Source organism: Electrona antarctica (genome assembly GCF_951216825.1).
Source record: "Electrona antarctica genome assembly, chromosome: 18".
NCBI lineage: Eukaryota > Metazoa > Chordata > Actinopteri > Myctophiformes > Myctophidae > Electrona > Electrona antarctica.
The window spans coordinates 41,184,580-41,306,475 of NC_136799.1; the positions used below are offsets into that span (position 1 = coordinate 41,184,580).

Below are 121,896 nucleotides of genomic sequence, written 5' to 3' on the forward strand. Positions count from 1 at the left end.
AACAGCCACCACCAAAGGGTAAGGAAGGCTGTGCGCATTAGTGGTCTCGGGGGAGTACAGATAATAGGATCAAAAAAGGACAGTCGAATCAGCAGAATCAACCTTAGCTTGCAGGGCCGGTTTTCTGGTCCCAGCGAGGTACAGTATACAGTAACGCAGTGGTTCCTCTCAAACATTTTCATGTCAAGTACCTCCTTGTTCTTATTATGCTTAAAAGAAAGATGTTTGAGTTAGGGTTACTAGTAGGGCTCAGGCTAATGGGTTAGGTTTTGGGTTATGGTGAGGGATTTATGAGGGAGTTATGCGCTGCACTTAACCACTCAAAGGAGAATTCCGGAGTAGCCCTTTTCTTACCGATATACATACATATATAGGGTGGGACGATATGGATATATGGATACTGACTGAGAGAAAAAGCAATTGTTCCTGATGCTGAATTAGTTACAATTTCGCTAGAAACATGCAGACATGAAATTTGACAATTTCGCCGAGACAGTTGGATTATTTTTGGACCACAATGCCTTGTTCCGCCCTGGTTCCGCCTTGTTTATGTGGAATTTGCTAAAACATCATTTTTGGAAAAAAACTAATAACAAACATGATATGCCCAGTCACCATGCTGCACCTGTGATGGTCCTTTTTACTGACACCAAGTTTAAAACAAGAATTGAATGCACAGAATATCAAAGCGAAGCAACTGAAAAACACCTTATTTCAATGGTATAGTGGATGGGGAGAAAGGACTTTTGTCCAACCACGAAACGGCAACCAATGGCTGCGAAGAGGGGCACAGCCATGGGCGGGACTTGACAAAGGGTGAATTGGCTCTGTGCTTGCGCTGCCCGTCCCCACCAAATCACTTCACGAAATGTATAGCTGATCTACAAGCTCGCTAATGTGGCTAATGTTCCCATGCTGCATAATGGATGCTGGGGCTCAAGTACACACACACACCCCCATCACCCATGCATGCATGCATGTATTTCTAATGGAGCCACGTGAGTTCGACTGTTTATGTATGTACTGTTTATGTATGTGCACGGGTGTTGTGTGCACACGTGTGTTGGCGAGAGAGCCATGCAGGGCCATGGCTTCGTTGCATCGGTGGCAAGGTCAACTCAAAGTCGTCCAGCTGGCACCAGGTGAAAGAGCCCTGCTGCCCATTTGATTCCCCCCCTCCCTCCCTCCCTCCCTCCCTCCCTCTCTCTCCCTCCCTCTCTCTCTCTCTCTCTGCCTCCATGGTGTGCTGCATGTCTCACTGCTCCCGCACGACCAGGAGCTGATAGTGAAGAGGAGAGGGGGAGGAGGTGGAGGAGGAGGAGGAGGTGGAGGAGGAGGGGAGGAGGAGGAGGAGGAAGGGGGAGGAGGAGGAGGGGGAGGAGGAGGAGGAAGGGGGAGGGGAGGAGGAGAAGGGGGAGGAGGAGGAGGAGGAGGAGGAGGAGGAGGAGGAGGAGGAGGAAGGGAGGAGGGGGAGGAGGAGAGGAGGAGGGGGAGGAGGAGAGGAGGAGGAGGAAGAGGAGGAGAGGAGGAGGAGAGGGGGAGGAGGGCTCTGCATTGGAGGAAAGCACCCCAGTGCTCCCTAGTGGACCAAAATCACATAACCGCACGCACACACACACACACAATGACTAACTATTGGTCCATAGAGTTAAAAGCATAACGTATACAAGAGGTTTGGTATGAGACTGGTTCCACATCTCTTGATGACCCCGTGTGGCTGTGTGTATATATATATATATATATATATATATATATATATATATATATATATACCTGTCAGGCTGCATCACGCTGTGGTCTGCATGGCAGAACCGCAGACCGCAAAGAAAGGCAACAATCGCTGTCTGGCACAGAGACAGCCACGACTTCTGAACACTCAATCCACTCACTGCAACCAGCTGGGAGGGAAAGCCAAGACATCATTCAGGACAATAGCCGCACCTGCTCTGCTCGTGTTCTGCTCCTGCTAAACTCGCATGCAAAAGAAGAATGTTTCCAGGACATCAAATCACACGCCGCCCGTCTCACCAGTGGTGGAAAACATATACTAACATGGTTTACTTAAGTAAAAGTGTCAATACTGTTTTCACTGTATTTCACTTTATTAGCAAAAATAAATATTTTTTCCTATCCAGACACATTCCAGTATTTTCTGGCTTTTCATTATTTTCAAGGAAAAACGTTTTAAAAAAATCAGACCCGTCTGAAGTGAGTGGTACTGTACTGTACTGTACTGTACTGTACTGTACTGTACTGTACTGTACTGTACTGTACTGTACTGTACTGTACTGTACTGTACTGTACTGTACTGTACTGTACAAGCCCTCCTCCTGTGTGTGTCTATGTTAGGCTGTGCAACAGGGACACTTGGTGGTGAACAAAGGCTAAAACACTATTTTCGTGCTCAGACACATTTTCGTGCTCAGACACACACTCACACACACATAGCTGTCTATAGGAGTGGTTGCACCACTCAAAAAGAGTAAGAAAACTGGTAGTGGGCAACGGTGGATTTAACATAGCTTTGATCTACCAACCAAAATGTGTTTGCAGTTTCAGTTATTGTATATACATAGACAAAATTAAATAATAATATTGAGGAAGTACAAGTAAAGTTGTCCTTTTTAGGAAAAGTGGAACTTTAAAGCAGCTATAACAGGACATTTAAAACAGTTTTTAATATTTAATATATTGTCTATGTCCCTCAAACTTATTTGTAATGGTTTGAGCCTCAATCACCACTCTGATATAACCAGTCCATGGCATTTCTTTGTTTTGCTTCTGAAGCTGTTTTAGCTGCAGTACCACAATGTCCTGAGGTGGTGAGGGCACTGATATGCAACTTATTAAATATTTGAGTCATTATAATACTGATTCTAGATAAACCCAGGCTTGTTTCCATTCCATGCCAGCTTGGAAAATCAACAGTGGCGGACATTGTAAACAAAGTGGAAATGCACATTTGGAACTGAAGACTGAAGAGAGGGAGGAATTATACAAAGTAGGGTGACATTGATGACATCACAAATACGACCAAATCAGTTGAGCTGTTCCTGAGAGCAATTTCCATAAAAGCCCCTATATTATGACAAATCCTGATTGTTCAAAATTGCACATTTGTGGGGATAGAAAATACATAGGGGAGCTCAAAAAACACCCAGAAATTTGATGTTAAATTTGATGTTATGGGTCCTTTAATAGTAGCCCTACACAGTACACACACACACACAAGACAGAGACAAAAGACCGGTCATATACAGCTGCCAGTAATAGTGCTGTTGATTGCCAGGTCAAGTTAGGGTCAGGCTCATTAACCTGCTAACTGGCACATTTGCGTTGAAAATGACACCGCATCCACCGAGAGATCAGTCTGATCTCCAATAGGAGCGACGAAGAGCGAGCAACACACTCAAATCGTGGATTTATTTTGGCTGGTCAATTTGAGATGAAAAGGTAACGGATGACGATCAATATTATCCCACAGAGGGGTCTATTCAAGAAAGACGTTTAAAGACGAGGGCTGTGTCTGCTGTGCGTGCGTGCGTGCGTGCGTGCGTGCGTGCGTGCGTGCGTGCGTGCGTGCGTACAAATACGTTGGACAGTACAAATACCTAGCTGTAAGAAATTAAGAAATTGCAAACCGAAAGTTCATTAGGGCATATTGATCCATGTATGCTGTACCGTACCGTACGGTTCGGTTTTAAACCGTAAACCGTGGCACCCCTAATACATACTGGGCCTTGATATGAAAAAGGTTGAAACCACTGGCCATATATAGGCACTGCGTGTCAGTATTGTATAGTGCGTCTATTGTGTACACACAGTACACACAGTCTATGTCCATCTGTTAAGTGTTTTATGTTGGTTCTTGGGATAGTGTGATGATGGCCGCCATAAATCTCAGAGTTACAGACCTGGAAGGGTCTCATTTAGACGCCCCTCCCCCATCAAGGAACCCTGAGGGTCCCTGCATGGACCCCTGCTCCCCCCAGTGGAACCACTGGAACCCCCCAGTGGAACAAATACAGATTGTTTCATACAACATCAGTGGGAAACTGTGATGTTGCTCACACACAGCCATGATCTAGAGAACTATGGTCGCAAAATTCGCAAGACCAGACCATCTACATGTAATTACTCATTTATTCGAGTCCCTCGCGGCGGTTAAGAGCGTGCGGCTTTAGTAAGCCGGCTTAAAACCACCCGTGCGTCACGACCACCGCCGCCGCCACCCCTCGTTTACCAGCACAAGCACAGATGGGGCAAAACAATATTAACAGAAAAGGAGGAAAAGGCAAAAAATAATTATCGGCACTTTTTGTATACTGTTCCAGCTGGGAGGATAATCCCGTCTGGAGGCGTCAGCGATTGAACGCACGCTCGCACCACGCACGCACGCACGCACGCACGCACGCACGCACGCACGCACAAAGAAAAAAGCAAAAAGAGAGAGAAAGGAGAGAAGGAAAAACATCACTGCGGCGTTGTTTTGTATTGGCTTCCAGCGACCTCAGCAGACGGGGTTATATACGCTTCCAATCCCCTGAGCCTGTCCATGCTGCAGAGCACGCATCGAGGCCCACGCAATCCCCCACCGCCGTACAGATAAGCCCCCAAAATACGCATTGTGAGCGTGTAGATCTATATTTTAGCTATATTTTATAGCTGATATATATATATATACCTGTATATATATATATGGTGCTGAAGTGCAAAGCAAAGTAACTACTAACTAGTAAGACGCCTGAGGACGAGAAGCGACCTCAAGGTTGCGTGCACGCATCCGCCTGGTTGGCGGCCTGGCGGCAGACTGCTGGGCGAGCGCTGGCGCTTTGGCATGGCGTTGTCAGATCAACATATATGGAATTAATTTTGTACTGGCCATACATGGATCGTGTCTTGAGTGTACAGGGTTTGATGAGGTCAGATCAACATGGAATGTAAGAACAGGTCAGCTCCATATTTGGAGATCTAAGGGTGGCAGCGGGGGCAGTGTCTTGAGTGTACAGGGTTTGATGAGGGTCCAGGTAGGGCCGGGCCTTAATTTTCGGGACTGTTGAGAACTCTAGTTTTCGCCGGCTGCCAGGCACGGCTGCACTGATAACTTTGGGGCAGGCCCGTCTAGAGTTTGAATGGACAGGTATCAGTCAAAAGGGAGACATCGAAGAGGAAGGATGGATGGGGAAGGATCAACATATGGAATGTCAGAACAGGTCAGCTCCATATATGGAGATCTAAGGGTTTGAGATTTGAGGTCAGATGTAGAGTTGCTGGCCAATATTGATGACATCAGGGATCTCCATATATGGGCTTACTATTGTGACGATTTCACGTGATGTCACGTGATGTCACCCCCAGGCCTGACCATATATGGTCACGCCTGGGGGTGACGAACGAACTAACTAACTGACTGAACTATGAAATGTACGTTTTCATAGTAAATGCGACCTGCGGTCGCAACTAAACTTTTCAAAAAAATGTAGTGGAGAAAGAGTACAATATTCGCCTCTGTGATGTAGCGGAGTAGAAGTAAAAGTAGCCTATTAATTGGAATTAATTGGAAATACTCAAGTAAAGTATACAAACACCTCAAATTTGTACTTAGTACTGTAGTTATAAGTAAATGTACTTCGTTGCTTTCCTCCCTGTATACACCCACCCGCCTACCACCACCACCACCACCACCACCCCTTAAGCCGCCCGCTTCTCCGCTACACGGTTGAGTCATCCAAACCCCCAATGACTCAACGGCGGAAGCGATATGCGCTATGTAGTACGACACTATCCTGCATGGTCTCATGTATACCTTGAACCTATAAAGCATCCGTATGTATGGAGACGTTGGCAGAACATAGCACATCTACAAAGCTGCAGCTTTTGTCGGATCGCCTATTTGAGCTTGTGGAGTATTAGGTCGCCCGTTTTCGGCGAAGATAATTCAGCGCCAAGCGAAAACAGAAAGGCACTCGTAGGCCTATAGAGAATACTGCAGTCGATTTGAAGCCAAGAGACTCTGTCTGTCTGTCTGTCTGTCTGTCTGTCTGTCTGTCTGTCTGTCTGTCTGTGTCCTTCCGTCCGTCCATCATTCCGACCGTTCGTCAATCTGATTGTCTCCACCCACACCTCTCTCTCTCTCTCTCTCTCTCTCTCTTTGCAGTTTGAGGAGGTGTGTGTGTGTGTGTGTGTGTGTGTGTGTGTGTGTGTGTGTGTGTGTGTGTGTGTGTGTGTGTGTGTGTGTGTGTGTGTGTGTGTGCGGGGGGTGGGGGGGGGTGGATGGATCATGGGATAAACAAGATCAGTGGGAGAAAAAAATGAAACGCTCTCCTCGCCGCAGTGCTTCTTCTCACCCTTTCATGGTGAATCGTATCCTATTAAGTTGGAGGGGGTGGGGTTGGGAGGGGGGGGGGTCCCTCAACAATCCCATTAGGGATCGTATAAAGGGGAGGCGAGGACGTGGCCCGAGAGCACCCGGTCCACATCCTCCATGAGGGGGAGGCGAGCGCCGCCTCCGTTGTTGTCTGCATGCGTCAGGGTCGAGGCCGTCCCATTAAAAGGCTTTTACGCCATTAAGACCTGCACAGGGACCCGGTCCTATATACAAATAGGCCTTTCTGAAAAACACATGTTTAAATGAGTCATGGACGGATCAGGAACCCCAACATGATGATGTAATTAGCCCCGCCATGCAACCCGCATCTCCAAACTGCATATCTTGTTCCATGCAGGGACCTCCAGAAGTAAAATATTTGAATTTAAGAAAATGGCAGTTTCTTTTTTCTTTTTTTTATAAAGCTCATAGCGCGGCACTCGGTGCCGTGGTAGATCTGCTATTTTTCAAGAGCTTAAGTTTAAAATGTTAATGGATTAAACTGCGGGTGACTGTGCTCGAGGGGCTTTCTCGTTTTGACTCGGCCGGTATACTGTGGTCGGCTCGTGCACGGCTCCATGGTTGACATTTTGAATTAAAGCCAAAATGGGATTTGGGTTGACAAGTTGGAAGGTGCTTTTATATGCCTTGCTTTGCGGACCGGCGTTTCTCAAATGTTTTCATTTCAAGGAACCCCCCCAGGTATGTGTTTAATGATGTGCATTATAGGCCACGGACCCCCCCCCCCCCCCCCTTCCCCTCTTTATTTCTTTTATCTGTGGGACCCCAATTTTCACTGTAAGAGTATACAGATTGTGTACAAATTGACCCACAATTGCTTACATTTGTACAGTGTCAGAGTTACAGACCCGTGGGGGTCCATTTTGGCTGCTACATTAACTATCACTGAATGTAGCTATAGCTGGGGACTCCCTGGAACCCGGCCCTCTGGGGGCCACTGCTTCAGACATGGGTGAGGGGGAGGCGGCGGGGGTGGGGGGGAGTGAGACCCCCAGCTCCTCAAGGCATCATTGAGAAAGAACCGGAATAACTCAGACAAGAATGCAAGAACACTTTTTTTTTTCTCCAACCTCTCTTTTCTTTTCTTTTTTTATCATCCCACGATTTTGCAACCCATTTTTTTCACCCATGCAGTGTCAATTACCTAATGTAATTCTGGTTGCTACACTTCCTCTGCCAACCTGGGGGGGCAACGGACTGACCTCATGCTTCCTTCTATGCATGAGGAGTCAAAGCTGCTTCTTTTCACTTGCCCCGGCCGGACGTATAATATAATGCGTGGAAGGAACACGCTATTCCGACCAGTTCCTTTCCCCTCCATCAGGCTGGCCAGGCGGCGGTAGTTTAGAGACCAGGATTACTGCATGTTTTTTGTGAGGGTATCTATACCCTATAGGGGACACGGGGAGAACATGCAAACTCCACACAGAAAGGCCTTTTGGCCAACCCCGCCTCGGGTACGGGCACTGATGACGTACGTGGAGGAGAGAACACGCCCCCAGCGCCCACAGCGTCCCCAGCGGGAATCGAACCCAGGACCTTCTTTTCCTCCACCCTCTTATATTAAACGATAAAAGAAGTAACTGTTTGACTGAATCAAACATGATAGTCTCGGGTGTGCTGTGAACAACTTTTAATGCTCCTCCTGCAGTCGACAAAAGCCTAGCACAGAAAGCACAGGCACACAGGGCACCGGCTTTAAAACGTCTCGGGATTTATCCGTCAGGAAAGTATAGCTATGCAGCGCGATAAGCACCGAGCATTCAAACCCCGCCATTGTGCATGTATTTGTCGAGTCGCACAAACAATATTCCTTCCAACATGAAATGTGTAAATTCCGCGCCTACGGCAAAACCCTCTTTGCGACAAATTTCACGTCTCACTACAGGAAAGGTAGGTCTTCGCTGGTGTCACGGAATTCAAAGTCGCTCTGGATTAAGAGCGTCTGCTAAATGCCTAAATTGTAAATTGTAAAATGGCAAACGAGCACACGCACATGCATGTACAGAGGCGAGCGGAACAGAGTTGTGCACGCGACACGACCACCGCAGCAAACGTGCAGGCGCAAAGCTTTCCCAATCTGTGAGGCCGATAGGTTGGGTTGGGTTGGCAGCTGTGGTGGAAAGGTTTTTACTCAAGTAAAAGTACCAATAGAACTATACTATATGTAGAACTACACTCCAGTAAAAGTCCAGAATTCAAAATGTACTCGAGTAGTACAAAAGTACAAAAAGTATTGGTATCAAAATGCACTTAAAGTACCAAAAGTAAAAGGATTCACGATCATTTAAAGTTTTCAAATGTATACAAATATTTTGAAAATAGTTCAAGAGCCATTTTCAAATGGCCGAAATGTATCCATATACAGTAGAGCTGAAGAGGTTAATGTATGTCTTGTAATAATAATCAAAATCTACAAAGTAACTAGTAACTAAAGTTTTCAAATAAATGTAGCGGAGTAAAAGTACAATATTTGGATCCAAGATGTAGTGGAAGTAAAAGTATGGGAAATTGGAATTACTCCAGTAAAGTACTTCAACATTGTACTTAAGTACCGTGCTTAAGTAAATACTTTCCACCACTGGTTGGCAGACACAGGTTTCTTGAATGTATAGATAGATTATTTCTCATGAAAGTAGAGCATCTCAACTGGAAGGAAAGCGTGGAGTCCCTACTGATGTGTATGCATTGTGCTCCATAACTAGCTCTAAGCTAAACTCCAGTGCCCATGCAGGCCGCATTATAAGCATCACCATTAATCAAAAAGGCAGCCTGGGGTTTTTGAAAGAACAAACAAGTGGCACAAATAACTAAAACATGAGGGAAAACTGAAAGAAAAGAGCAGTGGATTATTATTTTTTTAAAGGGGGAGGGGGGGGCGCACAGGAAAAGTCACCTTGAGCCTTAATGCTTGTGCCACCGTTTAAGAAATAAGCTTTAAAGGTATATTCAGTGATTTGACTTAATTCAAATATCACTTATTTTTTCTTTTTTTCTGGATAATCCTCCCTACTATAGAGTGTGCTGACCATATAAGGAGTTCCTCCCTGTCCCCAGTGAGCCCCTGGGGTCAAAAAACCCTAGTTTCAGTTTTGGTGGCGGGTGGCAAAACCTTCATCCAAGTGGGGCCTTCCTCCAATCATGATCGAGTGGGGGCGGGCCTTGGTGCACATGCTGTTGGCCTGTTGCACTTCCCCCCACTGTAGAGCGTGCATGTGCACATTTTGTTACCGGGGCGGACTGGGTGGTTTTCCAAATCACCCAAATCACTGAATGCTCCTTTAACAACAATCTGGGCAATTAACATCGTCAAAAAGCATTAGCTGCAGTTTGCATTGTCACAGTGTTGAGCCGTGGCTCCTGATTTTGGCAAGTTCGCAACTTTATATTTTCAAGGCAATTTGGCGGCGGAGCGGTAACAGTGTGTGTGTGTGTGTATCTCTTGGCAACAGCGGCTGTGCCACTACTCTCCTGGCCTGCCGGAGGACAAGCAAGCATAGATAAGATTTCACTTATATTGGTAAAAACACAGACTGCCAAGAAAAAGTGCATACCGTACCTTGAACAGGTTTTAGAACTACTGATTTGAGGTCTTAATGGGTTAACTGAAACCAATGACTTTTCTTCTAACCACCTGCACGCTCCGACTTCGCTGGTGCGCTATCCTCTTATTAGATCAATATTCATATATTCATTCATAAAGGCACTGGCTCGCACACAGTGGCAAGAGTGAGTTTTCTTTCACCTTTTATTATTATCTTTATCACCGTGTCACAACAGAGACAAACGTTTCGGCTACAGTTGGGTGCCACCGATATTGTCCCTTATCATTTGACCCATTTAGGCCTGACCTCAACATTTAAAAAAATCCTTCTAAATCCTCCAGTTTTCTGAAATAAATATTTTCACGATTTTTCAAAAATAGCAGACCTACAAGCTCGTAGCGCGCCACTCGGTGGCGCGCTATGAGCTTGTAGATCTGCTATTTTTCAATAGCTAAATTATAACAATGTTTAAAACACCAAAAGGGGTTCCCGCCCAACTGTCCTTTTGCGCAGATCACGCAAACCTCAGCAAAAAGAAAAGGACAATATCGATGGCCTCCAACTGTATATCCAGCCTTCGTCACTGAAACCAAGCCATTGCGTATGGAAGTAAATGCAGAACCTGTTCAATGTGTTTCGCGACTCGAAAAGAACCATAAGCAACATAGCTATAGATTGGACAGGAAGGCCTGTCATTAAGACTCTTTAGGTCAAGAAGGCTGTGTGAGTGATGACTCAGACCCAGACAGACCGTGTCTGTCTCTAATGAATTGCAGGGACAGGTTCAGAGGGGGCCATCTCATTAAAATGCATTAATTTTCATCAATCTGCATGTGTTAAGGTGACTCTGGAAAAATTGCCATTTTCTTAACTCAAGGCCATCGGAGAGAGCTTTCACACGGGCATGCGCGCGAAGGTTATATACCGCGCGCAAGAAGTCGCCGCGCATGGCTGGATTCTGATGGTCCAGTCGAGCGGCGATCATTTTTGCATTTATTTCTTTGGCCCACCAAATGGCAAACGCTCACTTTCGAAAAAAGAGAAATAAATTGAAAGGGCGAAAACCGATCGCGACGACAAGAATATGCATATGGGCATGCACTCAAGCATGGACGCGTGCACACACGCGCACACACACGAACGCACGCACGCACGCAAGCTATAATTTAAGCTTTGATTTGTCCTCGATGACTCAGAAGGCAGTGCAGCGATTATTCATGTAATTTCATTTTTTCCCCGTATACCGTCTACAACAGTATCACATCTACAGGATACTATGGGGCTCAGGGGTAGAGTGGCCACGGTAGAGAGGCCCTATGGGAATCGTGAGGTTCCCAGTTCGAACCCGGGCTCCCCATGCAGAGTTTAGTGTGGAAGTGTCCTCGAGCAAGACACTCAACCACATAATAAGCCTATCTCACAGAATTTCCCCGCCCCCCTAAATACGCCCCCTTTCGGGGTTAGTGGTGATAGCGTGACGTCACTCCATAGACGCTTCATGTTAACAGAGGTAATTTAAGAAGTCTACAACTTTTGTTTTCTCAAGGTAAGGTTTGTTCTATCTGTTCGACCTGATTTACCATCTTGTTTGCTTCATAATAATATTGGTCTGTCACATTTTTACATTAGAAAATGTACTTAGATTCTCCAGAGAAAAAAACGTGTAAATGCTCATGTTAAAGACACCACTATTTACCGGAAGTGGGCGTGGAAAGCGGGCTGTGAGATAGGCCTATTGCTCCTGATGTGCAGGTTGGTGCCTTGCATGGTATCCCCCAGCAAGGCTGGCCAGCGTTGAGACAGCTGTGAGACGTAGTGGTGAAAGCTGGAACTGCAGGCGGCCTGTGCATTTACGACGAGGAAACCCCCGTGTAGCTGCATTCAAAACAAACTAGTTCTGCCAACTCAGAATAAACACGTTGTGTAGTGCACACTCTGAATAAGAATGAACGAGTTACACTAACTCACTATTCTGAGTTTACGTTTACTTGATTGATTCGGATTGAGGCAATGAGCTTCCCTAATTTCAGTCAACAGTCAAGTAGAGCGTTCTTCTGGGTGCTTCAAAACGCCACCGAGCATCTTCCATTGAAATTAATAGGGGCTGTCGTTCCGGTCCTCCCCCCCATCGGTGTGTTAATGTGTGTGTGAGAGAATGGGTGCATGCACAATCAATCTGTGTAAAGCGCTATATATAAATGCAGCATTTACCTTATCACAGGCACAGTATAGTATCTGTAGTATACAGTTGGAGGCCATCGATATTGTCCTTTTCTTTTCGCTGAGGTTTGCGTGATCTGCGCAAAAGGACAGTTAACCCATTTTGGGCGGGAACCCCTTTTGGTGTTTTAAACATTATGTTATAATTTAGCTATTGAAAAATAGCAGATCTACAAGCTCATAGCGCGCCACCGAGTGGCGCGCTATGAGCTTGTAGGTCTGCTATTTTTGAAACCTATACATTAAAACGTGTTTGGAAATGAACGCCCTACTTCACCACACTGCAGCGTCACACAATCGAAAGTCGCGTCACGCTTTGACCTTGTAGATCCGCTACTTTTGCCGATTTGCCGCTCCAACATTTGACCGTGTGTGTGTTTGGGTGTCTGTCTATGTCTAGCACGCACGACCCATTGATCTGCAGCTGAATTGGGTCCGCACGCACGCGGACCCAATTCCATGCTAGAAGGCTTTCTTACCTTTATTTGTAGTTTCCACTACAAATTGGTAGTCTCCACCAAAGAGGTCCAGGTGTTATTTTGTGAAAAATCGCATTATTGGCTATTTCCCCAACCATAAGCCCTCAATGAATTGAATTGCATTGAATTGAATGGGGCGTTGTCCTACTGTAATTCGCTTATTTCCATCGCTCAAAAATCTTTTATTTTTTTATATATCCTCTCTTCATAATGTAAATAGTATCCCAAGCGGCACACTTTACTACTTATTTCGATGGAAATAAGCGAATTAGCACAAAAACCCAACCCCCATTGAGGGCTTATATTAGGGGAAATAGCCAATAATGCACTTTTGCACAAAATAACACCTGGACCTCTTTGGTGGGGACGTAACAACTACAAATAAAGGTAAGAAAGCCTTCTAGCATGGAATTCTCCTATAGGGTCAAACTGCCCAAACGTGGTGCTGCGTAAGCAGGAAGGGACAGAGTGACAACACTGTGTAGTTATATCTACAACAGATATGAAAAAAAAATAATGTAAAAAAAAGAAAACCACGATTCAAGAAGAGATTTAGCATTTGACCCGCCGTACGGGTAAAATCCTGAGGAGAACTCAAGTGCCACCTCGATAAGAAGAATTATAACAAAAGAGCCGGTGTGGACTTTTTACTTGCTTGCCAACTCATCTACTTTATAATGCGCCACGTCATGTGTGTACGGTTGAAATGCACGTAACTCGAGAACTGTTTGACCCACCGACTTCACATTCGACACACACGTTCCACACAGGGAGCGCAGTGCCTATCGAGTCGGTCGGACCCACGGTTCTCCAGAACCACCACAAAAGGCTCTGGTCAGGCTCTGCCAGTGGGCCTAATGAGGCCAACTCCTTTCAGCTGTGCAATTTCCAGCCTCTGCCTCAGCCAATTCAGGCTCAACCAATCAAGCTCTGCCAGTGGGCCGAATCTTCTTTTTATTTGAATCCTGAAATGTTTTGGACCGTTTTGAACATGATGAGGTTTCCACCTGACAGTACCATGTCACAGTGACAAGGCTACAGTACACACACACACACACACACACACACACACACACACACACACACACACACACACACACACACACACACACACACACACACACACACACACACACACACACACACACACACACACACACACACACACACACACACACACGCGTGTCCTTGTGATATGACCGCGCACGCTCCTGCCGATCAATGGGGGTGAAAGCCCCCCCGGGAGGCACTGGGCAGGGTGACACTGCCACGTGTAATCGGGCCAACACCTTGAATTAATCGATTATAGAAATACATAAATAATGAAGTGGCCTGTCATCCTGACTCCTCCATTGATTTCACCATTAGCGGCTGATTGATACAAGCTTTAAATGTCAGGCGCACGGCATCGATCGCCGGGAGTCTCCCCACACTTACTTAGAATGCCGCGTGGCGTTATATCCCGAGGGTCGCTTCAGCCTTCCCACCTGGGCTGCACGGAGACGGCGTGGGGTCATGCAGCCACTTTTTAGTCGGAGTCTTTCGGATCAAATAATTTTAGTCACATTTTTGTCACCTGAACTGTTACAGTTGGGTGCCACCGATATTGTCCCTTATCATTTGACCCATTTAGGCCTGACCTCAACATTTTTTTAAATCCTTCTAAATCCTCCAGTTTTCTGAAATAAATATTTTCACGATTTTTCAAAAATAGCAGACCTACAAGCTCGTAGAGCGCCACTCGGTGGCGCGCTATGAGCTTGTAGATCTGCTATTTTTCAATAGCTAAATTATAACATAATGTTTAAAACACCAAAAGGGGTTCCCGCCCAAAATGGGTTAACTGTCCTTTTGCGCAGATCACGCAAACCTCAGCAAAAAGAAAAGGACAATATCGATGGCCTCCAACTGTATAATGGGCAGATTCACAGTCACACCGAGTCCGCTTGATTCAAACTGTTCCCAGATACGATTGCCTGCATGGCCACGATTCACAGTTGGCCTTGATTCTACCGCATTGTTATAATATTATTGTATTAACATGTTTTGCATTTGATTCTTTTTAGCCGCTCATAGAAGCAGAAGGCTTCTATGAGCGGCTAAAGAAGCCTTGAGATTCCGAACGTGCACAAACCCAACAACTTCTCAGAATGGCAACAAGGTCTGACAAGCACTTCTTCCGGTGATTTGTTTTTCCATTTTCTTCACGTTTTTTTTGTTTGTTTTGTTTTTAAGAAACGATTTTGTTGAATCCTTTGAAGCGTGCCTCGGCTGACTTTGTGGAGACACCACGTTTGGATAATGATGTGTATAGCCATGAGCCTGCATGGGCAGAACAGTATGATGACAGGTAATGACAGGGTTAATGATGCGGGCTTCTGCACTTCCACTGACCTGAATGCTGCAATCCGTTTAATGGTAAGCGATTTATGGGGGCACTTGGTGAACATAACAGGGGTTGATAAAGTAGGGTCATCTCTTTCTCACGTCTGCCACCGTTTCACAGCGTTCATTTAACTCCTTTTGTACACTCTATAAAGTCTTCTTTGATGTGGCTTAGTTGCAAGCCATGAAAGTATTATGCTTATATAATAGCCTAGTTCTAAGTACTTTGGCATAGTGCATTCAATTCATGACTAGGTAATTAGTGAAATCTAACGACGAAACACCTATACGTTTCATCCGTATAAGAATGCTTATCTGATCATAACATCTTTTCCCAGGGGGATAATGGTGTATGTGATGCTATATCGAGCAACTTACACGATGCTGCAGAAACTATAAAGGTGTCTCCGCCCGGAGGCATGCCTCATGAACGATCAGACCAGGGAAAAAATAAACAAACTCCAGAAAGGTTAACCCCCATAAATGTTGATTATTATTACTATAGTCCACAGGCCTATACCGTTTGGAGATATGACATACACAATCCCTACCTCTCTCCCCCCCATCTCTCTCACTCTCTGATCCTTCTCTCTCTCTCTCCTCCTGTACCTCTCTCTCCCCCACCTCCCCCCTCTCTCTCACTCTCTGATCCTTCTCTCTCTCTCCTCCTGTACCTCTCTCTCCCCCCCCCCATCTCTCTCGCTCTCTGATCCTTCTCTCTCTCTCTCCTCCTGTACCTCTCTCCCCCCCCCCATCTCTCTCACTCTCTGATCCTTCTCTCTCTCTCCTCCTGTACCTCTCTCTCCCCCCCCCATCTCTCTCACTCTCTGATCCTTCTCTCTCTCTCTCCTCCTGTACCTCTCTCTCCCCCACCTCCCCCCTCTCTCTCCCCCACCTCGCAGAATGACACACCTTCCAGCCAATCACAGCGCCAATATTCGGCGCCATATTCCGTCCTCACAGCACTGATGAACACGGAGGAGAGAGCACGCCCCCAGCGGGAATGGAACCCAGTACCTTATAGCTGTGAGGCGACAGCACTATACTGACTATGCCACCGTGCCCCCTTGTAATATGGTATATTATCCAAGGCGCTTTACAGAGATTGTGCATTACATTCACCCATTCACACACACATTCATACACCGATTGCGGCGGAAACCATGCAAGGTATACAAACCAGCACATCGGGAGCAATTTGGGGTTCAGTGTCTTGCTCAAGGACACTTTGATATGTAGACAGGAGGAGCTGGGATTCGAACCGCCGACCCACGGATCATTGCTCTACCTCCTGAGCCCTTGTAAATATGTTCTTGAGATAATTGTTTATCCCCCCCCCCCAATCACAAAGGTTATAATTTGACCTTTGGGATACACAAATAAGAAATAAGTGTGTCCAAAAAACGTATAAGTTGCTGCACTTTGGCTTTGTAGGTCAGCATAGCACAGCCCATGATGCAGCTATACGCATCGCCTCTAATGTCTTCTAAATCTATAATGTCCATCTTTCTCTCTGTGAGCCGGTGCATGTTATTCCAATATTTCGGGGGTTGTGTACGCGAGAGTTAAACAGCACTGGGCAATGGGGACTTGGGGAGCAGGAATATACAGGAGGCTGATTACAAAGTCACAGTGCAAGACTATACACACACACTCAGGATGTACATGGAGACAAATCTTTTGTCGTCTCAGACAACTAAAAAGTAATAGCATGTAGGATGAGATGCACACCGCTATATCTGAAAGGTGGTAGACCGTGACAGTGTAGTCTCAGCACACAGAGAGCCGTGTGTGTGTGTGTGTGTGTTTGTGTGTGTGTGTGTGTGTGTGTGTGTGTGTGTGTGTGTGTGTGTGTGTGTGTGTGTGTGAGGTGAATGAGACGACGATCCCCCTGTGAGGGAGAGGGAGAAAAGAGACAGATTGGCAGTGGTGGAAAAAGTACTCAAATGTTTTACTTAGGCAAAAGTATAAATACTGCAATGTAGATGTACAATTACAAGTAGGCCTAAGGCTGAGCTCACACCTTTCATGCAATTCTCTGTGCTCGTTGGGTGTTGTGTCATGGCCGCCCAGCGGCCCAATGCATTTCCAATGGAGGTCACATGGTTTGACCCAACATTGTGTTGTGTGAGGGGGAGGGGCGCAGTCGTCCGCCCCTCCCCCTCACACAACACAATGTTGGGTCAAACCATGTGACCTCCATTGGAAATGCATTGGGCCGCTGGGCGGCCATGACACAACACCCAACGAGCACAGAGAATTGCATGAAAGGTGTGAGCTCAGCCTAGAAGTCCCGTATTCTGTACTCAAGTAAAGGTATCTGCATCAAAATGTACTTAAAGTACTAAAAGTACTCATATTGCAGAATGTCCCATTTCACAAGTTAAAAATGTGTAGAAAATCCTTTGAAAATAGCAGCTCTACAAGCTCACAATGCGTCGCAATCTGCTATTTTCAAATGGTCGAAATGTATATAGGGTCATGGTTCATGTATGTTTTCTATCAAAATTAAAATCTCCAAAGTATACTCGTAACTAAAGTTTTAAAATAATTGTATAGTGGATTAAAACTTAAAAGTAACATTTGTGGGTACTCCACTACACTCTGAGATGTAGTGGAGTACAAGTAAAAGTATCGGATATTGGAAATACTCAAGTAAAGTACAAATACCTCAAAACTATTAAGTACAGTACTTAAGTAAATGCACTTAGTTACTTTCCACCACTGCAGATTCAAACCATACACAGTATACAGACGCATTGACACATACCAAACTTGACATTAAAATAAGTAGGGGATGTCCCGATCAAATGACCCCAAAAACATGTTATTTTCATATCCAGCAGGTTCTATAGGCTATATTAGTTTTGGTGAAAGCATTGCCAAAATAATCTAAACTGAGCCAATGGGCTCGAGACTGACTTAAAGGGGAAAACCACCCATTTTCAACATTTTACTATGTCATTAATATACCTTAGAGCTGTTGTGTGGAAATAATAAAAAGGTCCCCCCATTCTGTGTTTCCTAGAACTGTAAGTATGAAAAAAATCACACCCGTGTGAACTGAGTGGTGCAGTGACGTCACACACTAACCATAGCAACCATGCTCACCTGTACATGGCACCACGTACAGGTACACGGGTACAGACACGGGTACACAGGTACAGACAAAGATGGTTATTGGAGTGGTTTGCACCACTCAAAAATCATTAACATGGTGAAACACATCTTGATGACATCATCAAGATGTGTTTCACCATGTTAATGATTTTTTTCAGACCTCTAATTCTAGGAAACACAGAATGGGGGGACTTTTTTATTATTTCCACACAACAGCTCTAAGGTATATTAATGACATAGTAAAATGTTGAAAATGAGTGGAATGACCCTTTAACCCATTTTGACCTGAGATCAGATTCTAAAAATGTCTTCTACATCCTGACAGTTTTCTGAAAAAGCTATGTTTCTATGTCAGTCGTTCTTCGATTTTTCAAAAATAGCAGACCTACAAGCTCGTATGAGCTTGTAGGTCTGCTATTTTTCAATAGCTAAAGCATAACATAATGCTAACACCGAAAGGGGTTCCCTCCCAAAATGGGACTGATTTGAACGTATATGCAAAACTCATAATTTCTTTTTCATAGAATAAATACATAAATATACGTCCCCAAAACGAATCTAGCAGCGCCCAATGTGCATGTCTGAGATTGGCTATAGTTCTGGCTATAGCTCTGCAGTGATGCTTATCCCATATAAATGTAAGAAAAGAAATGTCATAGTTGTCATCGACCGATTTGGAATACATTTGAGAATTGAGGTCCTTGGCCTGCTGTCAGCACAAGAACTATTATGCAGATTGGCCTGGGGATATGTGAGATTAACTGCAGACGCGCACGCACGCACACGCACGTGCACGCACACACACACACACACACACACACACACACACACACACACACACACACACACACACACACACACACACACACACACACACACACACACACACACACACACACACACACACACACACACACACAGAGAGAGAGAGAGAGAGAGAGAGAGAGAGAGAGAGCAGTTAATAACTGACCAGTGCTTGAGAGTCATTCAAAATATGCTCTTAAGACGTTGGTTTTTGTTGTTGTTTACCCACATATAGGCTACAGTAGCACAAGGAATATACACATCATTACTACATAAACATGGCAGCCAACTGCCACCAGTGCATGAGAGTCTTTCAATCAAAAGTATACAGTATATGCCCTGAAGACGTTGTAATTTGTTGTCATTTCCCCCACATACCGTATAGCACTGCATGCACACATCATTACCAATGACTGTGAACAAAGCTATGTTATGTGTCCACGACTCCACGAGTGCCGCAGCCGGCAATGCCCGGCATGCACTTGAGATTGCATATAATGAGATTACCGGTGTGTAACTATTATTATGTCTATGGGGAGGGCCCGGGGGCCATGCCTGCATGCCAAGGGCCTCCTGCCGAAGCAGCCTCTGCCTCTGCTTCATCTGACAGGTGCTGTTTTGCCTTCTCTTCTTTTTTCCCCTGCACATGGGTGGGTCAGCCTCCCTCATCAGAGTGATTAAGCAATTACGCTGATTGTGTCGGCCCCGGGAAGAACGGCAGAAGCACGCTGAACTATCGAGTGCTAAAGCTTTCCGGGAGATAGCGGCTTAATTTGTGCTTAATCAAAAAATAAAGACGGCGCTCTTAAATCTTCGACCTCCCCCCCCCCCCCCCCCCCCCCCCCCTCCTTTCGAGTCCTTTGGTGTGCACGGGGGGCGGCTTAGAGGGAACTGAGAAGGTGCTTGAGAAAACCCGGAGACTATATATAGGTGAGTCTTAAATGTAATAGGCTCTATACCAAAACGAAGTGGTCGTGCCATGCAGGCAATAACCGACCCACTCACTCTGCCCAGTCTGCCCACCACCATGGCTGCTATACAGCACGACACAAAACCACAGAAGCCTGTATAGCCATATAAACAACAGTGTGGGAGGAACGGCATGAAATTGCCATTCGAAACAGGCCTAATGAGAAATGGTATCAACCTGCAGTTATAATCTTGTTCTGCTGCATTCGTTATCAATGGCATGGCAAGTCTATTTCACTCTCTGTCATCCTGGCCCTTCTTTTTTTGTTCTTGGTCATCCCACAAAAAAAACACTAGCTGTCACAGCATTGCAGCACCGTTTTTGGATAGCCATTCCTTTGAAGCGGCAGAACTTTATTCACACATGATGTCACACATGCAAGCAACGTTTGGAAATGTGTTGTTTGTTTGTTTTTTAGTGGTGGTGGTGAAGTGAGAGAGGAGTGGACACAGAGCGAGGGGGTAGAGAGAGAGGGGTATAGGAGAGAGAGAGATTGTCTCTCTCCAGAGAGAGAGGGTGAGTGTGTGAGAGAGAGAGAGGGGGGGTGTGTGTGTGTGTGTGTGTGTGTGTGTGTGTGTGTGTGTGTGTGTGTGTGTGTGTGTGTGTGTGTGTGTGTGTGTGTGTGTGTGTGTGAGTGAGTGAGAGAGACACAGACAGACAGACAGACAGACAGACAGACAGACAGACAGACAGACAGACAGACAGACAGACAGACAGACAGACAGACAGACAGACAGACAGGGACGGAGGGAGGGAGGGAGGGAGGGAGGGAGGGAGGGAGACATGGAGGGAGGGAGGGAGACATGGAGGGAGAGAGAGGGGGGGGGCGCAAAGATAGTGAGAGGGGGTACACACTACACAAGAGAGAGGGAGGCACGCAGAGAGAGAGAGAGAGAGAGAGAGAGAGAGAGAGAGAGAGAGAGAGAGACGGGGGTGAGGGGGGCGGGGGGCACGGCGGCACGTAGAGAGAGCGAGGGAGGGGGGCACAGAGAGAGAGAGAGAGAGAGAGAGAGAGCGAGAGAGAGAGAGAGGGGGGGGCGCATGCACGCAGACAGGGGGATGATTGAACTCACCCCGTGAAGCGATCTCCAGATAAAGGCGGGGGTCCGCGGCTCGTATGGCCGCGGTGTACTTGTCCTCCATGCCGGGGACCTGCGCCCTCTTCTCGGGCATGAGGCGCACTCTCAGCCGGCCCCCCTCGGCGCCCAGCCACCACTCCAAGATAGTTGTGAGGTCCAGCTCCAGGGTATTAAACACCCCGGCCTCTTCGTCCACGGACAGCCCGCCACATCCCGCCTTGACCATATCCTCTCCTATTTCCACCACGACTTGGTTCGATTTCCTGCTGGCTTTCGTCAGGCCCAGGTTCAGGACCCTGGACAGCGGCCGCTCGTAGAGGTGGGGGAGCTGTCCGCCAGCACCACCACCCCCACCGCCGCCGGTCGCGTTCCTCCCGGCGCCTCCCGCCGCCGCGTCGAGCGACCCCGCAAACTTGGGGTCGAGGAAAGTCGAGATGGTTTTCTGCAGAGGCACGCAGCGCATCTTCAAGTTGGCGCGCACCGCGTAGCACGACGAGCCGCCGGCAAAAGTCGGGACGGCGGGGCCACAGTCGCCATTCAGGGGTCTTTTGACGAACTCCGCCAGATAGTAGCGCAGCAGGGAGGGCACGGCGAAATCCACGGCCAGGGTCTTCCTCTTCAGCCTCGAGTTTAGGGTCTGGTTGGAATCTTTCTTATTGGCACCGACTGCGTCTCCGCCGCCGCCGCCGCTGCCGCTGCTGTTGTTGCTGCCGAACCCCGCGGCGGTGCCGCCGGGGAGATCCAACCCCGCCGTGGTCCTTTGCGCGGCGCACTGCAGCTCCGCGAGAAACGCCGCAGACCAAATAACGAGCAAAAACAATATCCTGATCTTCATTCTTCTTTAAAAATATATATTCCCCTTCGGCAGTGCAGTCTCCCCCCGTTGCTTCACCCACTCACTCCCCGTGCTCGTATTCACGGACACATGCAACGCAAATCAAAGTGCGAATCGATGATCATGCGGCTTCTCTCTCTCTTCTCTCTCTCGCGCTGGTGCGCACCCACGGAAAGAGGAGACGGTCGGTGGTGTGTCGTGGCGGGGCTTTGCATTTGTTTAAGCCGTGACTGTCGTCGCCGCCGTTCTCCTTTCTCCGAGCGGAAAAAGTGCCATCTCTCTCTCCCTCCCTCCCTCCCCTCAAACTATTGTAAGATGTCCTTTACCACCACCACGCACGGCGAGACTGGACCGAATGACACGCTCTCTCCTCTCCTCTCCTCTCCTCTTCTCTCCTCTCCGGGACGCTGATTGAAATTGAAATGCCAGTCGGGTCTCCGCTCCAGCGGCTCTCAAAGACTCCTTGTCTATAGTCCGTGGATACAAGTAGAGTCTCTGTCTGTCTGTCTGTCTGTCTGTCTGTCTGTCTGTCTGTCTGTCTGTCTGTCAGTCGGCGCCGAGATGCAGCAGCAGCGTCCGCGTCTCACGGCAACAACTCGCGGAGTTTGAGCATAATAAATAATGTAGTATAAGGATTGGAGTTCAACTTCTTTCAGCCCGAAACGCGCATAATAGAAGTGACTGACTGCGAGGGTCAGCTAGGGGGGAGTCTTTTAACACCCGAGGAGATTGATGTTGTTCCTCTGCATCATTCACGTGGCTCAATTTTTCATTTCTACCGCATGGTAAGAAAAAAAAAGAAAAAAAGGGGGGGGAGAGCGAGAGAGAGAGAAAAAAAACTCATTCATACATTTCCCCTTTTGACGTCAGTGTGTAGAAAAAAAGACTCTTCTTCCACAATAAGGCTCTCGTGTGAGTCCCTCACTCTCAACCCTCGTCCTCTCTCTCTACAAAGTGCGTCCGCGACGCACTATACTGTCACACTGAGCGCAGCCGTGACTGTGCCTGCATGGTGCTGCCTGCACCGCATTGGAATTAGGATGCCAACGCACACAGCGTGCGTGACAGCCGGCACAGCAGCGCGCGACGCGTATAGCCTAAAGCTTTTACAATGCATTTGTCTCGCAGGAATTTTGATTGCATGCATGATTTCCATCGACTTGATATTTTGTCTGTCTTGAAATGCATAACCTAACCTATAATAATGAGTTGTTGTGCGCCGCGCGCGCACTCTCAAATTCCTCCTAAATAGTTTCGAGGGGAGGGAGCTTGTGTTTTACCTGATTCTTCGCGCACGCACGCACGCACGCAAGCGCACACACCTACACGCACACACACACACACACACACACACACACACACACACACACACACACACACACACACACACACACACACACACACACACACACACACACACACACAATGTGGAAGCACGGTAACGTGGCCGAATTGCACTTCTCATACAGGCAGAACACACGCACGCACGCACGCATCTCTGGACAGACATTATATGCCAATAAAGCCACCATTCTAAAATTCTAGAATTGTGGCTTATTGGCATAATGTCAAGCCACCATATAGCCTTGAAGTTGATTTAAGTGGCTTGAGCTAAACGGTTTGATTTATTAGCTATGTGCATCATCCACACACTCACACTCACACACACACACACACACACACACACACACACACACACACACACACACACACACACACACACACACACACACACACACACACACACACACACACACACACACACACACACACACACACACACACACACACACACACACACACACACACACACACACACACACACACACCAACGAAAAGCCTATAATGTAAATCAAACGTGTCCGCTAGATGGCGTCATTTAACACCTGCTATAATACATATATACCATGTATATATTATATATGGTCGCCTGGAGTTACAATTCATAATCTTGTGCTGTGACAAATCCATTTACAGTGTAGCTTCGGATTTATTTTTCTTAATTCTGCCCTTATTCATTGTGTCATTATGATGTTATCAGCGCCTGAATAAAAGCAGGCTAATGGCTGTCCAGTGGGTGTCCTTTGTTGTATACATGCAGTGGTGGAAAGTAAGTAACTATACAACTTAAGTACCATTTTGAGTCGTTTGTACTTTACTCGAGTATTTCCAGTTTCCAGTATTTTTACTTCTACTCCACTACATCTCAGAGGCAAATATTGTACTTTTACCATACACTACCATACACTACTTGCGTTACTATAGTTACTTTTGTAGATTTGGAATATTATTACAAAACATATATAGAAACCTCCTCAGCCCTATATACATTTCAGCCATTTGAAAATAGCCGATCAACAAGCTCACAATGCGTCGCATCGCGACGCATTGTGAGCTTGTTGATCAAAACATTTGTAGACATTTTAAAACCTGAAATGAGACATTCTGCTTCATGAGTACTTCTACTTTTGGTACTTTAAGTATACATTTAGATGCCAATACATTTGAATTCCAGACTTTTACTTGTAATGGAGTATTTCTATATTACAGTATTGTTAGTTGTAGGCCTACTTAAGTAAAACATTTGAGTAGGCCTACTGTTTCCACCACTGATTTCATGTTACCGTTATATAGACAAATGAGAAATACCATCAGAGTCTCCCGAGAGGAGGGGAGATAAGGGGAGGAAGAGAGACTCGATAGGACAGATTCAACCACAACAACAATGACAGTGACACAGACTTGGAGAAGGCTTCCTTGACTCAACTACACCAGAGTAAGGCCAAGCGTGGACAAGGATGGACGCATGCACACCGCACAGACGCTGGTGAGACGTAGGAGGAGGACACTATACAGGAGGCAAACCATAGTCCCATAGAGACCTCTCAGTGCCTGCAGTCCCCCAAGAACACACAAGGCAGAGAGAGCCTCCTGTTGGTTGGCGGATGAGGAATTTCCTGTTGGCCAGGCGTGGCCAATGCTATAGCTGGTGCTTGTTGCACTTCGGTGGTGGCTGCGCCTGGGGAGCCCCTCCGCTGGAAGCCTGGAGGAGAGGGGCAGTGACTTGGCCAATATAACTGCTGACCCGTCAACTGGAGAGTGTAGTGGTTGAGGGTTGAAACACTCTAAGAAGGTCAGAGACCACCTTATGGCCTCTCTTCCAGGCCAAGGCTTCACCAATTAGAACTGGATTATAATCGCATCTTTGATGTATTTACAAACTGACAGACATAATAACTGGGTATATGCATTTCCAACTTGCATCGTTCCAAGTAGGCCAGTGGCAGTGCCCAACGGGCACCGCTCTAGTGTACAAAATGCCACAATAATCAACATGATCATTGTGGATTGTATACAGGACTGTAACTATAGTCGACTAGTAAATCCACTAGTCAACCTTGTTGGTACTATAGTTGACTAGTTGATAAGATTCCCCCCCCGTTTTTGTAGGTCTCTTTGGACTGCATGACTGACCTCATGCTTCCTTCTATGCATGAGGAGTCCAAGCTGGAGTACCGGCCTGTTTCCAGAACAGGCCGTTCTGGACATTTTGGGGCAGAGGTTCATCGTTGGCATCCAGGGAGTGTACATGTGTGCAAAAATGGCATCTACCGGGTTAACGGTGCCGGAGATTAGCTGCGGACGGACAGACGGACGCGCGCATGCGCATGCGTGGAAGGAACACGTTATTCCGACCAGTTCTTCTAGCTGTGAGGCGACAGCACTACCGACTGTGCCACCGTGATCCCCTAACCCCTGCTTTTTATGTCCAAAACTATTGTGACTTTTTAGAAAATGGAAGAAAGAACCTTCTGCGTTCCAATTGTATAATAAACATTTAGTCACAAGCTCTTGTTTACATGTTTCATTGGTTAAACGTAATCTTCTTAATCATTTTGTTAAACAACATTCAGGGCAGATATGACAAACAGAAATGTAATTTATATTCATAATGTTCCAATTTGTCTCAATGACCTACACGATTAAATCGTTAATCTCAATTATTTGAGCGGCAATAAATCGTCAATTCATATTCGTGACAGTCCTAAAAAAAAAAGAAAAGAAAAAAAAGTGTTTTAGGGAGGAATCAATATGGGGAGACCAAATTGAGGAGAAAAAGGAATAAAAAGCACATAAATAAATCCAGCATGTACAAAATGTCACAATATGATCATTGTGGATTGTCTACAGTTTGTCAGTTGAATTTATTTTAATCCTAGTCTTACTTTCCATTTGTTCAGGTGTTCCACGTGGGTGTCGAACCAGATGTCATGATGGTTATAACATTCCCACCATTTTAATGTGTGTCTGAAAAGGATTCACATTAAATCCATTCTGTTTTGTCGTGAATGTAAAAGAGAACAAGCTGTGGAGACCCTGCAACAGCTCATGTGTTTGGCATCCTGGTGTCATTCCCAGCTATAAGGCTTTGGGTACTCGAATCCATCAGGTCACCAACATCACTCACGGTGACTCCGTCTAGATCAGACAGCTTGAGAAGGGCAGGCTGCAGTGCAAATGTATTCCCTCTCCATGGCGGTTATATCCAGTCAAGGCACGGCGCTTCTGAAGTTCTCTTCCAGCCTTTGGATAAAAGTCCTGTCCCCATGGGGCTTCGGGGACTTTTTGAGCGAATGGCATTGCCATTAAAGGGACACTTCACCCTTTTTGCGCAAAAAAATATATGTTAATGACATTTAGAAGATTTGGAACACTTTCCTGGGGGTGTGTGTAATGTGGTTTTAGACATTTTAGATTTGAGCAGTGAGCCCAGTGTCTCTGATGTCATCGACATTGGGCTCACTTACGTCCTGGACTACCCTCCCCCTATCCACAAGGAGGAGCAGTGCACCAAAGCATTATGGGAATTGTAGTCCATGACATCAGAGACACTGGGCTCACTGCTAAAAACCACAAATTACACATAAAGATCCCCAGGAAAGTGTTCTAAATCTTCTAAACGTCATAAACATGTATTTTCTTTGCAAAAAAGTGTCCCTTTAAGGAACACCTCTTAAAATGCTGGTGCTGTTTCACTGTTAGAAATACACCGTTTATAAAAATGAATTGCCATTCAATCATAGACCAATTTACTCATTAACAATTATATTAGTTATATTCAAGGCACTTCTATATTCCAATCAAGCGATGATGAATAATGATTCATTTACCAATCAGTAACTATGCAATGATGATTGGCCCTCGCATTTCATATAGCATATTATCAATATGGTTACCTCAAGTTATTAGGTAATTGCATCTTATTAGGTGCTTGCAGTGCATGTGTGCGTGCGTGCGTGCGTGCGTGCGTGCGTGCGTGCATGCATGTGGCATGACTAACTAATTGATAATAAATTATTGATTCATTGCTGATGTATCACTGACACTGCTTGCCTTTCAATTACAGCCTGCAGGGCAACATGCCAATGCATCGCCGGTGCACTTTCAGTTATACAACCAGCAACAGTAAAATCAACCGGTATCAACGGTATCTATAATTAGTCTTTTTTTGTATACATACACTGGCAGGGAAATTCTTTGTAACATCGCTGAGGCAATTAATGCTTAATTTATTCCCCGTCATACGACATTGTTGTGTGTCAAACATAGATCTACAATACCACAGGTCGTGAGCTTGTAGATTGGCTATGTCCGAGGGGCGCTAAGGCCCCTCCTATGCCCAGCTTTGTCTGTTTGTGTGAATTTTAGCGATGATTTGATTGGCTGATCACCACATAGCGATGATTTGATTGGCTGAGCAAAGTGAAAGTACATATTGAGGATAAACAGTGAGGGCAGAAAAATGAAGACGCCAATTGTGATTGGCCGGAATGATTTATGATGGTAAGAGCGCCCCTCGCGTCACACAAGTGTGATTTTTGATAATACGATATATCGTACAACTAAGTATAAATCAGATGGCTGTTTTTTTTCCATGCCTTTATTGATAGTTACAGTGTCAACATTTCAGAGCAATGGAGAGTGTGGAAAAGAGGCGAAGAAAGGAGTGCAAGCAGGTTGGAATGGGTGGAGAAAAGTGTCAGGTGTGATGTGTGATAGGAAAGTATCAGCAGGAATGAAAGTGTCAGGTGTGATGTGTGATAGGAATGTATCGGCAGAATGAAAGGGGAGGTGTACAAGATGGTGTTGAGACCAGCTGACAGTCACACCGAGGACAATACAGGAAGCAGAGCTGGAGGTATAAGAGACTAATCTTTTTATAGTTTCACAAGATAGTATTACTCAAAGTGTTAATGTAACACAGCTCTGTTTACACCTTTATTTTATTCCTATTTACAGTATATTCAATATTTGTTTGTACATACGTTGATTGATTGTTTTGCTCCACTTTTGCTTTGGCAATGTAAACGTATGCTTTCTCATGCCAATAAAGCTCCTTTCAATTCAATTCAATTCAATTCAATTCAATTCAATTCAATTCAATTCAATTGACTCAAATATTGAGGTTCTCTCTGGGAGTAACAAGGATGGGTATATCAGGAACAGGTACAGTACATCAGAGGGACAGCAGCGCATGTCCGATGTTTTGGAGATAAAGCCAGAGAAGCCAGACTGAGATGGTTTGGACACGTACAGAGAAGGGATGGTGAGTATATCAGTAAAAGGATGTTGAGGTTGGAACTGCCAGACAGGAGGGCTAGAGGAAGGACCAAAGAGAAGATGTATGGATGTAGTGGTGGTGTGAGAGAGAGAGAGGACCGGGTGAGAGAGGCAGGTGATTCGCTGTGGCGACCCCTGAAGGGAAAAGCCGAAAGGAAAAGAAGAAGAAGAAGAGTGGGGACAGTACCTAAAAATTGTCCTGAAATACGATCATTGAGTAAATGTACTTAGTTACTTTCCACCAGTGGTACATTGGGAGTACATTTGGGGGGGTGTTTGCAGTGTCTGCTAAGTGCTAAGGTAAATCACTGTTACAGACAGTGCCTCTCATTTGTAGGTCCCATTCTGAGGTAAATCACTGTTACAGTACGTACGTATACCTCTCATTTGTAGGCTGGAGACGGAGCACAGGCTGAGTGATGTATGACTTGGCCAAGGTTGTTTCATGTCTATCATCTTAAACGCAGGAACACATTTAGAAATCTCTCTTTAAGCCATTCCAAACATCACGTTTCGTCTTTTTTAGATTTTAGCGTTGGCTATTCATAATCACACACGTGTGAACAAGTGAGGGGCGCTCTTATCATTACACATCATCGCACATCATCTCATGAACAACTGCATTTGTGATTGGTTAGCCGATTTGCTCGTCTACATATGACGTACATTTTCCCTTCATTGTCAATGGCATTTAATGTTTGTGTTGCCACAAATGTACGTCATATTTGAGGCACATATGACCTAATTTCTCCTTTCATTGTCAACGGCAACTATGAGACGTGTGGGGACATAAGCTGTATATAGGAGGGGCTAGCGCCACTCATAAATAGCAGATATACAAGCTGGCAGTGTTGATAGGGGTCCACGAGCGTCCGCGGCCGAATATGTATCAATTCCGGGGGTCCATGGCACGATTCTGCACAATCGGCCTTAATTGGTTAAAGCCGCACTTCAAGCTGCAGCTCCCCCTGGAACCTTTCCAAAGATCCTTGGGTTGGTTGGGGCGGTCCCCTGGCTGCTGTGCTAAATACGTGTCACCTGCTTTCATTTGCAGGCATATTGGGACTAGACCAAGCAAAGTATGTGTGTTGGTCGAGGTTGTCGTCTCCGCCTGGGACGGACGGACCGGAGGCCGGACTATAGAGGGTATGCGCGTGACATCATCATCAAACCCGGAAGTTATGCAGGAATGCCTACTGAGTGGCAAAACACTACTTTCTGGCCTTGACAGCCCATGCATCCAAACAGAAAAGTCCTATCTGATTGCATTAAACAACATTAAACACTTTGCCTGTTGCTTTGCCATTCGATTTGCCACTCAATGTGCCATTCACTTTAAGCATGCGCATACCCTCTATAGGTAGACTCGAATCGGTTCAAGATGTGTCTGTCCGATTCTTCATATTCCATTCCATTCCAATTGACTAAAATGCCTTCCAAAGGCAGACATACCGAGGTAGGGTTCCCAGCCTGACGGAGACCTGCACTCAGAGGAGCACATACTGAGTGACGTATGACTGGGCCAAGGTTGTTTTTGTCTATCATCTTAAACCTGCACTCCGAGGAGCACTTTTCTAGCAGCCTATACTGCATGTCGTGAAGCTTGTATCGGGGCCCACTCGACACTCACACATGCAGAGGTGTGAGTGCCGCAGTAGCTCTTGTCCGGGCTTGTAGTTCACTTGACTTGCGTTGGAGTGTTGGCTCGCTGAAAGAGAACCACAAGCGAAATGGCTGGCGAGTGGGGTCACTGCACGGCTTCTGTCCTTATTGGCACCATAGAATGGAAGTGAATGGGAAAGCAGCCATGTCTGACGGCCGTGTCTGTGCGAGTGGGCTCTCAGAAAGCATCAGTGCTTTGACATCATGGACTATATTAGCCCATGATATCAAAGCATGGTGGTTATAACTACAGGATAGAACAAAAAAGCCTCAGACATAAAATGATATGCCTATCAGCAAGCATCCGATAGACACGGCCAGCCGGCCTGCAGATGTAACAATAATTCAAATGAATAATAATTGAAAAGCATTCAGCGTTAATAATAATTCAAATGATATCTTCAAATGACATATCTCTCTCTCTCGCTCTCCCTCTCACAGCCAGGGGGTGGGGATTATGTTTGCACTCCCATGGGGTGTGTCTTTATTCCTGTGAACAGCTAATATCGCTGGACATGGATCGCTGGACATGGGTCCAGCGATATTAGCTGTTCACAGGAAAAATAAAATGTTGCACAGAAACCCCCAGTAAGCCAATGAAGATTTCCAAATCCCACTCATGGCCGCCTCATGTTCCGGCCCATAACTCTCGACGCGCGGGCGGTCTCGCGATAACTAACGATGTAAAGCCGCGCGACCGCCAGGCGGCACAGCGTCCTCAGACTGGGAGCGAAGTCGAGGACGTACAGGTCGTCGGTGGGCGACGAGTTCCCCACGTGGCCCCCGAAGAGGAGGATGCGGTCCTCTCCCAGGACGCAGCAGCACATGCGGCACATCGGGCCTGGGCCGCTCCCCTTGGGCTCCGCCTTACTCCAGGCGAGGGTCTCAGGGTCGAGGCGCCAAAGGTCGCCGAAGGACCGCGTGGCGTCGCAGCCGCCGAACACGTAGAGCGCGCCGCCGTGGGCGAAGGCCACGTGACACCAGCGTCTCCTCGGACGCGTGGAGGAGGAGGAGGAGGGCGCCGTGGGGCTCAGCCAGTGGCCGGTCTCCGGGTCGAACACGCCGACGGTGCCGTCGTATCTCGACCGGCGGTTACCCACGCCGCCGAACACGAACATCCTTGTCCCGACGATGGTGGCCGAGTGGCAGTAGGACGCGGGCGGCGGGATGCCTCTGGCGTGGATGACCGACCAGATGTACTGCCCCCCCACCGCCATCTTGTCCAACTTGTGCAGGTCGTTGGTGTAGCCGGTCAGCTGGTTCCACCCGCCGTACACGTACATGACCGTGCCGTGCAGCGCGCAGGCCGAGTGTCCCTCCCTCGCCGCAGGCACCGTCCCGGACGCGCGGGGCTTGGACCACCGCGGCCGGCCGCCGACCGCGTACAGGTAGAGCGCGTCGCAGTACGGGTACCCTCCCCAGACGTAGACGAAGTCGTCCACCATCAGCACGGCCGTGTGGCCGTAGCGCATGGAGGGCACTTCGTCGATGGGACAACGTCGCTCTCCTCCTCCAACGGTGGTCGTCGTCGTCGCCGGTGGCAGCTTGGCCCAGCGCAAGGACACCGTGTCGAAGACGTGCACGGCTATCTGGTCGCCGCTCGCGTCGCTGCCGTCGTGCCACCCTCCGAACGAGTACAGCTTGCGCCCCACCAGCACGGCGGCGTGGAAGTACGGTTGCTTCGGGGATCCTTTCAGGCGCTCCGCCCAGGATAACATTTCGGACGAACCGAGGGGACGGCGGGGGGAAGAACCTGTGAATTAAAACCCTTTTTCCAAGACCGGAGACGGATTCTACAAATGCCGTCTGGAATCGGTAGTTCTGGCACCTTTGAGGTTTTCAAAACACGTCTCAAAATAGCAGATGTACAAGCTCGCAGCGCGGCACGAAGTGACGCGCTGTGAGCTTGTCTATCTGCTATTTTGTGAATAGCACGTGATCAAATCCAGGTTTCGATGGGCTAGAATAATTCTGCAAAAGCTTGCTTTGTAAACAAAATGGAGATGCACTCCCACTTTTGTTGAGATGAAGCATATATGTCCCGTGAAGCTCAGCCAATCCGCTAAGTGGGCGGTGCATACAGATTGGTACACATAGGAAAATAGCACTTTTAATCGTTCAAATAAGTTACGGATTGAAACTTTTAAACACCTTTGCGATCCTGGCTTGGAGAGATGGGTTTACTAGTGCATGCAACACATCCACCCAATGCCTCTCAATGTCACTGCGGCACCTTTTTGCATTAAAAGCATGCACCTTCTCTCACACGTTCGCATTACTATTCATAACTACCATACTATAGATTAAATCATAATATGGCAGCCAAGTCTGTGGACTTTTAATAGTTACACAAACATTGACGACATCATGTGGCCGATATAAATACAGTGGGCGCCGCTCACTTCACACGGGTGTGATTTTTGTTCTTACCATATTTAACAAAAACTCTAAGCCAGTTTTTGAGGGGTGCTAGCCCCTCCTATATACAGCTTTTGTCCCCACACTTCTCATATTTGCCATTGACAATGAAAGGAGAAATTAGGTGAAATGATAAAATAAATTTGTGGCAACGCAAACATTAAATCAAGGCCCTTTATTTATTTGGCATTTGAGCCACGGACCACCATGGCATTTAGCCTCTCAGACCCAAAACTAAAGAATATTTTGTTGTCGTCGGATAAGGTTTTATCCACAATTCCATGCATTAGGAGAGATAACAAAAGAGAGATAACAAAATAACAATTCTTCTACAATCTCTTATTGTGTAGACTTCTATTAAATTAAGTAATGCAGGTGTACAATAATGTAACTCTAACACATGCTATACTTGTATTGTAGGTGTTGTAATCTCTAAGTACTGGACCCTCGTCTGGTTCTGACAGACAGGTAGTGTATGCAGGCTGGGTGGTGTGTGACAATCCAGTTGAAGTATTCCTTTGGTACGGCGACTGTGGCGGCGGGCCCGGGAGAACAAATTAACGGACACGAGACAGTATCACGCTAAGGTTCACAAAGTTTATTACACAAACAGGAACATATATAGTGCTGGATCATAATGACGTGACAATAAGATATGAGACAGAAGAACGTGCCTACTGCAGCAAGGCTGACCTTGCTGCCGCCGAGATGTCTCTCGTAGCCCACCTTTTCAGACTCCATCATGGCCCATAGCACTTATCCTACCCCCTTAGATAGCACTTTTTAGACTTAGATAGCATTTGAAACAGACTTGACAGCATGTCATGTAGACAGCACAATAATTGCATTGTATGTAGTCATAGCACATCATAGTACATATGTATAGCATAGTATAGTTAATATGTATAGTGTCAGTGTTCTAGTTACGTTCTTAGCTTACGCATGTTTCTTGATAAATGCATTTTATATATGTGATGTATTCCCATACTTTTGTTCTTGCCTAATGTAAATCGCTCTGGATTAAGAGCGTCTGCTAAATGCCTAAATTGTAAATTGTAAATTGTATCTATAAAGTATGCTACAGTACAGGCAGTACACAATAGTAAGTAAAAAAGTACACTGTATCTCAAGTTGGAGTACACAAACATGGGCAAATCATAACAGTAGGTAGGGACATATTTCTCTCTCTCTCTCTCTCTCTCTCTCTCGTACAAATGAATGAAAAATGGGTCACTGAGTGCAATGTCTAATAAGACAGCCCTAACCTCATATTCGTGGTAACAAACTGCTGAAAATCAAACCTACTAGCAGGCTTGTACTGTACGTTTGACTTTTTATATCTTCTATATATTCTTCGTCCCAATATCTGTGGGCACATCAAATATTACCGGGGCTCGGCTGCTTTATAGTCTGAAGGTGAGGAATCATAAAAATGAAAGATGGGAAGGAGTGATTGGTACGTGGTGAGGAAAGGAGAGAGGGGGAGGCTGTAATTTGCGATGCCGTGCACAGTAAAAACTCCTCAATGTATCCATTTGTAAAGAGAGTCAGTGCTGGAAGTATACAAGTGGAACACGTAACTATGTAAGTTGTTTTCTGTGTAACAGGAGCAATATCACATTTTAGAAACCGCTCCGTTGCAAGTAAAAGTCTGACCACTTGAACTAGGGTTATGTCCCGATCACGCTTTTTTGCTTACAACTTTTCCCAATCCGATGATTATATTTTTATAGAACAAAGCAAAGCAAAGTTCTTTGTTTACCCAGGGTAAGTGGACTAAGCTCGAGATGCTTGTTTACAGCCACGCCCTGCTCATAGAACATTTCATGGTTGGGGTTCAATGCCTTGCTCAAGGGCTCTTCAGCGGTGGTAATTTTAACGTGCCGGTCCGGGGATTCGAACTGGCGACCTTCCGGTATCAAGACCGCTCCGCAAACCGTTCGGCCACCGCTGCCACGAACACTTATCATAAGTGTGCCTCAAAAAGTGTGCCTCAAAAAGGTAATGTCAAGCCCTGACTTATGTCATATCACAATAGTAAAATATCCAAAATCACAGACAATATCCAGTCTAATATCATGATATGAAATTGATACTGGAGATGTCCCGATCACGTTGTTTTTTTCCTCGCTATCCGATTCCGATCATTTGAAAATGACATGATCGGTCCTGATTTCTGATCACGTGATCGGATCGGGACAACCCTAACTTGAACCATGGCGGCCCTTTCTGGGGGGAACATTAGCCAGAAAGAACTGACGCGTTGTGAGCTTGTAGATATGTAGCTTTTAGCAAAGGTTCAAGATCTTAACCAACGCTTCATTCGGCCTTTCAGTACTATCATAGCTCGTCATTTCTGTTCCCACACTGTCAAAATCTGTTCACAAATCCAAGCACTTTGCAGCAGCCAATCAGGTGATTTGACTCCGCCTTTAAATATCACTGCCTCTGACACATTCTGTTTTCAGTTTGCAACAAGCAATAACCCACCTCCACCCCCAACTCCACCTTGTCATCTAGTGTCGAAATGCAATCAGAGTCTAATCGCCAAAATCTTCTGCTATAAACGTTTGCCATTTCGCTTGCTAGATTGCTGCCAAAATAATCCTTCCAATAAACATTTGCTTATTCCATATTGGTGTGATCTCTCCTTTTATTGAACTACTATTCCTGGTGAAGAGATTCGGTGGGTGTATAAATAGTAGTAGGCTAGGAAACATTTTGTAAATCTTCTCAAGGAATGCCTTGAATTATAGGAGCTGAAGAAGTTGTAGGCTACTTTTTTTTTTACTATGAAAATCTCCCGTCAGTCAGTCCGTCCATCAGTGGCCAATACAGAATTCATTCCATATGTTGATCTGACCTCATCAAACCATGTACACCCAAGACACTCTCCGTATATGGCCAGTACAGAATCGTTCCATATGTTGAACTGACCATCTTCAAACCTCTAGATCTCCATATATGGAGCTGGACTGTTCCGACTCTTTTCCAGGATACCACCAGATTAATAGTTGAACTCCTGCTTCTTAACTGTGCCGTATTAACCCATTTACCGCTACCATTATTTAATCCATCAGTCGCGTACTGCCAGGGTTTTATTGTGCGTAACACTTACTTTGAAGAGCCAAGTATCCGTAATCGCATTTTACTACGAAACCATTCCGTGTGTGTTGACGAAGCTGGTGCTTGTTCTCTCGGTCGGTGGTGGAAAAAGTGGACCGCGAGTATCACAGCGCCTGCTACAGGCCGTTGAAAACGCTTGTCTGGGACAAAGCGACCCCTCCAATGTCGCTTCTAGAGATACAGCCGTCTGAAAACAGAGCAGGCGATGTAAGTGGATGCGCGCGCATCTTCAAAATGGCCGCGGCCACTGGCTCAGAAGCATAACAGAGCTAACGAACGGTAGCTATCGATACGATCGTATTAAAACATGCATTAAATATTACATCGCTGTTAAAACGGCTTTTCCGGGTGTGGCACAGTACGCTATATGTTATATGTTCCTGGCAGGCCTTGTGTAGGGTTTCAGCGTGACCTCGCCCCTTTCGCTGCTCGCCCTCAGGGGGTCTTACTGGTAGATATATAAAGGATGTCAACATGCAGATGCAATGGTGGGGAAACAAAAACCACGTTTTAAATGTAATTCTATAGCCTTAATTACATTTGCATTGTTGAGTTTTTTTATTTTCTAGTTTCAGTTCATTCATTTAGAAAATATAATATGTTTTAGACCCACAAACACAAAAGTATAGACGTAAAATACTATATACTGCGTTGCAGTAGCAAAACTATAAAACGTTTGCTTGGAAGGATCTCTTCAATGGAGGAGGAGGTTGCATGCGCAAACAGAATCTAGTATCTATGAGGGCGAGAAGCGACCTCGCACGCACGCATACGCCTCGTTGGCGGCAGACTGCTGGGCGAGCACTCTGTGCTTTGGCATGGGTGGTCGCAATTATTACCTGCGCTAGTGCGCATGTACGAGGACATTGTCTTTGTAGCATGCCGTCGTGGTACCTCGTGCAACAAGCATGTATGACACCACTGGGTTTAACCACTTAAACCCCAGCTGTGACGTGTTGTGAGCTTGTAGATCTGCTATTTTCTGTGAAAGCTTTTCCCACAATAATAGACAATACTGAGGGGGGCAACCATAGGGCTTAAGTGTTTTAATGACCTAAAATGTGTCCAATCTGTGTGGTAGAGTAGGCTTCAATAACTTATATAATTGGGGTGATGGTATTTGTCTCTGGCTCTTCTGTTGAGACATTTAGATCGTGTCAAAGGTCATGTCTCACCTAGACACAGAGCAAGCAGACAGGCTCTATTCGTTTAATGTCAGCACTTGCGCATGAAACAGGGTTCAAATCCAAGAGGAAAGTTACATAGTGCTGCTTTAAGCCGCTAAAGTAAGTACTAAAATGTACTCAAAGTACCCAACGTAACTAATTATGCAGACATTTTGGGATTTTCTTTGTGCATATAAATGACATGCTTGCCGGACGAAATAGGCACCCCAGGGTGAAACAATACAGATATTACTACTCACGCAAGGGCCTACTGTATAATAATAATAATGAATTGCATTTTTATAGCGCTTTTTCAAGTGCTCAAAGCGCTTTACAATGGTTCATTCATTCATACATTGGGAGGTGAAGTGGCGAACAGTCGACGCCAGCGTCCTCACTTCCCACATTCACACACCAATGGTGGCAAGCTCACAATACCAACTAATTGGAGGCAGTGTAGGGTTCAGTGTCTTGCCCAAGGACACTTCGTCATGTGGACAGGAGGAGCCGGGATTCGAACCGCCGACCCAGGGATCATTGGACGACCTGCTCTACCTCCTGAGCCGCAGCCGTATACTCCACGTGGTACGAGGAGCGACAACATGGGCATTGCAAAACCAATACCTAAGAGTATTGTATGTGTATGTAATAGGCTATATGCACACATGCCATTTTGGAATGAACTTGGGCCACTTCTCTACTTCCTTCACAGGTGTTACTGATGATGGTAATGAAGGCTCTGTTCCATTCTGGTCAAACAGAGTCAGGGTGCTGCTATTGTGCATGTTGGCTCACTGGAAATACTCTGCTACACCAGTGGGTGTAGCAGAGTGTCCTTGAGTGGGTTCCAACTGGCCCCGTATGGGCGTATAACTGAGGGGTCCATTTGGTTCCATTTGTACACTCTCAGAGCTATAGTGGGGTCCTTGAAATTAAAAAAGTTTCAGAACCACTGCACACTAAATGCAACAGAGCCTCAATTAGTATCATCAGTAACACCTGTTAAGGTAACACCTGCATGTGAAGGAAGTAGGGAAGCAGATCAGAAGTATAGGAATAGTTATTCTGTGTGCATAGAGACCATTGCCTGAGACCAAGACTGTGTGGCCAGCGTCAGGGTAAATTGCATTAGCATACAGTATGTTTAAATGCGAACTTGATCACTTAAGCGCAAAGGCAAGTAGCCCATTTGCCTTTGGAAGTGGAAGTGGTTTAATCAGTCATCGGAACAAGGCGATGGCCGCAGAGATTATTAACCCATTTTGGACTGAGGCCGATTCTAAAAAGCCCTCTAAATCCTGACCTAAGCTTTCTGAAAAACTTCAAATATTTATATAGCAGCATCAAAGTTTTAAAATTTTTGAATACTGTACATACTGTACAGAACCCCAAGAGGGGTTCCCGTCCAGAAGGGTTAGAACACCAAAAGGGGTTCCCGCCCAGAATGGGTTAATACGAGACTGGATGCCCAAAAGCTAAAGTTACATTGACGTGTTTGGGCATACACTGGACTGGTAGCATATTGTGTTCTTGATACAAAATAGATTTTAATGAGCACATATTTCTGTGCAATAGCTACTCGAGATGAGATTCATGCATGCAGATGATTTTGGTGGTGGGAAGGAAGTACATTTACTCACATACTGTGCTGTACTTGTGTACTAGGCCAGGGGTTCTCAACCCGTGGGTCGCGACCCCTCGAGGGGTCGCCAAATTATTTTGGGGGGTCCCCAAATTATTTTCAAAAAGAAAACTGAATGGCTGTAAAGTGGAAATGAAGAGTTTACATAATAGTACACATAGTACATGCATACACCTTCCTTAATGATTATGGTTTCAGTATTTATTTATGGTGTATATTGTCTCTATTATTAAGGTTATTGTAGCAGTCAATTCATATTGGGGGTCGGGAGGGGGCGGGGCGGGGGTCCCAAGACGTTGCCAAAGCATTTTCGGGGGTCCCCGGCCAGAAACGTTGAGACTTGTACTAGGCTAGAGCTGCCATTTTCAAAAGATCTCTCGATCTGGACACATTACTTTTTGAAAATGTAGGCTAGTACAGTGAAATGGGACATTCTGCATAATGTAATGAGTAGTTTTGATATGTTAAATACATTTCAATGCCAATACTTACTTTTACTTAAGTAAAGGTTTCTGTTCACCCAATGTTCAAATAATTGGTACATAATAATGCTCATAATATGGTGACGTTTGTCTACTCCAGGGGTCCTTGAGGGAGTTTCAGGGGGTCCCCAGCTAAATTATAGTTACCAAATGGACCCCCGTGGGTCTGTAACTCTGAGAGTGTACAAATGGAACCAAATGGACCCTAATGGGTCCATTTGGTTCCATTTGTACACTCTCAGAGTTAAATTAACATTGATTTTACAATATAAATTGGGTTGCCAGAGATAGAAATGCCATTAAATGGGGGTTCGTATTGATCCATATCAAACTGGGGGTCCTTGGAATTAAACCTTTTGAGAATCACTGCTAGAGCCGTAAAAACCTTGGGGGTCCCTGGTGTATCTTTTCAAATGGGGGTCCGTGGGCTAATTCGTGTCAATTTGGGGGTCCTTTTAGTTAGTTAGTTAGTTTATCTGTTGTACATACAATATACAAAGGTTTGTGTTTTACAATTGACCGAAAAGGAAAGGGCTGAAGCCGAAGCTAAGTTATTATGCCCACTTTATTGACAATTTGCTGAATTATTACATAAAAAGCAAAACAAAAGCCAAAATAAGGAAAACAAGATTCAAGGTTGTTGCACTTCGTACAAAAACAAAGCACAAAATAGAGTCCTTGACATGAAAAAGTTTGGAAACCACTGGTCTATTCAGTCTGTGTCTCAGAGGAGGGCTGTGGACATGCAGTTTAGCAACCGTACCCGACATCGATGAGAAATATATGAAGATAGTTGAAAATGGGTGAAGTGGTCCTTTAAGTAAAAAAAAAAGAGAAAATCTTCCACCATTGAAGGATTTCAACCATTGCCGTTTTGCATTCACAATGCAACTAACAAATAACTGCACTGCCACTTTTCTGGCCGCATTCGCTGTAGCTTTTTTTCTAATGGGTGGACACTGGACACTTTTCGAAGCAATTTGCAGGACCATCGAGGCAAACTTAATTGCCGTGTGTGTGCGTGTGAGCGTGCGTGCATGTGCATTTCCCATTTTCTATTCGTGTGAATCGTGAAATCAACCTCGCGGCCCCGGGTATATCCATTACCCACAAACCCCCCCCTGCTCCGCCAAACCTCGGAACAAGTTTTGCGTATTAGCGCCGCAGCATCCGTTTCATCACAGCTAGGCGTGCTCTGGTAAAGCGCCCTGCTCCCGGACAGACCCTGTAAGTGTACACAGACAATGGGGTTGGAAGGAGGGGGGGGGGGGGGGGGGGGGGGGTTAGTGATAAATCACAGCCAGATCGGTTCTTCCGCCACGTGGCGAAAAGCCCATAAATCACGCGATGATCTCTCGCACCACCACCACCACCACCACCTATATGTCTTTAGGCCGGCGTCGGCGTCGCACTTTGTGCCCTAGAGCTCCTCTTCTGTACACTTTTTTTTTGAGTTTCTGCTGACATCCTGTGATGTGTTGTCACAAGGTAATGGATGATCGGATCTCAGATTGCAGAAGAATCTCGCCCCCGCCCCGCACACATGCACACGCAACCACACGCACGCACGCACGAGCACACACATGCGAACGCAAGCACACGCACGCGCACGCACACACACACACGGCATCACATCTGACTCTCGACTTGTAAGCAGTGGTGGAAAAAAATTCAATTATTTTACTTAAAAGTATCAATACTGCAAAGTAAAAGTCCGGAATGAAAAATGTACTTGAGTAAAAGTAGGAAGGGCCAAAGTAGGAAGTGCTCATTATGCAGAATGTCCCATTTCAAGTTTTCAAATGTATAGGCTATAGGCTATACAACTCTTTAGGAAAATAGCAGATCTACAAGCTCACAATGTTACTAAATGCTACAAGGCTCACGTGTTAAATTGGTGTAAATGTAGTCACTTTACATCACTGCTTGGTACCCTTCCTCGCTTGGTTCGCGTCCTCGCCGCTGTTGTTGAGGGCCAGTTATTGGCGTGGTTAACGCATTTCGACCTGAGGACGATTCTACATAATGTCTTCTAAAACAGTTTTATGAAAAACCTATGTTTCCATGTCAGTGGTTCTCAAACATATTCATGTCAAGGACCCCCAAAAATATAGGTAATTGGCCGCCGACCACCATGTGAAAATATGTTGTTCCAGGGACCCCCACAGAAGAAAAGATTTGAGTTAAAACGTATATTATATTCTGAAAGAATATATTCAAAGATTTGTGCCACATTTTCACAATTTTTCAAAAATAGCAGACCTACAAGCTCATAGCGCGGCACTCGGTGCCGTGCGGCACTCGGTGCCGCGCTATTAGCTTGTAGATCTGCTATTTTTCAATAGCTAAAGCATAACATAATGCTTTAAACACCAACAGGGGTTCCCACCCAAAATGGGTTAATGCATGCCTGGCATTGCCTGCACCACGTGTCCGCCTCGATTGAGGCCAGAGTCCCGCGTGCACTCCATGCATTTTACATTAGGCTGCATGGGACAAAGCGGACTTCCCTTAGCATTCACACCCCATGACATTTCCCCCTGTTGTTCCATAAATCAAACTCCATACAGGCCCACCATAAAAAAATAAAAAAGACCCCCAAAAAAAAAGAAATCGGTAAAAATGTCCAGAGGTGCGTTTCCAGTTGACAGCTACAAAAGAGGGTATGGGGGCAGTCATCTCTTAACTTTTGATAAGTGGCGATTCCCGTGGGTGGAAGTCCTGAAAAATGTCAGGCTTTTAGCTGCAGTCCACTGAGCCCTGTGCACGGCCGACGGCAACATTAATCATGGTACTGCAAGGGTTGAACATGAGCCATGACCATGGTTATTAGCATGTCGGCTAGATTCACAGCTTCAGAGCTCGCTTCCAGTGTCGCTCCAGACCACAGCCGCTATATACGCCGTCTGAGAGGAAGGGAATGGAATTAAAAATGCAAAGGAAATATGGCACGTTCTGCTCATTCGCAGTGAGCAAGGTAACTGGAATGACATGCCAGAACCCCCCCCCCATGTCAAATTATGAATCACAAGGCCTACGTTGCAGGTGTTACAAACTGTCTCACGCTTGATGCAGGTTCAATTGAAGGGATAACAAAATATTCATTATGAAATAAACGAGGATAACGAAACCAAAGATATCAGCTAATACGCGGCTTGAATGTCTTATGGTTTAGAACGGCGGTGCTCAAAGTGGGGTGCGGGGACCCCCGGGTGTCCTTTTTTTTTAAAAAGATTTATTTATTGACAATGTAAAAGCAAAATTAGATAATAGTTAGTTAGACCTATAGGCAGATACTGTACGTCGGCTATGTGAAATAAAATAGATGATCGACATGCAGACGACACGATGCAACGAGTTGTGAGCTTAAATCTGCTGTTTTCAATGAATCTTGAAAACAATATACAACATAAATCTTGTATATAGGGTCCCTGGTCCCAGATGATTAGCCTAATGTGCAACATTGTTTTCTCACTTAACAACAGTAAACAAACCAACATACAGTAGCCTACGTGTGTACAGGGTATATATGGACATATCAATTTCAAGTTTCAATTTAACGACTTTTAATACCAAACTGTCAAACATGACGTGTAAGAAAGAGGAAAGAAAGAGAAAAATAGTCGATCAACAAGCTCACAACGCCTCGAATTGAGTGCAAAGGACCCCAATGGAAAAAAGCCCATACTGCATAGGCTTTCTTGGGTTTACATCCTCTTAGACCTTGTATTGAACTGCACTTTCCTGTGCATTTTTTGCAAACTGTTGATAAAGTATTCAATCAATAAATCAATCAGTCAATCAATCAATCAATCTGTGCGAGGCGTTGCGAGCTTGTGGTTCGGCCATTTTCACAATATTTTATCCGTAGAACAGAGTCAAACTAAACGTAATGCCTATACAATTCAAAGTTCTTGTCAGCGTGCGTGCGTGCGTGCGTGCGTGCGTGCGTGTAGTGTAGTGTAGTGTAGTGTGTGTGAATCCTGAAACGTTTGGAAACCCTTTCATAGAAATATATGACTGACAACGTCAGGAACGTCAGGAAGTGAGAGGTCCGTTATTACAGACCCCATGTTGTTCCTTTCAGCGGTGCCGCAGGAGGCCAACCTCTGTGTTCCTGTGTGGAACACGGGGAGTAGAGCCTGCACTTCTTCGAAAGCTCTCTGACATCTGGGAGACCAATCAAACATAATTATAACCTTTGAGCCGAGGAGGTTAGCAATGGCTGCCACTGTAGACTGGAGGGTTTTTTTTTGAGTGGTGCAACCACTCCAAGGAACAGCAATGTATGTGTTAACCTATGTGTTAACCTATGTGACTATGAGTAGCAGTAGGGGAAAAAGTGGCGCTGTTGTGCCAGAAACAGAGAGATAGTGCTGCACTGTTGCCTGCTAATGAGAGACAGAGAGAGAGAGAGAGAGAGAGAGAGAGAGAGAGAGAGAGAGGGCAGTTGCACCCATAGACATTATATACATAGACGCCTCATTTGCCGCTGCAGTTCATTGGAGCGACGTGTATCCCAATGAAGGCGGAAGTGCAGTGCTGAAGGCTTTTTTTTTTTTAACAAATCTTTATAACAGTCATGACAATATACATTACAAAACAAGACAAACAAACAAACACAAACAACAAAGTTATTAACAATACAACATCAGAGCCAGGGGGGATTAGATTACTAACAGAAAACATTAAAGAGTGAACACAAAGCAACAGTTCTCCGCAGCTTTCTTATTTAGAAGTGCTGAAGGCATTTGCTGAAGGCGACTGCGTCGCTGCCCGAGTGACGTCACTCACGTGACTCCTCCATGTCTCTCGCTGTCACTCAAGTGACTACTGGCCAATCACAGCGCGTCTTTTCCGGGACTTATGTTACGCACGCGGAAGCTTGACAAGCTTCCGCTTTGCTTCCGCTATTCTTCGCAAGGAATGTCGGGAAAATAGTGCCTTCAATTTTGACACACGCCTCAGAGCCGGAAGGGGCGTCTATGTATATATGTCTATGGTTGCACCACTCAATTCACACGGGTGTGAACTGAGTGGTGCAGGCGTTCCCGCATAACTTCCGGGTATGATGATGATGTCATGAGTATACCCTCTATATACCCACCTTAGACAGGTATGTCTCCAATCTCCATTGTCTTGGCAAATTTGCATTAGGCGAGATTACCGAGTGAACAGAGCCTGAATATGCTGCAAATTCCCAAGGGTCACTATAGATTACAACATCATGTAAGTAGACTGCACATCATTCCAATCGAGACAGTAACACAAGACACTGACATATTATTGATGAATATCAATATTCCAGTAGATAATGAGGCAAAAACAATTAGGTCTAATCGAAAAGGTTTATTTTGAAGATAATACAAAAAAAGTCAAAAAGCAAAAGAGATTAATACAAGAGAATAAATTCAAAGTGAAGTACAACGATGAATCCAAAAAGAAAAGTACAAGAGTCGAAAAAGGATGATTGTTCCTCGGTTTTTAGTCTGGCATATTAGCTCCCTTCACCCAGCTTGCATTCAGGTTATATAGCAAGTGATTTCACAATACAAGCAAGATACCGGCCCACACAAATGTTCCGTGGCCTTTTCCAAGTTCTTCCCGCAAAACACATAAGTCATCTCATCTCCCACAGCACTGATCGTCTCAGAACCTTTCGGAACATTTGAGTACAGCCAGATAAAGTCGACTTGACCTGGCTACAAGCCGGGATGATTTCACATTGCACATGGACAAAATATAAGCACATATAACCCACCAGACCAGCTCTGGTCTGAGGGAGCAATCAGAAGGTCTGTGGTGTACTGTAACACTGCACTGGTTCAGAGGGAGGCAACGTGTCACACAAAGGGCACAGTGCAGGGTCAACATGAATACACTCGGTCAGAGGGTAAATGAAAGCATACATAGGTCAAAGGGGGTTAATAGAATATACACCCCTGTATATAGAATGATACGCCCCTATATGTATGATTCTCCAACAATATCACTGGTGCATTTCTCAAACCACACGTCATGCGAGTAACAGTATACAGTTCTGAAGGGGTGATGAACACAGCAATTTATTGTGCTCATGCGGTTAAAGGGACTAAGCCATTTCTGGGTGGGAACCCCTTTTGGTGTTTTAAGCATTATGTTATACTTTAGTTATTGAAAATAGCAGATCTACAAGCTCATGTGCCGCGCTATGAGCTTGTAGATCTGCTATTTTTTTTAAATCGTGAAAATGTGGCGCACATTTTGAATATATATTCTTATATAGTTTTCAACTCAAATCTTTGCTTCTGGGGGGTCCCTGGAACAACATATTTTCAGATGGGTGTCCGCGGCCAAATACAGATAATTGTGTGGGTCCTTGACATGAAAAAGGTTGAGCACCACTGACATAGAAACCTAGGTATTTCAGAAAACTGGATTTAGAAGACATTTTTTTGAATCAGCCTCAGGTCTAAATGGGTTAAGAGGTCAACAAACTTGGCTTACAAACTTTGCTGAACAAATCTGGTCCACACAATCCTCTATGCCAGTGGTTGTCAAGTTCAACCCCCCCCCCACACTCGGTCAGAGGGTAAATTAAAGCATACATAGGTCAAAGGGTTAATAGAATATACACCCCTGTATATAGAATGATACGCCCCCATATATGTATGATTCTCCAACAATATCACTGGTGCATTTCTCAAACCACACGTCATGCGAGTAACAGTATACAGTTCTGAAGGGGTGATGAACACAGCCCCCCCCCCCCCCCCCCCCCCCCAAAAAAAAACTGCCCCCACCCTGACGAGCAATTAGGAATGTAGTTGAGGCATTCAATTTAGTTCGACTCGATTCCACAGATAAATATTATGAAAATAGCAGATCTACAACCTCACAATGCCCCGCGTTGCCACTTTCTTATATTATTTGAAACTTTGACCAATGTTTATAGTATAGTTTGTTGATTACTTTAGATTCAGTAAAGATATTTTTCTTGGTATTAAAAAGGTCTCAAAAGTCCAAGTCAAAGTCGATGTGAGCCCTATGTGAGGTAAAGGATAAGAGTCAGCCTCACCAACCCCGTTTACGTTTGTTCATCTCTGCGTTTTACACCAGCGGACATGGCGAAACCCATCTAGAAATGGAAGGTTCAGCTATGTCATTATCCAGCATATACGTATGACTTATGCTGCATATAAACCTAGCGCTCGAGGGCCCTTTGACTTTGTGCATCTTCTTCAAGCACGGCCTATAGAAATACCTCAAGAGACCCTGTTGTATCTGAACCTCTATAGGTGCCCTGCGACATCATCTGATCTGCAATCTTCAGCATGGTCTGAACTTAAAGGACCACTTCATCCACTTGTCAACCTATCTTCAGATAATTGGTCCTCACTAATGTTCATGATAAAATGCCACTTTTTTTCCTACTCGGTCTGTCTCTCATGGGAGGGCTGTGGGCAGTTCAGAAGGGAATCCAAGCGAATAGAAACAGCAGGCTTTCTATTCCCAAAGGTTGCAATCAATGCGATAATGGAAGCCATTGTCCTCACGATAATAAAACTTGATTTTGTTTTGTTTTTTAATCTAAATCTATAATCTATAATCTAAATAAAAAGGTATATAGGGCTGAAGTGGTTGTAGATTCTGATTATTATTACAAAACATACATTAAAGTAACTAGTAGTAACTAAAGATTGCAAATAAGTAGAAGTAAAATTAGTAGAAGTAAAATTACTGGAAATTGGAAACACTCAAGTAATGTATAAATAGTAAATACCTAAGTACAGTACTTAACTAAGGTGACATTCACACCAGAAAGCTTTGCTGCGATTAAAACGAATCCTGCTGTGCATTGTCAGAAAGTTTGGTTGCCTTTGTTTGGCAGGTGTGAAACTTCATTCGAATCCTAATAACCGCAGATCTACTTCGAGCAAAAACAGGGGTTTCGCTTCGCTTCCAATCGCACTTGATTACGATTCGGTGCAGGTGGGAACTGGGAATGCAATCCCCAGTAAATAAAGGAAATGAAGCAAACAATGTGGCGGGTGAGGAGCTGAACACAGTTGGAGATGGAGAATGCATATTTTACGCAGCGCAAAGATGTCCCGTTACCGCGGATAGACGTGGTCGAATGAGGACGAGTACATTAGACGGCACGACACATGCACGTTATGAGTATAATTTTATCACCATAGATTTCACTGTGTAGGCTATATGGAACACATTGATAAAGGTCGCCCCTGCTGCGTTTCCAATTGCTGCGGATGACAGTGTGAAGGCAAACCGCAGCAAATTAAATATGCAAGAATCCCAACTTCTCCGTCGCATCGAGTCTATCGAAGTATTAGGTGGGAATGTGACCTAAATGTACTTAACTACTTTCCAGCACTGGATAGCATACCCAACAAACTGCTCACCCAGCACTTTCCTCAACAACTTTGTCAAACAGTGCCTGCTGATATTTCACCTTGCAACATATCTGAGGGAAACATGGAGCTTATGAAGAGGCACTAGCAGAACATGCAGTACCTAACAGATCAGAGGAGAAAGGCACTACAGATCCCAAACTGAATGAAACCAGTGCACCTGCACCCGCTTCCAATGTTATCAGCCTATAATCAAGAATATGTGACCAGATTTGACTAAGACCCTTTTTTTTTTAATGACCTAATAGCACAGGCAGACTCTTCACATACTAGAGCATGTCTGAAATAGGTGTCATAGCTGAAATTGACATGTAAATATGAAATAAATGCTTAAACATGTAGCTAGGTGTAATGTTAGAGACCACAGAAGTGAACCTTTCAAGCCCGTTTTCTCAACTCGCTGTTTTCTGCAAGACATTACTCTATAAGCCATATCTCCAAGACTGGTGGGTCAAACTGAACAACCAATATGTCAATTTGAAGCTATGATTCCCTGCTTGCATATGACATGAAAAAGCGAAAATTCTAAAAAATCCAATGGCAGTTCCTCAGTCAAATCTGGTCACATATGTCTGTGATCAGAAGCTTGGAATAGAGCCAATATGTGATAATCAGACATACTAGGAAACGCACAGAAGTGAAACTACTGACGCATTAGGGAGCGCTTGCTTGCCAATAGATCTGCTACTTTCAAATGTAAGTGGTTGAGCTATGTAATAATCAAAAAAAGTGGTTCAGGCGCATGCCACATAGTATAGGCTCTGGCCCTGACAGCTTGTCGCGTGTTCGAGTCCCGTTCATGACGACCTTTGCTGCATGTCTCTCCCCTTCTCTCTCTCCCCCTCTTACCTGTCTGTCTTCACTTGATACTATCAATAAAGGCAGAAAAGCCAAAAACAAAGCTTACATTTTTTTTTCAGTAGGCTAACTATACTAATATATTTTTTGCTCTGAGATGTAGTGTGGTCGAAGACTCGAAGTAAAGTGAAAATTGTAAATACTGAAGGGTAAGAATGCTTAGTACAAAATACAAATACATCAAAATGTTACTTTAAGTACAGTACTGGAGCAAATGTACTTACTTTACAGTTTACACCACTGGGACCAGCAGGCTCCAGTTTAGCAGAATAACATCCAATCAATCTAACCTAGACTCCAAACAGCAATCCATAGAATAATCGCTAAGCAAATAATGCATATTTGCAGTTCTACGAGACTTAATACTATCCATAACCTGTTTATCTGGAATCTCTAATGCTCCTCGATCAATGTCTAGCAACCTGTGTTTGATTGATTGAGAATTGTATTTACGGTTTGTAGAATAAGCATAAGAACAAGAATAATAAGAATAAGCTTGAGGGAAAAAAAGCACAGTTCAATACAAGGTCTGCTAATAGGATTCAGAGTACAGTACTATGCAAAAGACAAAAATCATAAAAACGGGTTTAGAAAGAATATGTACAGTAATTTCGACCTTTTTTTTAATTGGGGCCATGCAGTGTTGAATTGCAGCCACCCGAACGTGCTCTTTTTGAGAGCGGTTTTGCAGGAGAGTATAGGGGTTCACATTCCTTTAGGACTGTTGGCAGGGCGTTCCACATTGTTGCGGCATAGAAGCAAAATGGAATTTAAACCCCCTTGTTTGAGCCGAATCTGGGTTGAACGTGATATATAGTGGAACTCATCCCTCTGGTGTCGTGTGATCGTGGACGGCGTTGACGTTTAGGATGTAGTTTTGACATGCACGGGTGTCTTTGTGGTGTAACGAATCTTGTAGAGCAGGCTCATTGCAAGTTGCTGCTGCCATTCCAACCTACCAAAATGAGCAGGGGAGAGGTGAGTTGGAGGAGTAAGGTCCAAGCAGTAGCCTGACCAGGTTGTTTTGGGATGTCTGGACTCTGGAGCCTTGTTTTAAGGGCCTTTGTGTTGCCGGTGCACCCGTTTTGAATGCCATCAATGCATTGAAAGGGACAAAATCACGATTAATCAGAGCATTGAATGCTCTCAGTAGCCGTCTAGTAGCGTCTACTGACCTACCGAGTACTAGGCTGCATTCTCAACTGACTTACGTGGCCGGTTAAGCCTGATATTAGGATAGGTTTCTGGTATTTTTTCATGGAAACGAGTGTACATGGAAACGAGCGAGCTGGCGCGAAAGGACTTTTATAACCAATTAACACTGACCTGCGCGCAACCACAGTGAAGTGACTGAAGCAACTGGAAACATATTATATATCTTCAGCTTTGAACACACCTTCAGTCCCCAAGCCTCTAGCATGGCTTTAGCCACACTGATAACTGATAAGTAACATGGATTCACTCTCGCTTCCTCCCCGATATCATATAGCGACAACTTTGCAATGTTTGCACGTAACTCAAAATCACTTCAAACCAAACGTGGGTGAAACAGCACAGGCATTGTGGTGGGGGGGGGTGCGTGGCACCTGGAAGCCTGGTGACACGCGGTTACAGATGGCGGTAACAGGTCCGCTCGCCCCTTTTCCAACTCGCCCCAGCTTTTTTTCGCCGACCTCACGCCGACAGCTCGGTGCGGCGGTTCTTGTATTCTTTATTTTGTTTTACTGAGAATAAGGTTAGAAATAAATTTAGGGTTAGGCATAGTTTTACTGGGGTTAAGTTTAAGAATAGGGTTAGGTTTAGGCATCATTTTACTGAGGTTGAGGTTAGGAATAAAGTTAGGTTTAACCGTTTAAGCATAATTTACTTGGATTACTTTAGGAATACCAGGCCGCGCTGTTCCGCCGGCTGTACACCCGGGGCGAGTTGGTAAAGGGGCGAGCAGTCTCGTATTCCAGATGGCCATGTCCCGTGACTCCTGTCTGAAGTAGTCAAAGCCAAGGACAATATTACAATAGCCTACTGCACCGCATGTGATAAAAGAAACATCGCCTCGATTATCTGTCTCACGATCGGGTCGCGCGTGCGTCATTCAAAATCCCTATAGGCCCTATAGGGATTTCGAATTACCTTATTAGAACGCGTAAACACCCGCAAACGCCTGCCAGAGTTGTCTGTACTGTGCACACACCGTCCAGGGCGCTGCTGCCATGTCAAAACCAATGTGCGTGTGCCGTGTGTGTGCGTGCATGCGTGTCTCAGCCACACAGAGACGTATTTATGCGAGTCCCAGGAATATACAGACGCCCCCCATGGAATTCTCCGCAGACCACTTGCCTGTTAACTTTGTGTCCTTCCCAAGCTCATCCGTTAACAATTCCCTCCCAATCAATAATGTCATCTATACATCGCATTACCCTGTACTGTACCTATTTTGGTGTTCATATATTAGAACTAGTAGTACCGATAATTCTCGGGTCCTTGACATGAAAAGGCAATTTTTCAAGAATCGGCCTCAGGTCTAAATGGGTTAAAAAACAGGCAAAGTGAATAATGCGTCCGGGGTTGCCGACAGTAATACACAGAGAGTTATGTTATGTAGGGCAGACTGTGTTACCAGAGCACTTCGTCTAATTCTTCTTGCCTGAATGTAGAACGAACGACACTAGAATATATTTTGGTAAAACTCCCTTTACTTTTGTGCATGAAGCAAAGCCTTCAGACGGTACCCAACCCGGTACCTTCTAAGCTCCAGGACCGAAGCCTTGCGACAGAGTGTTCCATTCTATTTCTGTTCTGCACTCCCGACAGCCCCTGCACGCGCTGTCCTAGTAAACGGTTAATAAATATTTATAAAAGAAAAAGGGTTGCACTCAGAGTCCTTTTGCTTGATTTAAAGGTTTCATGACCTCAATTACTGTACACCCACACAACCTGAACTTTGAACATTCAGTGGATCTTCTGTGGTCTGGGGTTTTCTTTGTGTGTTCTGAAGCCTTTTGAGCTGCAATGAAAACTAATCCCTCAACAGTGCACATCTTGCTGGCAAATTCCTATGTCATTATTATGGGATTAGTGGACTCTTACCACCGACAACCTACCTCAAACTCTAACCCAAACATAACCGCAAAAACGGGAGCAGCGCATGTTCGAGCGCTAGCCCGACCGTTGGTCCCGCATGACGGACTAATGCTCCGTCGGAATTATACCATCGGATCCCACAGTCCACAGCGACAGGAAAAAGAGAGCACTTGTTGGAGCCAGAAAACCCTAGACCAGAGAAAATCTACTGAATGTTAAAACTGCAAATCTCCTCTCTCCATATTTAAAGGAAAAAAATCGTAAATCAATGCCCTAACGTACTTGGTCGTACTACAGCGTCACACATCAAAAGCATCAAAAGTAGCAGCACAAACGTTTGAATTGAATCCTGAAAACAGTTTCCCCCCCGACAATGCTATATGGAAAACGTTTCGAAAACATTTTATACGGCATACATACGACGGACTTAAATTGAGCAGATGGACGCTTCCCGAGCGGGACCCAGAGCCATAGCCAACACGACAGTTACGACATTGGGGGGGGCAGAAAACAGCCCGGTCACGTGGTTCATGTAAATCGTTGGTCACTGTAAAGCCTATAGACTCCAATGCATTCCGTAAACTCCCGGTTCAGGCCTTTGTCACTATTCGCCAATAGAACTCTATGTAGAAGAGCCGCCATTGCACTGGCCCCATGAAGTGAACGGAGTTGTCATAACTCTTACTCTATGGCTCTGGCGGGACCCTTTTATTTTTTATTATATGTCAAAATAACATGTCTCAGAACGTACAGTATGTTGTCATAACGCACTATGCTGAGTTTTACGAATGCGCTTTGAAGAGATATTTCACTCACGCACGCACACACAGCACCGAGGCTGTCGGCCCAGCTCTTACTGACCCGGGTTTAGCAGCAAACACATTCAATTAAGTCCATTAAGTCTAGTACAATGTGTGGTTTATGTCATAACTCATCCTTAAGTGGTTGGGTGTCACAGAGAGTCATTCTCCTCTGCAACAGAATGCGAACAGTCGTCAACTGGCTGCTATCAGTGAATTACACTATGAATAGTTTGAGAGTGATATGGCTGAGCCATTTATCTTTGCACAAAGCTAGAAGTTTGGAATACTTTTTTTTTTTTTCATAACATGCTGGACCTTTCATTGCTTCCATTCATTGAACCGAAAAGAAAGGAAAGAAAGAAAGAAAGAATTAATTGACGAGGTGACCACTTCCAAAGAAATCCATCTCGCCCCGGAAATGAGTTTCTGGATTCAAACTAACAAAATATAGGTTAAATGGGAACAGGACAGCCAGAGGTGCCAGTCAAAAAAAGGACAGAGCATGTGTATGCTTACCACAGACACACACACACACAACACACGCACACACACACACACACACACGTCGCACACACACGCGCGCGGGCGCGCGCACACTCACACACTCATCACTCTACTTGTGATTTTAGGAGAGCGCCATTTTTACAATGTTTTTTAGCCCTATAAACCAAAAGCAGAAAGTGCACGATGACACCACAGCTGAATATAACTCCAACCCTTAAAACCACAGTCTGAATGGCTAACCGTAACCATGCAGCAAAGTGAAATATCTTCTTAATTGTAAAACTAAATGTAAGAAGAGGGAAATCGTCCTCACAATGCTGTCCATTCCTCAAATTCTAGTGCATGCACAGTTGCACACACACACACACGCACGCACGCACGCACGCACGCACGCACGCACGCACGCACGCACGCACGCACGCACGCACGCGCGCGCACACACACACACACACACACACACACACACACACACACACACACACACACACACACACACACACACACACACACACACACACACACACACACACACACACACACACACACACACACACACACACACACACGCGCACACGCGCGGCACGCGTTATCATCAGACATGTGATTAGATCCCTCGAGGATTTGCACGCTCAAAGCGACCCAAGGACGGGTTTCTTTATACAGGGGGGATTTATCTCACCATCAATAACACATTTTTCAAAAGGGCCCCATGACGTTTTCTCCGTGGCTATCAATAATTCCATTTCAGCGGTGCTATCTGGAATCAGCCGAGCTCAAAGAACATCCATCAACCGCTTCTAAACAGCACACAGACCCGCAGCAGAGTGCGTGTGTATGCGCCTGAAGCAACGACACTCCGCGGCTAACCTGATATCCTCCGAAGTTTGAAGAAGCCCGAAGGTTACTCCTCTCCTATACCTATACTGCAGTATATATCCCATTCAATCCGGGAAGGTGTCCGCATGCGTCATTTGAAGATTTTTAACGTTGGCGATTCTTATGAAGAGAAGAACTTCCGCACACGCGGTTCAGTTTATTTTGCAGGTGCGTTTGCTATTCAAAAATATAGCAGATTACTTTGTGCCATAAAAAGATAACGTTTAAGAACTACTGATTTAGAAGGCACATACTGTACGCATCCATCCATCCATCCTTCTTCAACCGCTTATCCGTAGTCGGGTCGCGGGGGCAACAGCTCCACCAGAGTGCTCCAGACTTCCCTCTCCAGAGCAACATCAGTGACTTCCTCCTGGGGGATTCCGAGACGTTCTGTGCTGTACGCATGGTTGTGGAATTTAAAACAGGTACAATAATAGGTATAGTTACAATGTCAAGAAGAGAACAGTCCGCACACAGATGTCTCCACAGTAAACGTACAAATAAATAAATGAAATGCTGTGTGCGGACGGACTTCTCTTCTCGACATTTGTAGAATGGGCCTCATGCATGCATGGTCTCAATGGGATACACGACAAATGGTATGGAATACACAGAAAGGGGTTATACTGTACCGCACGCCGGTGATTTATTTGAGTTCAATTAGATTATGTGCTAGGCAGTGCTTCTAGAAGTCAGCCAATGGGAGGTAACCCGGAGCCTAGCACGCCTTTCGGGGTCACGGTTCTGGATGGATGGGCCACGGGAAGTCACTGACAGAAAACGCTCCTCAATTAGTTAACCATCGACCTGCCAGTAGCTAATGGGCCCGGTGGCGGTCGACTTCCCCAGCTCCCGCGTCTTGATGGATTCCCCGCGCTGGAAATCGGAGTGCGGAGCGATTTGGCGGCTAGCGCTCCGCGCGCCAATTCAATCTCCTCCATGGATCACGCATGCAGGCCCTATATCCGGAGATGAGGACGGCGAAAACGAATGCGAGAGGAGAGAGAGAGAGAGAGAGAGAGAGAGAGAGAGGGCCGGGGCCGGGTGATTTTTCACGGCCTCTGTTGTCAATATGACCCAGCCCCATAGTACCGGGCGGGGGGCTGAGTAAATGACATATTGGCTGAGCGAAGGACGGCTCGCTGACACACCGTCCCGCTGGGGGGAGGGGGAAGGGGGGAGAGGTTAGGTGTGACTCAACGTGTGTTATTTGCTCGTCTGCGAGCGTGAGGAGACCACGTGGAGAAAAAGAAAGGAGGAGCTCGAGTATATAAAATATGGGGAAGCCACGGGGGACGTGATCTATAAATCTTTATGTTTGCAGAAACAGAAATGTCAATATCTTCGAAGTTGTTAAGAAATACCAAAGGGGAGAGAGGTGAGCATGTGCCCATAACAGGGAGACGGGAGGATGATGTCTCCGTCTCCATTGAACACTATTACTGCTCTATTCTCTTCTCGGGAGTAGCTCTCTCTCTATATATATTCTTTTTTTTTTAAATAGTTTTCTCTTTCTCTCTCAGACTCTCTCTCTCTCTCCAGTCTCCACTCTCGGTTTCCTGGTAACAAGTGAGACTGAGACATGAGAGAATTGGGGTGGTGTGCGGAGGAATACAAATCAACAACTCGGCTTGTTTAGTATGCACATACCCCCGAGTTTCCATTACGCTCCGCTGCCCAAAAACAACCGCGGCACCAGCGACCGCAGCACAAACACGCAGCTAATATGCCACATATATTATTGTATATGACATGTGCGGCTGCAGTTTACAGCCCTCCGAGTGCTCGGTTGTGAGAATTGGGTTACGGGGGCGGCAGCGGCGAAGCTGGCAGCTGCAGAGGAATTGCTCTTATTGTTGTTTAGTCCAGAGACCGCTATAAGCCCCGATTTGTACTTCGCCGTACGATGGCCCGCCGCGGACTGGAAATAGCCGGTGCATAAGCTCACAACGCGTCACATCCGCAACGTGCTGTGAGCTTATAGATCGGCTATTTTCTGTCTGCGTGCCATCATACGATGGAGCATAATAATTACTTGCAAGCGCAGATGTGGCCTAAAAAATCACTTGGCCTGAGCTTGTGTTTCAATGCTGCAGTTTCTTTCACTTAGTCCCCCCCCCCCCACTGTATATGTCAATTTAACTCAGAGTGGGACAAGTGCAACCAAACGGGACAAGTGCAGCCAGAACCATAGTAAGCATAGAATTACTTTTGTCTGCATGGCAGCCCGCCAGAACCGTAGCCTACGTTTTCTATAGGATTTATATTCTTTAATCCATGTTTTCATCGGATCGAATCGTTAGCTGCCGCTCGTTAGCATCACAGTGTAAGTGGGACAGTGGCCATTCTGAAGATGCGCCGCGCATCCACTTGCACTCTATGTGCTGCTTTCAATGGCCTGTATCTCCGAAATCGGCGCAATGAATGTCGTTTCTGGTGAAAACAAGGTCGACAGCAGGCGCTGTGATACTCACGGTCGGGTTTTTTTCTGCACCGAGCTAGAGAACAACAACCGGTCACAGCATTATGTCATCGTAACACCCGGTTACGGATATTTGGCTCTTCAAAATAAGGGTTGCAAGCGGAAACCCTTGGCAATGCGCGATAAATAGATGAATAGATCCTGGCGGCCAGACGGTTAAGATTGAGGTTAGGGTTAGTGACCTACGTGGCCGGTTAAGACTGAGGTGTGGCCGGTTAAGACTGAGGTTGTCTCGATCCGATCACGTGATCGGAAATATGGGCCGATCACGTGATTTTCAAAAGATCGCAATCGGGAGGAAAATATTGGATTATTATCATTATTATTTTAAATGATTAATGAGCTATTTTTAGCTGCAGGTCCGACCCGTCTGTCTGCTGAGCAGAACCATAGTTAGGTCTGAAGTGATTGCTCCCCTCGGAGCTCCAAGCACTTTAACACCTTTCTCCCCCTCAGTAGGGTATAGAGCCTTTGTCTTTTAAGATTAGCATTTCAATATCTCTGAATGAGACAAGAGACATTCAGTTCTAAAGGCTACAGACTAGACTAGAGTGACATACATTTCTCACATAGACAACAATGAAATGCAAATTGAAATGAAATTACTAAGCCAAGCCTACTGTTTGTGGCTGAATGGGAACATCTTATTCATTTTAACTTTTAGTCAAAAGAAGACATGCATTAAGATTTGGTTTGTTAAAAAAGGTAATACTTTTAATAACTTTTAATATGGACCCCATGTTTTGCTATAATCATGCAGCTCTATAACAGTGACACAGACATGACAGCAATGGTACAAAAAAAATTATATTCCTACTTTCCTACTTCCTACTTTGTATTTTCTATTTTTTGAACACATGCACTTTTGGTGCATGGGCAGGGCTAAAAGTGTTGGAAAAAATATAAAGATCAGATCGGGAAAAATCTGTATCGGTATTTCTGTCAAATCAAATGATCGGAAACGGATCGGGAGCAAAAAAACGTGATCGGGACATCGCTAGTTAGCAACCTATGTGGCCGGTTAAGACTGAGGTGTGGCCGGTTAAAACTGAGGTTAGGGTTAGCAACCTACTGTACGTGGCCGGTTAAGACTGAGGGTTAGGGTTCGGGTTTGGGATGGCGTTAGTTCGGAATCATGGGAGGTCGAAATATTGAGAGGTTGGAATAATGACATGGCACCGCCTATACATTAACAGAGGATTTTATTGTGTACCATCTCTCCCACCAGACAACTGCCATGATTTTGCACGTGTGCGTGTGAGTGTGCACGTTACATAATGCGGCACTAGTCTATGAATACCGCGGCTGCTTTCATTAGCATTTAATTTGAAGAAGAGAGCACTATATAGCAGTATTAGCCAAGTCTCTTGCACACCATGGTTACCGGGTGAAACAGGGTCATGAGCTGTGTTTATTCTGTGCCCATAGGTTGCAATCATGAAAATAGTTGTATTCTAATTGTGAATCGTTCGCACCGAACAATTAAGGGATCGCTCTCACAGGGAAAAGCTTTTCTCCCTCTAGTCTATTAGCCCGAAGCCGACCACCTGTCTGGGACTTTCTCTCGCCCCTTCTGTGCGAGTGTGTGCCCGTGTGCGTGCTTACCATGTTTTACTATCTTTGTGTACTATATCTCTACTATCCAAGGTCCCCACTAGGATAGCAAAGAACAGATACAAATCTACCTCATTGGGACATTGCTCTGATGAACCCCATGGGGAAACGGGTTGTGTTTTACATGGTTTATGGTTTATGGTTTATGGGTGAAGGGTTACATTTAAGGTTACTGCCATGCAGGGTTTGGGGGTATATTGACGTTACACGGTTGCTGGATTATTGATCGAGTGAGCTTGAAAATGCAAATGTTTATTAAATGGAACATTTGCTTTTGACGTCCCCACACACAAAGACAGTACAAATACAAATGTACATGTATGGTTTGTCTGCCATATGCGTGCCAAGAGAGTTGCTAATTGCCCCCCTTCTCCTCTCAAGTCCCTGCCGTCCTTTTTGACATCACCACCCCCTCTCTCTCTCTCTCTCTCTCTCTCTCTCTCTCTCTCTCTCTCTCTCTCTCTCTCTCTCTCTCTCTCTCTCTCTCTCTCTCTCTCTCTCTCTCTCTCTCTCTCTCTCTCTCTCTCTCTCTCTCTCTCTCTCTCTCTCTCTCTCTCTCTCTCTCTCTCTCTCTCTCTCTCTCTCTCTCTCTCTCTCAGTTAAGGCCAATGGGTCGCTTTCCAGCATGTCTTGTGGCAGCGGATTTCACACCACGGTCTGCGATGGCGCCAAATCACATGGGGTGGCCGTGGCCCTACCAGCACTGGGGCTAGCTGGGGGGCGGTGTTAGCATGAGATTTTAATCCGATTTTAATCCCCGCTCTAATGATCATCCTATTAAGATCGTCGGAATAATGATATTCAAACACCGTAATCGGCGCCAAAATGCCCGGCGGCACATTTTTACCGCGCTGAAAATCCATTTGAGCACAGATAATTTATATTGGGTCCCCGATCAAAATCCACTGGCTGGATTACCATGATATCTGCTGTGCAGTTTCATCATCCACCACCCCCCCCCCCCCCCCCCCCCCGGGAGAAAGACCCCTGCTTTCCCCGCGACCTCGCGGTTTTCGTTTCAGCACTTCTGACGAAAACGAAAACGTCTAGTGAGTGCCCCGGAAATGATTGATTGTTACTACCGGTTCAGCAAATCAGCTGGTGGCTCTTCAGAATAAGGGCTATGGTGGCCTATGGTGGCATTCTGAGCCAGCCACTAGATTGGCCGTCAAAGAGTTAGAATCATCTCATATATGAATTGTGGTCCAAACATTTTCTGCGATAATATATTGTCGGGGAGGTGTCTCCGTATCGTTTACGACAGTCAGTCACTTACATTTGATACAGTCTGTTTCTAGAGAAAATGAAGCTAATTTGGCAGCAGTAACATCAGCGTTTTCTCGCAGCCAGTCAGTCGATCCTTCATGTCCATACGAGTGAAACCACCGGAATGATTTGTTTGTTTATCTTTCATACACAGTTCTTATATGAGGCGATCTAAGATATGACTCGGCGAGAACAATACACTGGGACACTTTTCATTCCCTATGAATGAGGAGAGAGCATTTCAACCATGGGAGTCGTTTTTCATCTCTTGTCTACAGTCATATACGCATTAAACATTGATCATATAATAAGATCATAATCATCATCATAATCATTTGCCCCAGGGCGTGTTTCATAATCCTGTTTACTTCTGTTCTTCTGTAGGCCTCCCATCGCTCTCCCGCTAATGTGACTACTGTGTGATTGTATTTGTTCCCATTGCGCACTGTCAGTCTCCTTGTTGTCCTATATAAATGCGCATGCACGCACGCACGCACGCGCGCACGCATACACGCACGCGCACACGCACACACACACACACACACACACACACAGACACACACACAGTGGTTGAAAAAGTACAACAATATTTTACTTAAGTAAAAGTACAGTTATTCTAAAGTAAAAGTAACCAATTACTTAATTAAGTAAAAGTATAAAAGTAGCTCACATTAAATGTACTTAAGTATCAAAAGTACTTGGTTTTAAAATGTACTGAAGTATAAAAGTAAAAGTACAAAGTACAAGTACAAAGTACAAGTAAAAAGTACAAAATGCTTTTCAAAATGCCTACAAAGAAATTAAGTCCCACATTTTTCATCCTGTCAAAAGTGGCTTGCCATTCATTATCAATGGCATTTAATGTTTGTGTTATAGGACAATGTTTGTGTTTACATACATGCACCCTCAGGGTGCAAGCTCACACAAAATATATTTCACAGTCAAATACATATTCATTTAGGGGTCTTAGGCCTCACTCAGACCTTTACTGCATTGCTGTATGCTTGTTGGATGAATGTTGTGTAGTGTCATGGCCGCCCCAATGCATTTCCAATGGGAGTCACATGGTTTGACACAACATTTGTGTTGTATGAGGGGGAGGGGCGCAGTCGAAACACAGCCGAAAGCCATACAACAGCTTGTAGTCCAAAATGTGGACTACAAACCATGTGACTTCCATCGGAAATGCATTGGGGCGGCCATGGCACTACACAACATTCATCCAACAAGCATACAGCAATGCAGTAAAGGTCTGAGTGAGGCCCTAGTCTTCATATATACTCTAAGGTCCTAGTGGAGAGAGCCATTGCAAAACAGACATCATATTAAGCCCTTCACTAAGCCCCACCCACTCCACTCTGCGAGGGCATTGGGCAAGCTGTCCTGTCACCCATCACATAGATGCATGTTAAATGATTTCTCCATATAAATAAATCGATCAAGAGCCAGAGCTTGAAAATGTCTTCTAAATCTAGTCAACAAAGCCTGCAGTATACAGTAGGCTATGCAATGTGGATGACATTATTTCAATAAAGTAGAAGGGAGAAAGTTGAAACAGCTATCAACTTTAATGACTGTCCCGTTCGACAGAAGTTTTGATGCAATGTAGGGCAAGACTACAGTGATTAGTACTGTGTTGTACCGGTACACACACACACACACACACACACACACACACACACACACACACACACACACACACACACACACACACACACACACACACACACACACACACACACACACACACACACACACACACACACACACACACACACACACACACACACACACACACACACACACACACACACACACACTTGCTTTGGTGGTCCCGCAAACAAACTGTCAATATTCTTGCCATATCTCCTCATTAACTTTGGTGGACAAGCCATACGTATTCGTGCAGAGAACTAAAGGGAGATTAGAAACTCCATTAGCAACTCTTACAGAATTTGTTAATGTATATTTATGTTTTGGAGTTTGACAGCAGAGCATTTGGCAAACATCCATTCCCGACGGAAAAACATGGAAATGTGGAACATTGCCATGAGTGACTTGTCCATACTTACAGTATTGCTGGGTTGTTTCTTTGTTGAAGCCGCCAGTAGCTCGTTTAGTATATAATTGGCCTTGAATGAATTCCACTCACATTACTGAAGCAGTTTGGGTTATCGCTGTTACATGCCGTATCCAATTGCACAATTTGTGACACATTTATGGCGCTGGCAAATCTATCAATCACTTAGAGAGTACATCCTTGAATATTATGTTAAAGTATGGCATACGTAACTGCCTACTCATGAACATTAGCGCCTCAAACCATCTTAAAGGGGCAGCTTGTTTTCCAGTTAAGGTTAACTGCAGCATTACACAAACATGGCATACTATAGTACGCAACGCAGTCACAGCAAAATAAAATCAATAATTTGTGTTATATTTTAGGTGTGCTCAGAGCAATGGGTGTACCAATGTCCAAGCACAGTAGTCAACAGTATTGTCAACGCATTGACACACCTATAGCACACAAGCTATTCAATTGATTAGCTGCAGCTGTGTGGTGTACTAGCTACTGTCCTATAAGGCAGGGGTTCTCAACGTTTTTGGCCGGGGACCCCCGGAAATGCTTTGGCAATGTCTCGGGACCCCCGCCCCGCCCCCTCCCGACCCCCAATATAAATTGACTGCTACAATAACCTTAAACCATTTTGGGCGGGAACCCCTTTTGGTGTTTTAAGCATCGTTATAATTTAGCTATTGAAAAAAAATATATATATATATTTATTTTTTTAATAATTTGGGGACCCCCTAAAATAATTTGGCGACCCCCCGAGGGGTCGCGACCCCTCGGGGTGAGAACCCCTGCTATAAGGTCTGCATTATTCATCCTGCCATGTTCTTACCCAGGTGTAGTTTGTAACACTGAATTGGATCTGAATTAATTCCCCTTTAGAGACCAGTTGCGTTGGCTTTCCTTTGAGTGACCGACATCGCGACAGATTTCCTGAAACAGGTGCCGGCTGCTTCTCTGCCAACCACAGTGATGACGGGTGATTGGTCGCGGCCTCCTTGCAGTTTAACAAGGTATAGTGCCAAGCATAGACATAAAAAGGTATAGACGCCTCCATCGGCTCTGTGGCGTGTGTCTCTCTTGAAGGCAACACGGAGGCAGAGCTTTCCCGAGATCCCTTTGCGAAGCATGAGCGGATGCTTGCCAAGCTTCCGCGTGCGTCACAGAAGGGGAAGTTCGGTAGGCCAATCAGAGGCGCAACTCCCTCTTCCTCCCTCAGCAGCACTTGGCTTTGTTTCCTCATGCCAATAAAGCTCCTTTGGATTGAATTGATGAGTCCCGGAAAAGACACGTGCGCTGTGATTGGCCAGTAGTCACTTCCGCTTGATTTCCGCCTTCGCTGCTAGGAAGTTCCTAGCTTCGCTGCATGGAGACACATCGCTCCAATGAACTGCAGCGGCTAAGGAGGCATCTATATATATTTTTTAATATCTGTATGGTGCCAAGAAGGCAGTGTATATAGTTGCATTTTGATCCCATAGCCCGAACAGGACGCGACGATCGGCTGAGGCTGTGATTGGCCCGAGACACACGTCACCCAGCCCTCGTTTCACTAGAGGAAATACGTAACAATAATGGTCACGGAAATCCATTTAATATGGTCTTAAAGATCCGTTAAAGGCCAGTGGAGGTAGAGAGAGTGATACGTATGTCCACTATTAGTGTCCACACAGTAAAATCCTCTGTGTCAATTTATCCATTTACTCCATAACAAAAAATGGACCATTTACGAGCCGATTTGGTTACATGTGCACACTTTCCGAGTTAGGAGCACATTAGGCAGCATTTGACTGTGAAGGGTTTCAAAGGTTTATGTTTGCTGGAGCACCAAAGCTCCAAATCTCGTCAATTTGCCATGTGAAATGCAAATAGGCCGACGTGACGCGGCCGCCGCTCATCTAATGTCCTCTACTCGCCTCACGTGCATCTCTCCTCGGTCCCCAATGTGAAGGATAATGAGTCCCTTCGCGTATATAGGCAAATACAAAGCTCTTGTGCATCGGGGATATGAATAGCTAATACACCTACTTTCATGCCATTTCTTTAACAATTACGCTCATTTCATTCTCCGTCTGACAACGGCGTCTCGCTCCGACAATAGCCGATCTACAAGCTCACAACGTGTTGCGGATGTGATACGTTGGAAGCTTGTAGATCGGCTATTTTCAGCGTGCGACACAGGCTTTAATTCTGTCACTCACCAAGGTAAAAGGATTTAATCTTTTTAATTCAAGCAAGGGTTGTTTTTCCTTACATCTATATAACAAAGTCTGGTTTGATTAATTGTACTTTAAAGTCAGCAACAGAAAAAAAAACCCATCCTATGCTGTATTACAAATAATAAGACGTTCTGACTGCTGTGCAGTTTTCAGTTTCTTACCATAGCATTTTTTCAGCACAGATAGTGGTGGAGTTGCAAAAGTGGTTTGTATGCAGGTCAACTTCTTGTGCCGAATGCTGGGAACTCTTTCCCTCCGTGATTTGCATCCACGTCTCTATAATATATATAACTGTGCAAAATGGATATAGCCTAATAAATACGATATGTCAGAAATGCGATGTTGTTCCTTGATGTATTATGATTAGTTTCCACAGAATAAAATACAACTGGAATATAAGTGCAGGGGTGGCAATATAAAAATCTCTTGTAACCTATTATCTAACTGTGATGAAGTCATGAAGTTTTCAGTCCATTACCTTGGTCTAAAATTGCACTTCTAAAGGTATAGGTAAGTCCTCTCGAAAAGCCATTACAACTGCATTCTGGCTTGTCCCTCTTGCTTTCATTTATTTAGCCCTCAAACAGTCGAAAAAGTCCATATCGCAGAGTATTTATTCCTGTAAGAACTTCCAGCAGAAGTCTTAAATTATTCTACAATAGTACAAGGCAATGCATTATGACCAGGGTAAAGCATGACACATTACATTCTGGCTCTGTACATTTCATAAGAGTGTGAACAAGTTATATGTTATGTTCCTACCGGGCAACTCTAAAGACTATTAGCCTGTTCATGTACTGTATAGCACTGTTTCTCAAAGGGTCCATTTGGTCAGGGTCCATTTGGTTCCATTTATAAACTCTCAGAGTTACAGAGCCTTAGGCGCCCTATTGGACAACGTTGAGAACCGATGCTGTAGGCTACAGTACACAGTAGCTTAGCTTATTTAAAGAAACATAAACCACAAAATGGTTAGGTTTTAGTGTAACATTAAAAAAAATGCGTTATAGCCGATTTAAAAAGTTTAAAAAGCTCACAAGTCATTATGGGTGTAGGTTTCGTTTTTGGCTATAGGTGGCCCAGCCTTTAACCAATCAGGATAGAGAGGGGCCTTCCGCCAATCATGATCGGGCGGGGGTGGGCCTTGGTGTGTGTGCTGTTGGCCTGTCGCGTACGCATCTTGTTAAAGTTGAATTGGATAATAACAAGTAAGACGCGTGAACGCGGGAAGCGAACGCAGCTGTTGTGGCAGTCTGACACACACACACACAGAGCTTTTTTTTCCTCTTAATTTTCTTCTTCTTTTTTTATTTATTTATTATTATTATTATTATTTTATTTTTTGCGTGCGTGCGTGCGTGTGATGCACGTGCGTGCGTGCATGTGTGTGTGTGTGTGTGTGTTTTTGTGTGTGATACAGCTGCGCCCTCTGGTGGCGGGAGGGTGGTGTTACATCGTGACACACACACACACAGACAGACATGATCTGCTGGGTCTCATAGTAAATGCTCACTGCGTTCGCAATCACTGCGTTCGCAATAATAACACTAATCTATAATACATTTGGGGAGTTACTTCACTTGGCCTATACTGGCAGCACATGCACATGCAATTTGGCACCGATCGGGTCCAGCGCTTTGCACGATTAGTCCCAGAGAGAGAAATAACATAAAAACATAGCCTATATATACTGTACTGTATATGGTATGTCTATCCTGGGAGACATGAATTCAAGTTCACCTCTTCATGAAGAATTAATGAATACAGAGGCTTCTCTCCAGCTCGTGTCTTACTTCCCCATTATGGCTGCAGGGCTCCAGGGCCAAAGAGGCTTTATTATAGGCTACTGTGTACGAACGAGACCATTCAAAGTAAACCAAAGCTATAATGGAGATGATGGGAGCATCCTTAAGTGGCGGCGTAACAAAAATACAAATCGGATTACTTCCATGCCATTTCACTGGATGCCGAATAGGGTCACTTTAATGCAAAGTCCTTTCAGTCTTGCTTACGGTAGACTTTAGTCGCCACTTAGGCTTCGGTATATGGGTGGCATTGCAGCGAGTCCATTTGTATGTCTGCAAACACAAACTCGTTGTATAGCCGTTTCTGGGAACTGTGGGAAGTCCTTTGTGCCTGTTACGTTGCTTCACCAAGACACACAAAGGCCGTTAGGCTAGGATAATCGTATAGCCCAGCGCCGCGGTCCCCATACTGTATTGGCCGCGCACCCCCTGTTACCTCCTGACCTAGCTGACGCACCCCCCAACGCCAAGTCTCGTTGTATTTGGCTGAAAAGTATACATTTTTAATATGATTATAGCAAATAATCACAGAATGTCACTGCACTGAGAGACTGCAGCTCCTGTATACTCCCGCAGCTGCTCTATACACATCTCCTTACAACAGTGTTTTACCAGATTTTGCCGTTTGTGCTGCTAAATAACAGCCTAAAACCGCCATTACCCTTTTCATGTCAACATGACACTTGATCTATGTAGTGACACATTATTGACACATGTAGTGACACATTATTATTATTATTATTTTGTGCTTATGAAGAAAGACAAACATTCAAAGCGAAGAGGTGTTTTGTTAGCTTTTGTTTATACGAGGACTGTGGTAATTTCAGTGAAACACATGAAATTCCATTTTGAGGCAATAATACAGCATATTACAGTTTTGCAAGATGCATTAAGATGCTGTTCATGATTCACATTATGGTTTGTACACCACAGTTTGGGAACCACTGGTAGCCTAACCTGGAATAAACAGTTGGCATGACTCTGACCTCTTAAGGCATTATTCCTATGAGGGGTTCTTGTGCTGTTTTTTTTCTCCCCACGTCCTACACTTTATTGCATTGACCAATGGACACTTTATTGCATTGACCAATGGACACTTTATTGCATTGACCAATGGACACTTTATTGCATTGACCAATGGACACTTTATTGCATTGACCAATGGACACTTTATTGCATTGACCAATGGACACTTTATTGCATTGACCAATGGACACTTTATTGCATTGACCAATGGACACTTTATTGCATTGACCAATGGACACTTTATTGCATTGACCAATGGACACTTTCTTGCATTGACCAATGGACACTTTATTGCATTGACCAATGGACACTTTATTGCATTGACCAATGGACACTTTATTGCATTGACCAATGGACACTTTATTGCATTGACCAATGGACACTTTATTGCATTGACCAATGGACACTTTATTGTTTGGCATTGCACTGTTAACTGTTCACTATTTTAATTGTCTTTATTATGACAAGAAGCGTGACACACTGATTGATAGACACCTTATTTGTTTTTTTTATTTTACCCTCGTTTACCGTTGCTCTGTAGTATCAGTATTATTATTGATGTATGTCTTATGCATCTTGTTGCATAAAGTAGTTACTAGTCCTACTTTACTTTGTAGAATTTGATTATTATTACAAAACACCCAATTTACCAACTTCAGCCCTATATATTTCAGCCATTTGAAAATAGCCTATCTACAAAAGAGCATAATTTGTCGCGATGCAACGCATCGTGAGCTTGGAGATCTGCCATTTTCAAATGATTTGTAATTTTGTATACATTTTACACACATTTGTGTGACCATGACTATAACTAAAATCTAAATTTGATGTAATAAAAACACAGTTTAGCGACCCCTCTAACAACTTCAGAGCGTAACATCCTCACGTAGCCCACCACCAGCCTCATGGGACGACTGTAAACAAGCCGTGGGCGTCACTCGCTGCCGTACACACACACACACACACACACACACACAGGCAGAGCAGCAGACGAACAACAACACTGTAGGTGACTCTTCAGAACACAACCGCGAGCGCATTTCCACAGAGATGATACAAGCTTTTTTTCTTTTTTTCTTCTGCACCCGCAGGGGTTGGGGGACGGGCGGGGGACGGGCGGGGAACACGTAGGAAACGTCAAAAGGCAAGCCTGGCCCTCTTGTGATTTTATGTGTATAGCTAAAGAAAACTAGAGTTGTTTTTGTTTTTAGTTTTTTTTCCTTTTTTTTTACCTAGGGGTTCTAAAAGGGAACAGCAAATGCGTTTCATTCACTTGACTTCGTATCGAAAATCCAAATTTACTTTGTCCCCACTGTCCCCACTGGATGTACTGTAGGAAGGAACTGCTAAATAAACAACAACATGACAGACAGGCAGCTCTTGAGTCTGCAGTACACTAGCCACATTTCCCAGTTTTGCCCCCGATATTGCTTTTTGCTGCGATGTAATGCAAAAGAAGAGAAGTGCCAAATCACAAGTACTTGTCTCAAGGGGGGGGGGGGGGGGGGGGGGGGGATCTTGGTCCTTAGGGTTAAGGACCAAGGTAATGCATGGTTGCAATGCCAATTATGAGAACTGCATGTCAATCACAGCGACTATACTGGCCAATCACAGTGTGGTTTGCCTATAGAACACAACACAAACACAAGTACTGGAATAACGGATTTACAGATGTGTTTACATTCTCTGCACATGACAATGCGCGTTTGTGATTGGAAAATACATGATGATCTGACAGAAGACCCCCCCCCCCCCCCCATAGACTGCATTAGGCTGTGACCAGGCTTTACTCCTCGGAGATTAGAAAAGGCTGGGAATGAAGCTGTAGCATGGAGACAAGCCCGGCGCCACGGTGGGGGGTGCGGTCGATAATGGCTCATTGACCCCTTAAACGGACCACCTTGATGCCCTAGTAAAGATTTGAAGGCCGCACGCCACTTACAGTATACAGTAGCACATACCGCTGCATGCGACAGGCGCTGAGCATCCATATACACATAGGTATGCAAATGTATGGATGACCCCTATATACACACTGTTGTCTCCTTCCACCGCAGGCCTGCATGCAGATCCGTTAGTTTTGGCAAGCAACACCCCTTGTGGAGGGACTATATCGCCTCAATTATGATGAAGAAATATAGCCTACGCTATAATATATATAGCAGCCATTGAAATTGTGCCCGAAGTCTAAGGGACAGCAGTAATAGCTGTTGATGATATGGTAATTTTGTTTGTGTTGGGGGAGTGTGTGTGGCACTAGTGGAAAAGGTAACTACATTTACTCAAGTACTGTAGCAGTAGAAAACTCAACTAAATCTGAGAGGCAAATATTGTACTTTTTACTATACAATTATTAGAAAAGTTTAGTTCATTATTACAAACATTATTCAATGAAGCCCTAATACTGTATATATCTGAAAATCACAGATGTGCGTCACTGAAAAAATATATTTAGACACATTTTGAAAACCCCAATATGTTGCTGTGTTTATTTGTATTTGTATTTGTATTATTTTTTACTTTAACTCAAGTACAGTTTTGATTTAATGAGTATTTCTATATTGTGGTACTGCTATTATGAGTAACTTCTTCCAGCCACACTGGAGTCTGGGCAACCGCTCAAAAAAGAAAAACCCAAACGGCTCCCCACAGTATATGCAACACCTCCTTAGCCATTACCTGTTCCATAACAATTGGAGACGGGCAATTGAAATCAATATAAATATATTTTCTCTCTGCACCGCCTCACTCTTTCCTTTCCCTGCAGGCAATCACGGTATTGGGGGCCATATCTCAGAATTTGTGATTATGCCTCGCTACTTAATTCAAAGCCAGTCGAACGTGAGAGCACTCATGATGATCGTGGCACCGCCCAGCTCGTTCTATAGCACATTTTAGTTTTCACTTTATTTTGGCTTAGGTCAAATGAGGAGTGAGGGGGGGGGGGGGGGGGAGGGAGGAGGGGGGAGAAAAAATGAACTGCACAATATTCACTTCACTTGACTGTGCCTCTCAAACCACTCTCCCTGGCCCTGTCACTGTCAGGGTACAAATTAGCCATTGGGCCGGTTGGGCCGTAGCGCAGGGGCCATTGGCTCTCAGGGGCCCTTTGGGGAAACTGGACCACGCGGTACCGGCTTCGAGGCCCTGACAACAGCTCCTATGGGGCCCTTCATTGGCTGTTGATTGTGTTCAATTTAGGTAAAAAAGATGAGAAAAAACGAGAAAAAACCTCCAAAATGCCCGCTATGGGGGGCCACAAATCAATACGGGCCCTGGCGGGGGTTAATCCGTCCCTGGTCACAGTCGTTATTATCCTCCCCGGGTCGACGGTACTTCGCCCCAGACCGCGACGGAGGCGCGGTCTGGGGCTGCTAAAGCTAAAGCGAGCGAGTTGCCATGTCGAACGTTGCGAAGTTCACTTGAGCGCCGTTCAAGTTACCGCCCCATAGGCACAGAATAGTAAATCCTACAATGAACACAACGGAGCGCTCCCTACCACACTGACGATGTGGCCCGTGTCAACCAATCAGAAGCCGCGGTGCTCCTTCCTAACCCCTCCCACCCGGGGAGGAAAAGGTTACAGTCTGAGGCTCTGTGTGGGTGTAGGCTTGCCTCCCAGCCTCCAGCTTTGTCACATCTGCATGTCTATGGTCACCTCATCTCCCTCAATTGACGCACCTGCCGGCCATCAACTGATCAACTGTCACATTTGAACCCTATAGGCCTCTCTCCACTCATCGCCAGATCATTGTACAGCCTTTAGTTTCCCTTAGTAAATAGTAAGCAATGTTTCTAGTATATTCCTTGTTTATTTGAAACAAACTCGCAGCAGAAAAGCAAGACACGCAATCTCCGGTATAATTCCCGCATCTGCGTGAAGTGGGCGGAAAAACTATTAGGAGACGGGACGAATGTTGGAGTCTGTTCATTCCAATGGGAGAATGAACGTGAACACAGCTTCTGAACCAACCATTCTTTAGCCCCGTGGTCACCGAACTAAATAGACCTATTGGACCCAATCATCACAAGCCACACAATATTTCCAAGATGATCATATACTAATCAGGAGAAAATAAACTTTGTTATCGACCTTTCTCTATCCCAGCAAAACACTCTCACGAGATTTGGGAAGATATCTGAAGTGTCCATCTGCAGTCTGACTGACAACACATAGAGGATTCTGTTCCATATAACTCTGTGTGGGCGTAGGCTTGCCTCCCAGCCTCCAGCTTTGGCACATCTGCACGTCTATGGTCACCTCATCTCCCTCAATTGACGCACGCCACAGTCAATCGACTGCTTCAAGAGAGGACTAAAGACCTACCTATTGAATAAGGCTTTCCCCTAAACCCACTGATTTTATTCCTTGACCCATGCCCTCACGTTCAATAACTGTTTTGTTTTCCTTGATGCTTGTTACGAAGGATGTGAGATGTCACTCTGACGTCACAGCAGTGATGTCAGAGGCGACATCGCTAGACTATAAAGGGAGAGAGCCTGGTAGGCAAGGGTGAGATTAAGCTTTGACTTTGGTTATAATACTATACTTTACGGATAACTACGAGATAACTATTAGATCAATGCCTACTTCAAGAAATCGTATTCCATCCCTCGTTTACGGAGGACGAACTCTCGGCTCCATATTCCAACAGATTGGGACTCTGACCAGAGACTCGATTATATATGGTCCTTCGAGCCGGATTCGAACCAGCGACCTAAGCTGGAGACACACGGCAAACAGAGGACGCATGCACACGCTGGAGAAGGCATTTGTTGCACCCATATGTGGTATGCACCGCGACCATTCGGCTATCGGGTCACATCACATCGCTCGCCACCAGGAAGAGGACTTGGGACTCTGGTATAGGTCCTATAGCGACGCTGACACATTCCGCCGCTAGCTAACCTGCCGTATATGTATTTGAGACGGGACAGGAACCGTCATTTGTACATCATCATCACCACACACCGGTCGGTATAGCTAACACGGCTAATAAGGTCATGAAAGAACTCGACCAGTGGATCGAGCAGCTGAACGAGTGCCGCCAGCTGACGGAGGGCCAGGTCCGCTCGCTCTGCGAGAAGGCCCGGGAGATCCTGAGCCGGGAGTCCAACGTGCAGGAGGTGCGCTGCCCCGTGACCGTGTGCGGCGACGTCCACGGCCAGTTCCACGACCTCATGGAGCTGTTCCGCATCGGCGGCAAGTCCCCGGACACCAACTACCTGTTCATGGGCGACTACGTGGACCGCGGCCACTACTCGGTAGAGACGGTCACACTGCTGGTGGCGCTCAAGGTGTGCTTCCCTGAGCGCATTACCATCCTGCGCGGCAACCACGAGTCGCGGCAGATCACACAGGTGTACGGCTTCTACGACGAGTGCCTGCGCAAGTACGGCAACACCAACGTGTGGAAGTACTACACGGACCTGTTCGACTACCTGCCACTGACGGCGCTTGTGGACAGCCAGGTCTTCTGCCTGCACGGCGGCCTGTCGCCCGCCGTGGACACGCTGGACCAGATCCGTGCGCTGGACCGCCTGCAGGAGGTCCCGCACGAGGGCCCCATGTGCGACCTGCTGTGGTCGGACCCCGACGAGTCGGGCGGCTGGGGCATGTCGCCGCGTGGCGCCGGCTACACCTTCGGCCAGGACATCTCGGAGACGTTCAACCACGCCAACGGCCTCACCATGGTGTCGCGCGCCCACCAGCTGGTCATGGAGGGCTACAACTGTGGCCACGCCGGCAACGTGGTGACGGTGTTCAGTGCGCCCAACTACTGCTACCGCTGCGGCAACCAGGCGGCCATCATGGAGCTGGACGACAGCCTCAAGCACTCCTTCGTGCAGTTTGACCCGGCGCCGCGCCAGGGTGAGCCCCAGGTGACCCGGCGCACGCCAGACTACTTTCTGTGAACTTGTGGTCCGAGGCCAAAGGCCGTCCCGGGCGAATATTCACAGAGCAAACAGCTGTCGCCTCTCCCCTTCTCCTGTTGGGGAAACCTTGCGTTTTGCGAGATTAAGCTTTGACTTTGGTTATAATACTATACTTTACGGATAACTACGAGATAACTATTAGATCAATCGCCTACTTCAAGAGATCGTATTCCACCCCTCGTTTACGGAGGACGAACTCTCGGCTCCATATTCCAACAGATTGGGATTCTCTCAGCTCTCTGCTTCCTCCTACAAAGTTCGTGCCTCGATCGGACCTCAGCTCAATGGGTTTGCTGGCAGATGGGCAAGGTGATAGAAGCAATACCAGGCAAAGACGGCCGGGTGAGGACTGCTAGAGTCCAGATCGGGACACGGATCTGCCCGCGTCCAGTGGCTCGGCTGATCGAACTCCCGGAGCTACCGGCCACAGCCGCGGTAGCAAGGGAAACGAATAGTGACCACGGGTAGTGAAGCTAGTAGCTTCACTAAGGGGGAGTGTTACGAAGGATGTGAGATGTCACTCTGACGTCACAGCAGTGATGTCAGAGGCGACATCGCTAGACTATAAAGGGAGAGAGCCTGGTAGGCAAGGGTGAGTTAAGCTTTGACTTTGGTTATAATACTATACTTTACGGATAACTACCAGATTACTATTAGATCAATCTCATACTTCAAGAGATCGTATTCCACCCCTCGTTTACGGAGGACGAACTCTCGGCTCCATATTCCAACAGATTGGGACTCTGACCAGAGACTCGATTATAATGCTAAATTGTGTGCTTTTAATCGTGTGATGTTCTTTTATGCTTTTGCCTACTGTTTTACATTTTTGTCTACAGTAGCACTTTGAGATTCTGAGGAATGTAAAGTGCATTATAAATAAAAATCCATTATTATTATTATTATTATTATTATTATTATTATGCTCTGATAAACTGAGATTCTATGTGTGAATATAGCCGGCGTGAAATCAGTTATGGACATTTAAATTAAATAAAAAATAAATACAATGTGTGTTCCATTATTGTCTGGTTGATTGGGAATCATGACATATCACCATCTGTTCTCCATATCAGCGTGCAGCTGTGCAAGTGCAATTAACGTTCACGTTCACGGGGTCATTCACAACACCTTTAAATGCTTTTCTATAATAAAGAGAAGTTTGAGTGACAATCTCACAATGCCAAAACTAGACCAGACCAGCAGTTGGCAACATCACACGTGTTAAGCGCTCTTATCATCATCATACGTCATCATACATCATCTCATTCTGGCCAATGGCACATCTCCCACCCAATCACGCCGGCCAATCACAATTTGCGTCCTCACTTTCGTCTTCAATGTTTGTGTTTACACACTTTTGTCTTCAATGTTTGTGTTTACACAGACCCTCAAAGCTGGACAAGACCGTTAGGGGAGAAGCAAACCACACCCACTTAGGAAGACCATTTGTAGGAGTTGTGCACCTATAGTGGTTCCAACCGGGATCGATTATCTTCGTATATTAGCAATCGTTGGCGATGTGGCACGTTGTGAGCTTGTAGATCAGCTATTTGTGTTAATTCCCCTGTTGTTGCATGGCCAAATATGCTGGCTGTCTCTGTCAAGCTTTTTTTTTTACCCCAATACACACCCCATCGCTGTGTTGTGCACCCTTCTGTGCCGGGAGAGGACTGATAACTCCACATTTACAGCTTGGGGTGATATACAGAAGGTGAGAGTCAGGAGAAAGCAAGTGAGATACCTGAGGGAGGGGTGGTGTAGGTGTGTGCGCGCGCGTGCAAGAGACAGACGGACAGAGAGAGAGAGACACAGAGAAACACGTGTGCATGCGAGAGACAGAGAGACGTGCGCACGCGCACACGTGCGCACACGCGCACACACGCACACACACACACACACACACACACACACACACACACACACACACACACACACACACACACACACACACACACACACACACACACACACACACACACACACACACACACACACACACACACACACACACACACACACACGGTGCAGTGACGAGTCATATTATGGGTATGGTGTCCACTGTCCACTCTAGCTGTGAGGGTGATGAAGGGTCTCTCTGCGCTTGTATAATGTTGCCTTTGGCAGGTGCTGAGAAAGAAGAGACAGATAAGAACACACACACATGGCAAAAAACCAAGTGAGTTTGCAAAAAAAAAAAAAAAGACTATACATAAAAAGGCCTTTTTGATGTTCAGTACTGCAGTACTGTACCAGGCAGTATAACTCCTCTGCTGATTTCAAGCACACTTGAGTTGAGAAAGGGGGAGTCTGAAGGGGTATGGGGTATTCTATCTAGGCTCCTTACCTGCTGCATATATGCATTAAGCGCCTGGCCGGTGCCTGCATGGCCATTATGCGGCTTTTCTGTGTGAATTTAAATATGAACCGGATAATCTCGGCTAGATATCCTTTCGTCCTTGCGTTGTGCTATATAGGCTATACTATACTACGTAATACGTATATACGGTCCAGCAGTGTTCTTTCCTTCTAAAAATGCCACCGTTGGTTCAGATATATATACCGCCGGTATCGGAGGTTTGAACCCCCACGGCTCGCCAGGCCTTCCCTTCCTCGAGCCAACCTGTAATTGTTTTCACTTTCCCCACTTCCTATTAATCGATTCCTCCTCCTCCAAGGGGTGACATGGCCACCCACACCACCACAGCTGTCAGTATTTCAACCGCTTCTCCTCTGAAGAACCACACCATGCACATGAAAAATTAATTAGCCGCCCGGCAACCGAGGCAAGGTGAGCGGCGTGAGCCTGTGTACAGCAGCATGTGTAGCAGTTACTAGTAGGGGTGAACGAGAGAGACAGAGAGAGAGACAGAGAGAGAGAGAGAGAGAGAGAGAGAGAGAGAGAGAGAGAGAGAGAGAGAGAGAGAGCAGAGAGAGAGAAGGAGTGGGAGTTTTAAAAAGCGTAAAGATGGAGATGGAGTGAATCAGCGGAGATGCTATAGCGGACCATCATTTCACGGCTTAATTGCTTCATTATCTTTCCAGTCTAACGTTATAAAATTGAAATTAAACATGGGACATTGCCACGGTTAGATGGTGGGGAGCCTACAAAAGGGAGTGAGAGAGAACATCATTTGAGGTATTAACCCTCTTATACTGTATATCACAATGCATAAATCACTCCGTAAGTCACGCACGGTTAGTCGTGTTAGAGCTTCTTTCTCGAACAGTGCGGATTGGTTTTTATGCACGTCGTAAAACATGTATTTTGTTTTGTACATGTGAACACAGCTGTGGGTTTAGATGTAAAGCTAAAAGGCATAGCCATGTTGCTGAAATGTGTTTTGACAGCAAATAGCCTTTTCCTATATATTGGCCCAAAAAAGGCAGCTGTTTATTTTTTAGGCGAAAGCATCTGTGTCACTTTAGATTTGAACGTTGGCTATTTTTTAACATTTTTGAAAAATCTTGATTACCAAATGTTACCAAATGTTGCGTAATTTTGACTTACGAAAAAGTTTGACAAAGACTGATTTAGAAGGCATTTGTAGAATTGGCCACAGGTCTTGGGGTATAAGCATATAGAAGATGTCAAAATAAAAATAAACTAGAAAGGCAGTTCCTGCAGAATGCATGGGTTCGCTGAAAAGCCGCAATGTATATATGATGCACAAAAAGTTGTTAAAAAAAATCACACCCGTGTGAACTGAGTGGTGCAGTGACGTCACACACTGACCATAGCAACCATGCTCACCCCTACGTGGCCCCACGTACAGGTACACATGTACACAGGTACATACAGACAAAGCTGGTTATTGGAGTGGTTTGCACCACTCAAAAATGACAACAAAAATGGATCATTGGCCCTGCCGCACCGTGATGATGGATGGTGACGTATTCACTGCCGCCCCAGGAAGCAGCAGAGGTTTCTATACTGTTATAGTATGTAGAGTGGAAGGGTAGGATTACAGATGATAACACTATCAGTATTTTCAGGTGGTGTTCATGCTTGACGTCTTCAAGCCCTTTAATGTTACAGATGGGGTGCCATAGTTTTGTACTTTTTCTGTTTTGTACGTGTCTGTGCAAATTTGTCTTCCCTGTGTATTTTTGGTTTCTTCCTGAAAGCTGAAAGCCTTTGAGTCAAAAGGCCCAATCAAAATACACCGCTTTAGTGACACACACAAATCAGCCCCTCCCCTAACCCCTCCCCCATTATCATACAACAACAGCTGTGGGCGCGGCTTCAGTTCAGGGTGGTGGTGCTCTAAGGTGAAAACCAGGTATAAACTGGTGGGTGTGGCCACATTAAAACGAACACTTTTTACTTTTTGGGGGAAAATAAGTACAGTATACAGTAAGGTATAATATACAGTATCTTACAATAATTGCACCACGTCTCATGTGCACATGTGTGTACGTATGTGTGTATGTCTGTAATCTACATAATTCCCCACTTACTTCAAATTAGACACGCGCATCATGCCACACGGAGTGCCTGGCTCTGAGTCGGTCGGATAAACGCTTGTCCAGAACTGCCACAAAAGGCTCTGCTCAGGCTCTGCCAGTGGACCTAACCTGTAGAATTCCCAGCCTCTGCCTCAGCCAAAGTGATTAACATGGCAATCCCACACCTGCAAGGGATACAGGCAGACGGACAGATAGTTTCAGTTTCAGTTTATTTTTATTTATAGTGCAACATCACCCCAAGGGGTCTCTGTGCACTTCACAACTATACACAGCAAAAAAGCAGAACATTACAATAGCACAATAACAAGCATAATACAATGTGTCAAATTGTCAATACACATGGATGACATAAGTACCATACGATAGGACACAGTTAAACATAGGTAAAAATGCCTTCAGAAAATCTATTAAAATAGCATATAGGGTTTTGAAACCACGGGGCAGATACTGAAATCTCCATGTATGGCTACAAATGACAAAAGGGACACAGACAGACAGTTAAAATGGGTGCTATGACAACAGATATAACAGGTATTTTATACAAGGGTGGGGTATGCATTCCTGATTTTCATTGTTCCCAACTTTCATCGTTTCATCAAGTAGGTCAGAAATCATAATACCTGATGATCATGTTTTAGGGGGGGGGGGGGGTGGCAAAACAAAAAACTAAAAGTGGGCAAATGATCAGTGTGTCGCTCTGTAAAAATAACTCATTGTCAACTGTAAATCACTGAATCAGTTGAAAAGCAATTATTTTAATGTCATAGGACAAAAATATAACTCCCAGAGTTAAACAAACACTGTGTTTTGACAGACTCTGCTTTTGACAGAAGATTATTCAGTTCATAACACAATTCATTGTTGCCAAGGGAAACGGTGTTGTGAAGCTTTCTGAAAGCATATCGTCCATTAGGTGAGGACCTATGATTTGACTGAGAGCCTGCCATTGAGCAACCTCTAGCTTTTCACCAGAGGAGAAAAACTTTATTTTTTATCCAAAATGAGTTAATAGCACACTAAGCACAGGCAAACTCTTCACATACTAGAGCATGTCTGAAATAAGAGTCAGAGCTGAAATCGAAATAAATGCTACAACATGTAGCTAGGTGTAGACCAAAGAAGTGAACCTTTCAAGCCTGTTTTCGCTGTTTTCTGCAATGCATTACTCTATAAGCCATATCTCCAAAACTGATGGGTCAAACTGAACAACCAATGTCAATTTGAAGCTATGATTTTTTTATAAAAACGAAAATTCAAAAAAATCCAATGGCAGTCCCTCAATCAAATTTGGCCACTAATGTCTCTCTCCCTCTCCCATTTATGCTTGCTTTAGTTAAAATAGATCATTGTAGGACAGGGGTCAAAGGTCCATTTGGTTCCATGTGCCCCCTGAGTTACAGACCTGCAAGGGTCCATTTGGTTATCCTAACTATTAACATAATCATTTGGGGACCCCCCATGAAACCCCCTACTGGGGGTCACATTGAGATTGATGTACAGTATACCAAAAAAAAAGAGATTCTGATCTCTCTAGTACTGTACATGCCTCCTCGCCGAGATTACATACGAGCCAGAGCCAAGAAAGAACATCCGGATTTGTAATTTAATATTGATTCATCGCAATTAATATGGAATGCAAATATTGAAGAACCACGCAAAGATCTCCAGATAGAGATAGAGCGTCAGTTTAATCGTCTCTTAATACGATTCAGGCGAGCGACGCAGGCAGGGGGTCTTAGTCAGCAGCTTAATGCATGACAGCCTTTTGTTGGGGTAGGCCATTTTCATTAAGCCCGCGACAGCGGCGGTGGATCGGGTTATCTCGCAGAGCGCGGGATTAGCCAGATAAGGCTAAAAATGGTCACGAAATAATAAATATTCATGCAATATATATATATAGGCATCAGAGTATTGTTCATAATGAGATCGTCATCGGGTTGGCTTCGGCAACACAATATCCATGAGACCCAATTTGACCAAATTATTTGAAACATCATGATCACATCGACGGAGACATACTGTATACAGTAGGTTTGTGCTGTGTATATGGACACAGCACAATCCTCAGTCTTGTAATGTATGCATTCGAGTGCACAAGTGGAACCAAAAGGACCCATGAGGGTCCATTTGGTTCCACTTGCACACTTGGGACACTTAAAGATGCTACACTTCCCAGAGTCAAAACACAAAATGGCCGCTGCTCATTAAGAGCACCTGAAGACTTTAAAAGGCCACACAAACAGAAACCAGGGAGAGAAGAAGCTCCAAGTTCTTTCAGGAGTCGAGTTCAACCCCAAAGACGCCAATGGTCTGTTAAAATGTTTATATACTTGCATGTTTGAAATGCTACTTTATGGTTTAACTGCAGTGCTACCAAATTTGGATAAGGAACACATTGCAGCATTACCTGCTATGTGTTACTTTGGGCCCACTGCTGTGTTCAAACACACTTGACAGTGTTTGGGAAATTAATTAATTTGTGTTTAAAGTATAAATTACAAAAGAATCAAGTGCCGTGATTTTTGATTTGATTCACACGACATCCCGGGGTGTTTTACCAGGCTAGAGTCAATCAAAAAGGTTTCCGAGGGGGGCTGTATACTTTTGCACACCGTTTAAATAATTGTTGGTGTCTTTTACTACTCTTTCTATATGGATATATCTTACTGTACTAGGCTACTAATCTGACTATACTATCTATCTACCTATCATAATGTAGTCTACGTTTCTTTTCTGTATGTAGTGGATTCAAAACAAGATTTGTCTTTGAAATGGAGGGGAGTTAAAGTAGAATAAATAAAATAGAGACCCCTGTTACCGAACAAACATAGCATTGATTACTAAATGTGGAGCTTTACATTTTCAACAAAGGTACCTTTTTTTTGTTTTAACCCAAAACATATCACTTACCCGTACCTTTTTTTGAGGGGCGCCAGCCCCTCCTATACACAGGTTTAATGTTTGTTTTTAGTTCAATGTTTGTTTGGTAAACGCAATTGTTAATGGCGTTTAATGTTTGTGTTGGCACCATTACAACATCACCTAATCAACATGAGTTAGACTTTAATATATTAGCGTCCCTCACTTCACACGGGTGTGATTTTTTTTAAGTACAGTAGCCTACTCAAGTAAATGTATTGGTTATACTGCTGCCCACCTGCCACACTACTACAGACCCGTAAGAAGCTGTCCCTTTCCAAGGGGGGGGGGGGGGGGTGTGTGTGTGTGTGTGTGTGTGTGTGTGTGTGTGTGTGTGTGTGTGTGTGTGTGTGTGGTGTGTGAATAATCAACCATGTTCTGTCTATAGTGCGAGCAATCAATTATATGTCGGGTCAACCGCGCTGATTACCTGTACCACTGAAGAGAACAATTACGCGGAGCAATGGAGCCGTGTGGGATGTAAAGTGGGGCCGACATGCGTGCCGTTCGCCATGGCGAGAGGCCGGCCCCAGAACGAAATGCCAAGCGAGAAGAAGACATGATTGGATTGCCTTGCGTTTTGCATTGCCTTCGCCCCATAGATCATTTATTAGTCTGATCTGAGTTATTACTTTTTGTTTGTAGCCGTTCACTTTATTATTCTTTTTTTTCTCATTATTTTGGTTTGTTTTTGTTAGTTTTTTTTTTACCACTGCTGGCATGATGACGTGGGTATAGGAGTGATCACAGAGGATCTTGTGGTTAGAGTGTCCGCCATGAGACTGGGAGGTCGGGGTTCGATCCCCAGTCGACTCTGAAAAATGGGACCCAGTGCCTCCCTGCTTGGCACCCCAGCATCAAGGGTTGGAGTGATGCAAGTCTCTGCAAGTGCAACATACTATAGCATCATGTCTTGGGGGGTGCACTTGTACATCATGTGATGTCCAGGGGTTGTACTTGTACATCAAGCTGCCTCACGCTACAGAAACAGGAGATGGGCTCCAGTCCTGCTCTACGAGGCTTACTTACTTTATAACTCCACTACAGTTATTTGAAAACTTTAGTTAAGTATTACATTGCAGATTTATATTATTAATGCCAGCGCCCCCACCCCCCCACCTCCTCCAGTCTTTTTTGTTATATCGCCCACATATTGACATAACATTCAAAGTGTATGAGTGTGCATGAGTACTTTTACATTGGTACTTTAAGTACATATTGACATAACATTCAAAGTGTATGAGTGTGCATGAGTACTTTTACATTGGTACTTTAAGTACATATTGACATAACATTCAAAGTGTATGAGTGTGCATGAGTACTTTTACATTGGTACTGTACTTTAAGTACATATTGACATAACATTCAAAGTGTATGAGTACTTTTACATTGGTACTTTAAGTACATATTGACATAACATTCAAAGTGTATGAGTGTGCATGAGTACTTTTACATTGGTACTGTACTTTAAGTACATATTGACATAACATTCAAAGTGTATGAGTACTTTTACATTGGTACTTTAAGTACATATTGACATAACATTCAAAGTGTATGAGTGTGCATGAGTACTTTTACATTGGTACTTTAAGTACATACTGTATTGACATAACATTCAAAGTGTACGAGTGTGTATGAGTACTTTTACATTGGTACTTTACAGTAAGTACATTTTCATGCCAATATCTACCAGTGGGGGGGGGGGGGGGGGGGGGGGTCGTCATGGAAACCACTTTGCTTGGCTGCCGTTGTTATTTGATAATCTACGCTGATGCACCACCAAAAGGAGAAAAACAAGCTATAATTGAAACTGCATGAAAATCACCATTCGCTGCAACAAAGACGAGACAGATATGAGGAGAGAAAATGAGAAAAGCAATCACAGTGAAATACAGTATGGCTAAAAGCATCCATCTACGTGTGTGATTAAAAATCAGCTCTCTCTCAGGCAAGTCAATTCAACATCACATGCCATATATAGTAACCCTCAAATGTGGCAGGACGTCATTAAGACCCTCACTCACTGAATTTAGGGTCTATTTAGCCACTGATGGCCGTTTTACGGCTCTCTGATGGAGGCTGTTATAAGTGTCGATCGTTGCCGTCGTCGGGCCGGAACCTCTTATCTCCACATTCTAGTAAATGTATAACGCCCTACTTGATCACCCTATACATCGTCGCACAATTTAAGCGTTACAAGCAGCAGATCCGTAAGCGCCGCGCTTCGCGCTTGTAGATCTGCCACTCAGATGCGTAGCCTATCTACAATAAGGCGAGGGCAGGCGTTCGCCTGTCCAAATCCATTTCTGGCCTGGCCAAAATCCATACAATGAGAAAAAAAAAAAAAGAGTACAAAAACAAGACCTGAGAACTATTAGTGGACAGCTGATTGGCCGTTGCGGTAGAGCGCGACCCTCAATCACCCATTGGAATGTAAATGCATGCCTTTCAGCCTTTGTATCCTACTGTCTGGCAGGTATATCTCTTTGTATCCTACTGTCTGGCAGGTATATCTCTTTGAAAACCTTTAGTGCTACGATTGTGCGCGAGGAGACGACAATTAACACATCTTGTCTGCCCAAAACGTAATTCCTGGAGACGCCACTGCTGCCACTTTTGATTTTGAATCCCGAAAAGTAACAGTTTTGGACATGTTTTCCACCCGACAGAGATATATATATATATATATATATATATATATAGGCATAGAGATATGTGTCTTTTTAGGTGTTGTAGGCCTATTATAAACCAATCCCTTAATGGATGGCTTTTCATTAAATGAAGAGTGTTTAAAGTTTTTATCCTTTATTTGCGCCTCTATGAGTTCTTTTTTTGTGCCAAAGAGCAACTTCAATCACAATGTTCTAAAGATAGGCATCTGCAACGTATCCATTTCTTGCCAAAGAAAGTTGCTAAATGATGAACAATAACTCATTATTTTAGATACAAAAAACAACAGCAATACTTGTTTTGATATGTGCCAGTGCATATTTGCAATTTCTGACCTCATTGGTACCCATGCATGCCTTTGTGGAATCGTAAAATATAGTCCATATGGCCATAATGCTATATTCTGTCAATAACTACACTATACATTTTGGTACTACAGGTTAAGTGGAGACGTATTGTCTGGTCAGAATAGTTGGGTCTCTTGAGAGCAATCAGAATAGGAGTTCTCATGAAGTACCCTGGGGTTAAGCCTTTGTTCTATACTGAAGCTGGTCACAGGTGTGAATCAAAACACACAGCTGTCTGCTAACCAAATGGCTATGTTAATCTTGACTCCACCTCTGAATTCAATTCTGTACTATATCATGTCATGTTGTCAATGTGAAAATCATTCAGTGTTAGCTGGCTGGCCACCACGGTCAGTCTGCTGGGAGCTCCTGCGGGTCAGGGCCGCGGGACGCTCTCTCCCTTTGTCTTTGGTTTCAATAAATGGTCAACTTGGATCTTCAGTTCATCTCTCTGCCTGCCTGTTCCTTCTCCGATCCGATCTGATGCTTTGACGAGGTTTTTCACTACTCTACAGTTTTCTCTACTTTAGTGAGTTTAGGGTTAATAGGGTGTGAAAATACACGACACCTTTTTTTGGAAAAGACTTGTTTTATGTGTTTATGAATTGGAGCCTGGCCGTGTGTTATATCGTTGCTGTCGGGCTGAAACCTCTTATCTCCATTATTCTAACTTTTTGTGTGTTTTTTTTTCTGTAAATGAATGGCCTACAGATGTGCCATTCCAACTCTTCACGCTTTCCTGACCTTTTCCTGTTGATTTTCTGAAAATACATGTTTTCCCTGCATGTTTTATTGCTAATTCTATACCGCTTTGCTACTGAAACGAAGTGTCCAGGAGAGGAAGTCTATCTATTCAGGGAATCTGAGTAGAATTAACATTGGCAAAAGCCCCACTTCTCACTTACCATTACCATTTTCCATCCTGACAATGCACTGACTGATCAAGCTACTGTATACAGTTGGGTGCCACCGATATTGTCCCTTATCATTTGACCCATTTAGGCCTGACCTCAAAACTTTTAAAAATCCTTCTAAATCCTGAAAAAATCCTTCTAAATTTTCACGATTTTTCAAAAATAGCAGACCTACAAGCTCGTAGCGCGCCACTCGGTGGCGCGCTATGAGCTTGTAGATCTGCTATTTTTCAATAGCTAAATTATAACATAATGTTTAAAACACCAAAAGGGGTTCCCGCCCAAAATGGGTTAACTGTCCTTTTGCGCAGATCACGCAAACCTCAGCAAAAAGAAAAGGACAATATCGATGGCCTCCAACTGTATCTATCAATAAAGGCAAAAGGGGCCTGGGCCATGGCTCAGTGGTCCAGGCAGGCACCTTGGCTGGTAATCCAGTCTGGCAGTGTGCCGCGGGTTCGACTCCCGATCCCGACGGCCCCCACTGCATGTCCTCCCCCCCCATCCCTCTCCCCATTTCCTGTCAGCCTACTGTCTGTCCCTCCATAAAAATATAAAATAAAGGCGAAATCCACAAAAAAACCATTTAAAATAAATAAATAAAGGCAATAGGCCTTTAAAAAATAAAACAACATAAATATGCTACTTTTCCAACTTTTGAATTTGAACATAATGAGGTTTCCACCCGACAGAAACGATGTACTGGCAGGAGGAATTGAGTATAGTTGGCACAATCTGGCAACAACAAATTCAGATGAAGGACGCCCGCCAGAGATGGATAGTTGGCAGGCGTACTTGGGGTAGAATATATACTGTATAGTTCTTAATCAAAGTATATGCACATTGGGGTCTGTGTGATTCCCATGCGTTCTGTGTAGAGAGGCGGCTTTCCCAAATGTAAATTTGCACAAACCCGGATGCCATTGTTGAGCTCTGTTGTAAAGCGGTAAGAGGAAAACCACAGTGTTCTTTTTGAGTGGTGCAACCACTCCCTTACGGAGCTATGTGTGTGGCTGGGTGGGTGGCTGGCTGGCTGGGTGCCTGGGTCTGAGCACGAAAACAGCATGGTTGTTTTTCACCATTTGTGCGCAACCTAACACACACACAAACACACACGCACATATTAACTGCATATATGAGGATTTCGGGTGTGCCAGTACAGTACAGTGACAGTACACTACAGTAGGCTACAGTAGAGGGTATACAGTAGAGGGACCCCCACATGGTAACTCTCTCATTTCTCGACCGTTTCGGACGTGGGGCGGCTCGCCGGAACCGGGCCAGCACCCAGGCCGTGGTCCTGTGGGTCTGGAACTTCCGGGGACCCCCCCGGGGACCCCCACATGGAGTTGCACCACTCACTTCATACCGGTGTGATTTTTGTATTTTTAGCAGCTTGCTAGAGCTGCTCCTACAAAACACACAGAGGGATTTGTGGCGTTCCCTTCCTTCATATACACAGTAGGCTATACCCTGGCAGGCAAAAGGGGCGTGGCTTTATGGAAAAGGGGCGTGAACACTGAAAAACAAATCCCAAATCGTCATCTGGTGGCCAAATAAATGAACTACAGATTTGAAAGTTGCAACACACAAATTCGTAGATCTCACAGAATTCAATTTGCTATGTCTCTGAGACAGTGTTCAAAGGAGTTGCATATGTTATTTAAATACTGCAGTGTGGAGAGACAGCCAACTCCATCCTCGACGAACGACTCCTGGCAGTGTGTCTTGTTTGGTGGTGAAAGTTCCCCTTAACTCTCTCTCCCTAAGCCAGTGGTTCTCAAAGTGGGGTCCGGACCCCATCCCCACCTGCATAGTGTGCAGTGAGGATGTTGCACGTGCACTCCCAAATAATTGGCACAACAAACACCTACGATTTTATTATGTTGTTATACTCTTTTCCAAGTGTCTGTTTTCACAACTGAATGACTACTGAATGAGATGAGCACACAAATTATATGTAAAGTTTATTTTTACTTAAGATTTTACATCATATTTGATTTGGCATTTGTTCTAGACTAGAGGTACTATAGACACTGATTTATATTGAACTCATTGATGATTTTTTACATTTTTAATTTTAATGTATTTTTGCTGGTGAAAACCGATTAAATAATCTGGATTATTTTGAGACCAATCCGATACCGATTTTATGGCCGATATGGCCGATTCTGATTATGCTACCGATTATATCGTGCATCCCGAGTCGCAATTGTTCATAAATAGTGTTTGTTTATCTATATTTAATGGGTTAAGGATGCTACAATTCTCATTCAGTGAGAATTGGAAGGACAAGATCAGATCACTAATGACTGCATTTAGAGCAAACCTTAACACATGCTGGCCTTTTGGTGTTTTAAGCATCATGTTATACTTTAGCTATTGAAAAATAGCAGATCTACAAGCTCATAGCGCGGCACCGAGTGCCGCGCTACGAGCTTGTAGGTCTGCTATTTTTGTGAAAATGTGGCGCAAATCATTGAATAAATATTTTCACAATGGACGTTTTAACTCAAATCTTTGCTTCTGCAGGGGGGTCCCTGAAACGACATATTTCAGATGGGTGGTCCGCAGCCAAATTCAGAAAAATCTGGGGGTCCTTGACATGGAAAAGGTTGAGCACCACTGACATAGAAACATGAGGTTTTTCTGAAAACTGTCATGATTTAGAAGGCATTTGTAGAATCGACCTCAGGTCTAAATGGATTAAGAACAAAGCCGATTCTGACAATATAACAATGAGTCCTGGCTGCAACTTCTTATATTACTGGAAGTTCTCCAGCGCTACAGATACAAATATCAATAGGTCACTGTGATGGAGCCACTCTGCCCACTCACACTGCATGGGAAGGTGCGTGTGGGCACCGAATGCAAACCAAATTGATGCCACTCAAAAAACAAAAACTAACAAAAAGGCTATTAAATGTGCTGGTTTATATTGTAATAATATAACATATCAGGTTAGTGTATACTAAATAGTACAGGCCGCGGCAGTGGCTCATGGTGGTCAGAGCGGCCGCTTTGGAAGGTTCCCGGTTCGATACCGGGCTCCCCCTGCGGGTTAGTGTCCTTATGAGCAAGACACTGAAACTCCCTCTGCCAACCTGGGGGGAGCCCCGGACTGAGCTCATGCTTCCTTCAATGCATGAGGAGTGAGCAGGCCGCTTCTTATTCACCTGACAGGGGGGGGAATTTCCCCAGTAGGACGTACTGTAGCACGTGGGAAAGAACACGTTATTCCAACCAGTTCCTTTCCCATCCATCAGGTACCCCGGCTGTCCAGGGGGAGGCAGTATAGGGACCAGGATTACTGCATGTTTTTTTGTGAGGGTACCTACCCTATAAGGGGACATGGGGAGAACGTGCAAACTCCACACCGAAAGGCCCTTTTCGCCAACCCCACATGGGCACTGATGATGCGGAGGAGATACGCCCCCAGCGCCCACAGCGGGAAACAAACCCGGGACCTTCTAGGCTAGCTGTGAGGCGACAGCGCTACCGATTACGACGCCATGCGCATCGTAATGTTAAAGGAGAATTCCATACTAAAAGGCTTTCTTACCTTTCTTTGTAGTTGTTACGTCCCCACCAAAGAGGTTCAGGTGTTATTTTGTGCAAAAGTTCCTTATTGGCTATTTCCCCTACCATAAGCCCTCAATGAATTGCATTGAATGGGAATTGAATGGGGCTATGGGGTGTTGTGCTAATTCGCTTATTTCCATCGCTCAAAATTATTATTTCTTTGTATATATCCTCTCTTCATAATGTAAATAATATCCCAAGCGGCACACTTTACTACTTATTTCGATGGAAATAAGCAAATTAGCACAACACCCCATAGCCCCATTCAATTCAATGCAATTCATTGAGGGCTTATGGTAGGGGAAATAGCCAATAAGGAGTTCTTGCACAAAAAAACACCTGGACCTCTTTGGTGGGGACGTAACGACTACAAAGAAAGGTAAGAAAGCCTTTTAGCATGGAATTCTCCTTTAAATCCCTCTGTAGTCTGCAGTACTGAAGTGTTTGTTTTTGCACCCGAATTAAACTTTTGTAGTAAAAGTCGAGTGCTCCACTCCCTGTTGGTACAGTTGTTCACAAGTGGCCCCAATAGATCATGTGCTTTAGTTTTATTACTTTGTCCTTCAGAGAGCACAGAGCTCCTGCGTGGAGAGGGGCTGGAGCGTACGAGACCCCCGTCAACATTGATAACATTATCCACTCTCAGCTATAGCGGCATATTAGGGATTACAAAACAACCTCGTAGAGGAGGGGACATTGACAATCTGCTACCCGAGGAGATAGTTATTTTGGATGACCTTGTAGTTGTATACCAGGAGGGGCTCAATAAGGATTTCAGTATTAGACCATTGTTGTGACACGCGCTGCATTGGAATCAAGACAGCTTTTATTTGTCCCCTACTTGAAATGTTGAGTTGCTACAGGCCTTGTTCAAGAAGATTCAAGATTCAAGATTATTTTATTGCCATGTCAACAAGGTTGATAGGAATTTGTCTCAGTGACATTCATTGCAGTAACGGGGGATGAGACAACAAATGAACTACACAGCTGCAGCCATTATTTCGGCGCTGCTCTCAGCTTACTTGCATCACTTCAGTGATGTAAAGTAACTAAGTACATTTACTTAAGTACTGTACTTAAGTAAAGGTACTAATTACAACTACTAATTTCCAATACTTTTACGTCTAGGCCACTACATCTCGGATCCAAATATTGTACTTTTACTTGAATTTGAATTAAATTACTTGATTTATTTGAACACTTTAGTTACTAGTTACTTTGTAGATTTTGATTATTATTTCAAAACATATACATTTACCACTTACTATATACATTTAGGCCATTTGAAAATAGCCGGTCTACAGTATAAGCTCACAATGCGTTGCAATGTGGTGCATTGTGAGCTTGTAGATCTGCTATTTTCAAAATATTTGTATTGGACATTCTGCACAATGAGTATTTTCTATACTGTTGGTACCTTTTGGTACTTTTGTAATTTTATGCCAGTAATTTTTTTATTCCGGACTTTTACTTACCAGAGTATTTCTGCATTGCAGTATTGATGCTTTTACTTACCAGAGTATTTCTGCATTGCAGTATTGATGCTTTTACTTAAGTTAAAAAAAGAAAAGTGAGTACTTTTTCCACCACTTGAGTTGAAGTTGAAGTTGAGTTCAAGTTGTTTCTAGCTGGAGTTATGTCTCCCGTTAAGAAATGTGAATCTCTATAATAAATAATAATATAACAGCCTGTAGACATTGAAACCACTTTTGACCTAACGTCATTATCTTGGGCATGTCATTATATATAGGTGACAATGTTGCATTTATTCATGTGCTTTTAAATTGTTTCCCTGAGCTTGTAGATTGGCTAACTCTCAAAGAGCACTTACGGGCGGCTGCAATTCAACTCTTTATTTCTATACTGTACACGTTCTCCTTTTTTTCTAACCTAGTTAGGAAAAATAACATATGATTTATTTCTTTTTTTTCATAGAAGTGTATATTTGTATGTCTTTAAATGTTTTGATGAACTGAAAATGCAGAGGACCCTGATGTGAACAAGTCTTAGTGCTTTTTCTGGTTTTATCCATGATTTCGTATTGACCTGTACTTTCCTTGAACTGTACCCATTCTGCACACTGTTCATAACCTTTTCAATCAATCAAACTCTCCATCTAACAGCGGGATGTCAGACGGTGCCGTGTGGATCTATGGGCAGTTCCCTGTCAGACATGAACCCGGCGTTCTTCATGTGCTATGACGCCTCCCAGGATTTATTTATGGGAATTCTTCTTATACTTTGATATATCATTCTGTTTGTTTATACTGTAGATACATACCGCCAATATTTTTATATGGATTTGAGTGTTGCCACAGGGAAGGCAACCCGTTGGGTATACTGCACATATACTGTGAGATTGCCGAGTTCTTCAATTACAGCAAATGAGGACAACGCATCACTCTGGAGAGTCCTTTCTTCATAAGCTAGCAAACATCCATTACCTCATAGGCCTATACAGTATATGAATGGTGGTTAAGTACAGAATCATTATTAGTTTCAATTACTGTGACGCAAAGCTGGCATCCAAATAAACAGACCTCAGAACACAAAGGGACTAATACCATAGCCATGGGGTTGATTAGGGGGCACACACACAAAGCCAGGCGTTGGAGTGGCTACCGCCTCTCCAAAAAGGGCCCAAGCAGTGAAGTGACGTCGTCCCTGTAGGGCGGACAGACAGTGTTCAGCTACAAAAATACATTTTAGAGAAGTCTTAGGATTTAGAACAGTGGTTTTAAAACAGTGGTTCTCAAAAACAGTAGATATATCTGCTATTTCTGAACATTCTCTGAAACATTTTTGAATAATTGTGCGGGTCCCCTGGCTCAAAACATCCTTGTAGGGGTCCTTGGTATGAAAACGTTTGAGAACTACTGTTTTAGAAGACATTAGTAGAATAGGCCTCAGGTCTCGAGGAGGAGGAGGAGGAGGAGGAGGAGGAGGAGGAGGAGGAGGAGAAGAAGAAGAACTTCCCCGCCCGGCCCTTCAGGTAGGGGATAAAAAGTTCTCACATTCTCCGAGTTTGTATTTAAGTATGAATCTAAATGCAGTTTCTGTCAAGTCGTTTAGCCAGAGGCTGACACGACAGTGCATGGGCACACTGCTTTCGTCTCCCAAAAAAACAAAAAAAAACAGAAGAATTAATTTCTTAGAAGTCCGTAAGATGAAAGGCTTGGCGGAGCCATACTCGCACACACAGTGTCCTCAGCCCTTACCGTATTCTTAGGGTGATGATTAATATTTGATCAGGTTCTATCTCTACCTCCATTATCTTCGAAAATAATCTAAATATTCCAGTTCAGAAATTCAGCAAATTGGGACACGGGGCATAGCTGAGCAATAAGGTTGCTTCCACTGTCTCATATTATGTGGGAAATTTCCATTTTCTATTTGGAAAGTGCAATCTATGCAATACCATAAATTGTACTCAAACCCATTGCACTTAAATTCTTTATACACCGTTGACCAGGGTCCTTCAGGGTTCTATCCTTGTTGGGCCTACTCCTTTTTTCTCCAAATGTCTTTGCCAAAAAGAGACAATCTACGTTGTAATGAATGTAATGTGAGCTTGAACCTGTAGATCCGCTAATTTAGCAGACCGTTTGCCTATATTATGACATGCACAGGATAGGGGGGCTATAGGGTTCATGTGTTTAAATTATGCTGTGTCAATCTCCTACACTTTACATAATCCTCAGGTGGAAACTGTTGGAAACTGTTACTTGTTACCTGTTACTTAACCCTAACCTAGCCTGAGCTAACGCTAGACCTTTCTGGCCTAGATGGGAGGGCCGCGGCTCAGATTTACGCACCCCCACCATTGGTTCACCGATCTGTCCGTCAGCCCCGGTCTCTCCTCCCCCCCGGTGCAGCACTGTTATTGTGTCGACCAGAAGCAGAAACCACTGGTTGCTGGAGTATACCATTCTAACGGACTGTCAAAGTTATTTCCACAGAGTCGGCACACGTTGGTTTTTTTCTTAGACGGTGTGGTGGGTTCTTTAGCCATTCTCCTCATTTTCCTCGCATAGCCTCGTTTGAAGTTCCACTGGTAATGATTTCCTCACGGTGTTATTTTGACGGGTGCACACTCAGAGCCCTGACGTCACATCATTTGAAGCGACGCCTACGCGGAAGGGTTGACTCCCATGTTTAGGCCAGTGCAGCCCATGCGTAAATCCAGGCTTTCATTTTTCGCGCAGACGAAATGAAAGCCTGGGTATCGAGGCTAACCCTAACCTAACCCCAACCTCACAGGGAAGCCACGGGTGAGTTTTAACCATGCAACACATGTCGGGGAGCCACGGGTGAGTTTTAACCAGCCACGCATGTCGGGAGCCATGGGTGAGTTTTAACCAGCAATGCATGTCGGGAGCCACGAGTGAGTTTTAACCAGCCACGCATGTCGGGAAACACAAGTGAGTTTTAACCAGCAATGCATGTCGGGAGCCACGAGTGAGTTTTAACCAGCAATGCATGTGGGGAGCCACGGGTGAGTTTTAACCAGCAATGCATGTCGGGAGCCACGGGTGAGTTTTAACCAGCAATGCATGTGGGGAGCCACAGGTGAGTTTTAACCAGCAATGCATGTCGGGAGCCACGGGTGAGTTTTAACCAGCAATGCATGTGGGGAGCCACAAGTGAGTTTTAACCAGCAATGCATGTCGGGAGCCACGGGTGAGTTTTAACCAGCAATGCATGTGGGGAGCCACGGGTGAGTTTTAACCATGCAACACATGTCGGGAGCCACAGGTGAGTTTTAACCATGCAACACATGTCGGGGAGCCACGGGTGAGTTTTAACCAGCAATACATGTCGGGAGCCACGGGTGAGTTTTAACCAGCCACGCATGTCGGGAGCCACGAGTGAGTTTTAACCAGCCATGCATGCCGGGAGCCACGGGTGAGTTTTAACCAGCAACGCATGGCGGGAGCCACGGGTGAGTTTTAACCAGCCACGCATGTCGGGAGCCACGGGTGAGTTTTAACCAGCAATACATGCCGGGAGCCACAAGTGAGTTTTAACCAGCCACGCATGTCGGGAGCCACGGGTGAGTTTTAACCAGCAACGCATGTCGGGAGTCACGGGTGAGTTTTAACCAGCAACGCATGTCGGGGAGCCACGGGTGAGTTTTAACCAGCAACGCATGTCGGGAGCCACAGGTGAGTTTTAACCATGCAACACATGTCGGGAGCCACGGGTGAGTTTTAACCAGCAATGCATGTCGGGAGCCACGGGTGAGTTTTAACCAGCAACGCATGTCGGGGAGCCACGGGTGAGTTTTAACCAGCAACGCATGTCGGGGAGCCACGGGTGAGTTTTAACCAACAACGCATGTCGGGGAGCCACGGGTGAGTTTTAACCAGCAATGCATGTCGGGAGCCACGGGTGAGTTTTAACCAGCAACGCATGTCGGGAGCCACGGGTGAGTTTTAACCAGCCACGCATGTGTCGGACTAATGCCTGACGGACTGTGAGTAACGTATGCGCCCCCCACTTTTGATGCTTTTGTGTGACGCTGTAATATTATGATCAAGTAGCAGGGCATTAAATTACCAAAAAATAAAGACAAAAGTAAAAATATGGATATAGGAGGTCTCTCTCTCTCTCCCCTCATATCAAATTGTATTAGTCGTGGTCATACAATGTACAGTATGTACCTGTATGGTACAAACAGGAAATTAGCGTGCATGTCCTGCAGTAGTCCCAGCGGAACACTTTAGACAACCATCTGATTTGCCCGCATGCACTCTCAAAGTCAGGGAGAACCACTAACCTGAAGGTATTTAAAGCAGTCCCGTGGAGGGAGAGCATGCATATTTCTCTTGTCGTGGTTTGAAACAGGCAAACATCCCAATTAATCTGAGTGTATATACGGTATAGTATAGGTCACCTCCCTCCCGTCCCTGGACGCAAGAGAATATAAACCACAGGTTCCCAAAACTGTTGGCCCGGGGACCCAGTTTAGGGACGTGGCGGGCCCACTTTTATGCATGGGTCGCAAGAAAATATCTATAGTTATGATTTCAAAAGATTTTCACAAATTACAAATGTATTCCATACATTTGTCCATACATTAACTCATGTACTGGCAAGATTTATTTTGCCCCCTGTTCTCCCCCTTGCCAGGCTTTTTATATTGAAAATGTAAGCATAGGCCATATTGAAAAATGTCCTAGGTCTGCTGGACTTTTGATTTAAAAGTAGCCTATACTGTGATTGGATTTCTGTGATGTAATGCGGATTATGGATGCATCGTGTACTTGTGATTGTTTATAGGATGTTGTGTACTGTTGTTTTGTCTGTTTTTGTCTGCCTTTTATTTTTCAACTTTTATTGATCCTGTATTTAAGGTTTGTTTGTCTTGTTTTCTGTTGTCCTTTTTCTTTGGGGTGAAAATTCAATGTATTTATTCTTGTACGTTATACTTGTGGGGTTTATTAAGAGAAGCATGTTAATGCCACCATTTATTATTTTTCAACTCCAGTATTTAAATAATGCTTCTGTGAAAAAACCAATTAACAACGTTGTAAAAAAAAAAAAAAAAAAGTCCTGATTTATTTTTGTTTTTTCATGTAGCCCGAGTTATATCTGGACAACTTCATACTGTATATCAGTGGTTCTCAAAGTGGAGTCCGGGGACCCCCAGGGGTACTTGAGGGGTCCCCTGCAGCTAAATGACAGTTTGGAACCAAATGGTCCCTTATGGGTCTGTATACAGTATAACTCTGAGAGTGTACGAAAGGAGTGTACATTTGGATCAGTGGATCGGTGCTTCTGGATAACAGCATACTATCCGCATATCCAAAATGACTCGATGGCGGACACCACACGCCCTCGAGTCCTCCCGTCCCGATGTGTGCGCCAAGTTTGAAGTCGGTCGGCCCCATATATGTAGCCTGGCTAATAAGCCAGACCGAATCAGCCGTTGGCAAAAAACTGGAAAGGCTCAATTGTACACCCATTTCCTACACCAGAGAACTGGTGTGGCCAATAAGCCTATCTCACAGAATTTCCCCGCCCCCCTAAATACGCCCCCTTTCGGGGTTAGTGGTGATAGCGTGACGTCACTCCATAGACGCTACATGTTAACAGAGGTAATTTAAGAAGTCTACAACTTTTGTTTTCTCAAGGTAAGGTTTGTTCTATCTGTTCGACCTGATTTACCATCTGGTTTGCTTCATAATAATATTGGTCTGTCACATTTTTACATTAGAAAATGTACTTAGATTCTCCAGAGAAAAAAACGTGTAAATGCTCATGTTAAAGACACCACTATTTACCGGAAGTGGGCGTGGAAAGCGGGCTGTGAGATAGGCCTATCGGGACACGGTATGCAATATGGGCGGGCTTTGGTACAGCGACGTTCAATGCTTGAGACCTTTGACTGACAGTAGCTCTGACCAATTGCGACAAAGAGAAAATGTTTGAACCCGCCCCCCCGGGAAACAAGATCCATACACAGCATCTCCAGACTCAAATACCACACGACAGTGTGATTTGAGTCTGGCTTATTAGCCAGGCTACCATATATGCACATGATGACCATATATATGGGCATATAGCGGCCGGATGAGCGCTCAGTTAGCGGTACTGTGTCGTCCAGATATTAAAGTATATGGATCCAAATGTCCCAATAATAATAATGAGTGAATCATTATTCATCATCATGCTTCAAAGAGTTGGGACAAAAATATTTATATATATATTATTTTTTAATGTCGCGGCTGTGGGCCAACTCCTTTTGTATGCATGTCCTTCATCATCAGAAACAGATCAATGATGCCGCGCTACGTGTGTGAAGTCATGAAACGGAGCCATATACTCAAGGCCATGAAAGCCCCGAAAGTAAAAGTGAATTTTATGAAGAGCATAAAAGTTGCATTGCATTGCTGAATACCATCGCTGCCGGGCAGAAACTGTGTATGTCCTAAAGGGATTATTCTTTTCCAAGAAGAAAAATGTAAAAAACAAATAACCTGTGTTCCGGTGGGTCCAATCACAATGTAGTTATTAGTCACACAAGCTCTTGTTAATACCCCATTGGCCTGAATGTAAGACTATGGTTTATTCCAATGGAAGTATCCTAAAAATAAAAAAAAACGGGGTCGTATTATAATCGTGGACTAGACTATTTGACATTCAATGTTCTTTTTCCACAAATGAGTCTTGAAAAATGGGGGCCGTCGTATAATCAGAGTCGTCTTATATTCGGCACAATACGGTATGTTTCTTTTGTGCAGTATTCACAAAACACAGGGACTTTTTTGGTTGCTGTCGGGCAGAAACCTCTCCTCTCCATGTTCTATTTACGGAAACGGATGAACAACTTGATCATACTTCAGCGTCACTCAAAAGCATCAAAAGTAGCAGATCTACAAGCTCGAAACGCGGCACGAAGCGACACGTTTTGAGATTGTAGATCTGCTATACGTTTGCCTTTTTTTCTTCATTTGAATCCTGAAATATGTCATACATGTCCTGTGTTGGTAGACAAACAGGAAGAAGGGTGCACACCAGTATTGGTGAGGTGCTAATGACCTATAGGGCGGTAAACATCACACCCGTGTGAAGTGAGGGGCGCTAATATATATTAAAGTCTAACTCATGTTGCTATGATTAGGTGATGTAATGGTGATGGCAAAACAAACGGTGTCAAAACAATTAAATTCTCTTTATTTTTAATGGCATTTAATGTTTGTGTTAGGGACAAGATGACGTCCATTTTCCCTTCATTGTCAATGGCGTTTTCAAAACAAACATTGAACTAGCGTTACTCAAAACTAAGAAAAAGGCTGCACACTCATAGCCACGATGCGTTTCGACCTGTAAGGTCTTCTTCGGGGAATGTGTCCTGTTTTGGACATATGAGGATTCCACCCGACATACAACAACATTGTAGTATGACGTACAGTACATGTACAGTAGTGGAGAGAAAAAAAGTTTTTAAAGTTGAATCATGGAGATGGATGCAAGGTTTCTGCCAGAACCGCAACCATTAGTGCAAGTACAAACTAAACGGCCCTCGGTATCCACAAGGGAACAGCAGACCGACTGTTGAGAAAGAATTATACTATATAGCTCTTTTTATTATGGTTGTTTATATCTACCCTTTATATTTAACCATCACTTATAGTACTTATAATACCTTATGACAGGACGTAATATTTTGTATAGCTTGTTAAGGAGCCAATTATGTCTCAGCTAGGCCTATTGTTTTGGTACAGCCCGTCTTGTTATGGTTCAGCCTGTCATCGTAACCGCTAGTATAATTATGGCGTGATCCCTGTGCTCGTTGGCAACTATATTACCACCGGTGGTGTAAAAAGTATTCTTTACTTTACTCTAAAAGTATCAATACTGCAATGTAGAAATACTCTGTTGCAACTTGCAAGTAAATGCCCGCTAATCAAAATTTGCTTGAGTGAAAGTATTGGCGTCAACATGTACTTAAAGTACTCATTGAGCAGAATGTCTCATTTCAAGTTTTCAAATGTATAATTAAAAATCTTTTGAAAACCGCTGATCTACAAGCTCACAATGCGTCGCATTGGGGGCGTTTTTGGGGGTCTCAAGGTTCGGGGACCCCTGGGGACCCCCCAGGGACCCCCCCCCCCCCCCATGGTAACTCTGTCATTTCTCAACCGATCGGCTAATTTTCAAATGCCCGAAAGTGCGGTGGAGAGGCTCATTCTACCCCAGCTACAGAGGGAGGTATTAGTGGGTTCACACACAGACCCACTCCAGTTTGCGTAAACAAGCAGCAGAGAGGCACGGATGATGCAGTGATAATAACCCTGCTGCATCACACCTACGCACAGCTGGAGAAGCACAAGTCCTTTGTCAGGATGGTATTTGTGGACTCCTCAAGTGCATTTAACACGGCCGCAGCCTCACCTGATGGGACAGAAACTCCTCCGGATGAATGTCAACCCCCACACCTCATGCTGCTCAGTCTTTCCTCACAGATAGACACAATGACCAGGTTCGATTCAATGGCAACTACAGCTCTAACAGGGCTGTGTCCACCGGGGCACCACAAAGGATCTGTCATGTCACCAGTCCTGTTCACCCAGTATACAGATGACTGCAGCAGCCCAGACCCTGACACGCTATTCATCAAAATACTCAGATGACACGGTTATTGTCGATACCACCAACTCCAATAGCCCTGCTGCATCATCGGGGCAATGGACGGATTTGCTGAGTGGTGCAATAACAACTTCCTGGACCTAAACCCCAGCAAAACTAAGGAGCTGCTGGTGGACTTTAAGCAGGGTCCGCCCACTCCACCTCCGGCCCTATAGAGATAAATGGCCAGGCAAATAGAACGCGTCGAAGAGTATAAATACCTCGGCACCACCATCGACCATAAACTCACATTCAAGAACGCAGAGAACATTCACTCCAAGTGTCAACAAAGACTGTTCTTCCTCAGGAAGATGAGGAAGCTTCAGGTCCGACCATTGATCCTGCAGGCCTTCTACAAGTCTTTTGTAGAATCAATAATTCAACATCACATCATGGTTTAGATGTGATGCGTACCATCAACCGGAACCCTCTCGACAGGGTGGTTAGGATCAGCGGCAAGATCATTGGGAGGAACCATGAGGAGTCACTCTGCAGTATCCATAAAAATAAAGAAGGACTCTCAAATAGTTGAGGACAACACACACACACACACACACACACACACACACACACACACACACACACACACACACACACACACACACACACACACACACCTCCATACCCACTGTTGTAATCTAAATACGGGACCCTCGTCTGGGTTGACAGACAGGTAGTGTGTGCAGGCTGGGTGGTGTGTGACAATCCAGTTGAAGTATTCCTTTGGTACGGCGACTGCGGCGGCGAGTACTCGGGAGAACAAATTAACGGGACACGAGACAGTATCACGCTAAGGTTCACAAAGTTTATTACACAAACATGAAACATATATAGTGCTGGATCATAATGACGTAACAATAAGATATGAGACAGAAGAACGTGCCTACGACAGCAAGGCTGACCTTGCTGTCGCCTAGATGTCTCTCGTAGCCTATCTATAAAGAATGCTACAGTACCGGCAGTACACAATACATATCAAGTACACTGTATCTCAAGTTCAAGTACATAGACTAAGATGTACTGTGCATGGGCTAATATCACAACACCCACTACGGACTAATGCCCTCAGGCCGGCGATACAGAGCATCAAAACTCACTAAAAGGGGCTCAGCTAGCTTTGTGCCCACCTCCATCAGACTTTTGAACGCCTAGGCTGATGCCCCCCCCCCCCCCCCCTTTCCACCTGGATGGACTATAGTGAACACATAGGTTGCATATAGTATATCAGATTAGTACATAGAATTGATTTTAATATTATGCTTTTAAGCGGTATAGTTTTTTAAAGTCGTTTTGTTATAGTCTTTTATATAGTAACTGTGTACTATATGTATTGTTTTCTTGTTGTCTTTTACCACTGCACTAAAGAAATTTCCGAAAGGAAAAATAAAGTTCTTTGAGGTTGAAGTAAAAGTATTTGGATCCGAGATGTAATGGAAATTGGAATTACTCCAGTAAAGTACAGATATACCTCAAAATTGTACTCGGGTACAGTACTAAAGTAAATGTACTTTAGTTACTTTCTGGCACTGCTTACCACCGATCTGTCAGACTTTGTGTCTAACATATTTGCACATCAAAGCATATAATATGCTATATTATATTTTATATTATAGCCACCTATAATATAGTCTCCAACTCCTATTGCCTCATCAATTACTGATTGATCCACACTTCCACGACACTATACAGTTGGAGGCCATCGATATTGTCCTTTTCTTTTTGCTGAGGTTTGCGTGATCTGCGCAAAAGGACAGTTAACCCATTTTGGGCGGGAACCCCTTTTGGTGTTTTAAACATGTTATAATTTAGCTATTGAAAAATAGCAGATCTACAAGCTCATAGCGCGCCACCGAGTGGCGCGCTACGAGCTTGTAGGTCTGCTATTTTTGAAAAATCGTGAAAATATTTATTTCAGAAAACTGGAGGATTTAGAAGGATTTTTTTAAATTTTGAGGTCAGGCCTAAATGGGTCAAATGATAAGGGACAATATCGGTGGCACCCAACTGTATGCTCCATGACTCACGTCACCCACCCGTCTTTACATTCTGGCATGTACTGATCACTTCCTAATGGGTTTTTTAATTAAAGAAACCCATTTAAATCACGACTTAAAAAAATAAAACATAAAACACCATGGCACATTTCCCCAGCAATCTCTCAGGTTTATACACTGCCCGTATACGTCCCCATTTATCATATCGATTGCTTCCTAAGTTCCTATACATTATATATGGTCAAATTGACGTCGCTCATCCAGTACGCTTATCATATATGCGAGAATTATCCCAGGATTTGTATTGCTGCCTTGCATGGCAGACGGGTGCTAATGCACATGACCTATATATATGCCTCAATTTCCTCCAAGATTATTGCATGAGACAAGTGTGCAGGAGAGAGAGAGAGAGAGAGTGAGAGAGAGAGAGAGAGAGAGAGCGAGAAACACTCTAACAGAGAATGAGTGAGAGACAATGTTCACAAAATAATGTTAATTAATTTGAACATGACTGGTAAATCACGGCCGTGACAGCTTGCGATGACTATTGAGATCACGGTTTTTAATCAACTCATATGAATCAACTGCAAAACGGCTTTGCTCTAGTGACTCTAGTCTATACCATCAGTGACACGGCCTTTTATTTTATGCATACGCGTGGCAAATATTCCGCTTTATCAATCATTTGAGTGACGCTCGCCAACCAGAACGTTCACGGGCATTATTTGCGTGGAGGAGATTGCTTGGGAGATTTGCTAGGAGATTGCCATTGCTTGCCATCATTCGCTGAGTGATTGACCTGATGGCAAACACATGAAAGATTTATGGACGGACTGGATCGAGTCTCCATCCGGCGGCGCGCAAGCAGGGCTTAGACGATTTTAGTGAGAAGTATTTTTGTATATATCCATTGCTGATTGTTGGACATCATGATGTATTACATTTGGATTTCAGTGCGTTTTGTGCCCTCTGAGTAGCCGAAATATATAGGCTAGCTAGTGCTGAAGAGGTTAATGTGTGTTTTGTAATAATGTAAAAAATCTACAAAGTAACTAAAGTTTCCAAATAAACGTAGTGGAGTAAAAGTCATAGTCAAAGTCGTACGATTTGTCACACACGTTACCACAGTGAAATTTGTTCTCCGCATTTGACCCATCTCTTGGAGCGGTGAGCCGCAGCCGTGCCGCGCTCGGGAATCATTTGATTAGTTGATTTGACACCCCAATCCAACCCATTGATTTGAGTGCCAAGCAGGGAGGCATTGGTTCCCATTTTTACAGTCTTAATTTAGTATGACCCGGCTGGCAACCCCCTGATCTCCCAGTTTCAAAGGCCACTGTTTGGTTTAGACTTAAAGTAGACTAAAAGTACAACATTTGCCTCTGAGACATAGTGGAGTAGAAGTAGAAGTATTGGAAATTGGAAATACTCAAGTAAAGTAAAAATACCTCAAAATTGTACTCGAGTACAGTCCTTAAGTAAATTAACTTAGTTACGTTTGGTCATTTAACGCCCTACTTCGTCATACAAGAGCATGACGTTTGCTTACTGTAAATCGCTCTGGATTAAGCTGTAAATTATGCTAAATGCCTAAGTTCTGTCTTCCTCAAAGGTAACGTCTTTGGGACATAGGAGTTTCCACCGGACAGCGCTGGACGAGCGGACCCAGAGCAAGTTTGAGCTCAAAGGTTGGATCTCAACAGGGACGGCTCCAGGGGATGGCTGTAAACCAAAATGCATTAGCCCCCGCGCTGAATAGCCAGCCCCCCCAATCCCCATAGTCCCCCCAATCCCCAGTCACAATTCTCTGGAGGTGTCGCTGAATCTCAACTCTGCCGCTGCCACCACAGATCAAGGCAGATGAGCAGCACATTGACTCAACGGTTGCCTTGGCAACTTCCAGGGCTGGCTTAAAATAACACCACCACCACCACCACCACCACCACTACTCTCTCCCCTGGCTTGGCAGTTGGCACCGTCAGCCATTGTCAAGCCAAAAATTGTGAAACCCCCATAACCAGACCCTCCCCTTGGAAGGATCCCTGGCCCAGCCCGGAGACTATAAACCGAAGAAATGTTAAATTCCACCAGAGGTATATAGTTCTACTGGTTTTGCACCCTGCCGTTTCAACGGCAGTATATGGGACATGAATTCTTTGTCATTCTCAGCAGCAGTCCCATGGAATGGTTTACCTTCCAACCATAAATAAGTTGGTATAATTTGACTTGATTTTAAACCCCTTTACTTACTTAGGCTACCCATTATTGATGCAGTAGATCTTTATGTGTTATGTTATAATGTTATTACATGAAATGTTATAACATATATGTTATATATGTATATAACATATGTATATATTTTACGTGAAAACACCTATTTTATATGTTTTGGTTTTCATTTTAATTGCATTTGATTTTATCGTTTTGTTTTGGTGTGTTTTTCCTCTCTACCCTGCATCCCTTCCCCCTCTGGCTTTGGGGTGCTTTTATCACTTTTGAATTCACGTTAAATAAAGTGTTCAATAAAAAATAAAAAAAATAAAAAAGCGTTTTGTAAGAAATCTGTCTCATGGTGGCGCTATAACATGCTGTTGTGGAGAAATTGGGGCAGAGGTTCGTCGTTGGCATGCCGGACGAACGGACACACGGATGGACGGACACACACACGGACGGAGAGCAAAACATACTCTCCCCATGCCTTCGGCTGGTGGAGACAATACATAAATAAAGAACAGATCTAGACAGTGCAGGTTCTGAAGGCTCGTGGCACAAATGACATGAACATGCTCTTCACCCCTGCCAGCTCCTCACACACACACAGAATAACAATGCATGGATTAAAGTTCTCAGTCACCACGACCTTATTCAGTCATTTGGAATCCTCAATCCATATAAGTCAACATGTCTTTTATGGAAGCATGCCAGGCACCGAAAATAGCCTATCTACAAGCTTACAAGTACAACATGTTGCGTGTAAGCTTGTAGATAGCCTGTTTTCTGTTATTTGAGATTTTAAGATTAAAGACTATTGTTGTAGTAGTATGTAAGTAGGTCGGAGAGGCTTATTGTCGGTATCAGCCAGAGTACGGGAGTGTATTCCCGTTTCGCAGTGACACAATTAGACACCTGGGAGATAATAAGTGGTCAAACTAGCAATAGAATGCATGTTCAATCTTCCAGAAAATCCTAATGATCGCAGATATTTCTTGAAAGCAAAAGGTTAACTCTCTGGTGGCTGGCATTTTGTTTTAAACATATTGTTTTTTATTTTAAAAATAAATTGTCAGGGCTGGTATGGCCGACTATAGCATCAATCTGCAATTTCCTCATCTGGTTGGCTGTATGGCTATACCAAAATATCATAATTCTACATATTGTTTATGAAACAGGAAAGGTGGCTCCTTTCACACTCTTTCACAAATCACATAATAGGGCATATTAGGCATCACATTTTGTCGTGAGATATATTTGTTTGCTTAAATCCATGAATGGTTCTTTAAAAGGTTGCATGGTTCCACGAAGAACAATCACCTACTTGCAGTTACCAGCCCAGTGGCCTTGTGGTTAAAGTGTCTGCCCTGAGACATACTAGCGTTAATATCTAGGGGGTGTACTTGTACGTCAAGCTGCCTCACGCTGCAGATACAGGAGCCTATGGGCCTCATGGCTCGGCAAGGCTTACTGTATGGTTCCACGCAGAACAATCACCTACTAACGCACCATTGTATTTAGTGAATATGGTTCTCCATGTTCCTCATATGGTCATTGGTTCTAGAGAAGCATTTGTCAAAGTTCTTTGAGAAACCTTTAGCCACGTTGCGTCCCTATTTTGGACATGTGTTAACACCTTGAGAGCCCGGACCTATTTAATCCATTAATAAAATGTGGCCATCATTTATAGCGCCCGGACCACTTTTACCGGGGCACCGGAAGTTGTTGTGAATGGCTGTGTAGCAGCTAACAATAGCCACACCACTCTAGAGTCGATCGACAACAACGGGAGGTAAGAATAAATCTATCGCGACTAGCGACTGGTCAGCGGAGCGCCGTCTAACACAGGATCTTTTTTCAGAATTAGATGGGATGATTTAGATCGCGAGTTATGAACGTTTTAAGATTTTCGTTTTCGTCCGCTAAACAGGCAGGGAACATTTTCGATGACGTGTCACTGTTGTGCAACAAGCGCTCCTAGGCTGTGGAGCGATGTGGTCGGTTTTGATATCATTAATCTCTGTCCCGTTTATCAATCTCCGTCTGGGGCACTTGACCATGAACTTGAACTTGACGGTGATCTCCATCTGGGGCCTCTAAACTGTTAATAGGCGAATAAGTGGCAAAAATAGGTGAAAATGTTTTGTGAATTTAGATCTACAAGCTCACAACCCTTTGCAACGTGTTGCAACGCGTTGAAATAAATTGTTCTTTAAAGAACCTTGGTCTGAGAGGTTCTTTATTCATATCAATTGTTGAGAAAACACATTTTTCATTTCAGCTCGTCTTTTAATATAAACCAAATCGCCCCCGATCTCAAATGTCTACAAAACATATTTTCTTTACAGATGTTTTTCAGCGATAAAGCCCACGCAGTTTCCCCATGAACTGCTTTTTCTATAGTTCAACATGCTAATGAGCCAACACACACAATGCCTGTCACATGCTGGATCTAATTATCATGGTCTATGGATTGACTAGATACGTAATTGACTCTCAGGCCATTACTGTATTTTTCCCCTCAATTATCACACGTTGTTAAGGAACATTATATCTTTTTTTGCTGGAGATGTCATTTTAATTATGTTCGAAAGCCTAGAAAACGCTGTAACGTGTGCATATTTCAAGGCACTTTCAGACCACTACTCGACCTTCAAATCGAGTCCTAAATTGCACTGATAAGAGCAAAGGTCACCACGTTGTAGCAATTTGAAGTGTTAAACACTGCTAAAACACTTCTGTAGTGCCCCGTATGTGTACAATGTAGGTTTTGCGGTGTGCCTATGAACATCCCTGTGTTTTGTCTGGTTTGGTGCTGCATGGACCAACGGTGCCCCTTAACACCTTGAGGGCCCGGACCTATTTAATCATTAATAAAATGTGCCCATCATTTATAGTGCCCGGACCACTTTTACCGGGGGACCGGAAGTTGTTGTGAATGTCTGTGTAGCAGCTAACAATAGCCACACCACTCTAGAGTCGATCGACAACAACGGGAGGTAAGAATAAATCTATCGCGACTAGCGACTGGACTGCGGAGCGCCGTCTAACACAGGATATTTTTTCATAATTAGACGGGATGATTTAGATCGCGAGTTATGAACGTTTTAAGATTTCCGTTTTCGTCCGCTAAACAGGCAGGGAACATTTTCGATGACGTGTCACTGTTGTGCAACACAGATGATTGGGCAACAAGCGCTCCTAGGCTGTAGAGCGATGCGACCGGTTTTGACATCATTAATCTCCGTCCTATTTATCAATCTCCGTCTCGGGCAACTGACCGTCAACTTGAACTTGACGGTGATCTCCGTCTGGGGCCCTTAAACTGTTAACAAGGTGTAGCCCCTGACAGCACCTGACACAAGCCTGTGCAATGTGGCCCCTGGTGTGACTATTCTCATGGCAGACCCCTTAACAGTGTTTGCTGCAAGTTTGGTGCGGATCGGAGCAACGGCTCGCCTAACAAGTCCGGATGTTACATTTGTGATGTCTTGTCCACCGTGATGTTATTCCCCCCCCCCCCCCCCCTATAATAGGAGGAAGACATTTCTATACAGAAAGTGTTCAAATTATGTTTTTTTTATGTGGCCACACCCACCAGTTTATTAAGTATATACCTGGTTTTCACCTTAGCACCACCCTCCTAAAATTAAGCCTCGCCCACAGCTGTGTGTTGTTCTGTTATATGGTAATAGGGGAGGGGTTGGGGTTATGATGTCACAAAAATGTGAATTTTCGATTGGGCCTTTTGACTCAAAGGCTTTCAGCTTTCAGAAAGAAACCAAAATTACACCTGTGTGAACTGAGTGGTGCAACTATACTTTTGTTGTTATAGTGTGTGGGGGTCCCCGGGGGTCCACAGAACATCTAGACCCCCAGGAACGCGCCCAGGGGGCCGAAACAGTCAAGAAACAGTCAAGAAATGACAGTTAACGTGTGGGGGACCCCAGGGGGTCCCTCTACTGTACTGTACTGTATATTTATACTTTATATTTATATTGGTTGTCTGAGAATTGGCTTCCCACTCTCATCTTCCCAAACACAGTGACACTTGGTGGTCAACAAACGCTATTGCGTACACCATGGTCTGTACCGCACACTAAAACTCAGCTTCCCATCATGCACCTGTGGGCTCAACAGCGCCACTTTGTCACCTGTTGGTACCCTAAACATAGGGACATACATATAGGGACGGACATTGCTGGTCATTGGAGTGGCTGCACCACTCACAAATACACAGAGAAGACATATTGGAACATTCTAACCACTCCTGGGGGTCTATTATTAGAGTAATGTTAAAGGAGAATTCCATACTAGAAGGCTTTCTTAAATTTATGTCCCCACCAAAGAGGTCCAGGTGTTATTTTGTGCAAAAGCGCATTATTGGCAATTTCCCCTATCATAAGCCCTCAATGAATTGCATTGAATTGCATTGAATTCAAGCAGCACACTTTACTATACTTATTTCGATGGAAATAAGCGAATTAGCACAAAAACCCAACCCCCATTGAGGGCTTATGGTAGGGGAAATAGCCAATGCACTTTTGCACAATATAACACCTGGACCTCTTTGTTGGGGACGTAACAACTACAAATAAAGGTAAGAAAGTATTCTAGCATGGAATTCTCCTTTAACTCCATAGACGCATACAAAACAGAAAAAAGTACAAAACATATTTTCTTTACAGATGTTTTTCAGCGATAAAGCCCACGCAGTTTCCCCATGAACTGCTTTTTCTAGTTCAACATGCTAATGAGCCAACACACACAATGCCTGTCACATGCTGGATCTAATTATCATGGTCTATGATTTGACTAGATACGTAATTGACTCTCAGGCCATTACTGTATTTTTCTCCTCAATTATCACACGTTAAGGAACATTATATCTTTTTTCGCTGGAGATGTCATTTTAATTATGTTCGAAAGCCTAGAAAATGCTGTAACGTGTGCATATTTCAAGGCACTAGATTTTCAGACCACTACCCGACCTTCAAATCAAGTCCTAAATTGCACTGATAAGAGCAAAGGTCACCACGTTATAGCAATTTGAAGTGTTAAACACTGCTGTAGTGCCCCATATGTGTACAATGTAGGTTTTGCGGTGTGCCTATTGTCATGCCATATCGCTGAACATCCCTGTGTTTTTGTCTGGTTTGGTGCCGCACGGACCAACGGTGCCCCTTGACAAGGTGTGGCCCCTGACAGGACCTGACACAAGCCTGTGCAATGTGGCCCCTGGTGTGACTATTGTCATGCCAGACCCCTGAACAGTGTTTGCTGCAAGTTTGGTGCGGATCGGAGCAACGGCTCGCCTAACAAGTCCGGATGTTACATTTGTGATGTCTTGTCCACCGTGATGTGATTCCCCCCCCCCCCCCCCCCCCCTAAAACATGATCATCAGGTACTATGATTATAATTGGAGGAAGACATTTCTTTAAGTCTACAGAAAGTGTTCAAATTATGTTTTTTTTTATGTGGCCACACCCACCAGTTTATCGCGCCCAGGGGGCCGGGCCGGTTCCGCCCCACGTCCGAAACAGACGAGAAATGACAGTTACTGTGTGGGGGTCCCCAGGGGGTCCCTGTACTGTACTGTACTGTATATTTATATTGGTTGTATGAGAATTGGTTGTCGGCTCTCAGCTTCCCACTCTCATCTTCCCAAACACAGTGACACTTGGTGGTCAACAAACGCTATTGCGTACACCATGGTCTGTACCGCACACTAAAACTCAGCTTCCTAGGGACATACATAGGGACGGACATTGCTGGTCATTGGAGTGGCTGCACCACAAATACACAGAGAAGACATATTGGAACATTCTAACCACTCCTGGGGGTCTATTATTAGAGTAATATATCCTCTCTTCATAATGTAAATAGTATCCCAAGCGGCACACTTTACTATACTTATTTCGATGGAAATAAGCGAATTAGCACAAAAACCCAACCCCCATTGGGGGCTTATGGTAGGGGAAATAGCCAATGCACTTTTGCACAAAATAACACCTGGACCTCTTTGTTGGGGACGTAACAACTACAAATAAAAGGTAAGAAAGTCTTCTAGCATGGAATTCTCCTTTAACTCCATAGACACGTTACAAAACAGAACCAAAAGTACAAAAATCACAGCAGTCCATCTTGAAGGATTAAAGCATACTCCCACCACAGAGACTAACGTTGACTACTACTGTACACAGTACATTGTAGCGCCAGTCGAACTTTAAGAAGATTAAATCTAAGCAGAAAGCACCGTGGAGAAGTGGGATTATTATTACGCCCCAGGCAGGCATACTGTGTGAGAGATTTATGCATGCTTTAATCACTAGCTTTGATTACAGTGTTGATTTCGTCGACTAAAACTAAGACGAAAAATGTTCACTGACGAAAACTAAATGGAAACTAAATGATGACTAAATAAAAACTAGACTAAAATGTTAGGGAGGGACTAGTGGACAAGAGATCCAGTATAAGTCATTTTACACTTGGTTGCATGCTGAAAATAGCAGCTCACAACGACGCGTTGTGATCTTGTAGATCGGCTATTTTCATTACGACGGCATCAATGCCTGCCAACATACATTTTAGTCGACTAAATCAACTGTAGATTTAGTCGACTAAAATCTTATGATATTTAGTCGACTAAAACTAGACTAATACTAAGACATTCCGGGTGACTAAAATGTGACTAAAACTAAATGAAAACTATTCAATGACTAAAACTAAAATCTAAATTTGCTGCCAAAAACAACACTGTTTGATTACTACAACACTTTCTGGTCTAGAAAGCTATATAAATAAGCAATGGTGGGAACAAAGTACTCAATTGATAAAAGTACAAAAGTATTGGCATCAAAATGTACTGTACTTAAAGTACCTGAAGAATATGATGAATCACATTTCACATTTTCTGCTATTTCAAATCCATGATGAGACATCTAAACGTAAGTCTGTCTCTCCCAAAATGAGTGGTGGTTTCAGCGGCTAACCCATCTGCTTGAACATGTCATGATGACACCCTGGTCTCAGCAGGCATTCCGGGATGAACCTGGCCATGTGTTGATCAATCATAAAGATAGCATACTGTGACTGCATCCAGACAGTAGATTCACCAAATGCTGGCGCTCGTGTCAGGAGTGGTTTCTCTTCCAGGTTTTAAGACAGCTGGTGGATGGAAATGAAGCTCCACCCACGCTGCCAACTTTCAGCGTCGCAAAAGCGTTTCCGGTTTTCTGGCCGATGTGAAAGTATGGTAATTTGTGATTACCAGGTAATCAAAAATGACTTGAGTAAAAGTACTAAAGTATTGGTATCAAAATGTACTTAAAGTAGGCCTATACCAAAAGTATAACTCATTATGCAGAATGTCCCATGTCACAAGTTCAAAATGTCTGCAAATCTTTAGAAAATTGCACATCTTACAAGCTCACAATGCGTCGCATCGCGACGCATTTTGAGTTTGTATATTGGCTATTTTCAAATGGCTGAAGTGGGTAATGTATGTTTTGTAATTATAATCAAAATCTACAAAGTAACTAGTAACTAAAGGTTCCAAATAAATGTAGTGGAGTAAAATTACAATATTTGCCTCTGAGATGTACTGGAAGTACTCGAGGAAAAGTAAAAAATACCTCAACACTGTACAAGTACAGAATTAAGTAAATGTTTATAGTTACTTTAAACCACTGTTTAGCCAAGTGCAACCTGGCTATACTGTTGATGTTGAGACTAGTGAGGACCTAGTGGACACTTTTTCATGATTGGCTGCCTCTAAGCCAATGGGAGATAAAAAACCCATAGTCTGAAATTCAGACTATGGGTTTCATGTTGCAGCATTCAGACTCTGAATGCTGCAACATGAAGCCGTATCCTCTAAAGCCAATGGGAGATCAAAACCCATAGTCTGAATGCTGCAACATGAAGCCGTATCCTCTAAGCCAGGGCTGGGCAATTATTGTTCACGAGTAAATGGCATTGATTTGACAAGCTGGTAAGAGTATATGTTATTAGTATTACCTCTGACTTCAGTAAATACATTTTGCCATGAGTGGACATTTTTGAGGGGTGACAAGGAAGTTTACAGGTTGTCAATCACACGTAATTCACGGGCAGGTAACAGCCTTCAAAATAAAAGCATATGCTGTTTTAGTCCACACATATAAGAAAGTACGTTTTATTTTCTAATTTCCAAGTAACATTTCACAGACCGGTCAGAGTCATGAGCCAAAGGGCCGAATTGTTTGGCCCCCGGGGGCCGTGTAATGCCCAGGTCTGCTCTAAGCCAATGGGAGATAAAAACCCATAGTCCCTTTGCGGCACCTGGCAGCTATGACGCAAGTCATTCTTGTTTGGTCCATTCATTCAGAACTCGTCAAAAAGCCCAGAGGGTAATGAGCAAATACGAGGAGAAGACAGCTCCAACAACAGGAGCTTTATTGCCAGTGATGAATAATAGAGGCTCTCTCTCTCTCTCTCTCTCTCTCCCTCCCCACAGCCATGCATAAACTGCAAAATAATAAAAGGTGAGTACGTGACACTAACAGTCTCAGTCCAAAACAGAGAATCTATAAATACCATAAATAATGGTATTTACTGACTTGTTATATTATAGTGAGCCGGTGCACGTGGAGCCTCACTGCAACAGGCAGATCGAGCACTCACGGCGGTATATTAAGTGATATTTTTATTTGTGTTACATGAGTGTTAAATAGCTCTATATTCCACTGTTGATATGGAGTGCGTGCTCAGGTGGTCTCCCCGTCTCGCCAGCTATTTAGTAAACAGAAAATATATGTTCAGGTCGGAACAACAATTCTATCTAATCGGGAGAGTGAACGAATGTGAAAGTGAAAGAATGGGCTGCAATTGGCAACCCACCTTTTTATTATTAAGATGCTGGGGAGACAGGGAGAACCTTGTTACTGAACAAACACTCTTGATGACTAAGCTATCAGAGCTTTAGAAAAATGAGTTTTAACCCATTTTGGCCTGATGCCGATTCTAAAATGCCTCCTAAACCTCCTAAGTTTTCTGAAAAACTTTTATTTTTAATTTATATAGCAGCATATTTTTATTTGTTTTACATTTTTGAATACTGTACATACTGTACATAAATAGCACTAAAACTAACTTTAAAGTAAATACATACACTCGACATGGCTAATTTAGCCTACTAATTGCCTCCTCACTTCGTACTCAAAAGATGACCCCCACCCTAGACCATTGGTTCTCAAACTTTTATGTCAAGTGGATATGGAAATGGCATATTGCATTCATAATCCCAGATCGGGGTCTTGCCTATATGTTACCTCAGCCTTAAGGCCTATTCATAGTTTGGATTTTCGGTGGTGAGGTGACCACCACTCCGGTGGTGAGGTGACGCCAATGTTATGGTTGGATGAGCGGTGGTGAGTAAAAACAGAGAGAAGGGCTGTGGAGAGCGGTGGTTTGCTCTTCACCGCGGCTCAGTGACGTCATGTTGTAGTTTTGGGTGAAGCGGTGGTCACCTCACCACCGAAAAATCCAAACTATGAATAGGCCTTTATGTCCTTTTTTTGTCTTATCTGGTCTGATATGATGGGCAATGGGACACTACGGCCATCATCAGCAACTGGTCTGACATGATGGGCATGTGGGACACTTAGGGCCATCATCAGCAACTGGTCTGACATGATGGGCATGTGGGACACTTAGGGCCATCATCAGCAACTGGTCTGACATGATGGGCATGTGGGACACTTAGGGCCATCATCAGCAACTGGTCTGACATGATGGGCATGTGGGACACTTAGGGCCATCATCAGCAACTGGTCTGACATGATGGGCATGTGGGACACTTAGGGCCATCATCAGCAACTGCTGTCATGCATAAATGACAATGAAGTGAGTCCTTGTATTTGTAGCAGCGGTATTCAAAGTTTACCTGAGTAAGGCCTCACTCAGACCTTTACTGCATTGCTGTATGCTTGTTGGATGAATGTTGTGTAGTGTCATGGCCGCCCCAATGCATTTCCAATGGAAGTCACATGGTTTGTAGTCCACATTTTGGACTACAAGCTGTTGTATGGCTTTCGGCTGTGTTTCGACTGCGCCCCTCCCCCTCATACAACACAAATGTTGTGTCAAACCATGTGACTCCCATTGGAAATGCATTGGGGCGGCCATGACACTACACAACATTCATCCAACAAGCATACAGCAATGCAGTAAAGGTCTGAGTGAGGCCTAAGGGTGCACTCACACCTTTAATGCAATTCTCGTGCTCGTTGGATCAATGCTTTAATGTGAGGGCGGGGAGGGGTGCATTCAACTGCGCCCCTCCCCCTCATACAACACAATGTTGTGTCAAACCATGTGACCTCCATTGGAAATGCATTGGGCGGCCATGACACAACACAGCATTGATCCAACGAGCACAGAGAATTGCATTAAAGGTGTGAGTGCACCCTTAGAGTACAAAAGTATTTGCATTAAAATATACTTAAGTACTGGAAGTAAACGTACTCATTATGCACAATGTACCATTTCAAAAGTTTCCAAATGTTATGTGTAAAAATGCTTTGAAAGTAGCAGATCTACAAGCTGACAACGCGTCACTTCAATTCGTCCATCAATTGGTTTTGGTAATTCCCGTCCCCTTGGTGTCTCGCACACGCTGCCTCTGAATGCACAAAGTAAGTATCAAGTTATGTTCATTAGTTATTGTCTTTCTTGATTGTCGTCGCCCTCGCATTACCCGAGACAATAAAGGCAGGATATTAAACTTGACTTTTTGAGTCATTGTTTTAACGTCCCCCAGAAAGCCGAGTCTTCTATGACACATCAGTGCCAGTTATAGTTGAGAATGAGAAGCGTGGCAGGAGGTAGGAGTGAGGTGAAATGGCCTCACTCCTACCTCCTGCCACGCTTCTCATTTCATGTTTGTACAGACTTCAGAGACGTGATCAGACATCTGTCTGAGGTAAACAGGCTTGAACTCTAAAAAGAAAAACAAAGGCGTGTGAAATGTACTGTAAGTGCGCTATACGAAATGTTAAAGATGGAGTGCTGTGAGTTTTGTATTTTTTCCAGTTTCTCATGTGTTTATGAGGTGACAGTACTTCATTAGACCCCTTGGTGTGGCTGAAACCTTGACAGTCAAACGTGCCAATGAAAAAAACTGTGATATAGTGACATCACAATATCATCCCCTCCCCTAACCCCTCCCCCTTTATCATATCAAACAGCTGTGGGTGCGGCTTCAGTTCAGGTGGATCACCGCCCATCACCACCCACCAGGCAGACCAGGCATACTTAATGAACTGGTGGGCGTGTCGCCGTGTCCACATAAAAACGTAATTTTAACAAATACTGTACACTTTTTTTGAAAAAAAATCCTCCTCATATAATAATACTACCTGATGATCATGTTTTAGGGCGGAAATAAATGATGGCACTCCATCTTTAAGTCCGCTATACCAGTGTTTCCCTGACGTTTGAAGAACCACCAATTTAGAAGGCATTTGTCAAATCTGCCTCAGGTCTTAATGGGTTAAATAGCCACTAGGGCAAATTAAGTTTGGGTCCCGCAAGGAGACTACTAATCACTCTTTTGGGTCTCGTGCTGACACCTTTGGGAAACATTACAACAAATACTCATCACCAACGTTACTCCGACCCATCACTAACACTATCCCAAACCCTAACCTCAGTCTTAACCGGCCACGTAAGTCCACTAACCTATATCAGTCTTAAAGATGGAGTGCCGTGATCCCCCCCCCCAAAACATGATCATCAGGTACTATTCAGAAGTGTACAGAAAGTGTTAAAATTATGTTTTTATGTGGCCACCCCCACCAGTTCATTATGAACTAAAGCCGCACACACAGCTGTTATAAAAAAGGGGGATAACGGGGGAGGGGTGTGGTTAGAATTTCAACATTCTAACCACACCTGGGGGTCTATTAGAGTAATGTTAACTCCATCGACACATACAAAACAGAAAAGGTACAAATATCACGGCACTCCATCTATAACCAGCCACGTAGGTCGGACTAACGGGATGTCCCGAACTAAGCCGCCGCCACCACCACCCCAGCTGCAGATGTAACGCCCAGGATTCAAACTCTGGTCTCCCGTGTGAAAGTCCAACATCTTAACCACTAGACCAAAGGGATAGCCCCATGGACCGGGGGAGATATTAGACCTTTGAGGCCATCAGGCAAGGGCTCTGAGCCACTCTGCTACACAGACACGCTGCCAGGTCCAAACGTGTATACTGTCGTTGACGTCAAGCTCAAGCCCATCACGCAGCGGCGTGGGAGCAGCAACATGTCTCACATTAATCCTCTGTCCTCTGGGTGTCTTGCGAGGGGGTAAAGCTTGTTGCAATTCCCTTTCTTCATCAACGTCGTCAGCTCGGCTGTCACTGTCTCACTAACAGCCATGATGGAGAGCCAAATTGGTCCAATCATCACAGATAATGCGCTTAGATCAAGCTTGTGGGTATAAAGGAAGGGACTTTGGGATTCGGCACCCAGCACCCCCACCCCCCACCCCCACTTCAAAGGCTGTTAAATAGGCTATGCCTGAAGTCTCATTACTGCTAGTGGATGGGGCTGCAACTCCTTGCTTTTAGCCATTAATCAGTCTCAAAATGAAAGATTTCACAAGTGGGAAAAGAGAGAACCAACAAAGTTGTATAATTGACGTTGATCTTTTTGGCCTTTAATTTAGACAGTCCAGTTTAGTGGAGGTCTGCGAGAGACTCGAGCACTAAGATTGAACTCTGTCAGATATGGTCTGGCGCGCTGACCGTCGACACGTCCGGCATCACTTTAAAACAATTACAATTCTAATTATTTATTATTCTTTTGACAAATTTGTTGCAACCACAGGGCACCCGCACCACATTTTCTATTAAAAAATAATATTGGAGCTGGACCAGCAGGGTCAGCACATTACACAAACTAGTTACTGACTGATATAAAATTCATAATTATAGTTGATCATAAATGTCACCCCATTGCGCTCCATCTGTCATACACCGACATTATCCACAGCTTGCGGCAATGTAGCAGCGAGGCAAAAATATATTTAGATATCTTTCGACCAAATCTAATCATTATGTTGCATTTTAGAGAGACGACAGAGGTTGCACCAAACAAAAAATGCAGTCTTGAAATCAGCATATAGAGTTGCCAAACAAATAAGTAGAATTATTATAGAAGAAAATTACATATGTTGGTGACCTCATATGTCCTCCAGAAAAACACTATTTGCAAATTGAATTTAAATAGATAGATACAACTTGCTTGATCTTCTTGGGGAAATTCAAGCATTATCATTGTTATGAGTTGCCCATGTCTGTGTACTCCAAGTTGAGATACAGTGTACTTGATATGTATTGTGTACTGCCTGTACTGTAGCATACTTTATAGATAGGCTACGAGAGACATCTCAGCGGCAGCAAGGTCAGCCTTGCTGCAGTAGGTTCTTCTGTCTCATATCTTATTCTCACGTCATTATGATCCAGCACTATATACGTTTCCTGTTTGTGTAATAAACTTTGTGAACCTTAGCGTGATACTGTCTCGTGTCCGATAATTTGTTCTCCCGGGCCCGTCGCCGCAGTCGCCGTACCGAAGGAATACTTCAACTGGATTGTCACACACCACCCAGCCTGCACACACTACCTGTCTGTCAGAACCAGACGAGGGTCCAGTACTTAGAGATTACAACAATCATAGCCGGCAGTATAAGCATGTTAGATACAACAGGTAGGCCCACATGCAGGTACGAGTGGAGAGATGCAGCTATAGGCCTACTGTACTACAGTATAGAAGGTTTTTAAAAGAAATGTAAGCATGGGTGCTCGGCTGGTGCAGGGCGGGGTATAGTACCTACCTGTCCACCTTTGTGGAGGAGATTCCTCCTGTGCCTCACTCCATGGTTGTGCTGAAAAGCTGTTGGATACTCGCCCGCTGCAGGCCGACAGCTCCTGTGTGTACACTGTACACCCATGACAAAAATATGAAATCTCCATATTCTAACTTTTTGCGTGTCGTTTTGTTTTCGTAAATGAAATAAGGGCTTCTTGATCGTCCGGGTGTCACACGAAAGCATCAAAAGTAGCAGATCCACAAGCTGAGAGCTTGTCCATCTGCTACATTTGCTGTTTTCTTTTTTTTCTTTTTATCCCACGATTTTTGTAACCCATTTTTCACCTGTGTCAATTATCTAATCCTGGGCTCTACACACCCTCCGCCATCCTGGGGAGAGCAACGGACTTGAACTCATGCTTCCTTCATGCATGAGTGTCCAAGTCGCTCCTTTGCACCTGACAGGGGGGAGTTTCCCTGTTTGGACGTAGCGCGTGGAAGGAACACGTTATTCCAACCAGTTCCTTTCCCCTCCATCAGGCGCCCCAGCTGGCCAGGCAGTTTAGAGACCAGGATTACTGCATGTTTTTGTGAGGGTACCTACCCTAGGGGACACGGGGAGAACATGCAAACTCCACACAGAAAGGCCCTTTTGTCAACCCCACCTCGGGTATGGGCACTGATGACGAGGAGGAGAGGACACACCGCCAGCGCCTACAGCGTCCCGAGCGGGAATCGAACCCAGGACCTTCTAGCTGTGAGGTGACAGCACTACCGACTGTGCCAACCGTGCCCCTGCACGTGCACATTTGCTGTTCTTGAACAGTTTGACAGGTTTCCACCCGAGACTAAAATAAAATAAATTACTGAATAGTATACACACTCCCGTTTTGTACTAGAACTGACATCAGTAGCCCAAGAATGGTTTGATTGATTGAAGTATTTATTAACAGATTGGAGAATTACAGTACATTTCAAGCAGGTATGTTACCCATCGTGTTTTGTGCGTGTGGTGACAAAATACCATTATCATTCATGCTCCCATAGTGAGGTTGAATAACTTACCACCAAGGTCACCTTGGTGCTAATTTATTAAAACTCTCTATGGGAGCATATGATCCTGTGCACGGACTCTGTGTTTCTATTTTAGGTCTTCTGTCTAGCACCTGCGGGATTCGGGAATGTATTGTTTGCATGTGCGCGCGCTTTGTTAACTTCTCTCTCTACGTGACCCAAAACTATGACAACCAATAGCCACAATTTGCAACTCTAATTTATTTTTATAATGGGGTTAATCTAGAGTTGCAATACCCTCCATTGACTCCCCATTCATCCAAATTGCTTTTGCGATCTGCTTGTATTAAACAACATTAAACTCACCAACCTTGCAGCTGTATAGGGAAAGCTTGAATTATCCTCTTTCAATCTGCAAAGCATTTGTTTCATAAAAATCCACTGTAGACATGTTATGAGCTACTTTCTGTCAAGAAATTCTCTGCAGGTGATTCTTTTTCTAAGTGTTGGAGTTTGGAAGCACTCGTCGAAGTCACTGAACGGCCTTGCGTACCACCTGTTTCGCATTTGCACATAATGCAGGAGGCAGCAGCGCGACCCGTTAATAAAAACGAGTGCTTCCAAACTCCAACACAAGAATCACCTGCAGAGAATTTCTTGACAGAAAGTAGCTCATACCATGTCTACAGTGGATGTTTATGAAACAAATGCTTGGCAGATTGAAAGAGGATAATTCAAGCTTGGCGTAGAGCTGCAATATTGGTGAGTTTAATACAAGCAGATCGCAAAAAATTGGATGAATGGGGAATGGAGGGTATTGCAACTCTAGATTCGTCACAGATAAAACAATCTAGAGTTGCAAATTGCGGCAAGACAACCATTAGGAGCATGCACGTGTGATTAATGAGTTAATTGTTGTATTATTTGTCTGTTTTTAATTGTATTTCTATTGACCCGAGTCCACTACTAAAGATTTGATTGATTGATCGATTGATTTCATTAAAGGTCTTTATGTCCCCTAAAGTTACTCAATATCCCAACAAAAATGGAATCACTCTCACCCCCACTTCAGCTAGGCCTCGCCTGGACGATCCAAGAGATTCCATTGTTTCAACTTCTCTGTTTTAGTCAATATCCACCATGACAATCTTTTACTTTGGTGATGCATTATGATAATGCAACACTAGTACACTATTTCATGCTCTCATTGGGATTAAAAGGTAGGCTGCAAAGGGGTTTCATGGCCAAAATTGAAGATCTCCTCCAATCTGATCACTTCCTGGAACTTGTCCTTGTTACATCACTTACTGCTCTCAAACACTTGTTGCTTTCTGTGACAGCTCCCTCTATCTGCAGTCCTCCTCAACCCTGTAAAAGACTGAAGGGCCCGATTCACTAAGCCACCCATATTGTGAACGTACCAGCATGTACACAAATGTGTGTGATTTGTGTGAAAAGGTGTATGATTCACCAATCTATCTTTTCAGTGAATTTTACGGGAGGGCCGCATTTCTCACGGCTGCTCAGTGGCATGACTTATGGGACCAAAACTTGTCATTAGAATGCCTAATATTCTTCATTCAAAATCAATATAGTGCCAAACCCCAAATAAAATATGTATGTGTCCAGCATTTGTCAACACATTTAAAAACAATATATATGTCAACAATCTATTGATGGCCCAGGCGGTGGCGTAACCGTCTGGGCACCCGACTGGTAATCCAGTCGCAGTGTGCCGCGGGTTCGACTCCCGAGCCCGACACGGCCTTTACTGCATGTCTTCCCCCATCTCTCTCCCGTTTCCTGTCAGCCTATTGTCTGTCCCTTCAAAAACCAATAAAAGGCGTAAGCCGCAAAAAATATCTTTAAAAAAAAACAAAAAAACAATCTATTGATGCTTCTATGCATATTTAGACATGATGCAAATTCAACCACTTTATATTCATTTTCTGTCGACACACATTTAGAGATGAATTATTAGCTCCCTCTGCGTTTGCCATTTCTGCAAATGTGGCCACAGTTCTGCTATAGGGCTTCAAGTTTCATGCCATCTCCTTTTAATTTATAATATTGACCACATCATGTGATCCTACGAACGCAGTCTTACCATAGTTATATATGGATGAAATCTTGCCATGTCCATTTCCAATGTAGTGGGACAGTGGAGCTCACGACTAGTAAGAGGAGCCGGGGTGATCGTGCTTTTGTGACTGCGGGCCCCAGGGCAGGCTCTGGAATATGCTGCCCCTCCTTATTAGATCTGCCGAGACGATTGGGGCTTTTAAATCCCTCCTCAAAAATCATCTGTTCTCCCTCGCCTTATAATTGTCTCCACCAGGCCAAAGGCATGGGTAGAGAGTATGTTTTGCACTCCGTCCGTCCGTCCGTCCGTCCGTCTGTGTACAGCTAATCTCCGGCACCGTTAATGGTGTAAGAACAAATGGCACCCTTTTCACATTGGCCTATTATAGCGCCACCAGGAAGCCACAATCTGACCTGGCCTGGTGGAGATCTGTGCCCCGAGGGGCACTTTTTCTAGTTGTCTCTTTTTTCATTGCTTTATTGCTGTTGTTTTTTACCCTGTTCAGCACGTTGGTCAGCCTTGGCTGTTTAATGTGCTATACAAATAAAGTTACATTTCATTTCATTGAGTGCAGGATATGTTCATCCAAAGGACAGAATCCCCTCAGAAATCAATAAAGCTCTGATAAAATCAGATGAGTGATGAGTGAGTGAGTGAGCAATTGTTCAGTAGAAAAGGGCTTTTATAATATCCTTGCCAAGTTTTATTAGCCTTTGGTTGTGACTCGTGAGGATGAACTTTATAAATTAACTTATTTCTCATTACACGTGAGAGTAGGCCATTAAGGTTCAGTGGATCTATCGCAACTTTTTGCTGCTGCCTTTTATTGAGACGATTGATTAATTAATAATAATAATAATAATAATAATAACTTGGATTTATATAGCGCCTTTCAAGAAACCCAAGGACGCTTTACAAAACAAAAAACAAAACAAAACAAACAAACTAGTTGCCAAAAGCCAGAGTGAACTTGAAAGAGTCCAATGTAGGAGTCTGGCGAATCTCCAAGGGGAGAGAGTTCCAGAGGGCAGGGGCTGCCACATAGAAGGCTCTATCGCCGAGGGTCCACTGCGATGTAAAGTTCTCTAACACTCTTGTATTCTCTTTAAACTCTTTAATTTGTATTTAAATAATCCTTAAGTGTTTCTATGCCTTAATGCTTCTAACATTTTGTGTAAAACACTTTCAACTGCCTTGTTGACTTGTGTGACTTGAGGTCACAAAGAAGACACATTTAAAGACCAGAGGTGACCGAGCCTTTTCTGTCGTAGCCCCCACATTGTGGAATGAGCACCCCTCCCATGTCAAACTGGCCCCCACCATCAAGACTTTTAAATCTTGCCTTAAGACCCTCGTTTACACCTTGGCTTATAATTCCGTTGGAGTTTCTGTGGTCCCTATTTTAGGTTTGGCTTTGTTTGTTATGTGTTCTTTTTACTGCATGATCTTGCTGTTTCTGTTTCTGTGTTTTAGCTCAGTGTATTTATTCATTTATTTTATTGATTTTTTGAGTGGTGCTAGCCACTCCAATTACCAACTATGTGTGTCCGTCCGTCTGTCCGTCCGTCCCCAAGTATGTCCATATGAGTACGGAAATAGCGTTGCTTGACCACCAAGTGTCACTGTTGAGCGCGCACACACACACACACACACACACACACACACACACACACACACACACACACACACACACACACACACACACACACAGAGCAGTTCAAACGGATTCAGAGTCACCGTGCATGCGGTGACAGTGGGGTGTTATGTCTGCCGCACTGACCCCGCACTGTAGTAACGTGGGCAGAAGAGGAGGCAGCCGTGACGGAGCAACAAGCCAACCAATCAATATGAGCCAACGCAGCGGTCGTGTCAAATGAGAGTTTCGGAGAATAAAGAGTCCGAGGTGCGGGAAGACAAATAATGAGACCACAGTGACAGCCATGATATAATGGACAGAGCAGAGGTCAGAGATATGACTGATATGATAGGAGAGATATGAGAGATGTATAGTGTCCAGAGGTGGTCGAAAGGGTCAGGGAGATGGGAATGATGAGGGTGTTACTGGGGCTGTGTTGTTTGTCTGCAGCACTGGAAGAACAGGTAGGCTACTCCCATTTCTTTTTGAGTGGTGCAACCACTCCCATAGACAGCTGTGTGTGTCCCTGCCTGGGTCCCTGGGTCTGTCCGAGCCTGAAAATTGCGTTTGGTTGGTTTTCACCACCAAGTGTCACTGTCACTGCAGCCTAACACACACACACACACACACACACACACACACACACACACACACACACACACACACACCCTGGGCGCGTTCCTGGGGGTCTGGATGTTCCAGGGACCACCCGGGGAACCCCACACGGTAACTGTCATTTCTGGACCGTTTCGGACGCAGGGCGGCATGCTGGAATCGGGCCGGCACTCTGGGCGCGTTCCTGTGGGTCTGGAACTTCCGGGGACCCCCACACGAAGTTGCACCACTCACTTCACACGGGTGTGATTGTTTTTAAGTAAAAATACCACAACAATGTAGAAAGACTCTGTTATTACAGGTAAAGGCTATGTAGATAGATAGATAGATAGATAGATAGATAGATAGATAGATACTGTATAGATAGATAAATAGCAGATCTACAAGCTCATAGCGCAGCACTGAGTGCCGCGCTATGAACTTGTAGATAGATAGATAGATAGATAGATAGATAGATAGATAGATAGATACTTTATTGATCCCGAAGGAAATGTGTTTTGTCCAACAGCTCCAGTGTAAAACATACATACAGAATAAAAAGAGCATGATGAACATATCAAGAATGCATTACATCAGTAAATAGAATGCAGTAGAAAAAGGCAATAGCTAGAAGTTAAAAAAGGCACGAGTTAAAAGTACAACACCAAAAAAAGCAAAGCAAATACGTTAACTGACCAACCCCCTCCCTCCTCGTCTCCCCCCCCCACGGCCCCCATTGAGTCATTATATAGTCTAATGGCCCTTGGGATAAAGGAGTTCTTAAGTCTATCTGTGCTGCATGTCTGGGATAAAAACCTTTGCTCTTCTGAGAATAAAGTGCTGTGTGCAGTGGGTGACTAACATCGTCCAGGATGGCTAGTGTCTTGGCCAGAGTCCTCTTCTCTGCCATCACCGCCACAGAGTCTTGGACCCTGTCACCTTGCCTGCTCACTTAATCAGTCTGTCTAGTCTGGCTGTGTCCCTCTGTCTGGCGTTCCCTCCCCAACACACCACAGCATATAGAAAAGAACGCTGGAGACCACTGACTGATAAAACTGTATTCAGAATCAGAATCATCTATATCAGGGGTGGGCAACTTTGACGATGGAGAGGGCCACTATATTTCCACACTCACTCCCTAGGGCCATATATTACTGTCGTAGCAAAAATAGCCGATCTACAAGCTCAAAGCGCGTCGCGCTGCGACACGCTTTGAGCTTGTAGATCGGCTATTTTTGCTATTTTCAAATTTAATTAATTAATAATTTTTTTTGCTATTTTTGAATTGGAATACTGAAAATTAACATTTTTATGTAATTTCAAATGCCTTTAATTATACGTGTGTTGAAGCATTGAGCTACTAATTTAGACTGAAGTAATTAAAGCAGGTCATGTTTGCATGTTGTGGAATTGTAAACAGCTGAAACCAATATTATATCAGTATTCTGACATTAACCTGAGGGCCGCATTAAGTGAAGGTGGGGGCCGCATGTGGCCCCCGGGCCGCCAGTTGCCCACCCCTGATCTGTATCTTCGCATCACAGTTTTAACGTAAAACAGTGGGTGA

At 44.5% G+C, this 121,896-nt stretch overlaps 2 protein-coding genes and 1 long non-coding RNA gene across 3 annotated transcripts; 1 reads left to right on the forward strand and 2 right to left on the reverse strand.

The window, feature by feature from the left end:
• Window positions 1-30,725: 30,725 nt before the first annotated feature.
• Window positions 30,726-31,826, reverse strand: LOC306941901 (kelch domain-containing protein 3-like; the record flags this gene model as incomplete). Its single annotated transcript, XM_079527541.1, has 1 exon — window positions 30,726-31,826. One exon carries the CDS (start codon window positions 31,824-31,826, stop codon window positions 30,726-30,728), a length of 1,101 nt encoding a protein of 366 aa, XP_079383667.1.
• Window positions 31,827-70,965: 39,139 nt separating this feature from the next.
• LOC306941673 (serine/threonine-protein phosphatase 2A catalytic subunit alpha isoform-like) lies at window positions 70,966-71,877 on the forward strand (the record flags this gene model as incomplete). Its single annotated transcript, XM_079527269.1, has 1 exon — window positions 70,966-71,877. One exon carries the CDS (start codon window positions 70,966-70,968, stop codon window positions 71,875-71,877), a length of 912 nt encoding a protein of 303 aa, XP_079383395.1.
• Window positions 71,878-76,455: 4,578 nt separating this feature from the next.
• Window positions 76,456-117,242, reverse strand: LOC306942386. The gene is made up of 3 exons (XR_013792285.1): window positions 117,078-117,242; window positions 115,028-115,132; window positions 76,456-76,532 (listed from the first exon to the last, which is right to left on the reverse strand). It is a non-coding gene; the product is annotated as an uncharacterized lncRNA (long non-coding RNA).
• Between the last annotated feature and the right edge of the window lie 4,654 nt (window positions 117,243-121,896).